Source organism: Microcebus murinus, chromosome 1, assembly GCF_040939455.1.
Source record: "Microcebus murinus isolate Inina chromosome 1, M.murinus_Inina_mat1.0, whole genome shotgun sequence".
Classification (NCBI taxonomy): domain Eukaryota; kingdom Metazoa; phylum Chordata; class Mammalia; order Primates; family Cheirogaleidae; genus Microcebus; species Microcebus murinus.
In genome coordinates this window covers 61,156,276-61,300,454 of record NC_134104.1, presented here as the reverse complement: position 1 = coordinate 61,300,454, position 144,179 = coordinate 61,156,276, and positions in this window count along the sequence as shown.

Here is a 144,179-nt window from a genome sequence, read left to right as displayed (position 1 = left end):
GTCCTGACCTGAGGTAATGCTGACTGCCAGTTAGCTTTTAGGAACCCGATGCTTTACTGCATGTGGGGGTTAGGCTATCAACATCCTTAGTCCTATTGTAGACAAGTGGGAAAAATGGAACTGATTTATGATGCAAAATTAACATATTTGGGGGTTTACTAAAAACAATGGTAATATCTTAGTAGCCATTTATTTCATTCATTTAGCACTTTGAATTTAATAAGTTACTTTTTCATATTTTGTTCAATTTTTATCTCAAGCAAGGCTATGATATGGAGAAGAGGTCAGAATTATTATCTATATTTTATATGTAGAAAAGTTGAGGCTCAAAAAAGATGCAGTAATTTGCCCCAAACTTATATAACTAGATCCATCCTGGAATAGTTTTATGGATCTTGTTTCATGACTCTTCACCTATTTAACATTCAGCACATTCTATCCTTTAATTCACTACTTTTTAAAGAGGCAGTCTTCAAAGCAAATGTTAGCATTATATCAGCATGGTTATTTTTTTAGCATCAAATAACATAAAACACAACTCAAACTGGTTTTAATAAAGTGGGAATTTTGTTGACATACATTCCTAGAGTAATCTGAGTTTCAGTTGTGACTTGATCCAGCAGGCCCAAAACATGTGGGGAGACTTGGTTTTTCCCAATCTCCAGGCTTTGATTTCTATTGTATTGACTTCATTCTCAAGTTTCCCATAGTAGCTGATTGCTGTCAGTAAATTCAGCCTGTATATCTTCCCACATTTGGGTCCAGTGGACATAAATGAACAAATCTTTCTGGTAGCTCTTAAATAAGCCCCAGGATTCATCCTGATTGAACCAGCCTGGGCCGTGTGCTCATCTCGGAGCCAGTCACTGTGGGCAGTCACTGTGGTGTGCCAGTGTATTAAGCTGAGTAACAAACCTCACCTTTGGAAATACAAATGGGACCACACAGGGTCTGAAAATGGGCACAGGATAGTTCTCCATAGAAAATGGGTGATGACAGTATCAGAAAAGGAGGGGAATGGGTGCTGGGTGGCCAAAGCAATAAGTGTCCTCCACAAAGAACCACTTAAATCCCTGGGCTTATTCTCTAGTAGATAGAAGAAATGGGACCTTTATTGAAAACTAAGCCCTTTGTCTACCAGGCAGTAGCCCTCTCCACACCGTCTCACTATAATGCAGAGAGATCACAGCTGAACAGTCAGGAAGGTAAAGTCTGTTGTATTGCACCATAGTTCCCTGTTCTGAACCCAAGTTCCCTCGACTAAGGCCACTGAGTGACTAGGACCTGAGTGCTAGTTTGCTATGCCAGTTCTGAATTAGCTTCTAGTTTAGTCCTAACTCCTTCTGACCTTTTTCTCTAATTCTAGCTTCATGCTTGCTACATTGCACCTGTATCCATAGTTTTCCTACCTGCCTGATGCTTCTGAAGTGTTATCTTATATTCCTGTACCTTGGCATGGGCTCCATCTTCTCCATGGTATGCTCTTGCTGTATTTTTATTCTCTGATGGAGTCCCTGATAATTATTCTTTATGACTCTGTTTAAAGGTCCCTTAGTCTATGAGCTTTCTGACCCTCCAGGCTGAAATAGTGTTCCCACAGGACCTTACATATTTTTAAAATAACATACTTATTATATTGCATTGTAATTATTTTTTAAATTTATTTTTAATTGACAAGTAATAATTGTGTACATTTATGAGGTACAATGTGATGCTTTGATCTATGTATACATTACAGAAAGATTCAATCAAACTAATGAACATCTTTATCATCTCACCAACTTATCATTGTAATTCTAACTTCCTTATCTGTCTTCCTCCAGCAGAGCTCCTTTATGGCTACAACTTGATCTATTTGCCTTGTCACTAGTAACCATCCCAAGATCTGCCCACAGTAGGTTCTCAGTGTATGTTTACTAAAGTGATGATAGACAAATGTATATGTGAATCATTTGAGTAGGAATGAAAGGGCATCGACCTCACTCAAGGGTCTGTATCATTTACTACTCTTTCTAATATCAAAATTCAAGCAGAAGAAATGCTCTGAGAACACTTACCCAAAGCCAGCATAGGAAAAGAGAGCAGGTATCAATACTAGGAGATTGACTTTCCAGGATCAGATTTGTAGGAGACAGAGGTAATACTTTACAGAAAGTTGCCATTTGCCATCTTTGCAATGTCAAAGGAACTGAAGAAGTAGGCTTGGAGGACTCAGAAATCTGCAGCCCAATTAATAATTGTGGCTGCTCATTATGGTGAGAAACCTGTGCCCACGCTGTGTCAGAAGCTGCCCAGAGTGTCTTCATTAACTACCTTCTTTTCTTTGAATAAGACTGCCAAGAGAGATGGTGTTGTCATCTAACAGGAGAACACCAGTGAAGGCAGCTGCTACCTTGAAAGCCATTATCAGAATATTTGTGACCAACTTGTAGTATCTCAGAATCAGGGGATGAGCAGAGAAGACTTCTAGATATAACTAGAAGTCAAGCACCAAAAATAATTGCACAGCATTGAGAAAATAGCCTATGAGAAAGTTACAGTAATTAGCTTATTTCACTTGGAGAAGAAAAATACAGGGAAAATTTACTGCATTAACAAGTATCAAGTCCACAAAGGGTAATTCTAGAGGATGCTGAATTTATAGTTGCACATGTTGAAGAATTTTTCCTATTGTCCTCTTCTCATTTCCTGCTTTATTTGTCCTCTGCAATATGTTGATGAAATATATTAATGTGATGACTTCAGAAAACGTATAGGAATTAATACATTGGAATTTTGCAGAACTATTGCATTGTCTTACAGCTACCTCCCTACCTTCCCCCTCCAAAAAGAAAAACACAGAAAGGAGTAAGTATACCATCTGCAAGAGCTCTTTCCTCTTTTACAGCCATCCTGTTGCCATCTGCTAAAATCCTCAGCCCACCTGCATAGTGAACGACATTAATTGTTTTCCAGAAATGCACAAGAACCACAATTTCCCCCAAGACTGAGGGTAGGAGGAAGGAGACATTTTACAGCACCTTCAAGTGAGCTTTGCAACCTACCTGGATCCCTTTTTTAATCTGCATGCTTAACCAAGCTTATTGTCTAAGCAGGGGATTGTTCTTGAATAAAACAGGGTCTTAGTGTTTGTTTCTTTTGAAATTTCTGAAGCCTGTGGAGACTCAGAGGTGCTGTTCCTAATGTTCAGAAGAGTTAAGAGGTTATTGTTGGAATAATGACAAAAGAATGTTTCTTTCTTTTCTTTGCCATAAAGAATTTTCTTTGCTTTAGATCAGCAAATTTTTTCTAGCCAAATCCTGACATATTCCCTATATGTAATTATGGCTGGAGTTTAGTTTTCCTTGCTGATATTGAGCAAGTGGTCTGTGATGTTCCAGAAGGGAATTGGCTAGTATTTCTCAGTGATGTTGTCATTTTGCATGGAAAATTCTTCCCTTTGGAAAGCTGCGATGTATATTGCAGAATGTTTTCCTTCCCTGGCTGCTATTCGTTAAATGCCATTGGTGTTCCCTGTCATTGTCACAACTCCAAGGTCCTCCGAATTTCCAAACACCCCCTAAGAGGGCTGTAACACCTCCTGTTAAGAACTATTGAGCCTGCCTTTCGTCTTCACCTATTTCTATTCAGGAAGAGAGGAGAGATTTAGTTGCTGCTTCCTCCTAGGATAAAAAGTGTTTAGTTTGTGTACCTCCAAACTGTGTGATCAAGGCTATAAGCTACCAGAAAGGGCACAGGGTTATGAAAAATTGATAGTGTATCTGTAGAAATACATCTTCAGGCTAGCATTTCTCTTTATTTCTCTCCCACTCTCTTTTTCTCTCGCACAAACACACACACAGATACATACCATGTTTCCCTGAAAATAAGACAGGGTCTTATATTTATTTTTCCTCAAGAAGACACCTTGGGGCTTATTTTCAGGGGATGTGTTATTTTCCCCTCAAAGCCTCAGCTTGCAGCACGCACAGGATGGCTAGGACCTGATGGGGGGAGCTGATCTTGTTGGTGGGGCTGCCTGCACCTTTCCGGTCACCTCTTGGATAATAGCTGTCACGATGGGGCAGATGAGAAGGGCTGCTCACCTTCTTTACCGCTCTGCAACGAAATGCATGAGTTGTGCAGACACACTGCATAGCCACACCCATCACTAAGTCTTATTTACAGGGTAGGGCTTATATTGCGCGAATGCTTAGAAATCCTGCTAGGGCTTATTTTATGGGTAGATCTTATTTTTGGGGAAACACGGTAGTAGGTTCTTAAGTTTGAATCTAAAGTTTATATCAATTCACATGAAGCAGGAAGCCATTGAGAGGAAAAAGAAGGCTTAATTTAAACAACCAGATATCATCAACCAATTTGAAATATTAATAGCCATTGTGTGCTATTGGCCTATGTGTACTTACTCCCCTGACAATTTCATTTCGCAGTTATATTATTGGATGTCAGTTGACAATGCCTATGACTGGTTTAGGCTACTATTTTTATTATTTGTTTATATATCATTTATTCATTCATTTATTTATTCATTCACCTTTTGTGGCCATCATCCTGTGTTAATAACAATCTACAATTCAAGTGGGATTATTTTTTAATCAGTCCTATACATCTGCATATTCTATGCATAGATTCATCAGATTCAGCCTGCCTCTCTCAACTAGTTTATCACTTTCCTTATGAGAAAGAGCTTATGCTGACTTCTATTTCCCCTTCCTGAAACAACATTGTCTTCATAAAAAGGAAAATAATGACTTGGTACAGCAGGCCCTTTTAAGGCTGCATCTACATAGGAGATGGGTTGTGCCATTCAGTGGCTGATTGCTAGGCAATCAGTCACACTACACAGTGTCAAGCCAATTCAGGGGGCTTAGCATCTAGAATGATCATTTATTTGGTAACTCATCTATTGTGTGGCAATCAACAAACATGGATTGACTGTCATAGTGATCAACCCAATAGACTATATTGTTTCCTTTTCATGCAGAGCTGTTAAATTTGTTATTCAAGGCTATTTTAATCAATAGCTACAAACTTGTTTAAATATCTATCTCTGTACTACATACTGTGTTGACTAGTGAGGACACAAAGATAAAGGGAGCAGGTCTGTTGTGGGAAGACTGAAGATGACAGGCTTAGGAGTCAGAGAGATAAGGCTTCAAATTGCACCAGTTCTCTGGGAAAGTCATTTAACCTCTTTGAACTGCAATTTCTGAACGGTTGTGAGGATTAACAGCACAGCATATACTGCCCCGGGCCCAAGAGTAAGCACTATATAAGTTGTCACTGCCATTATTACTAATGAGACATAGCTTCCATCCTTGAGGAGCTTGCATTACTCATTGTAATTATATAAAATAATAAATTCTAGGTAAATACATTATCATGTACTATCTTAATTTTAAATTCTTTAAAAATAACTAAATTTCAGAATTTAACATATATATTCTATTTGAGCCACTGCATATCCACATTTTGTATCTAGATTTTTTTCCCTTGGTATATTAAGATAAATTGTAAGTGCCATGCAGACCAAACACAACCCTGCCACAGCTCTATTCAGAACATTATCTCACAATTGTTCCAAATACTCTGGGACTGAGTCATCTAATGTAGCTTACAGGAAAACAATCTCTGTGTTACTGTAGGCGACTTTAATGATGTGGAGTTATTTAAGAATCCGGTGTTCACCACTTCCAGTTGAAAGTGCATCAGCAAATTAGGAAGACAATATAATTACATATACTGATATTAGGTTAACACAGACACTCTAATGGCTCAGTATGACCACAGACCAGGACTTCAATATGAATGCTATCCCTCTGTGTACACACATACAGTCTCTCTTACACACATACATTTATTTAAGGTGTGCCTCACAGGTGATATTTTATAGATTTTATAAGTGTCTGTTGTATAATGATGATTATTTGGTTATGTAGTTGCTATTCACCCTACAAGGGAAAAGCAGTCTCTTGAAGTCAGGGATTCATCTTATTATCTAATGTTTTGCAACAAACCATCTCAGTAACTTATAATATCAGCAATATCTATTCTGCTCAAAATTCTCCAGTTTGAGTAGGGCTCCATAGGGATAGCTTGCTTCTTCTCCATTTGAAATGAACTAGAGTGACCCAAAAGCTGGGTATTGGAATCATCTAAAGCAGTGTTCCTCCACTGGGGGTGATTTTGCCTACCCTTCAGGAGATATTTGGCAATGTCTGGAATCATTTTTGGTTGTCACAACTTGGGGGAGGGGTGCAATCGGCATCTAGCAAGTAGAGACCAGGGATGCTACTAAATGTCCTATAGTACACAGGACTCTTCCCCAACACCCTACAACTGCCACAATGAAGAATTACCCTTCCTAAACTGTCAACTGTGCCAACGATGAGAAATCCTTATGTAAAGGCTTGCTCACCTAAGCATGTGACCTATCCTTAGGAGTCACATAGCATGTTCTATTGGATAGAGTAGTCACAAACTCCTCCTCATATTCCCATGGGGGACTTATGGAACTTGCTGCCCCATGGGAAGTGTATCAGTAAACCATATTATAAAAAGAGCAAAAAATTAAATTTGCCAGAAGGATCCTGTCTCGTTCTCTTTGTATCTCTGCACCTTAGTAGTCAATGAAAGGTAATAGATGCCCAATCTGTGCATTTCTGAATTGTATTAAGTAAACTTAATATATATCAAATATATGATAAATAATGAGGGGATTTGGCATTATATATAACAATTTTCTACAGTGTACCTTTAAATAGTGACTTGCTCCACTTCATTATAAAGTATGATTTAATTATAAAACTTTCAATGACATATTTATTCATCTGGTTGCTCATTAATTTAGTATTCGCTGAGCATATACTGCAGGCAAAGGATTGTGCTAGGTGCTGAAATACAAAGATGGATCAGACATAGAATTGCCTTCAAGTTGCTCACAGTCTAGTGGGGAAAGTAAGCAACATATATAAATCATTCTAATATAGGCCAGAGCTTATTAGAGGTGCAAATAAAGTGCCTGGTGCTGTAAGCAAACATGCAACATTTTTTAAATAGAAAGACTTTATTAAGGATGCTCACTCTAATGAATACTAAATCTTTTTACTTCCTCACTCTGCACTTCTTCTATAATTGCAAGAGGAAATTGGCAGAATTTCATCTAATTTTATAATATTCGATCAAAGTAGTCACCTAAAACACAATCGAGGGCTGTCTACTTGGAGCTGTTAAATCTGTCTGTCTCAGTTCAGTCACTTATTGCTATGGGAAGGCACATTGCTTGACGAGAATAACATGGTGAATCTTCTTTCTGCAATCCTAGGGCATTCCAACCTGAGTGAGAGAGAAAAGTAGAAAAGTCACAGGCATTCATACACTGGTTCCAAAAAATAGACCGGTTTTATAACTCATTAGCAATATTGCACACCTGCCTAATGGAATTATGAGGATCCTCAAGGATGTTCCTGGAAGTCTGTGTGTATTGGCGCCTCTCTGACTTAAAATTCCAAAAAGCAGAATTAGGGGCTCGTGCCAAACATACTAGTTCTTGGCATTCAGACCATACAAATTTGTTAATCAGGATTATTCCATCTGAAACACTTATATACTTAAAATAACATTCTAAAATATATGTGGTATTTGGAAGAATAATTAATGGTATTTTAGAAAATGCTTATGACATTTTATTAGATTCTACATTATAATTCAGAGAGAGGAGGAAGTTGACTAGCAAGGAAACCAATTAGGAAGTTGTGTTATAAACATGGAAAGAGATAGTGATCTGGCTTAGAGTAATAGCAGCAGGAATCATAACAGATAACTTTTTTTAATATTTGCCAGATAGGTACTGTAATTTTCCCATTTATAGAGACTGAGGCTTAGTAAGCAATAATCAATAAAACTAGAATTTAAGTCTGCCTGATCCTTTCTTTTCAGTTCAGGTTTTTAACCATTATGCACATTGAACCTAATATAAGAAAAAAGGTGGAGAGACTCAAGCGGGAAGAATCTAGATGATTTAATAATGGGATTGAGTTTAGGGTAAAAAGAAGAGTGAGGCATCGAGTAGCTAATACCCAGGATATAGCTTGAGTTTAGCCAACTGGGTGGATGGAGATGCAATTCTCCTAGGTTGGAAACACAAGGACATTGTGATTGGCTGAATGACAAGTTTAGTTTTGGACATGTTGAATGAAGAAGGACAGTAGGCAATTGGATATATGGTTTGAAGTTCGGGAAAGGGAGCAGTATAGAAGATATACATTTGAATATCATCAGCCTAGATATGAAACATTGGCAGTGAAGGAGAAAGTTCAGGAAGAATAGGTATAAATCCTAGGAAGAGAAAGCTGCTCATTACAAAACACAGTGAATCGAATATGGACAAAAGTTGCCCATAATCTAGATGTGGAGACATAACAAGGTTATGTGAAACAGCCTGAGAACAATTACAAGACAGAATGCAAAGGAGGGCAACAAGCCTTTCAGAAATAGGAAAGAAAGAACAGAATTGAAATAGTATTAATCTGGAAGGCTTCCTGGAGCTTAGATTTGAGCTGAGTTTCCATGAGCATGCAATGGTGTGGAGGAGAAACTGGGGACTAAATGGGGCTGTGGCCTGTGGTGGGGGGCAGAGGAGCCACTCCCTATGCCTCTGCCCTCCACCTTTCAGGCACAGGAGGAGACATCTCCCTCACTCACAGCTCATGCTGTAAGGCTGTTGTCTTTGCATCTGGCATGGGGAGTCCAGAGGACACTGAGTGGAAAGGAGAAGATAGGTATAAAGTAGGAAGACCAAAGAGAACTTAACACCCACAAACTGAGCTTATGGTTCTTCCTGCCTCGACCCTGGGTGGCATGAGTGTCCATGGGAGAAGTTGGGGTGCTTTGTCATGGAGCTAAATGCCTATCTGGCCCAGGAGTCAGAGAAAGTGAAGGAGGATTAGGGGAGAGTAGAACAGTAGTAGATCCAGCTGTTGCTCCACACCCACAACGCGATCCACAGGTAATTGACAACATGTGCACGCTACAAAATGGCTGCTGCCTCACTTCCACCTTCCCAGTCTTGTGCTAGCATCTCTTGTGGCCCACCCTGACCAGAAAGCTACAGATAAGGACATTCTGGGAAGTGTAGTTCATCCTACCCAAGTGAACACATTGCAAGCCCCCATAAAGGTAACTGGCTGTGAATGAATAGGCAAAGTTTGAAGAGATGGTGCAGGTCAGTTTAGCTCAGTGCTTCTGAAACTTCGAAATGTATCAGAAACACCTAGGTGGCTTGTTAAAACAGAGTTCTGATTCAGTAGGTCTAGCAGGGAGCCCAAGAATGGACATGTCTAACAAGTTCCCAAGTGATGCTTACAATGCTGGTCTGGGGACTATGCTTTGAGAATCACTGGTTTAGCTGAACTACGGAGGCCTCCTTAAATTTTTCTGAGAAACAGGAGTGGGGAAGAAAATATAGCAAAGAAATAGTCAAGAAAAGCTCTTGAATAGTGGACAACTGTTGAGTGAAACCCGATGTGACAGGACGTCATTATAAATGACTAAAGAGGAAGTTGACAGGCAAAGACGGTGTTTGCAACAGGATGTGCTGTCACTGTGTGGGAGAGACTGTCTCAAGTAAAACTTGGAAGTGATAAAATAATTGCAAGATAGTTTTACAATAATCTAGTGATATATATCTGAAATAGGGAGTTAAGTGCCTATAGAAGCAGAAAGAAGTGATGCAAGAATGAAAAACTATTAATACTTGGGATACAGTTTCAAATTCCCTCCTGCTCCCTTCCCCAAACAATATGGTCTCATGTCTCTTCTCTTTATGTCATCAGAGTGGACTTAGAGGGACCTTAACCTTTAATTTTTGCCTTCTATGCCATTTATTTATTTATTTATTTATTTGGTGATTATTGTACCAATATCCATGCATTGAAGGATATTTGGAAACCAGAAATGTATAAAGAGCAATAGTTTTCTACAAGCCAGATACAATCATTACCAAATTGGAGGCATAATTCTCTTCACTATTTTCTGTGTGTGTGAGTTCATATATTTTATTTTACTTGAAATTGGCAGACTTGACCACACTGGATTTGATCTTAACTGGGCAGCTGGCAGGACATGTTACCGCTGTCCCATCAGAGGTAGCCCATGTTCCTGTCACTTTCATCTCCCTTGAATGAACGCTACCTTCTCTTTGCAGACAACTCACTGTGAGTGACATAAATGTTGGGCTGTCAGCAGCTTGTTATGTGGTTTCAGATTGATGTTTCCTCAGACATCAAGTAAGAGATGAGACTAATAGAATAGGTCAGGTGGCAAAGCTAAGTGTCCAGAAAGTCAAGACACCACCAGTGTAACCAGGGCCCTGCTTATACATATTATCTCATCTGACTGGGCTGCACAGAATTCCTGTGAGGTAGAAACAACAGTAGGAATGACAGCAGAAACAATATAGTTAACGTTCACGTTCACTGATTGCTTACTATGTGCTAGAGACTTTCTATGGGTTAGCTCATTTAATTATTAAAACATTCTAATGATAAAGGTTCTATTATTTTATCCATTTTACAGATGAAGAGATTCTGGGTTGGAGAAGGTAAGAACCTGATAAAAACATGAGGGAGGAGGGTGGGAGAGATAGAGATGCTTAAAAACTAGGTGACTTCTTCTGACTTGTCCAAGATCAAACATGTAGCTCACAATGCAATCTAGGTCAGAACCCAGGTCTTCAGATTCCTAGTTCATTGCTTTTTCTACTCTATTCCATTGCTCTCCTAAACAAATATCATGACACTTTCTGATGCTGACCACAGCTTAGATACTCTCTCTTCCCTGCCTGTGTTCCCGATTTTGGATTTGTAGTCTTTTCTGATCTCATTGTCTGCCTGCTGTGTCTACTTCAACTCAGATTTTGATGTTGGCACATCTGCCCTCCCTCCACTCCCCAGTCTGATAACCTGGCCCCTGAGTGTGTCTTAGCTCGGATTAAGTCCTCCTCTGAGCATCAGCAGGAAGGCCCCAACCTCTTCATTTGACATTATCCAGCTAATGAGAACTTTGAAGGGCGGTGATAACTTATTCTGAAGCTACTGCCTAAGTGCTCAGCAGGATGTGACAGGAGCAGTTTACCTCCAGTTCTTTCAGCTCAGAACATACCCAGCACCATCTGTCTCCTTCACACTCCACCTCCTTCTGGCACCTTCTTCCGCTTGCTCCTCCCATCCCAGACCTCCTTCTCCTCCCACGGAGCACAGAGCAGGGATCCATTTCCCCTCTGCTTCAAACACAGAGGACACAAAGGCCTCCATCCCCACGCAGTCCATGGCTTCTTCCCTGCAAGTGGCAATGAGCTATTTTTACCCCTGTTTCCCAGATAAAATACAATGTGGAGGTAGGAGGCAGGTTTTCAAAACAAATAACTTGAATTGTTTTTACATAAAAATAGCTTGAATTATTTTTACATAAAAATAAATTTAGGCCGGGCGCTGTGGCTCACGCCTGTAATCCTAGCTCTTGGGAGGCCGAGGCGGGCGGATTGCTCAAGGTCAGGAGTTCAAAACCAGCCTGAGCAAGAGCGAGACCCCGTCTCTACTATAAATAGAAAGAAATTAATTGGCCAACTGATATATATATATATAAAAAATTAGCCGGGCATGGTGGCGCATGCCTGTAGTCCCAGCTACCCGGGAGGCTGAGGCAGAAGGATCACTCGAGCCCAGGAGTTTGAGGTTGCTGTGAGCTAGGCTGACGCCACGGCACTCACTCTAGCCTGGGCAACAAAGCGAGACTCTGTCTCAAAAAAAAAAAATAAATAAATAAATAAATAAATTTAAAATATAATGGTGAAACATCTGACATTTCTGATTTGAACTCTATCAGAAACCTCTACTTTTTTAACTTCAACTTTTAAATCAAGTATCTATTTCATGCTCTTTCTTAAATCATGCATCTAAGGCAAATTTTATTTGTATTTTTGTTTTGCTTTCTTTGGTTTCAATTCACACTCTGTAATTATTACTCATTTGTAGAATTTTCTATCAGACCCCCTATCAAGGCTTGTACCATTTTTCTTATAGGCAGGCCAAGATCTCTGATCTCTGAATAAGTTCATTAAACTAGACAGGAAATATGTCCTGAGAATAGACAACAACTGCTTAGCAAGGCATTGTATTAAATTGAACAGAGGATTTTGTTTCTGATGGTTGGTCTTCATGTCAAGGCATTTCTTGTGCGCGCGTGTGTGTGTATATATAAAATGCCAAGAAGAAAAGCCATCAGCTTGGGCAGTGAGCATGTTCTTATAACTTCCCAGAGAGAGGTTTCAGAACAGGAAAGGGGTAAACACCTAAGGGTAGGCAATGAAAATGTGAGAGACTGGTGAGCAAATAGAGGTAGGGGGTATAGAAAATTCATTTGAGAAGCTGGGCAATGTGACAGAGGGGGAAGGCAGAGAGAGAGAGAGAATAGGAGAGGGAAGAGAGAGAGAGACAGACACAGAGACAGAGGAGAGAGAGAACGGGGAAAGCATTAGGCTGAAATATTTTCAAGACTGGAAAGGTCTGTGTGTGCTTAAAGGGCAAGACACAATAAGGAGCAAAATATGAAGAGTGGGTACTTTAGGGATCCAAGTCCTAGGGGAGAGGGTACCTTGAATGGAGGGCTCGGGTAGAAATATGAGGCATAGAAGGAAAACTCTTTGCTCTACACTTAGTAGAGGACAGAATGAAAGCAAACCAGAATTAATTGAATACCTACCACACGCCAGGCACTTTTATCTCTCTCTCATTTAAAATGCTCACTCCTTGGGTAAGCATTACTCTGATTTTGCAAGTGAGGAAATTGAGACTTTAAGAGATTAAGTCAGTTACCCATGGCTACTTGGATAATGGATGGCACAGCTGGTGTTAGGATTCAGCCTTGTTCAATTCAAACTGGAAGCTCTTTGCCCTACCACACTCTACCCTCTAAAACTATATCCAATGGAGGACAAGAGATGTGGGTATCTCTACTGAGAAAGAGAAAGAATTAGTCTGCAGTGGGACCACAGTTCAGGAGAAGTTGAGGCTGCAGCAGGTAAGCCACAGTGGGGAGCTGGCCTGCCCCCATAGTGGGTGAAGTTTATAAAACTGTAGCAGTGGTTCCCACACTACCCTTCAGCATTAGCAGGGGAACAATGTAGCAGGTAAGGACAGTGATCTAAGCAGAGGGACAAGCCAAATGTAGGTGCCCAGGGTGTTAAAGGAGGCAGAGCCTAAGGTTGGAGGTAGGCACTAGTTCAGGTGAGGGATAAAACATAATGGCCAAATGATTGGACTTTAAGATGAAGGGAGAGAGCAAGCTCAGGAGATGTGAGGATGGCTCACTAGGCCCTTCTTGATTAGCCACTTGTCTTCCATCTCACCTCCTACCACACACCTCCCAGGGTTGGGCACTCTGTCCAGAACAGAACAGACATCTTTCAGTAGTTCTTCAAATGAGCAACATTCTCGTATCTCTCATTCCTTACATGTTCTCTCTCCCTACCTGGAATGCTTTCCTCCACCTGATGTCTCTTTCTTTGGGTTTTTCTCCTGCTCTACCTTTAGGTTTCAGGTTAGACGAAAATTCATCCAGAGTCTTTTCTCACAGTAAATGCCTTCTGTTGCACCCTAGCTATCTGCATCATGTACTTATCATTGTACTGCAATGGCTTATTGAGTGTCTATCTCTGGATGGGAAGTTTCATGAAGACAAAGACCATGTTAATTGTTCTTTCCTTCAGCTCCAGATGCCTGGTGGAGTTCCTGGGACATGTTAGCATATTAGGGGCACCATAAATACTTGTTGAAATAATGAATGAGTAAATTGTATAATAAACTACTTTTAAAAATCTATTTTATTTGATCTCTTCTCTCTCACTGAAATTGTTCCTCTTGATATTGTTTAATCTCTAAATTTTTCCTTTGGAGAAAGTACTTAATTAGCATCTCTATGAAGAATACTCCTAGCATTACATCACCATTGGGCATCTTCTCAATCATTCTGTCCATTTTCACCTGGACAATGCAAACTCAAGTATTCAAAATAGAGCTCTCCTTATTCTAAACACATCTTCCTACTCTTTCTTATTTATGCTAATGGCTGTCACATTATTCAATTAGTTACCTAGATATACCCCTTTTCTGCCTCCTCATAATCTGACCACTAGCCCTTATTCTTTATTAAGCTTTTCCAATGGTTCCTATCACCCTTGTCCAAAATGTTGTTATAACATACTTAGATTATATGGAAAAATCTGCTATTTTAACAAATAGTGCTAGGATAACTGGATATCCACAAGCAAAATAATGTAGTGATCCCATATAACTTACCATACACGATTTGTGTAACAAAATTTTTAACTTAAAATAGATCATAGACCTAAATGTAAGAGAAAAAACTATAAAACTCTTAGTAGAAGAAAACAGATTGGCATAGATGCCTGGGATAAATACCAAAAGCAAAAGCAACAAAAGAAAAAATGGATAAATTGAACTTAACCAAAAATTTTGAAAGTATGCTTCAAAGAAAATCATTAATTAAAAAAAACAACAGCAACAATAACAAAAACAAAGGAGATCATCGAGAAAGTTAAAAGATAACTAACAGAATGAAAGTAAATATTTGCAAATCATATATCTGATAAGGGACTTGCATCCAGAATATATAAATAACCAAAAGTCACAATTTAGTAATAAAAAGACAAAACAATGACTTGAATAGACATTTCTTCAAATAAATATGTAGATGGCCAAGAACACATGAAAGGATGCTCAATGCTATTAGTCATTAGGGAAATATAATGAGATACCACTTTACACGAAGATAACTCTAAAAAAAACTATAAAAAAAAGGATGACTATAATCAGAAACACAGATTGAAGGGATGGAACTTGAAAGATGGGTAGGATGTAGATTACAAAAAGAAAACCAGAGCATTCTAGGTAAGGGTTCCAGTATGTACTAAGTAAGGGACAGGGACAGGGTCAGACAGTAAGCCAACCCAGCTGAAGCAGAGTTCATATGGAAAAGCAACAAGAGTGTCTAAACTGTCCACTGAGTTTAGTGTTGTCAAGGATGTGAAGAAAATGGAGCCCTCATACATTGCTGGTAAAAATATAATATAATGTAGCTGTTTTGGGAAACAGTTCAACATTTCCTCAAAATGTTAAACAGAATTATCCTATGACCCAGCAATATCCTGTGTATATGTCCAAGAAAACTGAAAACATATGTCCACACAAAAACCTGTGCAAACATGTCCATAGCAGTATTATTTATAATCACTCCAAAGTGGAATCAAGCCAACTGTCTATCAACTGATGAATGGATAAATAAAATGTAGCATATCCATATTACAGATTATTACTAAGAAATAGAAAGAAATTCATTGATATGTACTGCAACATGGAGGACTCTTGAAAATATTATGCTAAGTGAAAGTAGCCAGTCTTAAAAGACTATGTATCGTAGGATTCCATTTATATGAAATGTTCAGAATATGCAAATTTGTAGAGATATTAAGTAGATTAGTGGTTGCTAAGGGATGTTGAGGTAGGGAAAGAAATAGGATTGACTGCTGTTGGGTATAAGGTTTCTTTTAGTGGGTAACAAGAATGTTCTAAATTTGGATTGTCATGTTGGTTGTACAACGTGTGAATATAGTATAAAAATCATTGATTTCTACACTTTAATGGGTGAGTTTCATGGTATGTGAATTATATCCCAATAAAGCTACAATTTAAAAAAAAAAGTCTCCTAAATCATTCTCAACATCCGTTTCACTTCTAATCCATCTAGATCACTGACACAAGTTAAACCATCATTTTGCTCATTCACATTTCTACTCAACACCTATCAGTTGCTCTCTGCTGAAGCTAAAGCCCAAATTTCTTCATTTGGCATTTTAGGCCCCTTATGTTCAAATCTCAGCGGACAGTTTTGACACTCTTGTTGCTTTTCCTTATGAACTCTGCTTCAGCTGGGTTGGCTTACTGTCTGACCCTGTCCCTGTCCCTTACTTAGTACATACTGGAACCCTCACCTAGAATGCCCTGTTTTTCTTTTTGTAATCCAAATCCTACCCATCTTTCAAGTTCCATCCCTTCAATGACAATTTCCTTGGCCTGTATAATTCTTAGCAATTTCTCTTTCCCACAGTCTGGAACTGCTTATTTTGTACTTAACATTATACCTCTGTGGTAAGTAGAGAGAAAAGTTATCTTCTAAATTTTTTAGTAACAGAGGCTAGAGAATTAACACACACATATTCAGAACACTTCCCAGAAATCATCTATTTTATGTTATGACTTAAAGATAATTTACTGATGAGTTTAATGTGCCAGAAAGTGATCATCCTGAAGTATAATTTATTTAAATATAATTTTAAACAGACTGCATTCTTGAAAATGGAGCAATATCACACAGCAATATTCTAATTGACAAGAGCACTAAATGATAATAAATACAAGAAAAGATGAGTTGGAAAGAAATTACCTGGTAGTCTGTTTTCTGGGCAGTCTAGACCCTAATCCTTTATTCCTTATGCAAAATTATCTCTTAGTATGGAGAAAGAAATGGTCTTGGCTACGAGGTCCACAGTAATCCTTTAAGACCATTTATATCTTTTAAAATAATGTCTTAGAGGAAATGCCCCCACTATCATAACTTCTGGGCAAGGCCTGGCAAGAAAATTGTCTTCAATAGGCGAGAAATACAACAATAATATCAATAATAATGATTAATATTTAATTCGCAATATTCAGGCCTTCTATTTGCTTGCATTTTCTCATGTAATCCTCAAAATAAACCTCTGAGCTATATACATACTATTATTATTCTCATTTTATACAACTTGACTACATTAGTTCAGATAAGGTTTGAATGCAAATGTAAGAAAACATTAAAATAAAGTTAAGCTGTGAGCTTATTTCTCCATCGTGTAAATATGCGGAGATGTTAGTACAGGGGTCGATGGCAGAGTGTGGCTTTGTACCAAGTCCTCAGAGAACAAGACTCCTGCCGGTTTACCCTCCTGCCATCCAGTAAGAGTGACCTTTGGCCTTATTGTTTGAGGTAGGATTGAGGAGAGGATGAGTAACAGGATGCAAAGACTATACAAGACCTCTTTTAAGAAAAGTTCTCAGAAATTGCTCACAGGACATTTTTACTTAAACTGAACAAAACTAATCACACAGGACCCATAAGAAAAATAATTATAAGGACAGCTAGGGAATGTAGTTGGTATTCTGGGTGGCAATGTGGCCAGGTACTAACAAAAATTCCATTATTGCTGAAACAAGTGCAGATGGATACTGGGGAACGATTAAAAGTTCCTACTGTATCCTCTAATGTCACAAACAATTGGTAAGGGGTGGTGCTAGAATCGAATCTTATCTGTTTCTTTTCAAAGCCCATGTGCCTGAAGATACCTCCTAAGCACTTAGACTCTTCATGATGAGACATTTAATTTGGGAAGAGAGGCCAAGATGAAGAGTAAGGCACTTATGGTCTTAGCTAAATGTACTTAGTAACCGATGGGGCTGCTTTTATTGAGCAAAAGCTTTAGGCTACCCATGAACTCAAGACAAGGTATAGTGGGGCGTGGGACTGAAAGCCTCCGAGTTCTTATCAGGTCAGGGAATGACAGTCATAGAGAGTAATTACAGCTTGTATCTTTCTTTTGTTTTTTTAAAACATTTTTAATTTATTTATTATGGATACATAATAGCTGTACATATTTATGGGGTACATGTGATGTTTTGATTCAGGCATACAACTTGTAATGATCAAATCAGAGTAATGGAGAATCCATCACTTCAAGTGTTTATCATTTCTTCATGTTAGGAACATTCCAATTCTACTCTTTTACTTATTTTTAAATATACAATAAATTATTAATTATAGTCACCCTGTTGTGCTACCCAATATTAGATCTTATTCTCGATTTAGCTATATTTTTGTACCCATTAACCATCTCTTTTTTATCTCCCCCTTCCCACTACCCTTCCCAGCCTCTGTAAACATCATTCTACTCTCTACCTCCACAAGTTCAATTTTTTAAAAAAATATACAGCTCTCATGTTCTTACTTTATCTTGTTCTTAATCTGATTTGGGGCTGGAGACTGAATAACAGTCATACATTTTTCATGTTCCATTATCATTTATGGTGAATCACATAACAATTGGTTTTCTAATCATTAGTAGTAAACACAATAGCACTACTCAATTTCATGCTAGAAAAACTGTATTGCACAGAGACAAACAACATAATTTCTTATTTATATCTGGAGACTTATATATTAAGTCTCACAACAGGAAGAAAAATTCTAACTTTAGCTTTATAGAACTTAGAAGATATTTTAGAGATTATTGATCATGTAGAAGTCTTTAATAACAACTATTCCTTTTTAAGTAAAAGCTGCACATTTTAATGTGGGGTTCACTTTATCCTGTTGCATGTTCAGTTAGCTGGCCCTTTCTTTTGTTTCTCTGTTTCTTTCCATTTCTGGTAATTTTTAACCCCTAGATTAAGAAGGTGGATTCAGCAATAAGACTTTCACTATTTCCTAGCTGTGTGACTTTGAGTAAAGCACTTAAGTCTAAAAGCCTCCTATTCCTCGTATCCTAACTACAGTAAAAATGGTGCACACTTGTTAGTGTTGTTATAGGAATGAAATAAGAATATACTTATATATAAGAATTATAAGAATTATAATTCTTATAATATATAACATTTATTATTATATTATTATTTTTAATTATTTTTTCTTACTCTCATCTGCTTTTATATCCCTTCTCATTTACGAATGAATGATTTTCTAACTATTGATTTTTCTGGACACCCAGAGAGGATGCTCTTACTGTCCAGCAAATGAGAACACTTACTGACCAGTTTGGTGAAGGTATGTTCTGGATTAAGACACATTATTCTGCTCATTCCTTTCTGTACTGTATGGGAATAGCAAAGGCTTTGGCATCACCCACACCCACACCAAGTTTGATTTCTGGCTCTATATTTTATTTTTGGCTCAGATGCGTTCTTGTACATCCTGAGCTTCTGTTACTTCATCTATTAAACAAGAATGATAATCACACCTAATTTGCAAGGTTGTAGGGAAAATTAAAGATAATGAACATAGCACATATTACTGGTACCTACTTGTAAATATTAGGCAAAAATAAAGTCAAATAATATGGTAATAGGTTGCTGTTGAAAAATATTCCAAATTAGAATCAACCCAGGCTAAAGAAAATGTCTTAGGTTCTCTTGTAAATACTATGGAAATTTTGCTTTCATTCAAACTGTCAGGAGGGCTAACAAGAGGAAAACGTGTTTTCTGCTTGCTCTTGATGCTTCCCAGATCCCTGCTGATGTGTTCCTCTTTCCTCTCATAAACCTTTACCTTCCTTCTCTCTATAGACTGGAAAGACATTAATCCTGCCTGCAGAAATCCCTTTTTAGTCTACATGTCATAAAATGTGTGAGATTATCTATGATCGGATGTACACAGAGGCTAGTGTTGTAGAGGAGTGAGTATTGGACTGGGAATTAGTGTATTTGGATTTCTGTTAACAGCAAACTGTGTAATGTTAGCGTGGGCCATCTTGTCTCTGAGGCTCCATGTTTTTGTATTGAAACTGAAAGGCAAATCAAGCTTTCTTTAGCTTCCAAAATTCTAAAAGCATTCAAATAAAATGGTGATATTTGGTTAGGTAATTCAGGTTTTTGATTTGCAAAAACTATTTCCTAAATCATTGCATTTGCTTGTGCAGACGCTTATTCTTCGATACTTGTTGGGTGTTCATGACTGAGTTGCAGGACTTGCCAGACTGTGCTCCAACTGGTACTGACAGTTTTCATTTCTAAATGAAAAACTCCTTTGACTAATTTTGTCATAGTCCAGACTTTAACTTTTTGTGAGCTATTACAAAACATTACAAAAAGCCTTACAGAAAAATGCATCACCATTCACCAAACCCAAATCCTATATGCCTCAACTCAATTTAAACTCTTACTTTCCTTTTTCCTCATCCATTTTCATTCATTTGTGCATGTATTCATTCATACATTCACTCACTCTTTTTTTAAAAAAAATATTAGATGCCTACCATGTAATTATGTTCAAGATGCTGTGTGGGCACTGCTATTTCTGTCCTTGCGGGGTTTATAGACTGGTAAAGAGCAGATAAGACATGAATATAATTATCTAAATTAATTTCTTGTGCCCCAGGTCAGTGAAACTTAATGGTCAATGAATCAGATTTGGTGTCAAATCAAGGGTTCCTGATCTTGGGCAAATTAGCTCACCTTTCTGAGTTTAAAGGTCTTCATTTGTTAAAAAAAAAAAAAAAAAAAGAATCATATACTCTTTCTCACTGGTTGTTGTGAGGATTCAATGAAATAATGTAGATAAATGGTTAACATAGTCCCCAGAACACATTATTTGCTCAATAATTTATTATTTATTTATAATTATAATCTCTAGTACTTTGTAATTTGATGGAATACTCACTTGAACTTTGTGCAGCAAAAGACAGGTGTATGCAAGCCACAGAGTGAGTGAGCCTGGTGAGGTGCAATTGTACCTCTATGAGGTAATAGTGTTTTACCCGTTACATGTACAGTGACTTTCATTAAGCATCTGAAGTAGCCACTTAAATACTTACTTTACACTTGACTAGACTTTTCACAGAAATTGACAAACTAATTTTAAGTTTAATACAGAACACAAAAGACTTAGAATGGTCAAAACAACTTGGAACAAAAAGAACAAACTTGGAGGTATAACTTTAAGATTTATTATAAAGCTACAGTAATCAAAACAACATGGTGTTGTCATGAAGAGAGGCAAAAAGATCAATGGAATGTAACACTGAGTCCCAAAATAGACCCCCCCCCATATATATGATCAACTTATTTCTGATAAAGTTCTACTCAGCCATAAAAAAGCAATGATGACCTAGCACTTCTTGTATTATCCTAGATGGAGCTGGAGCCCATTTTACTAAGTGAAGTATCACAAGAATGGAAAAACAAGCACCACATGTACTCACCATCAAATTGGTATTAACTGATCAACACTTAAGTGCATATATAGTAGTAACATTTATGGGGTGTCCAATGTGTCATTCAGCTGTGAACAAACAAATGAATGTTGGTGTACCCATGCAGTAGAATACTACTCAGCAATAAAAAAGGGATGAATGTAAAACAACATGAATGACTAAATTATAATTAGGCTGAGTGAATGAAGAGAAACAAAAAATAGCACAGTCTGTATGACTCAATTTACATAAATTTCTAAAACATGCAAATGAAACTATAATAACCAAAAGCAGAACAGTGTTTCACTAGGGCTGGGGTTGATTGTGGGAAGAGGAAGAAAAGAGGAATTACAAAGGAGAACAAGGAACCTCTCGGTGGTCATGGATATGCTTATTATCTTAACCGTAGTGACAGTTTCACAAGAATGTATTAATATAAATGTCAAAGCTTATCAAAGCATATGATTTCAATATGTGCAGCTTATTGTATATCCATTGTACCTCAATAAAACCATTTTTAAAAGTTTCTTTCTATTCCCAGTTTGATTAGTTTTTGTCATAAATGGATACTAAAAGCTATCAAATACATTTTGCTACATCTTTTGAGATAATCATATGCTTTTTCTCCTTCATTTTGTTTACATGGTGAATGATGAAAAAATGTTCCTCTTTTGAATTGATTATTTTTATCTCATTTGTTGACTGGGTGATACATACTTTCTTGTTAAGTATTCATTTAGTGGTTATCTTATAGATTACATGTTTATCAATCTATTGACATCTAATACAAATTAAGACTTTCATCTCTCTGCAAAATGCAAGGACCTATAAACCTTATTTTACCTCTGCTTTCCTTTCTAACCTATGTGCCATAGTGTCATGTATTTTAAGTCTCTATAATTTTAAAAGCTCAGAGGTATCATTCATACATTTAGCCAATGAACAAATTTGTCCATATATTTAAAATTCCTTTCCTTTAAGTATTTCCTTTAGTTAAGGTGTAATGCTAAAAATCTCTTGGTTTTTACTTGTCTAAAAATGTTTTTATTTTATTTTCATTTTACTTGGTATATAATTCTTGTTTGGAAATTATTTTGTGAGAAATTTAAGGACAATTTTTTTTCTGTTGTCAGTATATTATTGTTACCTTTTGAAAGCAGTTTGTCATTTGTTTCTAGCTGCTTTTAAGAATTTATCTTTATCTTTGGTTTTTGGCAATTTTATTATGCTCTAGGTAGGTTTATCTTTTTTATTTATTCTACTTACTATTTATGTTGCTTCTTGCACCTGCAGATTAATATTTTTCATTTGGAAATTTCTCAGCCATTATTATTTCAAATATTGCTTTTGCCTCTTTCTCTCTCTCCTCTCCTCTCGGATTTTAATTATATATGCACTTAATAGTATTTCTGTGTATTTCCTTTCTTTTGCATAATTTCTTCTATATTTCCCATTTTATTTTCTCTCCTGCTTCATTCAGGATATTTTCTTCTGGATTAACTTCCAGTTAATTAATCTTCTAATCAATTGTATCAAATTTACTATGAAACTCATCTATTGATTTTTAAAATTTCAATTATTTTTTATTTGGTTCAGAGTTTACCTTTTATTCTTTTTACAATAATTTCTACCTATCTTCCAAAATTCTCAGTATTTTTTGTTCTTGACCACAGTAAGCATAGTTAAATTTTAAGTATAATACCTTCACTCTATGGAGCTCAGTGGGTTGGTGTTTATTGCCCGTTGTTCTTCTTGCTTTCCAATCACATTTTCTTATCTTTTCATGCATCTGGATGTTTTGATTATGTGCCAATAGGTAAAAACATATGAAAATGTATAAATTAAAAAAAATTAAATACAGAAGAAAATGTATTAGTAATTAGTAGTCAAAAGTTATGTTATCTTACTCCAAAAATATTAATGTTTGTTTCTGTCAGTAGGGATTCTAGCAATCCCAGATCTCCTTACTGAGGTTTCAGGGAATAAGGTGAGCTGAAGCTGAAGACCTTATGAAGCTAGGACTGTTTCTGACTCATCCCTTACTCCAGGGACCTTGCCCTCCATGTTACCAACCCCAAAGTGGTGGTTTTAGCAGACTCCTCATGGAGGTTCTAAACTTCAAGTGTTGTGCCAAGCTCAGCTTCTGGGTTTTTCATCTACTTTTTTTCGGAAATGGCACACAGAGAATGCTGGTCCTAGGTGCCAGCTATGTCCCTCTTAGTTTCCTTTTGCTAATTGTGATGGTTAATTTCATGTGTAAAGTTGACTGGCCCACAAAGTTCCCAGACATTTGGTCAAATACTATTGTGGATGTGTCTGTGAGGGTGTTTCTGGATGAGATTAACATTTTGAATTGGTGGGTGGGCCTCGTCCAATCCGTTGAAGGCCTGCATAGCACAAAAAGGCTGACCCTCCTGGCAGTAAGGGGAACTCCTCCTGCATGACCACCTTGAACTGAAACATTGATTTTTTTTCTCACCTGCCTTTGGATTTGAACTGAAACATCACCTCTTCCTGGATACCTTCCAGCTGACATTTGGGCTGGAAGTATACCATCAGCTTTTCTGGTTTTCAGGCATTTCTTCCTATTTATTTATTTAGACAGGGTCTCACTCTGTTGCCTCAGCTAGAGTGCAGTGGTGTCATCATAGCTCACTGCAACCTCAAAGCCTTGAGCTTAAGTGATTCTCTGTCTTCAGCCTTCTGAGTAGCTGGGACTACAGGCCTGTACCACCATGCCCAGATAATTTTTCTGTTTTTTATAGAGACTGGGTATTGCTCTGTTGCTCAGCCTGGTCTCTAACTCTTGGCCTCAAACTATCCTCCTGCTTCAGCCTTCCAAAGTGTTAAGATTACAGATGTGAGCAACCTCGCCCAGCCCACTTTCTTCTTTTTGAGATACTCTTTTGTGAGGATGGGGCACAAGAATTATCAAAGCTAGTTTATAATAATGAGAGAAATCACCAACACATGAATGTCTGAAAAAAAGAAAAAAAGCTTAAATCAGCGTTCTTGTTGACATTGTGACACTGTTGTACCAACTCTTAAATCTGCCTAACTTTGAATTTCTTGATTTTTAGAATAGTGCATATTTATTTTTGTCATTTTTAATCAGGGATACTGTTACTTGCAGCAATACATATTCCAACAGATACAGTAAAATTCAAATTTGAATCTTACCATTTCTAACGTACACATATTACCTGTCTGGGCCAATCCCCCACATTCTGTGCAGACATCCTATGGCAGAGCTCTGATGGCTTCTATTCTCAAAAAATAAGCCTACCTTTGTTCCTTCAGCACTTACTGAGCTTTCTTTTCTCTTCTGTCCATTCCATTTCTGTCTCCAATGCTAACACTGTCAACTTAGTTCTCTCCTGGGTTGAGTGCCATTACACTTCTGTCAAACTCTGGGCAAATGTCTTCTTTGTACATGAAGGAGGTTTTATTTTCCCCCCTCATGAATGCACTGTCCCTCTTTAAATATGTCAGAGGGAGGCATCCAATCTTTTACCAGAAACTGAGCCTCATTTTAGTGACTGGCTAGCTTGACCTTCTCTAACATTAAGGGTTGAGAGAGGAAAGGATTTGCATGCAGGAATACTTTCTCCTGTTATGCCTGCTGCTTTCTGTGAGAAATACTGAAGAGATGCGTGAAAATGTTTAAAACTCTATGACAAGGTAAAATTATGTGTGTGTTGATTCTTTTGTTAGACATACCAGGCAGGGCTTTGCTTTTCCTTAGAAAGAAACAGGCAGGGAATAATGTCTGAAATCAAGGATGAGCCAAGTAAAGCTGCCTCTTATTCTGCGTTTTGCACCTAGGGGGATATGGCCATGATAGGAGAGAAGAGGCTGGAGGGAGGGCAGCTGTGGTGTTGTGATTCTTTTACTTTCAGAGTGAGCAGCCCTCATTCTCGAGTGAGCTTTGTATACTGATTTTTAAACAGTGCCAGAGGACTCCTCAGTTGACCCTGTGAAGAAGATGGGGGGTGGGGGGAATTCAAGATATGGACAGTGACTGCTGGCGCTAGCCCAGATACAAGAGGGACAATTTAGTTCAATATGTTTAGGGAATGTTCCTCAAATTATCTTGTTAAAAATCTGTCATTCTCCCTCCTGGGCTGACAGCTGATAAAGAGTTTAATGAATATGCATTTTGATAGGCAGACAGCCTCCTCTTCATTTGCTGGATTTGTCCTTCATCAGATGAAGTCTGGACAAAGGACCCTTATCATCCTTCTGTGTCTATTTGGCCAGAGCAGCAATCTGAATTAATGTTCCAGCTGACCCATCTGCAGAGGCCATGGGCCAGCTCTGTAGATGGGAGGCCAGGATGCTGGCTATTAGCATTTGGAGCTTCCTGATGCATGCTGCTGGGCTGCAGGGCTGGCCTTAGGCGACACTGTTAAGGAGGTAGCTTGTTGTCATCAACACATTTATGGAGCACCTGCTTAACATTCTGAAGCAGAACTCCTGATCTGCCCCTAAGTCTGCTTAGTGTTCTGTCAGTGTTCTGATTTCAGTTAGTGGCAACTCCGTTCTTCCAGTAGCTCAGGCCAAACACTTTGCTATAGTCCTTGACTCTACTCTTTCTCTCCCACACCACATCCAACCTACCAGCAAATCCAATTGCTCTACTCTCAAAATTTGTTCAGAATGTAATTGCTATCACTCTCATCTGAGCAATCCTCTCTTCCTTGATTATTTTAAAGGTATCCTGAATCATCTTCCTGCTTCTACCCTTGCCCTGCTTCAAACTATTCACAGAGCAGCAGACTGAGCTTTAAAAATACAAGTCAGCGCAGGTTGCTCCTTTGTTCAGTCCTCCAATTCCGTCTCTGAGCTGGCCTCTTACCACCCTCCTTCTCACTCCCTCTGCCTCAGCACTGCTGCCTCCTCCAACAGGCCAACAGTGCTGTCTTCCCAGGATGTTTATATTTGTTCCCTTTACCTGAAGGCTCTTCTCCTAGCTATTGGTACCTCCCCTATTCTCTTATGTCACCTTTTGGGTGATGCCTTTCCTGACCCCTTATCTAAAACTTTACTTCCCTCAGTATCATCCTCCTTTCCTGAATGACTTTTCTCCATAGTGCTTATCATCCAGCAAACTATGTTTCACTTATTTATGGTTTGTTGCTGTGTTCTTCCAGTAGAATATATAGGTGATGAGGGTAATTCCATGTTTTATTCACTGAAATATTACTGGCATCTGCAATAGTATGTGGCACATAAATAAGATGTGTTCCAATGTTCTTGATCAGGGGGTCAGTACATCTTGACCCATGGGCCTAGCTCCTGTTTTTGTAAATAAAGTTTTATTGGAATATAGTCATACCTATTCTTTTACAGTTGCCTATGGTTGGTTTTGAGCTACAATGGCAGAGACTGCATGGTCTATAGCCATAAAGCATTTACTATTTGGCCTTTAATAAAATGTTTGCCAGACTCTGTTCTTAAGGATTTTTACAATGTAATTAGGGAAAGAGACTTGTAATTCTTAGAAAACAGTTCTCCATGGGTATCAAATTTCTGTACATCTTTTGAGCAGAGATGCTGATTACCTTTTTTCAGATATATGTTTTCAAGGAAGTTTATATAGCCAACTGCCTGGGAAGAGAAAGATAGTATCTTCCTCCAGAGAGAAGGGCATGAGTGCTTACTGACTATTATAAAATGTTCCAGTTCCCTAAGTGCAGGGTTCCTCTCCTGCAATGTAACCCACTGTGTGTGCAGGCATCACATGAGCCTCCGCATCATACGATAGGAATCAGGGCTCTGGGAACCAGCACAAGAAAGTGTGGATGTTCTGGCTGTTGCTTTTGCTGTGAGTCGTAAAACACTTTATCTCTGACCTGTGAGTCTTATGCCTTCAACCAATATCTGTGAAACTCGGGCACACTAGTTTGCTAGCTTACAAGTTGGGTAAACCCTTTGGCTCTTCACAAATCCAGACTGTACCTAAAAACATACTGAGAATGCAAAGTGGTAGACGCTCAACCCCCACGTTGACTGGTGGTGGTGGGGGTGGAGAGACTTGATAAAGGAGGTTTTATAGGAGACAAAGGAATGCAAAAGACATAGCGAGTTAAGCAAACATGGAAAAATTGATGGAACTTGTTCTCAGAGGATGTAGGAGAAAAGGAGCCAAGAGGAATATTTATAGAGGAATACTGCTGGGCAGGAAAGAGAGCCATCTATTTTATCCTTGAGGGAGGTTTGAAGGAAAAGAGATAAATGGAATAAGTAAACAGGCAGGAAAAAGGGGGGATATTTCAGGCAAAAAAACTAAGGAAAGGATGGTTCCAAGATCTTGGGAAATTTCAATGACAGGCTAAGGATTGTGGAGTCTGTATATCTCACAGGTGTTAGAGAATTGTTGGAGACTTGAACATAGAAGATAAAGCAAAATGGTATTGTAGAAAGATTAGTCTGGCCAATGTGCAGAGAACTCTTTGAGATGGGCAGAGTCTAGGATAGAGAGATTAGTTAGGAGATGTTTTAAAAATGTATAGTATATCATTAAGTATTTCTAACAGGTTAAAATCATAACGAGTAAAAAATAAACAAACAAAAAACTCTGTGTATCCACAACCCACCATAAGGAATAAAACATCATAGACACAGTTGAAATCCTCTGTGTACTCCTCTCTAGGCATATTTTCCTTGTAACCCCCGCCCCCCGCATTCCCCATCCCCTGCTGAATAACCATTATCATAATTTTAGTATTTATGAATTCCTTCCTTCCTATCCTCCTTCCTTCCTTTCTTCCATCCTTTCTTTCGTTAGTTTTAGAAACAGGATCTTGCTCTGTTGCCCAGGCTGGAGAGCAGTAGCATCATCATAACTTACTACAAACTTGAACTCCTGGGTTGAAGTGATTCTCCTGTCTCAGCCTCCTGATTAGCTAGGACTACAGGTGCACCACCATACCTGGCTAATTTTCAAAATTTTTTAGTACAGACCAGGGTCTTGCTATGTTGCCAAGGCTGGTATCCAACTCTTGCCTCAAGCTATTCTCCAACCTTGACCTCCCAAAGTGCTGGGATTACAGGCATGAGTCACCACACCCAGCCAAATTCCAGGCTTTTAAAAAATGCTTTTCCAGAATTGTTTTACTAAACAATGATATTATTGTGTGTATGTTTTAAAATATTTATCAAAAGAATATTGTATTGAATATGCTAAAGTGATGTTGCTATTTTGGCTCACATTTTGTTGAGTTTATTCATTTTCAATGCTATATATTGTCCCATTATGTGCCATACCAGAATTTATCAGTTCTCTTGTTGATGGACATTCACGTTTTTCAGTTTTTTGTTATTCCAATCAGTGCATAAGTGACGAGTCTTGTAATTTCTTTATGCATGTGTAAAGGAATTCTTAAGGGCATATACTTAGGAGTAGAATTTCTGGGTTATAAGTTATATCAATAGGAAAGGTACTGGAATAGTCTAGGTGAGAAGTAGGTACCTGATTCATAGAAGATCTATGGGAAGAAACAAAACATTTGTAAGGGAGAATGGATAGCATTTGAGAACTTGTATGATGTAAGGAGAGAAAAAGAAGTAAGATTTAATAAACAAAATTGAAAGGAGTTAAGAATTGAGTGTTTATAAAAAATTAACATTGATTATGAACTAATTTCTTGAGAATTCTAGTGGTAACCAAGGAGAGAGAGATATGGTAAAACATCTAATGCTCACTCATATCTAATATTCCTCTTTTTCACCAAACAGAATCCTTGAAGTTAGCCATTGCCATAGGAGTTGCTTTGGCTAATACAATATCTGCAAACATTGACATCTATCAGTGTTGGGAAGAAGCATTGAAGGAGCTGGTATGCAATTCTCTATCCTTCTCTTTCTCTCTTGGGTGAACCATTGAAGATGTATGCACTAGATATACAATCTGAGTATGGGGGAGTATTCTTTATTTGAGACATTGAGTTGGCACATGGAAAATACTCTGGAGAATATTCTACCCTATGCTATACCTAACATGAGAAATAAATAAGTCTTTATTGTTTCCTCTGACATGTTAGTGTTGTTATTACAGCATAGCCTAGTATATACTGATTAGATGACATGGTATGTTGAGGCATCAGCAGGATTATATGAAACTAAGATTGTGTGAGGATGGAGATGAAAAGAACAAAAGAAAAAGAAGAGATGGAAGAAGGGGTAAACCAATGAAGTAAAATATTAGAGGAAAAGAGAGGAGATGGAAGATTCGATTAGTAGAAAAAGATAAATGTCTCTTCCTCAGGGTTATAAGTAGATTCCCATGGTGTAGACCAGTCTATGTATTTTGGTGAGGGTCTTAGTCCTTCTTAAAGATCTGGGACAAGATGATGGAAATTTTATTAATAAGAACTCTTTTTCACTTGAAAATAAGATTCTCATTTAAGATGAAGGAGAATTTATTGCTCATGGAACACATCATAGAAAAGGTGACATTGGCCTCAAGGGCAACTGGATCCATGGCCTGTGATGCTGTCAGGATCTCTGTCTCTCTGCCTTTGTGTCACTTCTCAGTTTCTCTCATGTGTTGAGCTCATCTTTTCCTAATATAGATAAGTTTTATCCCTACACTAAGAAACATGGCCACTTGCATCCCTGAACTCACTTCCCAGAAGCTTTGCCATTATAAAGAAAAGATATAATATCTACTCCTTTAATCCAGAAATGGCTTGGATCAGAACTCCGTACGGGTTATGTCTGTCATGGGCTAATCTCAGTCACCAGAAAGTTTGACAATGTAGGAGAAAAAAGATTTCATACCATTTCAAGGTTCATAGCTGAAACACCTATAATAAAATATTAACAAGAGAAGAACATATAATTTTATTTAATATAAGTTTTACATGACATGAGAGCCTTTAGAAATGAAGACCCAGGAAAACTATCTTTTTATTAGAGGCAAAAAATATTAGATCTAGTGGTAATAAACTGGTGAGAACTTAGCAAGCCATGTTTGTTCAGATTCTTCTTGGCATCTCTGTGTCTTCAGATATAAGGAACTTCCTTTCCCTTGGGTATAGGGTGGGCATCTGTCACATGAGGGTCTTTAGTGGAGAAGAAAGGGAGAGATCAGAGAATGACCTTTCTAGGTTTGGGGCATGCTTCAGGAAAGAAGCAGGAGGGAAAGGTGAGAGTGGCTTTCCTGCTTCTGCTGTTTTCTCAATTTCAAAAGTGCCATATTTTGGGGTAGCATTTCCTACACTTCATCATTAATATTATTGGCTCAGTTGGCTTCACATACTCACTTCTCTTGTCAAGATTACAAAGCAGAGACGGAGTAGGTTCTGGGTAGAGAAATATAGTGACTGATATAGGAATATTAAAGTAATTAGTGTAATACATTCCTCTACCTTTGGCAATGCAGCTTGACTATTGAATGAGTTAATGTCATCAATTCCACAGAAAGCCCTGAATTTTAAATTTTAGAATATTTATTTCAGATATCATATAATCAGAAACATAGACTTCAGGAAAGGAAACTACAAAAACTTATTTGTCCAACAGTGACAGGAAATAATAGGGATAACAGGAAAGAATTGACAATCAGGTATTTAATAGCAGAGCTATCTTCACTTATTAGCTAGAAAGGTGTTATCTCTATGATATGATGTCAGGAACACTTGGCAAGGACCTTGTTGCAAACTCCACCCTCAAACTGCATCCTTTGAAGCCTGGTACAGTCAACCTTTTAAAGAAGACACTGTAGCCCCTTAAAATAACAGAAATATCTTGGAGAGGAGAGATAGGACATAACATTTGTTGAGTAACTACTGGATATATTATTGACATTATTGCTATTACTCCTGAGAGATAAAGAATAAGTCTGCTCATTTTATAGATGAACCTGAAGATGAGAGGTTTCCTAACTTCCTATAGTTTAAACCAAGTCTAAACCAAGTTAAGCTAAACCAAGATTGAAAGCCAGGTGTATCCGAATATAAAATTCTTTCCAGCCTTTTTCCAGTTATTAATATTTTATCATGAACTAGTTCATCAGATATTTAAAACAGATTATACAAACTTCCTTTGTAATGACTCTGTAAGGTAAACAAATATCAAATGACTTTCCCAAAGTCATTTTATTTACCCTGCCCTTTGGAGCAGCTGAGACAAATGTAAATGTGGAATTGTAAATGATAAAATGTCATCATGGAAAGGCAATACCAAGAAAAGAAGTGTAGACAGAATTGGCTTTACTGTGCTAATGCTCGTGGCAGCTCCAAGCTGAGTGGTACTCAGGTGGGCTCCTAATGTTTCTGGGTGATGGTGAAGGAGCAGAGAAGGTTTGGAAGCACCGGGGGCTACCTAAAGAAGAGTGAACCTCTGGGAGGTCAGCTAAGAGGGGAGGACCCATAGCCAGTCACATGAAGGGGACAGTCAGTGAAAGAACCAAGAGGAGAGAGAGAAAGCTCATCATAGCTTAGGGGAAACTCAGAGTGGAGGCTGAGCTTAGTAGTGCTGTGCCTCAGGGACAGAGAAAAAATCTGTTCGTATTTTCTCTTGGCATATTCTGAGAAATACCAGCTGAGTGAAGGAATTTAGGAACCTGGGAATAACTCTGATATGGAGCAGAAAAGACAGTTCTGGGGGTCATAGTGGAAAGATCTTTGCTTTCCTTGTTTCAAAAGGGAGCTAAAGGAAACAGCCTGATTTGAGCACAGATGCCTGAGAAAGTATAGTGTCCTTGAGTAGGAGCCAACTGCCTGGAAGAAAATGTTATGGAATAGGGAGCCTGGTTCCTGTTTAAATGAATTCCAAGAAAAATTAGAAACATGAGACTATCTACCTAAGACATATAATCTTTATATGATTAACACAGAGATTCTAACTCAATGCAGTAAACACAGTTTGTGCACCTGAGCCTATTATACTGTGAAACACTGCTGGAGAGAAAAGAAGCTGTGAATCTCGTGGTTGTTGTCTTCTGAGGTGTAATCTACACACCATGACTTCAATATTTCTGTGATCCAAAATGCCAATCGAGGTGTGTTGAGGGAGGCCTCTGTTGACTTGGTTATATAACAACAAAATTTTGTAGGGAGGAAAGCAGAGAGATTTGTCTAGATCCCAAGTATTTCCCTGGGAGGGAATGTAGGCTGCCCTGGCACCCTACAGAGAGGGACTCTGGTATATCCAGTGCAATAGGAAGACATTGTGCTTTATGGACAGAAGGGAGATGCAAAGAGAGAGAGAGAAACTTTAAAGGAAGGTCAAGGGACATAATTCTTTCTGGGGTTTGACTTGATAAGAAATTCCATAGGGTCAGCACAGGTCAGGGAGATATGAACACTTTCTTGGCCATGGCTATAAGGTAACTCTTCAAATACTGTAGTTCATGTAAGACCAATCAAAGTAAAGACATGATTATTAAAATACGAGGAGAGAGAGGCATAAGTGAGGAAGAATTTAAAAGCAAAGAACAGGTACAGCACTGCCCAGGGTCAGACTATTTCCTCAGAGAAGACAAAGAAACTTATGCAAAATTTATGATGGACTTAGATCTAGGACAGTGCATGCTTTGAAACTCCAATCTATTTAAATGATGATAAATGTCAGAGCTGTCCTTCTTTATAGAGTGATTTGCCCAGTAGAAGAGAAAGATTTCAAACTGTCTTTTCCAAAGAGGGGATAAAAATCACTTAAAAATGGTCATTCAGACTGTCTCATAAGTTTTTTGAGCTGCAGAAAGTTATATCCCTTTAGAAAGAATCTACAAATAAATGGCTATATGAGAATAAATTAATGACCCATTTAGCCCTGGGTTTTGTTATGACCAAGGTAGGATATTCTCCCATTACGTTAACCACAAGAGTTTAGTGGAAAATTCTCTAATTCTTTTTTCAATAAGCCATCAATGAACTCTTTGTTAATTTAGTAAAATGAATTAGAACCCAGCAGCCATAGCTTATTCTATTTGACATAGCAGTGAAATTCACAACTTACTTATATAAAAAATATGTTGCTTCAGTCGTCTTGACTCTCTTACAAGTCAAGGTTCACACCTAGGATCTGGTGAGCAGCTAGATATTTACCCCATCTCCAAAGTTTAATCATAGATTTTTGCCCACTTGAGCTTCCTCCTTTAGATGGATTGCTATTGGTGCTAAGGGAAACAAAGAGGCAAGTCTAATAGAGACCTCAGGAAGTATTTTTTCCTGTTCAGTTGTGACTACATATATATTGCTCCCGAGCAGAAGGGACCAAAAGATTCAGTTCTTCATATTACATATGTCTCATTCCAAGTAGTGAGAAGAGACATGCTGTTACATGAAAAAAGCAAACAGCAAAATATGAGCATGGGATGAAACTATATATGTGTGTGTGTGTGTATATATATATATATATATTTATAATGGTATGAAACTATATATGTATATATATATTTATAAATGCACAGAATATTTCTGGAAACATATATGTACATATATAATTATAAATGCATTGGTATGAAACTATATATTACGTATATATTTATAAATGCACAGAATATTTCTGGAAGCATTCGAGAAACTGATAAGAGCTGTTGCCACTGGGGAGAACAATTGATGGCTAAAGAACAAAGAAGGGATAAAGGGGGATTAAATTTCACCATAAACACTTTTATAATGTTTCAAGGTTGTGCCATGTGTATGTATTGCCTAGTAAAATGACAAGCAACCAACTGAACAATGAGAACAAAACAAAATTGTGGGATTGGCTTTTCTGAGACCTTGGGGTTTCTACAGCTGGTCGACATAGAATTCGATTATTGAAGACTTTGGAGTATTAATGCTTCTTCTCTGCCCTTTGGTGGGGTGGACCTGTTAGGTACTTAGTTGCTATTTTGTTGTCTTTCATATCTGAAGGTCATTAGGGGAAAGATGAAGACTAAATTCATAATACCATGAAGTCTGTACATCAAGAATTTTCTGTCAAACTACAAAAGTGCCTATACCACAGAAACCTTATTAGCATGTAGACATAAGCATGGGGTAGGATTGATATATACTACATAGTGGCAGAGAATCTAACATTTCCTCAATCAGCAGGATTTGGGATAATTCCAATGAAGGGAAGGAAAAAGAGGCTTAAATACATGAGACAAGAGTATGGATATGGGAAGAAAGGAAAAAAAAAAAAAAACCTTAGAGTTACAGGACTGTATTTTTCAGGTATATCGAAAACTGTTTGAATTAGCCAGGGTAAAAAGGGAACTTTATCAGAATGACACTGCAGAACAATCCCACACTTTGAGAGAGATAGGGGTGCAGCGGGACCTCAAGCACAGTATTGGTAAGATTGTCTCCCAACCTGTCTCTTCTCTCAGCTTCTCCCTACATGCTGGCGTCATTCTCTCAGACCTGCCTCATGTACATGGTAGGGAACATGGCTATACACAAAATAATCATTTTTGCAATTTTCTTGTCAGAGAGAGACCCTTACCTGAGTTCTAATTTAAAATATTCCAGGGGAGAACTATTGGCCTGATTTGAGTTACATGCTCATCCTTGAGGTGATCAACAATCATTAGAGTTATAGTTGTACTCTCATTAGTAACCTCCACTGGAACCTTAGATTTGATGTGATCATAAGACCTAAACAAAAAAAGATGCGGTTTCTGGAAGAAGGGATCTACACAACAGATAAACGATATAAACGGCCTGACTACTATTCTTTCATTACACTATTTGAAACAAGTAGCAAAGAGTTAGTGAGATATAATTTCAAGAGCACTCCCTTATCTCCTCATACTTCCTTGGACTACCTCTAAAAGTTAAGAGTATTTAATAAAAACACTTCTGAGAAAGGAAACCCATTACATTTAAATGACTGATATGCCCTCTTTTTCCTGAGATCACTTTATTTCATTTGGGACGTGGGTAAGAAATGGGTTGGAGAGGGCAGGCTTCAGGGTCCTGAAGGGAGTTGGAGATAGGAATTCTATTCCATTGCCGCTGCTTTGTCAAATTCCTCCTTCTTTTCTTGGTACCCATTTTCTCCCTTTGGGGCTGTTAATGTTAATGAAATATCAATACCACTGGAAGGACCATAGAGATTGTATATCTCTCCATTCACATTGTACCATACAGAGTGCTAGATTGTTTTATAAAGTCGAATAGTGACCGTTGGAGTTATATAATGAGGCAGTCTATATTGATTATCAAGCATGCATACTTGCTTTTTTTCAAAATGTTGTATTGCATTTATTTTTGTGTACAATACATGCACCTGTGGGGATTAATCTTAAAAAAACAAATAAAACCATAATATTAAACGACATAAAATCCATATCCCATACTCAAGTTGGCAAACTAAAGCCTATAGGCCAAATCTAGCTTGCTACTTGTTTTTGTAAATAAAGTTTTATTGGAATACAGTCACACCCATTTGATTACCTATTGTCTTTGGCTGCTTTCATGCTACAATGGCAGAGATGGATATTTATGACAGAGATAGTATGCCTCAAAAGACTAAAATATTTGCTATATGGATCTTTACAGAAAAAATTTGCTAACCCCTAGACCAGTACCTATGCTAAATAGAAATTTTACATTGATCTGGTAAACACTCCACATTATTAGTCATCTTATTTCAAATACAGTTCTCTGCAAGTAAACAAAAGATGGTAATCGTTCAGTTAGAATTAAAAATTTAAAGCTAGAAAATGTGCTTAGAGATCATGGAGCTTACTTCTTATGTTTACAAGTAGGGAAACTGAGGCCCAGAAAAGGTAAATAACTTGTTCAAAGTCACATACCCAGTTAGATTTAAGGCTTGAACAGTGTTCTTTCATTTCAACATTTGAAACAGCTCCACATTCCCTTCTGTCTGTACTTCATCATTTTTAAAAATACTTTCTCTTCATTTTCAAGTTTTTAACTTGTACAAGTCCTTTAGTCAGTAGTATTGGTGTGTTCACCTTGATTTTAAGCACTTCATTATTGTGACTGTACCACAGTATTCATAATACGCTCATATTAATTATTCTCTACTTACCCACTCTTTGTGTCCTTTTTCTTAATAACTCCATATGCCCTTTCCCTATGTGATGAGTTCTTTATGAATGGCAGTTTCAGATTGGCTGCTGAGTATTCCCTGTACTTTTTCATTATTGAGCCATCCCCTACCAGATGTTCTCACATTCCTCTTTTATTTCAGAAAGTCACCTTGGATGATGTTGATACCAGGAAGCCTGGGGTTTTGAGGTGTAGAGTTCAGAATGAGGTGATTAAGAAACCCCACCCCATGATTATTTCTCTTATGCACCAGCAGCCTTGATGAAGGCATTCAGTGTCTCCTCCTCCATCCTGCACTGCAAACACCCAGCCCAAATACACAGGCTGAGTTTGCCCCAAGGCATCCTGCCATCTAGGACATCAGGGATTCTATATAAATTGGAAATGGAAGGACTAGTGGTGGATTATTTCAGCAGGGCAGTATATCCTAGCTCAGGAAAGGATTCAACAGTATGAGCAAGGTATCTTTTCAATTGCAAACAAAACGCTTTCAGGGAGCTACATTAACTTACACCATAAAATAATGCAAAAATAACAATAGATTAGGCGTCGGGAAACCTAGGTTTTGATATTAACTTCCCGTGTGACCTTAGGTGAGCTGGTTGGTCTCTGTGAATCTCAGTTTCCTTATCTGTGAAATGAGAACTTTGAGTAAAAATAAATCCAATGAACCTTCTAGTTAGTGACTATATTTTTTGAGCCCCAAATTAGGACATATGCTCTGACAAGTGCAATTACACTTATGGGGACAATGAGACAGGAGATTTGAAATATGGATTATCCTAGAAAATGTGAAACATATGGCTGCTATATTTCCAGTTATAAAATTCTTTGAGATTTAAGGCCCTCTTATTGCTTTTGTGTATTTGAGAACTTTCTAAAATTTATGGGCCGTTAATGATCCTGGCCACAAATTCTATTAATTTTTATGCCTCACAGTTTCTCAGCCTTTACATTGTCACTATATCCCTTACATTCCAAAGAAAACTCTTTTATGTTTAATTCACTCATTCAAAAATATTTAGAGTTCCTCTTATGTGCTCCTCTGGGGTTGCTGGATACAGTTGTCCAAGTTATTCCCTTCATGAGATGTCCAGACAGTAGGAGGAAGGGAGCTAAAATATGGTCCACACTCTCCTCACCACCCACAAGCCAAGTACACCTTGAGGAAATAGCATGAAGTCACCATATGCACTAGTGGATTATGCTAGGCACTGGACATACAGGGCTACAAGATAAACACAATTGCTATCTCACAAAATGATAGCCAAGTGGAAAGATAGATATTAAACACACAAGTAGAGAAAACTAGTAAGTACTATCAGAGAGGGATGAACAAATTACTAAAAGGACACAGATAAAGGAGCAAGTAATTCTTGTGGGGTGGAGGGTAGAGGTGGGGAGTGGAGAGAATCAGGGAAGAAATCTCAGGGAGTTTTATTGGCACCTTCTTGGCATAGCACTTCATCCCAAGGAGAAGGGGGTTTGCTGCAGTTTATCAGGTTCAGGAGTATTTATCAGATCAGCTTTTCCAGATGATGGAATCTTAGTGTCAGGTATAAAATATAAACCTGTAGTAGAGTGAATAGCCTTGTTTCTCCCTATTTCTCTTCTTCCACAGGTTGTAGGGATAAGTCAGGGCCTGTGGCATTCCTGCTTAAGAAAAGAGATCTTTTATTCCAACTCTCACTCTTCCTTTCTTCTCAGACTTTTAGAGAAGCATCTGGAAACCAGAATGAAGTCCCACCAAGAAGTCCCATTATTCAAGGGAATATGGAGTTCAAGGCAGTCTTGCTCAGGTTAGCCAATCCAGGACTTTCACCTTGGGATTTGAGATCAAAGCCAAGTTATAAAATGTTATTTTGCTTGGCCTTAACTTATATGGTAATAGCTCCCTTAACCTCTCAAGGTAATAGATGGCTCATCAAGGGCAGAACTCTAGAATTCAAGAACCTATCTTCAATCTCTTCTAATTACTAATAGTTACTTTTAAGCTTGGTTTTAAAGAAGAGGTAGGAGTTTGCCTGGCAAAAAATTATAAAAGGAAATTATATGTGAAGGGAACAGTAAGTGCAATGAATTGAATTAGTGAACAATATTACATATTTGGGAAACTGGAACAAAGGATAGGCTGGATAGCTAGGTTAGGAATATAAAGAACCATGATGCTCAATTAAAAAGTTTAGATTTTATCCTGTGAGCAATAGACAAAGCTAATGGAATGTTAGCAAGTGACAGAATGCCATAATTAGATCTCTTTTATAGTGTGAAGGGCAGATTGCAATAGAGAACAGACGGGAAATCAGTTAGAGGTAGAGACTCTTGAATAGGGCAACAGAATGAGAGTGGAGAGAAAGAGGCTGATTCAAGAGACAGGAACCTATAGATGTGGCATGAGGAAGAGGAATATCACAGATGCTATGATGCTGCTTACTGATATCAAGAATATTTGGGTGGGGGGTAAATTTAGTTGTGGAGACGAGGGTTGGGATGATGGATAATGATTAAATAAAAGGATTGAGAAATATTTCTGTGGGAGGTTGATTTGATTATCCGATGAGGAGCAGGGTGAGATTTGATAGACAATTGCTATTTGATGTGAAAACAAAGAACCAGTCTGCTCCGCCATTCAGCCTGACTGTTCCCATCTACTCATCTAACGAAAACTGTGCAAGCGTGCATTTGCAGTGCAGAATTATTGCTAGGTGGACAGGGTCAGGGACAAGCAATGCAGAGAATGTATTATAATGAGACCAACAGAACTCTGTTACTAGATACAGTTTTTGCTAGATGTGTACATAGTTTACTCATTTAGATACTTAGTAACAGAACTTCACTCAAAGCAGAGAAAGAAGTGTTAGTCTAACTAATTTTTAAAAATGTGATAACATTTGTACTCCCGTAATATGCTGAAATAAAAAAATAAAAAAATTAAAATGTGATAATGACTGTATTGTTCCAGGTACTTTAATGCACATTAATTTTATTTAATCTCACAATAACACAGTGAAGTAAATATTATTTTCCATGTTTTATAGAGAAGGAAACTGGGACTCAGAGATACTAAGATACTTGCCCAAGGAATATTACTATTAAATGGCAGAGTAATTACTAAACTAAGTCCCCCTGGTTTCTTGCTTGCTGTAAGATGCCTCCTCTTAGCCTACTTAAGAGTGAAGACAATTAGCAGGATCATTTGCATTTAAATAATACATTTGCTAAGCACAACTGATTCTTATCTATTTGTTAATGACTTGCTGGATTCTACAAAACCTTTGTGGTTTTCAGGGTGTTTTTTTCTCCTTGCTGACTCCCCTGTTAGTTTTGCCTTTCACAGCTTCTGGGACACATTTAAGGTGGTTTCAATTCTGGTGAAACCAATTTATTCATGATAGGTATTTGTCAACTTTTCCTGCTGAATTCAAGATTACACTTTTTGCTTTTTTGGCCATTGAAATGTCATCCTTAATATCCTACTTTCTAGTGCCATGCTTCAACTCAGTGGCATAGAGGTAGTAGGAGCTCAATAAATATTTGCTGAATGGAATGGTAAGGAATACATTTTTAGCTCCTGGGAGTATACAATTTTCCTCTGAAAATGTGTCCAAGTGGTCTCTCATCTTCTGTGCTTTCTCTCCACTATTGCTTCTATTAATATATTCATCATATCACAAACTCAGTATAAATGAAATCAAATGCATTAGCTTCTCTCCTGAAAAGTCCTCCTCTGTCTTCCCTCTCTTGGTTATTGGAATCATCATTATACCAGCCCATCTGTTTTATTTTATTTTTTCCTTCCCTTCTTCCTCAAGAGATTCTACCATAGATATGTTGCTTGAATCAAATCCCTTCTTTCCACTGCCATCATATTTTAAAAAATAAATCCTTATGATCACTTGCTGAGTTATCATATCAGCCTCCTCCTCAGTCTCTCTTCTTCTATTTCTCTTCTTCAATAGACCTGGCACAATTTTGGTTCTATGCTCCCCTGCTCAGAAATCTTGAGTGTTTGACTCCTACATGTGGTGGTCAAAGCCTGCCCTCAACATGGCACTGGCTCACCTTTCCAGTCTCACCTTGACTGCCTCCCTTCACAACCTGCCCAACAACCACACTAGCCACTCCCTTACCCCCTGAATGTCCTCATCATTTGCCTGCCTCTGAACCTTTGCTAGTGCAGGGCTTTCTCCCTAGCATAGGAAGAATGCTAGGGAGAAAGTGTGGGGCATGCACAACTCTGCCGAGGCAGAGACTGCTAATCAATCACAGCAGGCCTGAATTCAGTCTCAGACTCTTCAACCAGGAGTTCCCAAAGTCTGCCATCATGAACTGAAATTGGCATTAACACAAGCCCTATCTCCATCTGACCCATGCAGGACTTTTATCCTTTTATCAACTTCCAAATCCAAGTTGTCTGCCAAGATCCACATCAAATGGCACCTCTACCGTGACACCCTGATCCCTGTCTTCCTGCTAATTAATTACTTTCCACTTAGAACTTTTCATTTACCTTTATTTACCATATGGGTTTTGTTTTGTTTGTTTGTTTGTTTGCTTGTTGGGTTCTTTTTGCTTTGCATGGTAATTATTTATGTGTAAGTTGATCCTCCTCTAGAGTCTAAGTGCCCTGAAGGTAAAGTCTATGTCAGATTTACTTTTGAGTTTTCAACAGCTCTAACTACAGTGTACAGGATTAACGTTTGTCAAATAAATCGGCTTCTCTCACACTCTGCCTCTATTAAGGTCATACCCAAGCATCCTCTATTCTCTGTACTATATTCTACTCTCCTTTAGGGCAGGGATCAAGCCTGTTCATCTCTGAATAACCCAGAGCCCTGAGAACTAAGTAAATTGTTACTGGTAGTTCTGTAAATAGCTTTCTTTATTCTCTGTCAATAGCCATATTGTGTCCACTTAATATCCTTCAACTAGGAGATTTTTGTAGAATATTCTGTTTCTCAGGCTTATTATTTCTGATTGACCTTCTTTCCAAATTAGGGCAAACTATCAAGGATTTACTGAATTTCCAAACCTCAAAAGTAGCAACTCAGCAGAAAGTCAGCAGAGAGGAAAACAGCAGCATGGTAGGGTTTGGAGAGAATGCAAAGGGCAGACGCTCTCAGAGGGAAGGGACATGAGAAGGAAAAAGAGAGATGGAGGAAAGGGAAGGGCAAAAGAGAAGGACAAATGCTGAAAGGAGGAGAACAGACAAGGAGACAGTGAGAAGAGATGCAGGAGATGTGGAAGGAGACAGGCACACAGGCAAGAAGAAAACAAAGCCGGAACTTTAGAACATATGCCACCATTAAAAACAAATTAGGCTGCTGAAAATCAGAACATCTACAAGGTTTAAACGAAATTTCCTGTATGATTGTTTTTTTTCAAGTATGAGGATGATGAAATGGGAGTAAAAGCAATTTCATTGTTTTAACCTGCCATAGAATATGAGCGAGAGAAGGGAGAGATTTTTAAGAGAAATGAAAATATAAAGGTCAGAACAAAAGAGGAGAAAGAAAGTGTAAATAGCAGGAGGAGGCATGGAGAATGATTGAATATATTGAGAAATGGTAGGAGAGAGAAAAGGAAGGGAACTGCAGGCAAGAAGACAATAAATTAACATGTTTGTTTGAATACTGGGGCTCCTTTGTGAAGATGAGAGCTCACATCTGCCTTTGATCAGCCACATGGCAGCCCAGGATCAGATCAGAAAGCAAATGAGATGATAAAGTGGATGAAACCACAGTAAGTTTAATATCCAGGAGGGAGAGAGGGAAGCAGAGAACAAGGAAGGAGAGAGGCTGCCACATCGGGCAAAAAGCCTGCTTGGATTTTGTGCCAAGGAAGGCAGGGCCTGGCAGTGGTCCCGATGCCCTCTGTGGCCTTCAGTACAGCAAGGCAGTGGCAGCAGTGGGGAGACAGCTTCAGGGAGACTCCTGGGCTCACGTTTCCTGAAAACAGACCTTGCTTTGCTGACACAGCCCAGAAGCTGATGGTAGAGAATTTGCTTAGCTCCAGGGACTTTCTGAATTGACATTTCTTTACCCTGAGACAGGCCAGAACAAAAGATGAAATCGTTATTTCAAAGGGACTTTTTTTTCTTTTCATATTGCCGTCCCCCTTTTTAGAGCACTTTTTTATTGCTGAATTGTCAAAAAAAAAAAGGCTACTTAATATGTAAACTTGACCATATTCTACTCATGGGTTTCTTTGCACATTTCTAGATTGTTTGGAACAAGAGCCCTATAATCATAAAGCAACTGTCTGGAAGATTTCTTAACTATATTTAGGGCATTGAAAAGTGGCAAAAAGACCCAAACTCTGGGATACATAAATTATAAAAATAGCTAACATATTTTCAGAGCCTAGCATGGGCCATGAACTAGCTTACGTTGTCATATTTAATTCATGAGGAAACCGAGTCAGAGATGTTGAATGATCTGCTCAAGGAAAGGGCTAGGATGTGGTACAAGTAGTATTGAAGTCTAGATTTCCCTACTGTTTGCATTTCTGAGTGTGATTTCATAGGTGGAATTTTTTTTAAGTACCAGGAGAGAGATGTTTCTAAGATAGGTCATAGTATAAAGTACTTGAGTCTGACAAAAGCCACTTGCTCAAATCATTCCTAGTTCCAAAGAGGATGTGAATTGTCTCATTCTCTTTAGTTGTATGCACAATCTGCATGTGAGGTTCATCATTTCATCTGATTTTAAAGTCAGGTGGGCAAAAAAAGTCAGGAAAGCTCAGTGTGCAGAGAACTATGTCTTGGGAAATAATAAGACAAAAGCCCTAACAGAAATCACAGACGCTGTTGCTATCCTCAATAATTATATAATTTAATGAGGTATTTAAAGTACACATGCATAAAAGATGTAAAATCATAGAGGATTCAAGATATAAGCATACCTAAGTGAATATCAAAGAAAACTTACCATTCCTGCACATTTCCAAAAGGTTAGGGTATGGCAAAGAAAAAGGCTGGGGAAGGGTGTCTTTCAACACTTTTGCCATATTGGGGTAGAAGGTGTGTGTGCACATGCACCTTGAGAGAGAAGAGGGATAAAGTAAAAAATAGAAAAGCAAATAGAAAGTCTAATTAAGAAAACAAAGATAAGGAAAGAAGGAGGGGAAGTGCTTAATGTCAATAGTGTCAGTATAATAACCATAGATTGTTCATCTGGAGGTTAAGTGCTGCACCCAACGTACTCACCATCAACTTGGTATTAACTGATCAACACTTAAGTACACATATAGTTATAACATTCATTGGGTGTTGGGTAGGTGGAGGGGAAGGAGGGGATGGGAACATATACACTTAATGGATGCGGTGCGCACCATCTGGGGAATGGACATGCTTGAAGCTCTGACTAGAGTGGGGCAAAGGCAATATATGCAACCTAAACATTTGAACACCTGTAATATGCTGAAATAAAAAAATTAAAAATAAAATAAAATCTGGAAGTCACAAATAGGAAAGAAGGTGGGAGCCAGTCACAGAAAATGAGGCAGATCTATAGCATTCCATGCTAAAATGCTCGAAGGACAACTCAGGATATCCTTCTGTGGGATGTTAGTGTGTCTAGCACACGATATGGGAGAGGCTGTGTTTAGAGGAGAAGCAGTGAACTGGTAGAATATGAGCCACCTATCACCATGGACATTTATGGTGGCAGAAAAGGACTCTGGCCAACCCCACTTGATATGACTATGCCTTTCGAGGACTAGAAATCAAAAAGTAACGAACTCAGTCAAAGCACTACAGCATCCTCTGCTCTATGTAATACATATGGTAAGAATTGTGAAAGGTAACAAAATGAAATGAACAACAGAAACTGGGAGAGAAGGTGATTGCAGAGGGTTCTCTGTAGATAAATTCTGAAAGGGATCTTCAAAGGGAATAGGAAAAAGACTCTTGGGAAAGGAAAATCCAGAGAAGAAATGATTACAGAAGAAGGAATGGCCAAGCTGCATATCAGGGACAGTATTGCTTCAAATAGAAAACCATGATAAATGAGATTATCAAGAAAACAGGCTTTAACCCACCATTCTTGGAAGCTGTACCTGGGCCAAACACTCAGCAGTGAAATTCCAAAGATAGTCATGGAACAGGAATTGAGTCCTGGGTCTTAGAAGAAAATCAGAAATACAGGATATGTGGAGTGGGAGGATGGGAGTGTTTGAAGGTCCAAATACAAATAAAGGCTCAATAAGTGACTGGGCTTGAAAATTCTTTTGTAAAATGAATATCTACTTTTTTCCATTTTTTTTTTGTAATAGAAGGGGAGATTTTGTGCTTAAAGGAAAAAAAAAAAAAACCCAGAGTATCAAGATATTATAAAACCAAACTTAATACATTAAGCCTTTAAAATTGCATACTAAGGAAAGGTTTTTTTTTTTATTTCAAAATATGCATTAAGGGGCTACAAGTGATTTTGTTGCATGAATACCTTGTATAATGCTTAAGTCAGGGCTGGTGGTGTTCCCGTCAGCAGAATAGTGTTCACTGTAGCCAATAGGTAAGTTTTTACCCCACACCACTCCTCCCAACCTCCCCCTTTCTTGGTTTCTCATGTCCTTTATATAGCTTTGAAAAATATTTTTTGAAATAAAAATGACAAACATTAGGCAAATAAGTTGTTCTGATGTCAGTGAAGATATTTCTCTCTAACTCCCAGGATGGAAGTGGTTAGGGGTATGATCTCTGAAATAGAAAGCCTGAGTCCAAATTCATGTTCTCTTTATAATTAGCTGATGATTAGAAAGTTATTTAACCACTTTAAATCTACATATCTAATCTGTAAAAATAGATAGAAACCACTTAATTCACTATATTATTGTGATGATTATCTAAAATAATTTATTTAGAAGAGTTTATTAGTTTCAATTGGCCCACATCATAAGGGCACTGAAAGTATTAACTATTATTTATCATTATTCTATCCTGATACTGCCTTAACATGCAGGTCTCTTTAATTATTTTCTTGTACTGCATATTTAGATGTATCAAGGAAATAGCTGAAGAAATGTTCTATAAACTTTGTCATATATATAATAATAAATATACATTTGTGTTTAGATTTACATTTTTCAAAAAGCACTTTATTTTGAAACAAGTTTTAAAATTAAATATGTATACTGGAACACATTTAAATTTGTAATTCAATGACCAACCATAGGGAATGTGTAATAGTCCCACATCTGAACCTACTAGAAATCATGTATTAATGAAAGCCAAACCCCATTACCCCATCTAGTTAGGCTGTTTCATATTTTTAAAACTGCATATCTGGAGTAACCTTAAATACTTTTCAGAATAACCTTGAAAGCATGGAACCTTGGACTCAGTAAGTTTTTAAAAATAAACTGGACTCAAATCTAGCTGTTGGCACCTATTTCACACTGCTTTACGGATCAACACACAAACTGGTCAATTGATCCTTTACCTTCTCTTATTTCTGATGTTTCTGTTATTATTTAAATCTGGCCATAGCTCCTCTCCAGTTTTAAACCTTTATTCCCAGTGGCAAATTGTCCTTTTGGTACTTGGTCCGTTATATTATTTGTGATTGCTTTGGGACTTTTAGGGATAAAGTTTTTAATCCTCATAGCATCACATGTTTGTTCTTTCAGAGAGATTTATTTTCTGCTAAAGTTTGTGGGTTTCTTGCTGATGTCAGGTTGAGCATTCATACATATTCAGCACTTTATCCCTATCCGAGTTGGTAGCAAGAGTCCTGGGTGTTTGCACTTTCCATTATGATGGCCATTGTGATCAAGATCACTGACATCAGCACATTGTCCACTGCTGTTTCATGGTCATTCATTCAGAATCGGGCACGTGCTAATGCTGAGGGAGAGACCCAGATGCATAGGCTATGGGCCCTGCCTTAAAATGCAGGATATCTCAATTGAGGAAATAAGACACATAAATATCAAAATTTAAGTAATATCCCAAGGCATTATAAGTATTCTGGGTTGGGCTTGCAAAGCGCAAGTAGGTGGACAAACTCCTCAGACTCTAGGCTTACCATTGTCAGGGCTGACTCAGAAGGGATAATAGTATCAGCTATATAAGCTGGATAACTGGGATAGGTCAAGTGATTGTGCTTTCTCTCCTTCTAAGAAACATAAAGCTAGTCCTTTAGTTTTGTGCATAGTGTATTTCTGAGACTATGTTTAGATAGCTTATGAGTAGAAGTGGAACAACAGACTTGCATGTTTTATGGTTGATTTTGGTTCTCAGAGAGTTGCCAAATCTTACAAAATTGGTAATTTTACCTCGTCTTCTAGGCATAATATTCATTGAAATGTTTTCAGTATTTTGTACATTAAAAAAAAACCACTACTTTTCATCTTGCACTGCCTTTACTCCCAACTGATGAAATTTAATCTAATGAGCCTTTCATTGAAACTAAAGATTCCCTGCTTTCAGCTTTTTCATGATTTCTATATTTGTCTCAATGTTATAATTAATTTTTTGAGGATAAGGTTCTTTGTTGCCAATATGTGTATCTTATATTTTCCACTCATTTTTGTAAGTTACACATCAAGTTTTTTTAATAACTTCTCTTTGGGTAACATGGTATCAAGACACGACGTTACATAAGACAGATACAGAGTAGAGTGGGTGGGTTGGTGCAGGGCAGCGTCTGGGACTCTGACACCAGGATGCCTTCTCTCTTCTTCACCTCACCATCCCCTGAGGTGGTTCTTCCCCAGGAGCCCCACGCCTGTGTGGAATGGAATGCGACTAGTGGAGTATGTCATTGTAGTTGTTCTCGAACTGTTTTGTAGACACAGATGCAACATGGGGCTGTCTGTGGACAAGAATCACTTCTATGTTGATAATTTAAAATTCTTATTCCTCAAGGAGTTTAAGAAAGTCCCAAATTAATATATGTAGCAAGGATAAAAGGTGTCAACATAAATTTTTAAAAACTACATCTGGCCAACATAATTTAATTTTTTTCTATTAAAAAGTGTCACTAAAATAGAAGTATACATTTCAGTAAACCCTGATTGGATCGTCTCCATTTGCATGTTACCTAAGAAAAGGTAAGATAGGATAGAAAGTAGGATGTGAGAGTAGCAGAAATGCTACACTTTGGCATTGCTCATTGTCTTTTCTCCAATTTTAATTGCTCTTTATTTCTGTTTTCACTCTATCCTGAAGTGTATGTTTTAGACTCACATTGGAACTTCCATGGTTCTCCTAATATTAGTTCTTCTTGGACTTTGCAAGTACTTAATCATGTCTATTTTTAGGAAGAAGGAGTATAAAACTTTGCTGCTTATATTTGTTGCAATAATATAGGCTTAAGTGCCTCCCAGAATTTCTATTTCTGTTCATCATGGAGAAGAAAGTGTTATGTGTTATGAAGCACTTAATTTAAGAGTACCCATTTTAAAGTAAACAATTCAATGACATTTAGTACAGTTACAATCACAATGTTTTACAACCACTAGTACAACAGCTCTATCTAGTTACAAAATATTTTCATCATGCCAAAAAGAGATCTTGTTAAGAAGTTGCTCTCCACACCCTCCTCCCTCCAGTTCTTGGCAACCACCAACCTTCTTTCTGTTTCTATATGTTTGCCTATTCTGGATATTTCATGTAAATGAAATTCTATAATATGTAGCCTGTTTTGACCATCTTCTTTAACTTAGAATGTTGTTAATCCCTGTTGTAGCATATATCCGTACTTCATTTTTTATGACTTAATAATATTTCATTGTATGTATATTCCACAATTTGTTTATCCATTTATCCACTGATGAACATTTGAGTTGTTTCTACCTTCTGGCCATTGTGAATATTGCTTCTATGAACAGGAGTATACGTGTACTTGTTGGAGTATCAGTTTTTAATTCTTTTGAGTATATACATTGAAGCAGAATTGCTAGGTCTATGATATTCTATGCTCAACTTTTTGAGGAATTGCCAAACTGTTTTCCACAGTGGCTGAACCATTTTACATTCCTATCAGCAATGCACAGTTTTTCAAATTTGCCACATCTTCACCAACACTTAAATTCCATCTTTTTAAAAATATTATAGTCACCATGGTGGATGTGAAGTGGTATTTACTTTTGTATATCAGTTCATCTTCTTTTGTCTTTCCCCAAAATGTTCTATACTGTTTTAAACACGATTTTATTGATGTGTCCTCAGAACATGTGTCAGGTAAATGTTACTGTCATACCTGTGAGTGGCCATCATACCGAACAGAGCTGGCTAGGAAGAGGTCAGGAGTGGGAGTACAACTAAACATGAGTGGTTTGGAAGATCCTCACCCAAGCTTAGTTAGCAAGGATTCAAAGCAAGCAATGTAGTAGAGTGTGCTAGACAGAACACCAAGATGCCTTCCAAGATTCCCTCTCACTGTGGTTGTATGTGACTTGTATAGTCACCTCTCCTTGAGTGTGGGTGGGACCTCTGAATGTGATAAGATAGTCACTCCTGTGATTATGCTACGTTCTATAAAACTACATCGAGACTCTCTATACAGTCTTCTTACTAGAGATAGAGAGAGAGAGAATCCTACTAGAGATTCTCTTGCTGGCTTTGAAGAGAGAAGTTAGCATGTTATGAGAGATCCACATGACTAGGACCTGAATGTGGCCTCCAGGAGCTGAGAGCCACCCCTGTCAGTCAGCAAAAAAAATGGGAACCATAATCCTCCACCGCAAAGAACCGAATTCTGCCAACAACCTGAGTGAGCTTGGCAGAGAACCTAGAGCTCCAAATGAGAGACAAACCTTGCTGATACTTTGATTTAAACCTTTTGAAATCCTGTGCAGAGAAACCATCTGAGCTCACCCAAACTTATTACCTATAGAACCACAGTTCATAAATGGGTATTCCTTTAATTGTTCAGTTTATGATAATTTGTTACACAGAAATATAAGATTAATACATGAGGCTATCTAAAATATTAATAATTACTTAGTAATTAGAATTGCATGGACACTGGCCTGTCATAACAGCTGGTGGCCATGAACAATAGTGTTCTGCCACTGTACTAGCTGGCTGTTTGTTATCCCTGGACTGCTAGCACGGCTTCGTGGGCAGACAGCCCACCAGAGTAGAGGACTTTTGCCAGGCTATAAATTCACATGTGTGTTCACTTTGCTTCTGAATACGTCTAGCCTGGTTGTGGCTCTCCTTGCATAGGAATGATTTGTCCCTTGTCTGGCACAGTAAGGGAGGCAAAGACTCTAGTTGCTTGTTTTTTATATATATGTTTTTCAGGGAATTGTGAAGTCCTTCGAGGCTGGCAACTGGAATATGGGCAGCTCTTATTTCTAGCAATAAGAAACCAGGAAGATGTGTTACAAAATGTCAACAGAGAGCCCCACACTAAACCTAGTCATTAACTTGAGTTTTACCTTTACTAAAACTCTCAACTTCTACAAACACAGTGACAAAATTATTAGACTTTTGTTTCTTAATCCATTTCCTGGCTTTAGAGTCATGTGATCAAAATGTACCAAAACTGTCAAAAATGACAGAACATGGGAAAGAACAAAAAAATATATTTGTAGAAGTGGCTAACTTCACCATTTACTTATTCAGTTATACTGTCTTCCAGATTATATTCTTTATCTATCCTTGTCATCTAATTTTTTACTTTCATCACTGTGATAAATTTGAATAGTTTCCATGCAAATTATTTTCATGGAATTATTGCTCATGCTTAACATGGGAAGCTGTGTCCATACTTTCCATTTGCTCTAAAATTATGTCCATCAATCCTCATAGATATTCTTTGATGATAAAGAAAAATTTCCTCAGGCATAAAGATTAAATAAAAGGAGAGTTATCTGTAAGCCTCAGACTTTTTCTAAAGCAAAATTAAATGCCAAGAAAGAAAGCAGGAAGGAAGGGAAGGAGGCAGGAAAGAATGAAAGAAAGAAAGAGAGAGAGAAAGAAAGAAAGAAAAGAAAAGAAGAAAAGAAAAGAGAGAAAAATATCTACAAGCTTCTGAAGGAGAAAAGAGATCTATAAATTTTATAACCATTCAAGTTTTCATTTAGGTACAAAAGGAATAGGCAGATATCCCTAAACATGCAAGAACTCAGGGACTATATGTCTTTTTTTTTTTAAAGTAGTTTGTCAAATACAGCCAACAGAAATATATATATACATATTTAAAAACTCAGAAATGAGAAGGTTGTTGTTCAGGCATTGATGTGAATATTAATACAAAACTAAGAGGAAACTGGTAATATATTACAAAACATAAAGTAAATGATATATAACTTGATGTTATTAAAGTAACATAATAAAATCTGGAGATGGGGCAGGAGAAGTGGGTGGGATGCTAATTTCCTTATTTTTCAGAAAAAGCAATCAATCAATATTGACTAAATTTGACACATTTAGTTAAAAAAAAAGTACCATAATGACTCCAACTTCTTAATATCTCTCCCATTATTTCTTTCTTAAATTTGGTTTTATCTTTTTGGGAAAATATCCCTTATCTTAAAAATTATATATTTACATAAAATCCAGCAATTTCTTCAGTTTTACTTATAATTTTTTGAAACTTACTTTTGGTACAAATTTAAAAATTTAATTTGGTACAAATTAAAAAGTAGCATGCTATGGTATGATATCATTTTTATTTATTTTTTTTTCTTATTTTTTTTTTTTTGAGACAGAGTCTCGCTTTGTTGTCCAGGCTAGAGTGAGTGCCGTGGCGTCAGCCTAGCTCACAGCAACCTCAAACTCCTGGGCTCGAGCGATCCTTCTGCCTCAGCCTCCCTAGTAGCTGGGACTACAGGCATGCGCCACCACGCCCAGCTAATTTTTTATATATATCAGTTGGCCAATTAATTTCTTTCTATTTATAGTAGAGACGGGGTCTTGCTCTTGCTCAGGCTGGTTTTGAACTCCTGACCTTGAGCAATCCGCCCGCCTCGGCCTCCCAAGAGCTAGGATTACAGGCGTGAGCCACCGCGCCCGGCCTTGATATCATTTTTATAAAATTATTTCTTCTTCCATTTTTCTATCTATCCTTCTCTTATCCATCTTTTCATCTACTCTTTTATCTATACCTGGAATGATGCTTACCTAATAATAAAAATGATTATTATTGGATGGCATGATATGAGTAATTCTCAAAATTTTTCTCAGAATTTTACTTAACCTATTTAAATGGTGCATATATATTTTATGAAAAAATATCATTAACCTAAAAAGGGAGGAAGAAGAAACTTTGAAATTAATATTTCAGTTGTGATACAGATATTTACTCAAAGTACACAGCTTTGCAGAACAGTCTACAGTAATCTTTAGTTTTTAATATTAACCATTATTTTCTAAGGGGTGGGAAAGTAAGTAGAAGTCCTTAAATTTGGCAAAAGAGACTCAATTTTGCTCTGAAAGGCAAATCTGTAATGGAAATGTTATCTCTGTCTTTAGAATTTACTATTTCCAGTCTCTAGAATAGACATTCATAGATACGTCAGTGCATGGGGATATAGAATGGGGCTTCTGCGAAAGACTTTATAATTCACCTGCATGACAGATTCAACAGTGCCTCAGATATTTTGGGCACTCCATATATATTCATTACTTGCCAATGAGATGAATTAACAACTAGGCTAAAGTCTCCCATATTTAAAAATGCAAACATATCAACTCTTCTACTCTCAAGTCAATGTTCTTTATGTTTTCTTTCACCTTCAATCTACTCGCCTTGTATTAGTCATCTACTGCTGAATAACAGATTACTCCAAGATTTAGCAGCCTAAAACAACAGCCTTCATCATCTCACACACCTTCTGAGGGTCAGGAATGAGGCAATGACTGAGCTGCATGGTTCTGGCTCAGCATCCCACCCAACACTGCAGGCAGGCTTGTCTCCCAGAGCTGCAGTTTCTGAAGGGGCCAAAGAGTCTGCTCTGAGCTCAATCCTGTGGCTACTGTCAGCAATCTTCAGTGCTGCCCCACACTGGTCACTCTGTGGGCAGGTTAAGAAGGCTTTCCTCAGAGTGAGTGATGAGAGGAAGGAGGAGGGAATGAGGGAGGGAGAAAAGAGAGGAAGAAAAGAAGGGAGGGAGAGAGAGAGTGAGCTGGCGAGCAAGCTCACCCAAGACAGAAGCCACAGTCTCTTTGTAACCTAATCTCAGATTTGACCTCCCATCACTTCACCTATATTATATTTGCTAGAAGTGAGTCCCTAAATCCAGTCCATATTCAAGGGGAGGGGGATTAAAACTCACCTTTTTAGTGGAGTAATATCAGAGAAATTATAGACATCTCTTTAAAGTGATCATATTTATCTAATCTGTTCCCACTCTCTGCTCACTTTTTCATTTCTTGAAATCCTGGTTTCTGTCCTTTCCTCTCTACTGAAACTGTTCTGGAAGATTCCTATTAGCCTTCTTCTGAACAATTCAAAGTGCTTTATTTAGGATTGTAATGTTTCATCGCTCTGTAGCACTGACTGCTTTTCAAATGTTTGGCCTGTCTCTTCCAGGAGATTGCCAACTCCTTGAAAAAGTGGAAACTTTCTTACACAATTTTGTCTCCCACACAGTATCTGGCACAAAAAAGGATTCTAAATACCCTTCAACATGAATAAATATGCTCATTTTACCTTGAAAATATTCTTAGTTTATATTGACTCTGTTCAAACATAATTCAAATTGTGTCACTTCTCTACTCAAAGCATACAATGGTTTCCATTTCACTCAGAGGAAAAGCTATAAAGGTCCTTACAGTGGCCCAAGAGACCCTGTTTGATCTGCGCACCTCTGCACCCTCGCTTCACACACCCCATATCCTACTGCTTCACTCATTTTGGATTCCATTCACATCGCAGCCCTAGTTACTCTTGAACATTTTGGGTGTTCTTTTGCCTCAGAACCTTTGCACAAGCTGTTCCCCCCGCCTAGGACACTCCTCCCCTACATGGCCACTGATTCATTCCCTCACCTGTTTGACATCTTTGTTCAAATGATATCTTCTCAATGAGATATCCCAGCCAGGGTATTTAAAATTGACCTTGCAATAGAATTGGGAGAACTTCAAATGTTATTTTTGTTCTGCAGCCTGTATCTGTGAGAGTGTCTTTCAGAATCAGATTTGCATTGTGACCATGTCTGATACCCATGGCATAGGAGACATCATGTTGCAAAAACTCTTAATAAAAAGTCTATTAAAAAAATCTTAACTTTCCATTCCATTATTCCCTTTCCCCTTTCCTGCTTTATTTTTCTATGTAGTACTTATTACCAAAGAACATAGTATATGTTTTACTTTTTTATTCTGCTTTTATTATTCCTTCATTGGGATATAATCTGTTTTATTGACTACCGTATCTTCAGTGTCTGGAAGAGTGCCTAGCATGTCATATGCATCCAATAAATATTTGCTGAATTAGTTAATTAATTAATGCTACAGACATAATTAGAGCTGCTTTTCAGTCAGGGAGAGCAATAGCACCATATCACCAAGCCCCTTTCCACCTATCTGATCTTGCTGGGGCGTTTGTGGGAGAGGATGGGGGAGCTTGGGATGGGAAAGGGGATGGCTCTCACTCTCTTCCAGGGAGGAGCTCATCCCTCCCCAGTATACATGTTTGATAAAGAACATGGGAGAGTCCCATAAAGAGTAAAAGGGAGACCAAGACGAACTGGAAATCAGTAAGAAATATCACATCTAGGAACTTCAGAGGAAAAGCATATAGAGCAAAAAGAGAGAGCACTGTGATTTCTATTTGTATTCATGCACCACCATCTCCTTGCTCATTGACAGAGGCTGAGCCTTCCAGATCACCCCAATTAAACTGGAGTTTCCATGATCTCCCTTGGAACTGGCTCCCCATAAATTACATTAAACACGGATTCTCTAGAGCACAACTGTGCTTGAGCTTTGATGAAAATGTGTTATTGCCTTGCTGTGTCCCACCTCAGACCAGGGAGGAGTGAACCAGTATAGGCAGGACCTGATTTCCTCATGAGAGAAGGGGGGAAATGGTGGGGAAAAGTCCCTAAACATCCCCCTATTTCCTTGGTAATTGTTGCAGCGATAAATATGCTGTTGGATGTTTCACATGGGAAGGACTCCTAGGAATACAAGGTTCTGGTTAAGACCACAGAAAGGAGAAAGGGACAGGAATATTCAGTGATGAAACAAATACATATATAGAGAGATGTAATTTTTAAGTGAAGCAGGCTTTGAAAAATACCTTCTAGAAGCATTAGAACGTGTTTTCATTTTATTTTTTTTTCCATATGACATGAAAGAATCATATTTTGACATAAAGATCCTTTCAGGTGAATATTTAGAAAAGGAATTAATCATTCAAAGCCTGAATTATGAAGTATATATTTAAAACTCTCTAAAACTTTCCAAAATTACTGTCAAAGTGGACCACAAATTAGCTTAAGAATAAAAAACAAACAAAAAAATGTTTTATCAAATAATAACTATTTATTTACTTACTTATTTTTGGGCTGTAATTTTTGGGCTGCTTCCCTGTGCCCAAATCTAACCCATTCCTGTCTCCTACATGACCATGTCATCCTACCGATTTCCTTCTCCTTGAAATCTCTCTTGCAGGTGAAGCCTGGACCAATCAATTTGCATTTAATTATATCCCGTTAATGTATGGCACATAATTGTTAAGACTAGGTTCTCTGGAGCCAGAAAAATCTTCACAGTCCACAAGCTGTGTGGCTTTGAGCAAATTATTTTGCTTCTCAGTTTTATTTCCTCATCTGTAAAATGGGAATAATATCGCTTACCTCACAGTGGTGGGTTTTCTTGGGGAAGGGGTGTGGGATAGTGAGTCTTAAGTGGTATACTGTGCCTAACATGAGAATGTATAAATTTATAGAATCAATATAGTTCTGTGCACCTGAGGTACAGGAAAAGTAAAAAAAAAAAAAAAAAAAAAAAAAGACAAAAATTAAAGACAAAACTTAAAACTTAGTAGGGTCTTTGGCTCATAGTAAGTATTCAATAAAGTATGCTTTGTCTTGATGACTGGTACATTAGCCATGCAATTTTACAAGCCATAAAACTAGTCTTCTTTGGCATTGCCTTTTCTTTTCACCCTACCCTTTTAGCTAAACTCTCAGCTGAATTTAAACTGCTGAATTTCTCTGAAATCTGTCCTTTCTTTCCCTCTTGGTCAGCACAGGCATCCTTGTCCTGGCTGCTGTCCCCTCTCACCTGCGCTCTGCGGTAGCCACTCTTGTGATGATTCCTGCACCCGCTCAGGCCCTCCTCCTGTCCTTTCTCCACATGAATGCAACACAGGTCTTTTTGATGCTCAAGTTTGAACACATTATTCTGATGAAAACTTTTCAATCACTTCTCATTGCTTTCTGAATAAAAAGCAAATTCCTTAGGATGGCCCACAAAGCCCTGTGTGACCTGCTGTCCTCCCCAGCCCAAGGCTGGCCCACATCCAGCGTGAGCTCCAGTCACATGGAGCTGCCTTCTTCCTCCAGCCTGCCCTTCTGCCCCTGACTCTCGGGGTTTCCACATGCTGGCCCACTGCTTGCTTTGGACAGAACTTCTACAAGTTCTGTTGGAGAAGTTGTTTGTAACTGGCTTTATATACCTCAGGGGCCCAAAGAGGAATATTTAATCCCAGATTTGGGAAACAGACATACCTTCAAATATTCTGTCCAGATATCCCCATAGATATTTGCATACTTGTCAAAATGAATGTCTTCTTTTTAGATAAGCAGTGTATTTTCCCCAGAACTCTGAAATCTTTAATCTGTTTATTCCTACTTATCCCTTTGACCAGGACTTTTAATAGCCTCCTAGAAAGTCTTCCTGCCTTAATCTCTCAGCCTTTTCATGAATCTCTCCTAAAATAACTTAAAAACTGCATAATTTTGATCCTTCTGCATCTTGCTCAAAATTTTAAAGTGGCACACCATTTATCATCATTACAAATGCCAGCTCCTGACCACATTTCATAACTGCATGCTTTGCTCCATCTACTGCCTCTGTTCTTCCAGAGAAACAAGCACACCAGCTTTCTCTCCTGACTCAGAATGCTGTCTTCATCCCCTTAAGTTTAGGTTGTGCTGTTCTTGCATTTTCATCTTCCCTTTAATTAAAGAATGTCCTCAAGCATCCTCAATATAATTCTTAAAACTTTTCTCCCTAAATAAATGTGGTCATTTTGAAAACAAACAAACAAATAAAAAAAAAATAGAACAGCTCCTGGAAAATCTAATTAATATGAATAACAAAAATAAAATAACAAAATTTGACATAACAAAAGATGTTTAAAAAGAGAAGATAATTTTTTAAATTATCAAAATAATAGTATCTCTAATAAATGTAGATAAAGTTGAAAATATAAATGCAATTAGCAGTATTCTGAAAATGTTAATTATCAAAATTGCCCAGGAGAAGGCTTGGACCCATTACAAAACTGGAAAAAATTAAAAACTTATTACAGAAATATATTTTTTAAATTCTGGGTTTCAATGTTTGTAAGCAGACCAATTTGTTTGAAAATTTAGGGAATAGAATTTAGAAAAAAAGTAAACTTACTGATTTCATGTAATAAAATTATTAGATTCAGATAGCAAAACTTGACAATAGCTGCAAAAATAAAATATATCTAAACCAAATAGCTATCTGTATATTTTTGTCTTTATCTAAATTAAATCTCATTTATATACAAAGACAAAACCTAAATAACCTATGAGTAAATTGAATCCAATATACTTTAAATATAATTGTAAGATATGATGTAGAACTTATTATTATAATATAATGACAAATTAATATTAAGAAATTCATTAATTAGATCAAGTCACTACAGGGAGAAAATGCTTATCTCATGAAATATTAAACAAGCTACTGATTATATTCAACACCCATTCTATCACAACTCTTACAGAACATTTCTAAACATGATAAACAGGATCCAACATCCTACAGGCATACTTTGTTTCTTTGTACTCTGCTGCATTAGGCTTCATAGATACTACATCTTTTACAAATGGAAAGTTTGTGGTAACCCTGCATTGAGAATGTCTATTGGAGCCATTTTTCCAGCAGCATGTGCTTACTTCATGTCTCAGTATCAGCATTTTTTAGCTATGAAGTATTTTTTAAATACAATATGTACATTTTTTATATATAATGCTATTGCACACTTAATAGGCTACTGCATAACTTTTATATGCACTGGGAAACCAAAAAATTTTTGTGATTCACATTACTGTGATATTTACTTTATTGTGATGGTCTTGAACCAAACCTGCAATATCTCCAAGGTGTGCCTGTACTTCATAGAAAAACAGTAGAAATAGTCCCACTTTAATAAAGAACACGATAAAGTTATTTGCTGTAAAAGTTATTTCTAATAAAATAAGACAAAAAACCAGAAACAAGAGGAAAAGCTATTTGCAAAGAAATTACAATTAGCATTTTTGGCATAATATTTGATTTTATTCTGAGGAAAAAGTATCAACTTAAAATCATGAAAATTTATGATTTTGCAATGCAACTGGATACAAAGTAATTTTATGAAAACCAATAGCTCTTCTGTAAACCAGCACTAGCTCAGTAGAAGATATAAGAGAAAAATAAATTTCATTCATAATAGCAAATAAGAACAATAAAATGCCTGGGAATGAGCATAATAAAATGAATAGGACATTATGGAAAAAGAACTATGAATTGTAACGTATTTCTGAACAAGAGAACTTTATTTTGAAGAAGTGACTCCTACTTAAGATAATACATTGATTTAAAGCAATATTTATGAAAAATACAGTTGAAATTCATTACTTTTGGTTGTTCTGTTCTATAAAGTTGTTGTAAACATTTAGTTAACCAATACTCAATCATTGCCCCTAGGGGATGTATAGGATTAGAATTCTGGGAGCCTCTAGTCACAATATTTTTTATCAACTTTTAGGGGCAAAGAGAATTTTCTTCCCTTCCTCTTCTGAAGGTTTTGAGTCTATAAAACAAACTAACAGTAGACCGATTAATAGGAAAAAAGACATACACATTTATTAACATACATAAACATAGTAGCCAGTCATAAAATATGAGACTCAAAGAAGGGCCAGATTGTTGAAGCCCCAAATACCCTCAACTTGGGGAGAGAGAAATAGGGGGAGGTGAAGACAATTTTAGAGGAGTAGTAAATAACTTTAGCACAGATGTATGGGCCAGGGAAGCAGAAATTAGTGTGTAAATGACGATTCTCTTTGTAATCTGATGGGTCTCGAGAACAAACAGTAGTTTGGGATGATGTTCATCTGGGCTCTAGCTGTGGTGTTTAATTTTCATCTCTTCCTCTGTGATATAAGTTTTAATTTTCTCTGGTTAAATAAATTTTAGAGAAGGGATTGAAGAAAACTGTGTTCTTGTTTGGTCTTGTTTCTAGGTAGATAAGGGAATTTCAGAGTCTGTGCTTTGGGAGAGCCAGAGGGTTGAGAGACAGAGGAAGGGGGAAGCTCATGCTTCTTCAGTTCAGCATATCAAAGATCCATATTTTGGGGTACCGTTTTCTGAGGCCCAACAGGATGATCAGTACATTATTTTGTGTTTCTCTTAAAAGATACCTAATTTAGTACATATTGTTCGTTCATTAACATTGAACTCAAAAGGAACAGTGCTATGACTCAGACCTGAAGGAGGCTTATGTAACACACATGTTTTCTCCAGAAGGCACATAATAGTTTTCATGCACTAAGCAACACTAGAGAGCACTTCAGCACTATACTTGGGGGCCATTTTAACAGTAATATCAGCAAAAAGCACAAAAAGGTGAAAAGCATAGCACTAAATAGCAAAAAGAACACTTGTTTATAGAATGAGAGTTGAAGCAAGAAAGCATTGTGTCACTTTGTTCAACATGTGTTTTGGGTGACTTAAATCTTTTGCTGCTATAGTCATGTCTGCAGATGGCCAAGAAAGCTTTGCAAGTATTGATTTTGGGATTACAAATAAATTTTAGAGAATAGATAAATTTATAAATATGGAAGTATGAATAACAAGGATCAACTATATCTATATCTATTAATTTTTCTTTTTGTAAAGAGACTTGACAAAATAATTCTAAAATTCATCTGGAAAAAAAGTCCTGGAAGTACAGCTAAGAAAAATTTGAACATTTGGAAATGAGATTTGTCCAATACCAGGCATTAAAATTGATTATAAAGCTAGAGCACTATTATATCTTTTGGCTGGATTTTAAAATTGATATATAATATTTTACATGTTTCTGGGATACATGTGATGTTTTGTTGCATGCATAAAATGTATAGTGGTCAAGTCAGGGTATTTGTGATATCCATCACCTTGACTTTTTATCATTTCTATATGATAGGAACATTTTCGAGTTCTCTCTTCTAGCGACTTTGAATATATAATACATTGCTACTAAGCATACTCACCTTACTCTGCTATGGAACATTAAAATTTATACCTTCTATCTAACTGTACATTTATACACATTGACCAAGCTCTTTTAATCCCTCCTCCCACCCACATCCCCTTCCCAGTGTCTGGTATCAGTCATTCTACTCTCTACCTCCATGAGGTCAACGTTTTTAGCGCTCACGTATGAGTGAGAACATGTGAGATTTGCCTTTCTGTCTATGGCTTATTTCAATGGCTTATTAATATAATGACTTTTAGTTCCATCCATGTTGCTGCAAATGACATGATTTTATTCTTTTTATGGCTGAATAGTATTGCATTACATACATATAACACATTTGCTTCATTTGTCCATTGATCGACACTTAGGTTGCTTCCCTATCTTGGCTATTGTGAATGAATAGTGCTGCAATAAACATGGGAGTGCAGATATCCTTTGGATATACTGATTTTTTTTCCTCTTTGGACAAATACCCAGTCGTGGGATTGCTGGATCATATGGTAGTTCTGATTCTAGTTTTTAAGAAATCTCTACTGTTTTCCATAGAGGTTTTACTCATTTACATTGTGTAAGAGTGCCCTTTTCTCTATATCTTTGCTAGCATCTGTTATTTTTGTGTGTTTTTAATAATAGCCATTCTAACTAGGGTAACATGATATCTCAGGGTAGTTTTGATTTGCATTGCCCTGATGATTAGTGATGTTGAGCATTTTTTTTCATAAACCTGTTAGCTATTTGTATGTCTTCTTTTGAGAAATTTCTATTCATATCCTTTGCCTACTTTTTAATGAAATTATTTGTTTTTGTACTCATGATTTGTTTGAGTTCTTTGTATATTCTGGGTATTTGTTCCATGTCAGAGGCATAGTCTGTCTCCCATTCTGCAGGTTGTCTCTTCACTCTGTTGATTGTTTCCTTTGCTGTGCTGAAGCTTTTTACTTTAATGTAGTCCCATTTGTCTATTTTTATTTTTATTTTCTATGTTTTTGAGGTCTTAGCCATAAAGTCTTTTCCTAGACCAAGGTCCTGAAGTGCTTTCCTTAAATTTTCTTCTAGTTAATTTTATAGTTTTCAATCTTATATTTAAGCCTTTAATACATCTGAAATTGATTTTTCTATATGGGAGAGATAGAGTCCAGTTTCATTTTTCTGCATATGTTATCCAATTTTCCTAGAATCATTTATTGAATTATTGATGAGGGTGTCCTTTCCCCAATGTATGTTGTTATTGCCTTTGCTGAAAACCAATTGATTGTAAATACGTGGATTTATTTCTGAGTTCTCTATTCTGTTCCACTGGTCAATGCAGTTTTTTTAAAAAATACAATACAATGCTGTTTGGGTTACTATAGCCTTGTAATATATTTTGAAGTCAGGTGGTGTGATGCCTACAGCTTTGATTTTTATAGTCAGGATTGCTTTGCCTATTTAGTGTCTTTTGTGGTTCCATAGAAAATTTAGGATTGCTTTCTCTATTTCTGTGAAAAATGATGATGGTATTTTGATTGTATTGAATCTGTAGATTGCTTTGAATAGTATAGTCATTTTAATGATATTAATTACTCTGGTCAATAAGCATTGGGCGTCTTTTTATTTGTTTGTGTCCTCTTCAATTTTTCATCAATGTTTTGTAGTTTTCCTTATAGAGATCTTTTACCTCCTTGGTTGAATTTCTTCCTAGATATAATATTCCTTTTGTAGCTATTGTAAATGAGATTGCCTTCTTTATTTCTTTCTCGGTTCATTATATAACTATATATAAACACTATATATAAAACACTACAGATTTTTGTATGTTGGTTTGTATCCTGAAGCTTTACTGAATTTAGTTAACAGATGAATTTTTTGGTAGTATCTTTAGGTTTAATAGATATAAGATCCTATTATCAGAAAACTGGGATAATTTGACTTCTTCTTTTCCAGTTTAAATGCTTTTATTTATTTCTCTTACTTAGCCAGATTTATCTGGCTAAGACTTTCAGTATTATGTTGAATAGGATTGGTGAAAGTGTGCATCCCTCTCTTGTTCCAGTTCTTAGGGCAAAGGTTTTCAGCTTTTCCCCATTCAGTATGATGTTAGCTGTTGGTTTGTCATATACGGACTTTATTTATTTATTTTTTTTATTTCGGCATATTATGGGGGTACAGATTTTAAGGTTTGAATAAATGCCCATTTCCCTCCTCCCCCCAAAAGTCTGAGTCTCCATCATGACCATCCCCCAGATGGTGCACTTCTCACTCATTATGTATGTATATACCCGCCCCCCTCCCCCCTCCCACCTGCCCAATACCCTATTACTGTAGTACCTATGTGTCCACTTAGGTGCTACTCAGTTAATACCAGTTTGCTGGTGAGTATATGTGGTGCTTGTTTTTCCATTCTTGGGATACTTCACTTAGTAGTATGGGTTCCAGCTCTAACCAGGAAAATATAAGATGTGCTATATCACTATTGTTTCTAGAGCTGAATAGTACTCCATGGTATACATATACCACATTTTATTAATCCATTCTTGGATGGATGGGCACTTGGGCTGTTTCCACAGCCTTGCAATTATGAATTGTGCTGCTATAAACATTCGAGTGCAGGTGTTTTTGTAGAGTGTCACTGGATCATTTGGGTAGATGCCCAGCAATGGGATTGCTGGATCAAATGGTAGATTCACTTGTATCGCTTTAAGGTATCTCCATATTGCTTTCCACAGAGGTTGAACTAGTTTGCAGTCCCACCAGCAGTGTAGGAGTGTTCCTCTCTCTCCGCAACCACGCCAGCATTTATTGTTTGGAGATTTTTTGATAAAGGCCATTCTCACTGGGGTTAAGTGATATCTCATTGTGGTTTTGATTTGCATTTCCCTGATGATTAGAGATGTTGAGCATTTCTTCATATGTTTGTTGGCCATTCTTCTGTCTTCTTTAGAAAAATTTCTGTTCAAGTCCTTTGCCCACTTTTTAATGGGGTTATTTGATTTTTTCTTCCTAATTTTCGTGAGTTCTAAGTATATTCTAGTTATCAGTCCCTTATCGGATGCATAGGATGCAAAAATTTTCTCCCATTCTGTAGGTTGTCTGTTTACTTTCATGACTATTTCTTTGGCTGTGCAGAAGCTTTGTAGTTTGATCATGTCCCATTTATTTATTTTTGTTGCTGCTGTGATTGCCTTTGGGGACTTCTTCATAAACTCTTTGCCCAGGCCGATGTCTAGGAGAGTGTTTCCAACTTTTTCCTCTAGAGTTCTAATAGTTTCATATCTTAGGTTTAAGTCTGTTATCCAGCGTGAGTTGGTTTTTGTGAGAGGTGAAAGGTGTGGGTCCTGTTTTAGCCTTCTACAGGTGGCTATCCAGTTTTCCCAGCACCATTTATTGAAGAGGGATTCTTTTCCCCAGCGTATGTTTTTGTCTGCTTTGTCAAAGATGAGATGGCTATATGAGGATGGTTTTATATCAGGATTCTCACATCTGTTCCACTGGTCAATATTCCTGTTTTTGTGCCAATACCATATTGTTTTAATTACTACACCTTTGTAGTATAGTTTGATATCTGGCATATTAATGCCTCCCATTTTGTTTTTGTTGTCTAGAATTGCTCTTGATATTCGGGGTCTTCTTTGGTTCCATACGAAGCGTAAAATTATTTTTTCTATATCTGTGAAGAATGCTGATGGGATTTTAATAGGTATTGCATTGAATCTGTAGATCAGTTTGGGTAGTATAGACATTTTGATGATATTGAGTCTGCCGATCCACGAGCATGGTATGGATTTCCATCTGTTTACATCCTTTGCTATTTCCTTCCTCAGTGTTTCATAGTTCTCCCTGTAGAGGTCTTTTACCTCTTTGGTTAAATATATTCCTAGGAACTTTAATTTCTTTGTTGCTATTGTGAAGGGAATTGAGTCTTTGATTTGGTTCTCAATTAGATTGTTGTTGGCGTATATGAATGCCTCTGATTTCTGTGTATTAATTTTGTATCCTGAGACTTTACTAAATTCATTGATCAGTTCCAGGAGTTTCTTGGTTGAATCCTTGGGGTTTTCTAGATACAATATCATATCATCAGCAAACAGTGAAAGTTTGATCTCTTCTACTCCTATTTGGATACCTTTGATTCCATTTTCCTGTCTGATTGCTGTAGCCAAGACTTCCAGCACTATGTTGAACAGAAGTGGAGATAGTGGGCAGCCTTGTCTGGTTCCAGTTCTAAGTGGGAATGCTTTCAGTTTTTCCCCATTCAGTATGATGTTGGCTATGGGTCTGTCATAAATGGCTTGTATCATTTTTAGGTATGTCCCTTCTATGCCTATTTTCTTCAGTGTTCGTATCATGAAAGGGTGTTGAATTTTGTCAAAAGCTTTTTCTGCATCTATTGAAAGAATCATGTGGTCTTTGTTTTTGCTTCTGTTTATGTGGTGAATTGCATTTATAGATTTACGTATGTTGAACCATCCCTGCATCCCTGGGATGAAGCCCACTTGGTCGTGGTGGATTATTTTTTTGATAAGTGTCTGGATTCGGTTAGCTAAGATTTTGTTGAAAATTTTTGCATCTATATTCATTAGGGATATTGGTCTGTAGTTTTCTTTTTTTGTTGCATCCTTTCCTGGTTTTGGTATCAGAGTAATATTCGCTTCATAAAAGGTGTCGGGGAGGTTTCCGTTCTTCTCGATGTTGTGGAATAGTTTCTGCAAGATAGGTACTAGTTCTTCTTTGTAAGTATGGTAAAATTCAGGTGTGAAGCCATCTGGACCGGGACTTTTCTTTTTAGGGAGATTTTTAATTGCTGTTTCTATTTTAGCTGTTGAGATTGGTCTGTTCAGGGAATCTATTTCTTCCTGGTTGAGCCTAGGGAGGCTGTGTGTTTCTAGAAATTTGTCCATTTCCTCCACATTTTCCAGTTTGTGTGCATAAAGATTTTTGTAGTATTCATAAATTGTATCTTGTATCTCTTTGGGATCAGTTGTGATATCTCCTTTTTTATTCCTGATGGAGCTTATTAGAGATTTCTCTTTTCTGCTTTTCGTTAGCTTAGCCAATGGCGTGTCAATCTTGTTTATTTTTTCAAAGAACCAACTTTTTGTTTTATTAATCTCCTGAATAGCTTTCCTGTTTTCAATTTCGTTTAGTTCTGATTTGATCTTGTTGATTTCACTTCTTCTGCTGGGTTTGGGGTTGGTCTGTTCTTCTTTTTCCAGCTCTTTGAGTCGTTTCATTAGATTATCTATTTGTGATCTTCTTGCCTTTTGGTTATAGGCATTTATGGAGATAAACTTTCCTCTCAGAACTGCTTTAGCTGTGTCCCATAGGAGTTGATAACTTGTCTCTCCATTGTCGTTTTCTTCATAGAAGTTTTTTATTTCCGTCTTGATTTCTTCATTTACGAAGTAATCATTTAGTAGGAGGTTGTTTAATTTCCACGTTTTTGTGTAGAAATGTGAGTTTCTGTTAGGGTTGATTTCTAGTTTTATTCCACTGTGATCTGAGAAGGTACATGGTATGATTTCTATTTTTTTAAATTTCTTGAGATTTTCTTTGTGTCCTAGGATATGGTCAATCTTAGAGAATGTCCCGTGAGCTGATGAGAAGAACGTATATTCAGTGGATTTTGGGTAGAATGTTCTGTAGATGTCTGTCAGACCCAATTGTTCTAGAGTTTTGTTTAAGTCCATTATTTCTTTATTAATTTTCTGTTTGGAGGATCTGTCTCGTGCCGTCAGTGGGGTGTTGAAATCCCCGGCGATTATGGAGTTGCTATTAATCCATTTGCTTAGCTCCAGTAAGGTTTGCTTTATGAATCTGGGTGCACCTAAGTTGGGTGCATATATATTTAAAATTGTTATCTCTTCTTGTTGGACTGTGCCCTTCACCATTATATAATGACCCTCTTTGTCTTTTACTACTTTTGTTGGTTTAAAAACTAAATCGTCTGAAATTAGAACTGCCACACCAGCCTTCTTTTGGCTTCTATTTGCTTGGAATATTGATCTCCACCCTTTTATTTTTAGTCTATGTGCATCCTTGCAGGTTAAATGTGTTTCCTGACGACAGCATATACTTGGCCTGTATTTTCTTATCCATTCAGCCAGCCTATGTCTCTTGAGTGGAGAGTTTAAGCCATTCACATTTATTGAGAGAACTGATAGGTAAGGTAGATTACTGATCATTCTGTTGGGTTGGATGTTGTTGCTATGATTTCTGTCTTTAGCCATTGTAATACCTGGCCTTTAATATCTTTGGGTTTTGGTTGTTTTTATATCCGTGGATTATTATTATGATGTTCCGTGCATAACGCTGTTTTAAGTACTTCTTGTAGGGCTGGTCTTGTCTTGGTGAATTCTCTGAGCCTTTGCTTGTCTGAGAATGTTTTTATTTCTCCTTCATATATGAAGCTTAGTTTTGCAGGGAATAATATTCTAGGCTGGGCATTGTTTTGTTTCAAAAGAGTGAGAATGGGGCCCCAGTCTCTCCTTGCTTGTAAAGTCTCATTAGAGAAGTCTGATGTTATTCGAATTGGCTTTCCCTTGTATGTCACTTGCTTCTTTTGTCTTACAGCTCTTAGAAGGGCCTCTTTAGTTGATACTTTGGTCATTCTGATGACTGCATGACGTGACGTCTTCCTGTTTGCATTGAATCTCCCAGGGGTCCTCTGAGCTTCTTGAACTTGTATATCGAGATTTTGAGCAAGGCCTGGGAAATTTTCCTCTATTATATCTTCAAAAAGCTTGTCCAGCCCTTGAGTGTTGTCTTCCTCCCCTTCGGCTAAACCTATGACCCTCACGTTAGGTTTTTTCACATAATCCCACAGCTCTTGTAGGCTTTGGTCTTTTCTCTTGTTTCTCTGCTGTATTTCTGTGACTGATTTATTTAATTGGAGGGTGTTATCTTCAAGCTCTGAGATTCTTTATTCTGCTTGATCTACCCTGTTCTTGAGACTTTCCACAGTATTTTGTAGTTCTCTGAGTTGATTCTTCATCTCCAGGACTTCAGTTAAAGTTTTCTTCACTGTGTCAATCTCTTTGTTGAACCTTTGTTCCATTTCTTGGAGGTTTTTTGTGTTTTCTTGGTGTTGGTTATTGAGTTGTTGTTGCAGCTGGGTGAGTGTTTTTATGATCCACATACGAAATTCCTTTTCTGTCAAATTGGTTGCCTGATTTTGGTCGGTGTCCGTTTCTAGGGGGCTGGTGCTCCTCCTTGGGGGTGTGTTTTCCGTTTGGTTCTTCATATTTCCTGAGTTCTTTCGCTGATTTCTTCCCATGTCGATCAGTTGTTGTTTCTTTCCTTAGGTTATTGTTTGGGTATTCACACACCTTGTTTAGTTTCTGAGGCGTTAGGTGGTGCCTGTGGGTGAAATTGGACCACTCCCTGTATATTGAGTCAGTGGATGCCGTGGCAAGGCTGTGCAAGATGCTGTCCCTGTCAGTAGGTGGCGTTTGCTTGGAGAAACAGGCTATGGTGTTGATTTTGAGTCCTGTTATCAGCTCTCGTTCTGGGCGGAGCTGGGTTGGATAAGCCTGCCCTCAGGCAGTTAGCAGGGGTCAAAGTTCTGTTCTCTGCTTCCAGGGAGAGCTGTCAGGGCTGGGCTGGAATAAAGTCTGGGTGTGGGGGTGGGGCTGTCTGAGACCCACAGTCTGCAACAGGCCTCGCTTCTTTCCAGCCTCCCCAACTCTGCAGCTACTCCTGGGCCTCTGCCAGCAGGCCAGACCACAAGCCACCAGGCCTCCCCGGACTGTGGTGCCGGCGGGGAGGTTCCCTGCACAGGAACGCCACCTGGGTTGGGCGCACGGCCTCCTCCTGGGAGGAGGGTTGTTCTCTAGGGCGCCGATCCGCCCCTGGAGGCACACAGCCCTCAGTAGGCTGTTCACGTATAACCCTTCTGTGCCCCGGGCAATGCTAGCCCTCGGTGCAGGGGATCTGGTCTGCAGGTCCTACCTCTGGGTCCCAGAGTTCAAACTGTATTCCCACCAGGGAGAGGATTTCCGGTCCTAATTCACCCACAGGGAGCCCAAGCTGGGTCTATGTCTCTCAGCCTCTGAGTCGGCACCGTTTTCCTGGGAACACGGTGCCAGCAGCACCTGGGAGGGCGGGCGGGGTCCCAAACGGGAAGGTCCCGTTCCCTGGAGGTGCCTCCGGCTGGTGGCTGTATTGTCTCTCTGGGCAGCCGCGGGTAGGGTCGGCGAAGGGGAGGAGGAGGCAATATGGCGCCTGCCGCGCGGCTCGGGTCCGTGCACACGGAGGTGCCTGGAGGAAGATGGGAACCTGGTGCCACCTCTGCTACAGGCTCACCGTTGGCAGGCGGCGGCAGTCTCTGGGCTGATGTCCGCAGGTCTCTCCACCCGCTGGGGAGCCCACCAGCAGTCCCGAATGCAGGGGAGGGGAAACAGCAGAGCCACCTACCCTTGCCGCTGGTCTCCGGGCTGCTCCTGTGTTCTCAGCCTCCAGTTCTCCTCCGCAGCCTCCTCCCGTGGAGTCTCCCGGGGTCTCAGGTACCCCTCCTTCCGGCCTTTGTCCGCTGTATGTTCGTCTTCTTGCTTCTTTGTTTGGAGATTTTTTGATAAAGGCCATTCTCACTGGGGTTAAGTGATATCTCATTGTGGTTTTGATTTGCATTTCCCTGATGATTAGAGATGTTGAGCATTTCTTCATATGTTTGTTGGCCATTCTTCTGTCTTCTTTAGAAAAATTTCTGTTCAAGTCCTTTGCCCACTTTTTAATGGGGTTATTTGATTTTTTCTTCCTAATTTTCGTGAGTTCTAAGTATATTCTAGTTATCAGTCCCTTATCGGATGCATAGGATGCAAAAATTTTCTCCCATTCTGTAGGTTGTCTGTTTACTTTCATGACTATTTCTTTGGCTGTGCAGAAGCTTTGTAGTTTGATCATGTCCCATTTATTTATTTTTGTTGCTGCTGTGATTGCCTTTGGGGACTTCTTCATAAACTCTTTGCCCAGGCCGATGTCTAGGAGAGTGTTTCCAACTTTTTCCTCTAGAGTTCTAATAGTTTCATACCTTAGGTTTAAGTCTGTTATCCAGCGTGAGTTGGTTTTTGTGAGAGGTGAAAGGTGTGGGTCCTGTTTTAGCCTTCTACAGGTGGCTATCCAGTTTTCCCAGCACCATTTATTGAAGAGGGATTCTTTTCCCCAGCGTATGTTTTTGTCTGCTTTGTCAAAGATTAGATAGCTATATGAGGATGGTTTTATATCAGGATTCTCACATCTGTTCCACTGGTCAATATTCCTATTTTTGTGCCAATACAGTATTGTTTTAATTACTACACCTTTGTAGTATAGTTTGATATCTGGCATATTAATGCCTCCCATTTTGTTTTTGTTGCCTAGAATTGCTCTTGATATTCGGGGTCTTCTTTGGTTCCATACGAAGCGTAAAATTATTTTTTCTATATCTGTGAAGAATGCTGATGGGATTTTAATAGGTATTGCATTGAATCTGTAGATCAGTTTGGGTAGTATAGACATTTTGATGATATTGAGTCTGCCGATCCATGAGCATGGTATGGATTTCCATCTGTTTACATCCTCTGCTATTTCCTTCCTCAGTGTTTCATAGTTCTCCCTGTAGAGGTCTTTTACGTCCTTGGTTAAGTATATTCCTAGGAACTTTAATTTCTTTGTTGCTATTGTGAAGGGAATTGAGTCTTTGATTTGGTTCTCAATGAGATTGTTGTTGGCATATATGAATGCCTCTGATTTCTGTGTATTGATTTTGTATCCTGAGACTTTACTAAATTCATTGATCAGTTCCAGGAGTTTCTTGGTTGAATCCTTGGGGTTTTGTAGATACAATATCATATCATCAGCAAACAGTGAAAGTTTGATCTCTTCTGCCCCTATTTGGATACCTTTGATTCCATTTTCCTGTCTGATTGCTGTAGCCAAGACTTCCAGCACTATGTTGAACAGAAGTGGAGATAGTGGGCAGCCTTGTCTGGTTCCAGTTCTAAGTGGGAATGCTTTCAATTTTTCCCCATTCAGTATGATGTTGGCTATGGGTCTGTCATATATGGCTTGTATCATTTTAGGTATGTCCCTTCTATGCCTATTTTCTTCAGTGTTCGTATCATGAAAGGGTGTTGAATTTTGTCAAAAGCTTTTTCTGCATCTATTGAAAGAATCATGTGGTCTTTGTTTTTGCTTCTGTTTATGTGGTGAATTGCATTTATAGATTTACGTATGTTGAACCATCCCTGCATCCCTGGGATGAAGCCCACTTGGTCGTGATGGATTATTTTTTTGATAAGCGTCTGGATTCGGTTAGCTAAGATTTTGTTGAAAATTTTTGCATCTATATTCATTAGGGATATTGGTCTGTAGTTTTCTTTTTTTGTTGCATCCTTTCCTGGTTTTGGTATCAGAGTAATATTCGCTTCATAAAAGGTGTCGGGGAGGTTTCCGTTCTTCTCCATGTTGTGGAATAGTTTCTGCAAGATAGGCAGTAGTTCTTTTTTGTAAGTGTGGTAAAATTCGGGTGTGAAACCATCTGGACCGGGACTTTTCTTTTTAGGGAGATTTTTAATTGCTGTTTCTATTTCAACTGTTGAGATTGGTCTGTTCAGGGAATCTATTTCTTCCTGGTTGAGCCTAGGGAGGCTGTGTGTTTCTAGAAATTTGTCCATTTCCTCCACATTTTCCAGTTTGTGTGCATAAAGATTTTTGTAGTATTCATAAATTGTATCTTGTATCTCTTTGGGATCAGTTGTGATATCTCCTTTTTTGTTCCTGATGGAGCTTATTAGAGATTTCTCTTTTCTGCTTTTCGTTAGCTTAGCCAATGGTGTGTCAATTTTGTTTATTTTTTCAAAGAACCAACTTTTTGTTTTATTAATCTCCTGAATAGCTTCCCTGTTTTCAATTTTGTTTAGTTCTGATTTGATCTTGTTCATTTCACTTCTTCTGCTGGGTTTGGGGTTGGTCTATTCTTCTTTTTCCAGCTCTTTGAGTCGTTTCATTAGATTGTCTATTTGTGATCTTCTTGTCTTTTGGTTATAGGCATTTATGGAGATAAACTTTCCTCTCAGAACTGCTTTAGCTGTGTCCCAGAGGAGTTGATAACTTGTCTGTCCATTGTCGTTTTCTTCATAGAATTTTTTTATTTTCGTCTTGATTTCTTCATTTATGAAGTAATCATTTAGTAGAAGGTTGTTTAATTTCCATGTTTTTGTGTAGAAATGTGAGTTTCTGTTAGGGTTGATTTCTACTTTTATTCCAGTGTGATCTGAGAAGGTACATGGTATGATTTCTATTTTTTTAAATTTCTTGAGATTTACTTTGTGTCCTAGGATATGGTCAATCTTAGAGAATGTCCCGTGAGCTGATGAGAAGAACTTATATTCTGTTGATTTTGGGTAGAATGTCCTATAGATGTCAGTCAGACCCAATTGTTCCAGGGTTTTGTTTAAGTCCATTATTTCTTTATTAATTTTCTATTTGGAGGATCTGTCTTGTTCCGTCAGTGGGGTGTTGAAATCTCAGGTGATTATGGAGTTGCTATTAATCCATTTGCTTAGATCCAGTAAGGTTGGCTTTATGAAACTGGGTGCACCTAAGTTGGGTGCATATATTTAAAATTGTTATCTCTTCTTGTTGGACTGTGCCCTTCACCATTATATAATGGCCCTCTTTGTCTTTCACTACTTTTGTTGGTTTAAAAACTAAATCGTCTGAAAGTAGAACTGCCATGCCAGCTTATTTTGGCTTCCACTAGCCTGGAATACTGATCTCCACCCTTTTACTTTTAGCCTATATGCATCCTTGCAGGTTAGATGTGTTTCCTGAAGACAGCATATACTTGGCCTGTATTTTCTTATCCAGTCAGCCAGCCTGTGTCTCTTGAGTGGAGAGTTTAAGCCATTCTCATTTATTGAGAGACCTGATAGGTACGGTAGATTACTGTTCATTCTGTTGGGTTGGATGGTATTGCTTTGATTTCTCTCTTGAGCCATTGTATTATCTGGCCTTTAATCTTTGGGTTTTGGTTGTTTTTATATTCAGGAGTTTTTATTATGGTGCTCCGTGCATAACACTGTTTTGAGTACTTCTTGTAGGGCTAGTCTTGTCTTGGTGAATTCTCTGAGACTTTGCTTGTCTGAGAATGTCTTTATTTCTCCTTCATATATGAAGCTTAGTTTTGCAGGGAATAAGATTCTAGGCTGGGCATTGTTTTGTTTCAGAAGAGTGAGAATGGGGCCCTAGTCTCTCCTTGCTTGTAAAGTCTCATTAGAGAAGTCTGGTGTTATTCGTATTGGCTTTCGCTTGTAGGTTACTTGCTTCTTTGTTCTTACAGCTCTTAGAAGGGCCTCTTTAGTTGATATTTTGGTCAGTCTGATGACTGCATGACGTGACGTCTTCCTGTTTGCATTGAATCTCCCAGGGGTTCTCTGGGCTTCTTGAACTTGTATATCGAGATTTTGAGGAAGGCCTGGGAAATTTTCCTCTATTATATCTTCAAAAAGCTTGTCTAGCCCTGGAGTGTTGTCTTCTTCCCCTTCTGCTAACCCTATGACACTCACGTTAGGTTTTTTCACATAATCCCACATCTCTTGTAGGCTTTGCTCTTTTCTCTTGTTTCTCTGCTCTATCTGTGTGATGGTTTTATTTAGTTGGAGGGTGTTATCTTCAATCTCTGAGATTCTTTCTTCTGTTTGATCTACCCTGTTCTTGAGACTTTCCACAGTATTTTGTAATTCCCTGAGTTGATTCTTCATCTCCAGGACTTCGGTTAAAGTTTCCTTCACTGTGTTGATCTCTTTAGTGAAACTTTGTTCCATATCGTGGAGGCTTTTTGTGGTTTCTTTGTGTTGGTTATTGAGTTGTTGTTGCAGGTCGGTGAGTATTCTTATGATCCACATATAAAATTCCTCTTCTGTCATATTGGTTGCCTGATTTTGGTTCGTATCCATTTCTTAGGGGCTGGTGCTCCTCTTTGGGGGTGTGTTTTCTGTTTGGTTCTTCATATTTCCTGAGTTCCTTCACTGATTTCTTCCCATGTCGATCAGTTGTTGTTTCTTTCCTTTAGGTTTTTGTTTGGGTATTCACACACCTTGTTTAGTTTCTGAGCCGTTAGGTGGTATCTGTGGGTGAGATTGGACCACTCCCTGTATATTGAGTCAGTGGGTGCTGTGAAAAGGCTGTTCAGGATGCCGTCCCTGTCAGTAGGTGGCACTTGCTTGGAGGAACAGGCTATGCTGTTGATTTTGTGTCCTGTTATCAGCTCTTGTTCTGGGCGGAGCTGGGTTGGGTAAGCCTGCCCTCAGGCACCACCAATGTCATTAGCAGGGGTCAAAGTTCTGTTCTCTGCTTCCAGGAAAAGCTGTCAGGGCGGGGCTGGAATGGCTCTGTTCAATCAAAAAATCTGTGTGTAGGGGTGGGGCTGTCTGAGACCCGCAGTCTGGAGCGGGCCTTATTTCTTTACACCTTCCCCAACTCCGCAGCTACTCCTGAGCCTCTGCCAGTAGGCCAGACCACACGCCACCATGTCCCCCTGGACTGTGATGCTGGCGGGGAGGTTCCCTGTGCAGGAACTCCACCTGGGCTGGGCGTATGGCCTCCTTTTGGGAGGAGGGTTGCCCTCTAGGATGCTGATTTGCCCCTGAAGTTTCACACACCTCAGTAGGCTGTTGTGTATACCCCTTCTGTGCCTTGGGCAATGCAAGACCTCAGTGCACGGGATCTGGTCTGCAGGTCTGTCTGACATCTGGGTCCCAGAGTTCAAACTATATCCCCACCAGGAAGAGGAGTGCCAGTCCCAATTCGCCCACAGGGAGCCCAATCTGGTTCTATGTCTCTCAGCTTCAGGGTCTGCACCGTTCTCCTGGGATCACTATGCCAGCAGCACCTGGGAGGGCTGGTGGGTAGGGAACTCACTGTCTGAGTTCCCCTTAGTCAGCTGTAGGGTCCCAAAAGGGAAGGTCCCATTCCCTGGAGGTGCCTCCGGCTGGTGGCTGTGTTGTCTCTCTGGGCAGCCGCGGGTAGGGTCAGCGGAGGGGAGAATGAAGCAATATGGTGCCTGCCGCGCGGCTCGAGTCTGTGCACATGGAGGTACCCTGAGGGATGTGGGGTCCTAGTGCCATGTCTGCTACAGGCTTACAGCTTGTTGGTGGCAGCCATCTCTGGGCTGGTGTCTGCAGGTCTCCCCACCCGCTGGGGAGTCCACCAGCAGTCCCAGATGCAGGGGAGGGGAAAGGTGACTGAGTCACCTACTATTTCCGCTGGTCTCAGGGCTGCTCCAGCAGTCTCAGCTTCCAGTTCTCCTCCGCAACCTCCTCCCATGGAGTCTCCTGTGGTCTCAGGTACCTCTCCTTCTGGCCCTCGTCCGTTGTATGCTCCTATTCTTGCTTCTTTTTTCTTATTTCTGCTAGAATCTGTCTTTTCTGCAGAGACACTCTGTCTGGCGGTGTTTCTTGTCCGCCATCTTGATCTTCCCCCCCTTTCTTTTTTTTTTTTTAAGTTTTTTTATTTTTATTTTTTATTTCAGCATATGATGGGGGTACAAATGTTTATGTTATGTGTGTTGCCTTTCCTCCCCTTCCCCCCTGCCAGAGTCAGGGCTTCAAGCATGTCCATCCCACAGTTGGTGCATATTGCACTCATTATGTGTGTATATACCTATCCCCTCCTGCCCCTTCCCATCTGCCCAATGCCTAATAAATGTTTATCCGTCTTCTTTCTTTTCTTAGTCTGGTAAGCAGATTATTGACTTTGTTTACCTTTTTAAAAAACAAATTTTCATTTCATTGATCCTTTGTATCATTATTTTAGTCTCTATTTCATTTAGTTCTTCTCTTATCGGTATTATTTTTTTCTTGTACTAATTTTGGATTTGATTTATTCTTGCTGTTCTATTTCCCTGAGGTGCCTTGTTAGATTGTTAGTTTATAATCTTTCTACTTTTTTGAAGTAGGCATTTATTGCTTTAAACATTCCTATTAACATTCCTGTTACTATATCCTATAGGTTTTGGTATGTTGTGTTTTCATTTATATTTGTTTCAAATACATTTTTATTTATTCCTTAATTTCTTATTTGACTGAATGGTCTTTCAAGAACATGTATTTGTAGAGTTTCCAGGGTTCTTCTTGTTATTGATTTTTAGTTGTATTCCATTGTGATCTGAGAAGATACTTGATATGATTTCTATTTCTTTTCAATTTTCTTTTTTGTCATGTAATATATGGTCCATCCTGGAGGATTTTCCATGGGTTGATGAGAGGAATATATATTCTGTACCTGTTGGGTGAAATGTTTTGTAAATGTCAGTTTAGTCCATTAGATCTATGTGAAGTTTAAATCCAGTGATTCTTTATTAATTTCCTGCCTAGATGATTTGTCTAATGCTGAGAGTGGGTGTTGAAGTCCCTGACTATTATTGTGTTGGAGTCTATGTCTCCCTTTAGATCTAATAATATTTTCTTTATATACCTGGGTGCTCTGATGTTGGGTGCCTATGTGTATAGAATGTTCTATCTTCTTGCTGAATTGATCCCTTTATCATAACATAATGACCTTCTTGATCTCTTTTTACTATTTATGACTTAAAATCTATTTTATCTGATGTAAGTATAGTTACTCCTGCTCATGTTTGGGTTCCATTTAAATGGAATGTCTTTTTTTCCATCCCTTTATTTTCAATCTATATGTGTCTTTACAGGTGAGATGAGTTTCTTGTAGGCAGCATATAGTTGGGGGTCATTTTTAAAAATCCATTCAACCATTCTATATCTTTTAAGTGGAAAGGTTATAAGGGCCTATTCCTATCATTCTATTATTTGTTTTCTAGTTGTTTTGGATATCATCTCTTTTTCTCTCTTATTATTTATCATTGTGATTGCTGATATTCTATAGTGGTAACATTTGATTTATATTTCTTCCTTGTTTGTGTGTTTGTGTGTGTGTTTGTGTGTTTGCTCTACCTGTGGTTTTTATATTTTTATGTATTTTCATGATGATTGTTAATTGTTCTTTCACTTTCAGGTGTAGGCCTCACTTAAGCATTTCTTGTAGGTCCAGTTTAGTGGTGGTGAATTTTCTCCACTTTTGCTTATCTGGAAAAGATTTTATTTCTCCTTCATTTAAGAATAATAATTTTGCTGGATATAGTATCCTTGACTCATTTTTTTTTTTTTTAATTTCTACACTTTGTGTATATCATCCATTCTCTACTGGCCTACGAGGTTTCTGCTGAGAACTCTCCTGCTATTCTGATGGATGCATCTTTAAAGGTGACAAGACATTCTTCTCTTATTGCTTTTAGAATTTTATCTTTACCTTTGACTTTTGACAGTTTGACAAAAAGTGCTGTGGAGAAGACTTTTTTGCGTTGTATCTATTTATGTATCTTTGAGCCTCCCATATCTGAATGTCTACATCTTGCTAGACTTGGGAAACATCTATTATTTCATTAAATATGGTTTCTAACCTTTTCCTTTACTCCTCACATTCTGGGACACTGAAAATTTCTATCTTTGGTCACTTTATGGTGTCCCATATGTCACAATTGCTTTGTTCTTTTTTTATTTTAATTTTGTCAGACTAGGTTATTTTAAAGGACCTGTCTTCAATTTCTAATAGTCTTCCTTCAGCTTGTCTAGTCTATTGTTGAAGCTTTCAGAAGTATTTTGTATTGCATTTAGTGAATTCCTCAGTTCCAGAATTTCTGTGTGGTTCTTTTTTTTATGTTATCTTTTTTTGGGGGTTTTTTGGATAAATTTCTCATTAGTATCCTGAATTGTTATTTTTTATTTCTTTGTATTGTTCTTTTTTTTTTTTCAGAATTCTCTTGTATCTTACTGAACTTATTTATAATTAATATTTTGAATTCTTTTTCTAAGATTTCATAAATTTTTTTTGATTGGGATCTGTTACTAGAGAATTATTGTGTTCCTCTGAAGGTGTCATGTTTCATTGCTTTTTCATGTTTTCTGTCTTTTTACATTGATATATGTACATCTGGTATAATAGTCACTTTTTCCAACTTTTTGAATTTCCTTTCATAAGAGAGCATTTTTTTCCTGAAAATGTATCTATGGTACTGGTTGAGTAGAGCAATTTGGTTTTGATTCTGGGTACATGCAGTATTTTAGCCTCTGTATGATTTGGCTGTAAATAGCACCAGTAGTTATCTGTGGTTTCATTGGTGGCTTAGATTGTATTTCTTAGTGGAGGCTGTGGTGAAATTTTCTTGGGTACTGGGATGGTAGGTGATCCAGTCTTCAAGCCCCAGCTGTGGCAGTGGTGGGCTGAGTATGCCTGTCCTTGTGCTACAGGGCACCACATGTTGACACCAATCTTAGCAGGTCCAGACAGACAAATTCTTGGGCCTCCAGGTGGCTTGCTTAGGTGTTGGGAATTGCAGCAGTGGGTTGGGCAGGTAGGTGTGTCCTTGAGCTTCTGGGCAGTAGGCATGGTGTGGGCAATGGCAGCAGCAGTGATAGGACAACCCTCTGGGACCCAGGCAGTTCCCACTGGTGTTGGTAGTGGCTACAATGGGTCAAGTGGGTCAGTTCTCAGACCACAGGTGGAGCATACAGGTGGGTGCCACTTATAGTAGTGTTGGAAGATTGAGTGAGTCTGACCTCAGACCCCAGGAGGAGTACTGAGGTGCCAGTAGTAGTGGCCTGGGTTGGGCTATTCCTAGACCCCTAGGTGGTTTGCTTGGGTTCTAGGCAGATAGAGGTGGGTCAGGTGGTGTATGTAGGTATAGGTTGTCTTAGGCAGGGGTGAAGGATCTCCAGGCAACCTGAAGAATGCTCTGATGGGGGCAGCAGTGGCTACACTGTGGCCCTGTTACTGGGAAGGGGGAGTTACTTTCCCTAGTAACAGCCATGGTCAGGCAGCTGGGCAGAGTGGGCTTTGCTCCTACCTTGGCCTTGCCTTAACCTACAGTGGCAGTATTGGTGTATGGTGGAATTTTTCCTTGGGGCATGTGAATATACACAGCAGCCCTTTGTTTGGGGGTGGGCAGGATCACTACCCATGCCTCTTGCCTTGGCCCAATGACAGGGTGCGGTACAGTCTTGTTGGATGGCGAGGTATGCTCTCAACTGGCACAGTGGTGCAGCTGCTGAGGACTTAAGAGTTTGTAGGACTCAGCGTGAACTCTCTCTCTGGACCAATGCCTTCATGCAGTCTCCAGGCAGCTCTCTATGTAAGTGCCAGGGCCTGAAAGGGTTGAGGGGTTCTCCCATGGCTAGGATTGTAGGAGTCTGTGGCAGGAATATGGATCACTGGGTGTCTCTCACTTACCCTTTCCCCACATTAGGGATCCTCTCCAGACTTCCAGCTGATCACGCCTGAGCAGGCTGCCTTGCTTCCGTCTCCTTCCCTCTCCTTCCCTCTCCTTCCTTGCTGTCAGCGCTTCCCATCACTTCTCTGTTGAATTCCAGTGTTTTCTCATAGATGAGCCATTCGACCCATCATTACCTGCTCATTACTTTGGCTCCTCTCAGTAGAGGCAAGCACCAGATGCATCCATTCAGCCATCTTGAAGCCCCTCCACTTTTACATCCTTTGATGTAAAATACCTACAGACAGAGCAATAGAACTCATAATTCTTGGAATAAATCCTAGATGATGGATCAGAAAATAATGAAGAAGCTATATGTGATTCAGGATGTGTTATTTTAACTTTGTTTAAAAAATTATGTTTTCTCTTCTTTACATCAAAACAAAGTTCAGATGAATTTAAAAAGTTAAATTTAAAAATGTAGCCACAACAACAAAAACAGAAGAACATATAGGTGAATATTTAACAGATATTCAGGCAAAAAACTATTTTCTCAGATAAAAGCTATGGAAGAGAAATGCAAAATAAAAAGTCAATAGAGTTTGGCAAACAGATCAAAAGATGAATAATGCTTCTGTTTATGGAAAAATGCCAGAAATGCAATTGAAAGACAAATATTAAGATAAGAAAACATTCTACAACTACTATAGCAGACAATGTTGTATCCTTAAGGTGCAAAGAGCTTTTAAAAATAAATAACAGCATTGTGTAATTTATGGAATAAATAGAAGTGGGGAAGTAACAAGTGTTTACTACTAAATATGCAAACAAATTTGAACCAAATGGTAATGCAATTTGCTTTCAAAATAAGAGGAAAACAGAGGATAGTATAGAATGTTGATGAGACTATCAGGAGCAGTAATGCTTAGTCAATTAGAGGTAGGGCTCTGCTGCTGGACCACCTGACTTCAAATCTTGGCACTGTTATTCACTACTGTGTGTTCTTGGGAAAACTACTTAACCCCTCTGTGCCTCAGAATCTTCACCAGTAAATGGGGTTAGTAATAGAGTATACATAACTCTTAGGGGCAAATTAAATGAGTTAATCCATGGAAAGCACTTAGAACAGGATCTAGTGCACACAGTGTGCTTAAAATATTAAATATTACCAGGAGAATAATTGGTGGAGGCATAGGTGAGTAAATATTTCTATAAATCAATTTATCACTTTGTATTAAGAGGCCTTAAAATGTTCCTACCTTTCAACCCAGTGATTCTACTTCTCAGAAGCTATTTTCTTAAACCAATCAGAAATGTCAGCAAACATTTATGTACTAGATTGTCCCTGTTATTATTTACAAATGTGAACAACTGGAAACCATTCAAATACTCTGAAATAAAGGGCAGTTAAACATATTATAGAAGCCATAAGTTGATAAATTAAGGTTCATTTAAAAGACAGACTAGCCATTCAAAATGTTTTCCAGGAATATTTAATGACATAAGATCATTCACACAAGTCATAAGTGAACAAAGAAAGATACAATATAATTCTGATTTCTCTGAAGACTTTGTAAAACTATTTTCTGTCACAACATTTTTATTCTTACCATGCATCAAAAACTGCACATATTTGATTATTTATTGTCTATTTCTCCCGATAGAGTACCCTGGGAGGGTACTCACCATGTCTATTTTGTTCACTAGCTGTCTTCATTTCATATTGAGCAGAGTAGTGCTCATTGCATAGTAGATATTCAATGAATAATTGTTCAATGAAAGAATGAATAAATACATGATTTTGTCAAAACATTAGATAGAATCATAAAAAAGATTGAAATAACTTAAATAATAACAGGTGCTTTTTACATTTAAGTGAAAATTTTGAGTTTTCTCCAGTGTGAGTCCAAATTACATCTACAAAAAGAAAAAAAAATCATGAAACACACATCAACAGTTATCTTTCTTTAGCATGTATCTTTCACATCCACAGTTGGTTTGAAACTGTATTTTCTAGTAATTTTCTGTGCATGTTGCTATGTTTCTTGTTGTCCTTTTTATTTTAGGCTTACGCTGTCATTTTGATTAGAGGAAAGTTAGACCAACCATGTATACCATTTATTTTAGTTACTGAACCCATTCCTCCTTGATTAAATAAGAGGCCCTTCTGACTGACTGTATTTGTTTTAACTAAACAAAGTTAAACACCTGCTGCATGCACCAGCTTACTGCATCCTCATCTTTCTTTCTTTTTTTTTGCTTTTTAAGACTCCATCATATCCTCATCTTCTTACTGTATCTTGTCGAGCTCAACACCTGCAAATCACTAATCCTCAAAGCATAGATCATCATCTGGTTGTGGCTGCTCATTTTTGCCACTCCCTCTTTTTAAAAAACCCAATCATGCCAAAGAAAAATATCTCTACATGCTTTTCCCACCATTTGAAAAAAATTGAAGAGTGGAAATTAGCATTAGCTAAATTTCATTGTAAGTGATAAATCCAGTAATGGTTTGGAGAGGTTTGGTGGAGGGAGCACCCTCCTATTCACAATTGGAAACATCTATAACAAGGCCATTTAGCCAATACATATTTTCCTCTTTAGTAAGTAAAGGGTAACCTAAATAAAAGGTTTGAATTACAAAGCCACCTAATCCCACACATTCTCTGAGCAATGACTGCTATTTGTGTCAAGAAAATAAAGAGGCAGAGAAAATGAGGAAGAGGGAATGGAAGGGAGAGTGAGAACATGTGTAATCGTTACCCTCTCAGGAAAGGGGAAAAACTCACTAGAAATTGGATATTTTTTAAATTAAAAAGTTAGTGTTTTATATCTTTGGTTAGATCATTATTCACAGAAAAAGACCAAACATTTCTATGGTTTTTATAGGAGTTTTGGCCTCTTTTCTAAATGCAGAGAGCAAACTCCAGTACCCACATACCTGTAACCCCTTTCTTCCTTCAATCTCCCTCCCCCACATTCAGCACGTGATATTGCTAATGTGCAGTAATGGTGCAGCTGGAAAGGCATTTATGGTCCATTTTCCCCCAATATTATTAAAACTGCTCCATCACGGCCTGTAATGGGGGCATCCCTATTTTCTCTCGCCTGTATGCCTGACATGACATAATGCCTGTCCTCACCAGTATGCTATAACACGGATGTAATTGAAACATAACTCACCCTAAATTACAGGCAATGTTCAGGCAGGGCCCCAGTGAGCTTCCTGAGGCTCATTACAAGTCTAAGCTAAATATTTCTTTAAGGAGGGTGGGAGGAAGAGAGAGAGGGAGAGAGGGAGGGAGGGAGGGAGGGAAGGATGGGTAGGGGAGAAAAAGAGATAGAGAATAACACTTAAGAGCAAATGAGGATGAGACAGGTTTTTCTTAAAAGGGAGATTTTTCTTTCCCCCCAGTTTCAGGTGACTCCCCTATTTGTCTGAGGTTAGTAGCAACCAGTTATCATTAGCTAAACGGCTATTTCCTGAACTACTTGAAATTGTGGGTCTCTATTCAATTCCTAGGGAACTTGGGTCCACACAAATATATTTCCTGGCCTGGTGACTCCTAGGTCAGCAGTATTTATTGTTGGAAAGGGCCATGAAAAATAAAGTAGTAGCTGACTTCCTAAGACTGACAGGCACAGTGGGAAAGAAAATGTGTTCTTTATAATTCTTTCAGTTATCACAAACTGAAACCTCAGCCATTGTCTTGAGATTGTCTATTTGAAGTCTGGAAGTGGAGGTTTGAACACCCCTAATTTTGAGTCATCTCCTTATTTGATACATGCTCTACTCTAGCCTCCTCAGGAAAACGGGAATGATTGTGTTAATTGAATGCAAAGTTCATCTGCTTCAGAGTTGAATGGCTTTTTTCATTTGAGTTCTATTTTCTCTTTCTCACATGGAAGAGCCCCTCTGAACTCCCACGCAGTTTTGCCCTTCCCCTCAAATTTTCTTCACCAGCACCGCTTCCAGGTGGCAGTTTGACTCCCCTCATTTGAGCTGCTGTCTCACCACTGGAGCCATAAGAAGCTTATATCCACTACCACCACCCTGCCCCAGGCCTTGACAAATGCCTGACTTCTTCCAGCCAGTCCCAGTCCAGGACTCCTCCTGGGGAAGATGAGCAAAGCTGGTGGTAGGGGAGAGAACAGGAGAGTATAGTCCATCCCGTGCTGGGGTTGGTCAGCAGATTCCGCCCTCTGTACCTTTATCGTGGTTCATAAAAACATCCTGCATGAATTGTCTAAGGAACAAAGCCAGCGTATTCCTCTCCCCTGCAAACACTTTGAGCTGCACATATGCGAAGGTAAGGTGATTGGTGATTGTCCCTGCCCTCACACAGAGCTCAAACTGGCCTTAAAGAAAAACAAACAGGATTCGGTGTTCTCTATCAACCTCCTGTCACTGTGCCTGGTTTCCGTGGCTCTCTTCCTCAAAATTATAGAAAACCAGTGCCTTCACCTCAGAATTCAAAATTACCTTTTTACCTTCCTGATATCAAGACCTAAGAAGATTCATAGAATTATATAGTTCTCATGACCCTTAAGAGATGATCTATTCCAATCCTCACATTTTATTGATGATTGATATGAGAGGGGGAAAGGACCTATTCAAAGACACATGGTTAATTAGTGGTGTAAGTGTGAGTAGAGTGCAAATTCCTTTTTCTCAGTTTTATGTTCTTTCTGCTATACACCAAACTACGTTTGATTCTACATCCTGTTCTTAAAGGGTAGAATTTCAGTAACTGTAATATTGAAAATGATGTATTGTCACATCCATAACGAAATGCTAATGACTGATAATAGCTTAATGTGTTACCATCTTTTAAGAATTTGCCATTCAACCAGCACCTAAGCATAATATGGAAGATTGAATTTCTTAAGATAGCATGTAAAGCACACTTAGTGTGAAAGAACTTTTTGGGTAGCCATAATTGCAATTTTATCACATTATTCAACCACCTACTTCTTTTAGGTTTTAACGCTGGATTTATGCTGTGTGTTGGCTGGTTGGTATGGATTTATGTCACAGAATTTATATCATTAGTGTTGGAAGAAACCTGAGAGCTCATCTTGTATATGAAACAATCCCATAAAACAACCTATGAGGATTGATTCTTTGCACAGTGCTTGAAATACCTGAGTATAGGGATAAAGTGATTTGAAAACAAGAATGTGTATCAGAATCACCTGAATCACCTGGGAAACTTTTTGAAAGTATATATACTTGTGTGTATATATCCCTTAGTCTCTGATTCTGTAGGCTTAAAAAAGATATCTAGCAACTGTACTCTTTTAAAAAGATTGCAGTATAATTTACATATATAAATCAAGTGTAAATGTGATTTTTCATGTGTACATATAAACATATATAAATATATACATGCACATACCTTTGTGATCACTTCCAAAATGAAGATAAATTAAGATTTCCAGGCTGAATATAGTGGTTTATGCCTGTAATCCCAGTGCTTTGGGAGGCTGAAGTGGGAGGGTCACTTGAGTCCAGGAGTTTGAGATCAGCCTGGGCAATGTAGCAAGAACCTTTCTCTACAAAAAATAAAATAAAATAAAAAATTAGTCTGGCATGGTGACATTGGCCTGTAGTCTTAGCTACTCAGGAAGCTACAGTGGAGGATTGCTTGAGTCCAGGAGTTGAAGGTTACAGTGAGCTATGATTATGCCACTTCATTGCAGTCTGGGTAACAGAGCCAGACCTTATCTCAAAAAAAGAAAAAAAAAATCCAGATTCTGAAAAACTCATTTTTGATCCTTCTCAATCAGTGAACTCCCCTTCTCTAAGCATAAAAATACTTACCTATTTCCCTATTATGTTGCCTATTTCTGAACTTTATACAAATGGATTTATATAATGAGTATTCTTTTGTCTGATTTCTTTCACTCAACATTATATCTGTGAGATTCATTCTGTTGTTTTATTTTTCAGTAGTTATTCTTTTACATTTCTATGTATTAATAGTATTTCATTGTGTAATGTATCATTACTTATCCACTTTGCTGTCGGTGAATACTTGGGTTATGTTACAGTTTTTAGTTATTATGAATAAAGCTGCTATGAGCATCTTTGTATTTTTTTATGGACATAGCACTTATATCTGTTGAGTGTATATCCAGGAGTAGAATTGCTGTTTCATTAGTATATATAGGTAGTTATCTTTCAGAGTTATTGAGATAAAAGTTTTTCAAAGTGACCTAGTATCTAACAATCTCACCAACAATTTAAGAGAGTCCCAGTTGTTCTACACTATTTCCAATCCTTGGTATTGTCAGACTTTTAAATTTTAGTCATTCTGGTAGGTGTGTAGTGGATTTAATTTGCTTTTCTCTCATGATTAAAGATGAATACTTTATAAAATGCTTATTGCCAGGATCCAACTTTTTAAAAAATACATGTATTGGAGATATTGTTTTTCAGTTTGTAGTTTTTCTTTTTACTTTCTTCATTGTGATTTTTGATGAAAAGAAGCTCTTAATTTTAGTAAAGTTCAATTTGTTATTCTTTTCTTTAATTATTTGAATCTTGCTTAAGAAATCTGCCTATCCAATGATCATAACGATAGTTTTCTATGTCTCAGTCTAGAACCTTGATTATTTTTACCCTTCATATTTAAGTCTATGATCCAGCTCAAAATATTTTTTGTGTCTAGCAGCACCTGTAACTTGGAAAACTCTTCAATTAATTTTAATGGCCATTCCTGGTTGAGCAACACTGGGAGTAAAAAAAAAAAAAAATTGGATAGGATTTCAAATTTCATTTGTCATTTATTAGCTAAATTATGTTTTTCAAATACCTTTTTTCATATTGAAAACATCAAGAAAAATCATACCTACATTCCTAGTTTTGGAGTATTAAATGTCATAATTAGTTAAAGAGACTGACATAGAGTTGAAGCTCATTAAATTGTAGTTATTTTTATTTATGTCCTTTTGTAAGCATAAGTTCATTGATCATGAAATGCAACTATTGGTGATTATTTAAGTGTTGGTTTGTTTGTTTCAGTCTTCACTGACTGAGATACACCCATAGGCCATTATAGTGATTAGTAGTTAAACTAAAAAGGTCAACAGAGGTAATAAGCCTTTGAGAGTTAAGATGGCCACTTTTAGGCTAACAGAATTCAAATAAAGAAGCTGGGAATTCACGGCAGGATGAAAAAAAAAAAGTCACTTGAGATCGTATCTGCCATTCCAAAATTCAAATGGGAAGAATTCAAAGGAAACAGAAAAATGTGTGGACCCAAGAGGTGATGAATCCTACTTTTCTCTTTCGGGAAAATGCACATAAGTGCCTGGATGACACAGTGCTCAGTATTTTGCAGGCACTTCGCTGTGCCTGACAGGGGAACCCCACGGCCACGCGCTGCTAGACATGCATACATTCTCTTTTGTTGAGAAGACATTTACATGTCTCTTTACATTCTGTGCCAAACGTAACTTTGCTGACAGCGTTGAGGCAGACAGGTGATTTATGTAGGTGCCTTTACCTTATGAGGTTCTCTCAGTTTCTCATCTCTAGGTCAAAGTGCCTAGAACATTGGATTTGAAGGAATAGGCTTCAGTGATGATATATTATTACCAAAGCTGTTTATATGAATCACAAGCATGACCTGTCGATGCCCAACACTTTTCTAACTCCCACATGAAACTGTTAATTTGGTTGGTCAGAGTTTCAGATTGTTGATTGGGTTTCTTTGAATACAGACCTTGAGACAAAAATAGATTTTGTCAGTTTATTTGGGAAGTGATGCACAGTAGCAGAAGTGTAGGAGGAGAAACCTTAGAGAAAAGTGAAATGCCAACAAGGCACACATTTAGTTACTAGGATGATATGGGCTAAATTATGTCCCAAATTCATATTTTGAAGTCCTAACCCCAGTACCTCAGAATGTGACTGTATTTGGAGATAGGGCCTTTAAAGGAGGTAATTAAGGCAAAATGAGGTAAAATAGGTAGGCCCTAATCTAATCTGAATGTTGTCCTTATAAGAAGTGGAGATTAGGACACGGGCATATGCACACACAAAAGAAAGACTATGTGAGAACATGGCAATAAGGTGGGCATCTGTAAACCGAGGAGAAGGGTCTCAGAAGAAATCAACCCTTCCAATACCTCAATCTTGGACTTCTAGCCTTCAGAATTGTGAAAAAATACATTTCTGTTATTTAAAGCATCTAGTCTGTCTATTTTGTTATGGTAGCCCTAGCAGACTAATATATGGTTGCAACAAGGGCTCAGTCCTGCTGAATTGCTGTTCTTCTACTGCTTAAAAATTATGGAGCTTGCCTCAGAATTATCCCATGAAAAGGCCAGACCAGGTGTCCTCAAACTACAGCCCACGGGCCACATGCAGCCTGTGCACCGGGTATTTTTGCTGCTGCTGCCTGTCTTGCTTAGCAGTCCTGGGCCCACAATGCACATGTGTGGAATGTGCGCTGCACTCTCCAAAGGCCCTCCAACGGTGTGAGGGACCAGGCCCCCTGTTGAAAAAGTTTGAGGACCCCGGGGCCAGACCATCTATCAACTAGCTCCCATTCTCTACTGAGGATGAAGCTCTCCTACACTTCTACATTGCAATTGCATGTGGTTGGGTGGTTTGTGCTTGATATGGGATACTGGCAATGAGCATGGCCTCACTAGGGCTGGCCTGAAATAAGGTGGACCCAGGGGATTTCACATCATGAGAAGATGGACACTCCTAGTTTGTGTACGTGGTGATGTAGTCCGCCAGTTAAAATGGAAAGGTTAGTTACTGGGCTTCAAGCTTGGCCTCTCAGGGAAGCTTGAGCAACTTTTCTTTTCTTTCATCTTGTCTTTTGCTTTTTCATCTATGTTGCCCTTGTTGCAAAGTGGTAAGGTAAATAAAATGATATTTAAAATGAGAAATCTAGATTAGGGTTGAGTAGGTCAGGTATGGTGTGGGACACTTAGGCCTAGAACCCCATGATCCAGCTCAGATTCGAACAATGCTCTGATTTGGATTAGACTTTTTGGACACTGGTGCAGCTAGCAAGAAAGTAGTGCTGTGATTTTCTCGTGGTTGTTCTCTGATGAAACTCATGGTGAGGGTAGTAGTGGGAATTCTGATTAACAGGTTAGAATTTGATTATCTCAGGGTCTTGGGAATAATAATAAAAATACCTCCAAAGCCCATTGAAGCATTGATTTTTCTTGATTCCATAGTTTCTAGCTTGTCCTATTCTTGTTTAAAGAAGAAGTTGTAGACAGACTCTTCCCTTCCAGGTCAAACCTCTTTTCTATGCTGTCTCCTTATTTTATCCAGAATTTTATACCTCCCATTTGCCACGCTGATGCACAGCCTCTTTCTGGAAGCAATTTCTTTGGGTGGCCTGATTTTGATGACTCACATCAGACATGTTTCTCTTGCTCAACTTCAGTAATCTGTATCAGCAACATAATCTTGTATTTACTTTATGGCCCTGTAAACAAAACCCTAAATAAATGAGCATCTAAATCTAGATCCTCCCCAGAGGATACTTATGAGCTAGCAGACTTCTTGTCTTCCTGAACTTCTGATTGAAACAAGAAGAGTATTCACTTCATCAAGCTATTGTGCCTCTGCTTTTGGTCCAGAAGACCTAATCTATATATTAATAGTGATATAGTCCTCACGCACAGATTCATGGAATTATTGATTTTTTTCAATTGATCAAGGTATTTACTTGGTATCGCTTGAGTGGAAATATGATAAAAAGTTTCCAGGTCCACATGCAGATAAAATGGTCTCAACGCCAAAAGCTGTTCCCTTTACAATGTTGGCATAGTTATTTTTTCCATAATACTCTACTTTCAGGATGCCACTCTTTCCCCTGAGTCCTCTGAGGCTGCCCCCAGCAGGTTCTCCTCTGTGGGGGTTGTAACCTAGCTCATCAGATCCTCTGCAAGAAATTGACTTTAAGGCAAAGCAGTTGACTGACTCATATAACAGCAAAGAGAAAGGGGTGCTATGGTTTGACTGTGTCCCCTCTAAAATGCAGGTGTTGTCAATGTGATAGTAAGGGGTGGGGAACCTGTGGCCTTCTGGGTCCATAAGTGTGGCCTTTTCACTGAATCCAAATTTTACAGAACAAATTATTTTATTAAAAGGGGTATGGCAGAGAAAGGTAAAGCTTTTCTTGCCTCCTTTGGTGCTTAAAAAAGAAGAATCTTGGAATCAGAAGGCCACAGGTTCCCCAGGGCTTCTCCCTCATGAATGAGCTCAACACCCTTTTTAAAGAGGCTTTGTGCAGTGTCTGGCTAGCTTACCCTCCTGCCTTCCACCATGTGAGAACGTGGCATTCCTACTTTTTGGAGGATGAAGTGCTCACCAAACAAGTGAATCTGCTGGCACCTTGATTTTAGACTTCTCAGCCTCCCAAAATGTGAAGAAATAAATTCCTATTCTTTATAAATGACCCAGTCTCAGTATTCTGTCACATTAATACAAAACAGGCTAAGAACAAAATTGATACCAGGAGTGGGGTGCTGCTATAACAAATACCTGAACAGGTAGAAATGGCTTTGGAACTGGGCAATGGGTAGAGAATGGAGCAGTGAATGCCAGAAAGAGCCTGGATTGCTGTGGTGGAACATTGAGGGTACCTCTGGTGATGACTCAGAAGAAGAGAAGGACTATAGAAAGAGCCTCAGTCATCTTAGTGATTGCCTAAGTGGTTTTAACAGGAATGTTGGTAGAAATATGGACAGAAAAAAACTATTCTGATGAGGTTTCAGATGTAAATGAGGATTGGAAACTGAAGGAAAGGTGATTGTTATAAACTGACAAACAACTTGGCTGAATTATATCTTTGCCTTAGGACTTTGTGGAAAAATGTGCTTGGATATTTGGGGGAAGAAATCTCTAAGCAGCAAAGTGTTCAGGATGCTGCATGGATTCCTTTAATAGCTTATAGTAAAATGCAAAAATAGAGAAAAAAACTTAAAGGTAGAATTTATAAATGAAAGGAAAACATAACATAAAGATTTCAAAAAATTCTCAGCCTGGTCATGCTGGAGCCCATTCTACTACGTGAAGTATCACAAGAATGGAAAAACAAGCACCACATGTACTCACCGTCAAATTGATATTAACTGATCAACACTTATGTGTACATATGGTAGTAACATTCATTGGGTGTTGGGCAGGTGGGAGGGGGAAGAAAGGGATGGGTATATACACATCTAATGGGCGTGGTGTGCACCGTCTGGGGATGGACATGCTTGAAGCTGTGACTTGGGTGTAGCAAAGGCAATACACGTAACATGAACATTTATACCCCTGTAATATGATGAAATAAAAAGAGAGAGAAAAAACAAAGACTAAACCAGTAATGTTTAGGAGAGAAAACCAAGGGTGTGGCTAAGCAACTGTTTGATAAGGAGCTTTAGTATATAGAAGGAAGCCAGGTACTATTCATCAAAACAATGGGAAAATGATCCCCAAGAGATATTTGGAGATATTATTTGAGGCTGTTATGCCCATCACAGACCCAGAGTACTAGGTCTTGGGGACAAAAAGTTTATGGAACAGTGCCCCCGGGTACCCATGGGACCTCTGGACTCACTGTCCAGGGCCACCTCAGTTTTCTGCTCCCCATATTCTGGTGCATATTCTGCCCAGACTGTGGCTAAGGCAGCCCCAGGTGTGGTTAAGGCCACAACTCCAGAGATTGCAGTTAGCCTTAGTGGCATCCACATGGTGCTAATTCTGCAGGTGTGCAGAGTACAAGAGTTCTGGAAGCATGACTTTCTCCACTTAGATTTCAAAGAATGCCACAGAGAGACTTGGGGCTCAGGCAGACCTTCCCCAGGGGCACAGCCACTGCACACAGTCCCCTTTAGGGCAAAGCCCAGGGAAATTGTGGGACTGGGGCCACTACAGAGAAGACAATGCTTAGTGGAGCCATGTTTGCCCCCAAGACCTCAGACATGTAGAACCAGCAGCATGCAATTCCAGCCTGGAACAGCCACAGGCATCCCAATCCAACCTGTGAGAGCTGTTGCCAGCAAAGCCATGGGGGTGGGGTCCCATGGGGCCTTGGGGGCTCTACCCCCCTACCCCAGTGTGTCTAGATGATGGGGCATGGAGCTAAATCTTAAGCCTCCCAAATAATTGTCTTTAGTGTTTGCCTTGTTGGATTTTAAAATTATTTAGGACCTATTACTCTTCATTTTTCTCTTTCTCCCATTGAACTGGCCTATGTGTCTTGTACCATTGTATTTTGGAAGCACTTAAGTTGTTTGATTTCACAGGCTCACAGCTGGAGGTAAATTTGTCTCAGGATGAATCATGCCTTGAATTTCACCCATATCTGATTTAGATGAGACTCCTGACTTTAAAGTTTGAGTTGATGTTGGAACAAGTTAAGACTTTTGGAGCTATTGGTATGGAATTAATGTGTTTTGTATGTGAGAAGAACATAAATTTTGAGAAATCAAAGGCAAAATGTTATAGTTTGAATGTGTTGCCTCTAAACTTCAGGTGTTGCCAATGTGATAGTATTAACAAGTGGGGCCTTTAGGCCGGGGGGTTCCTCCCTCATGATTGTGATTAAGACCCTTATAAAAGAGGCTTCATGCAGCATTTGGCTCACCTGCCCTTCCACCTTCTGCTGTCTGAGAACATAGCAGTCCTCCCTTCTGGGTGATGCAGCCCTTACGGACAACAGAAACGGCTGGCTCCTTGACTTCTCAGGCTTCAGAACTGTGAGAATATAAACTTTATTTTTAATAAATTACCCAGTCTCAGGTGTTCTGTTATAGCAGCACAAACAGATTAAGACAGGGCATTTAATAATGAGAAAGTAGAGAGTACATTTTGGTACAAGGACAAAGTTTAATTATGTGATAGTGAAACTATCCTAGGCAATAGAAAGAGAAGCTGCCACTTCAGTGGTCCCTGAATTATACTAAGTTTAGTAGACAAGTGTGAGAGAGAAGCAGATTGAAGGAAGTGATGATGAAGATACTCTAATGAGGAAATCATTAAACTCCACATTGTTGGTATCTGGAATGTATAGTGTGTTTTGTTTCAGCACTGGTGTGTGACTTGCTCAACAGAACCACAGGTTTCACTGGGTAAGGCCACACCATTTCAGTCATAGTAGTAGGCTAAGGACGTTGAGCTCTGGGGTCAATGTTAGCCAACCTTTCCTGGATATTTGCGAAGCAACAGGATTGTGGGATTGTGTGACTTAGAAATATAGAACATTCTTTGATAGCTTTATAATAAAACAGAAACCAGACTGTTTTCCTTGTAATAAAAATAAAATGTGTGACACCTAAAGCACACAACAAGGGACACAGAAGCACAAACAAGAGCTCCTAACATGCCTTTGTCATGACAAAGCGACTCTGAGTAAATTCTTCAAACTGAGAAACTTAATTGGTATTTCTGATGGGAACCTAAGGAACCTCAGTCCTGGTCCCCCAAGCACCCCAACTCTACAGACAAAGAAAACCAAGTAAATTATAAAGATTTATGATGGAAGAAATGTACAGATGAAATCCATTATAGACATTAATGTTTAGTCACAAGAATAAACTTTATGCTGGAAGGGAATTTTGGGATAATCCATTCTAACTCTCTCATTTTGCAGATGAGGGGAGAGGTAAATCATTCAAGGTCAAATAGTTACTCAGAAGATTAGAGTTGAAAGGTCTAACCCTAGCTCAATGTATTGTTACACCAGATTCAGTGGTCAATAAAGAATTTGGATGTGTGAATACAAGGCAAAAAACCCACAAAAAACAACAAAAAAAGCAATAATAAAAGAAATCATTAGACACCTCTCTTATCCCTCACGGAGAAACAGTTTAGCCAGAGGAGAAGAAAACTCACACTAAAAAAATCTGCTAATAAATGGAGTAGGACATAAAATTTAATGTAGATTAAAATACTTTGTTAGGCTGAACTCATTTTTAAATCTGTCCTCAAGAATAAAACTGTATCCTATAAATCTAAACATTGAAAAATAATAAAGCAACTATTGACCTAAAGAATGCAAAAGAGTATGCAGAACATTTGAACATATGCACATCTAGTCAAGGCATTATTTATCTGCAACTATGGTAATTAGTAAGTATGTATTAGCACAGCAGCTATTTTTGAAGAATGATTGAATAAATTGAACAAATACCTCAAGGTTAGAAAGGGTGATACTAAATTCTTCTTGGATACAAAATCTCTGAATCGAACATTATGCACCAAGCTCCATGTGTCTACTATGATAGAAACAAGGGGGAAAATTTAATTATGTAGAAAAATTAAAGAAAAAAATTTAATATTTCTTAGATAAAACCCAAACACTTAGTATGGCATATATGCCTCCAAAACCTGGTGTCTGCCTGTGACCACCCCATCTCCTTCCACATTGTTCCTCTGCCCTGCACTCTAGCCATGCCCAGTCACAGTTCCCGGAATCTGACTGGTACAGCATTTTTTTCCCCACTTCCTGCTTAGTCTCCTTAAATTCTTTCCCTTTTCATCTCCTTTCCTTTTATTCCTTATTTCTTTGCTGAGTTTTGACTTTTCCTGAAGTATTCAATTCCTACCATTTTTGAGTTGTCCTCCTGCCCAGCCTCACCCCTTGCATTAATTGACCTTTCTTTTTGCTCTGACATCCAGGACACACAAATTCATCTCATTACTGTTTTTTTTTTTTATTTTTAAAAATTTTATTTAAATATATTAAGGGGTACAAATGTTTTTGTTACATGGATACCTTTTAGAATGCTTAAGTCAGAGCTTTTAGTGTGTCCATCACCTGAATAGTGTTTTTTGTACCTGATTAGGTAAGTTTTTAATTTACCTCACCCCTTCTTGATTTTCTATGAACTTTATATCTCTCCATGCCCATGTGTGCCCATCCATGAGCTCCCAATTATTAGGGAATACATCTGGTATTTGTTTTTCCATTCCTGAGACACTTCACTTAGGATAATGGTCTCTGGTTCCATCCATTTTGCTGCAAAAGACATTACTTCATTCCTTTTAATTGAATAGTACTCCATGGTGTATAGTTATACATACACATGCCACATTTTCTTAATCCACTCATGAATTGATGGATACTTAGGTTGATTCCACATCTTTGCAATTGTGAATTGTGCTGTGATAAGCATTCTAGTGCAGGTACCTTTTGGCAAAATGACTTCTTTTTCTTTGGGTAGATACCCAATAGTAAGATTGCTGTGTTGAATAGTAAGTCTGTGTTTATTTATTTACTTATTTATTTGTTTTGAGGAATCTCCATAGTGTTTTCGATAGAGGTTGTACTAGTTTGCAGTCCTACTAGCAGTGTATAAGTGTTCCTTTCTCTCTGCATCCATGCCAGCACCTATTGTTTTTTGGTCTTTTTAATAAAAGCCTATTAATAAGATATTTCATGGTTTTAATTTGCATTTTCCTGATTAGTGATATTGAGCATTTCTTCATATTTTTGTTGTCCATATTTCTATCTTCTTTTGAAAAACTGTTCATCTATTTTGCCCACTTTTTAACGTGGTAGTTTTTTTCTTGCTGATTTTTGTATATTCTGGATATTAGCCATTTATTAGATGTATATTTGTGAATATTTTTCTCCCATTCTGTAGATTGCCTGTTTACTCTGTCGATAAAAGACTTCTGCAGAGCAAAAGAAATACATTTAATTAAGTCCCATTCCCTTTTTAATGCTGACCTATAAATTGCCTGGTAGTCACATGGTCTCATCTACTGGACTCTAAGACTAAAGGGAAGAGATTGCTGCTGCTGCTTGGTGTCACTAGGTTTGGGGCACTTAATTCCATTCAATAAAAGTTTGTTGAATAACAATCAGACGTTCTCCTCCCTGTGTCCAAAGAGGAGTTTGTGATTGATTTGGCCTTATGATGAGAGTTGATAGACATAGTCAACAGTCTAGATTACTTGACACCTGAGTAGAAAGGATAGATGTATGAGTTTATTTCTGAGGAACTAAGCAGATTGTGTTGTGATTGGACTTAAAAACAAAGTGGTCAGAATAGAAAAACTAGAAACATCAGCATTCTATAATCATAAGACTGAAGTGGAGTATATCCTTACATGCCCAAGGGCTCATTCTTTTTATCATCTGAAATGGAGAGGAGCAATCCTTTTCCTGTCATCAAGCTTATTTCTAAATCATGTGTCGAGTGATCTCTCAGGCACCTGCCTTGGGGCCTGTCATAAACTCTGGAGAGCTCACTGCAGTGCATGGGATTCAAGCAGCTTTTGATAACATTATGTTATATGGTCTTCATTATCCTTCCAGTGGTATTGACGGCACTTCAGAGATGAAAATGAACAAGATAAAATGAGAAAGCTAAGAGGAAAGTAGCACTGAGCTCACTTTTTCAGAGGCAGCATGTGGATGTTTGGTTACTAGAACGGGGACACAAATGACATTTAATGGTGGTCAGCAAAAATCTAGGGGAAAAGCTCTTTCCAGTCTGCCAAAGAAGGAGCTGGAACCCTTACCAAAAGGCACAAAACCTTAAAAGAACAATACAATAGCTGGCCAGCCAGAAACTTACACAAAAAAGTGTCATGGAGAAGGAGCAAGGTTCAGTATTCCTACTTAAAACCTAGATAATTTGTCAGAAACTCAAATTTATTATAGGCTTTAAAATATCTTTCATAAGGTTTTTTTTTTTTTTTTTTTTTTTGAGACAGAGTCTCGTTTTGTTGTCCAGGCTAGAGTGAGTGCCGTGGCGTCAGCCTAGCTCACAGCAACCTCAAACTCCTGGGCTCGAGCGATCCTTCTGCCTCAGCCTCCCGAGTAGCTGGGACTACAGGCATGCGCCACCATGCCCGGCTAATTTTTTATATATATATATCAGTTGGCCAATTAATTTCTTTCTATTTATAGTAGAGACGGGGTCTCGCTCTTGCTCAGGCTGGTTTTGAACTCCTGACCTTGAGCAATCCGCCCGCCTCGGCCTCCCAGAGAGCTAGGATTACAGGCGTGAGCCACAGCGCCCGGCCTTTTTTTTTTTTTTTTTTTTGAGACAGAGTCTCACTCTGTGGCCTGGGCTAGAGTGCCATGATGTCAGCCTAGCACACAGCAACCTCAAACTCCTGGGCTCAAGCAATCCTCCTGACTCAACCTCCGAGTAGCTGGGACTACAGGTATGTGCCACCATGCACAGCTAATTTTTTCTATATATTTTTAGTTGCCCAGAGTGCTAGGATTGCAGGTGTGAGCCACCACGCCCAGCCTTTCATAAGTTTTTTACTGTATATGGTTGTTAATAAGAAATAAAGGTGACTTACTGACATTTTGAGTCTAAATTATTGCCCAACTGTTTGTTAGTTAATTAGTTATAGATCTTTTATGAATTGTAAATTTGCCGTTTTCCTAGTCTGGACTTAGTGTTTTTCTTAGTGATTTGAATAAGTTCTTTATTTAATAAAAGTATTACTGTATTGCTTGAAATTCTTTTGAGAAAATTAAATGTATATCAAAAGAATTAACTTTTAAATTATTTATTTACCTAGTAAATGTTAACTGAGCACCTATTATTTGCTAGGCATTATTCTAGGCACTTGGGCTATATCAGTAAATGAAACATGCCAAATCCCTGTACTTGTGGAGTTTATACTGCTGTGGGGTGTGTGTGTTTGTGTGTGTGTGTTGTGCATGCGCATATGTGTGTATTGGTATGTGTGTGGGGGTGGGAATTTAAAAGCAAATAAACAACAAACAAGTAAATCATATAGTATGTTAGAAGGTGGTGTAGGTGTTCTAAGGTAGTGGCTTAAGATGTCGCTATTAAGTAGGGTGGCTAGGGTGGCTTTATTGATAGATGACAGTTAACAAAAGGCCTGAGGAAGATATGAAAGACAGTCGTGAGAGTGGGGATAAGGTGTTCTAGATAGCAGAAGGGTTCTGTGTGCAAGACTCCTATGGCAGGAATATCCCTGGTAATCTCGAGGAACACTAAGGAGGCCAGCATATCTGGAATGGACTGAGAACTTTAAGGGCTGGTGGCCAGAGAGAAAAGGAAATCAATAATGTAGGACCTCATAGGTAATGTAAGAACTTTGGTTTTCCTTCTGAGTGAAATGGAAAGAAGTGGAATAATGTGACTTAGTGTTTAGCAGGTTACTCTGGCTGTTAGACTCAAAACAGACCACAGAGAAGGATGGATAAGAGCAAGGAAACCTATCAGGAAGCTAATATTGCTTTTTTATTGCTGCTATAACAAATTATCAGAAACATGGTGGATTAAAACAACACAAATTATTATCTCACAGTTCTGGGGGTCAGCAGTCTGAAATGGTTCTCACTGGGCTGGAATCAAGGACTCCACAGGGCCGCATTTCTTCTAGAGGCTCTGGGAGAGAATTCATTCTTTTGTGTGCTATATCTCGTAGGGGCATCCTGCAGTTCTTTGCTTGTGGCTCCCTTCCAGAAATTTTGTCACTCCAACTTCTTCCTTCATTAATTTTGCTCTGACTCTGATTCTCCTGATTTGCCTTTATAAGTACCCTGTGATTGGGCACATCCAGATAAACCAGAATAGTCCCCCCAACCTTGAGATCCTTAATCACATCTGCAAAGTGCCTTTTGCTATATAAGGTCACATAGTCACAAGTTCAGAGGATTAAGACATGGACATATTTTCTTTGGGGGGTGGGGTGGGGAGGAGAATTATTCTACCACAAGACTGTTGTAGTTATTCAGGCAGGAGATGATTGTGACTCAGATGAGGATGTTATAATATAATGAGGCCAGTGGAGAACAATTGGATTTTAGATATTATTTTGAAAGGAAAGCAAACAGCATTTGCTAATGGATTAGATTTGGGTATGAAAGGGAGATGAGTCAAGAATGATTCCTGGTACCCAAATCCTGACTGTTTTGTGCTCTGTGGGGGCAGTGGCCACGCCCATCTTCCTTACTTCTGCATGTCCAAGGCATGTCCATAGTGCCCAATACATAGCGAATGCCAGTAAATGTTTGCCAACCTTAAAATTTCTTATTACAAGTAGGCATGAATAAGGAAAACTAGAAAGCAGAAGGCAAAAAAGCAAGAATGTATCATTCCTAAACCTGCAAAATTACTTTAACATTTTCTGTTCAAAATTTCACTTTATAAGCACATTTTTCTTTTTATATTTTTGTGGCAGCACTAAACCTGCCATATTGTGTCCTTAAAATATATGTAAATTAACATTTTCTCATGTTTACAGTCTACATTGACATCAATTTTGATAACTTTTATACTATTTCTTTCAGTGGATGTTTTATAGTTTATGTAATCATTCCTTTATTGTTGGATATTCAGGTAGCAATAGCATTTTCACTAATATAAAGTATATAATTCAAATATTCATTGAATATTTTCCCATCTTATATTCAGAGGATAGAATCCCAGAAATGGAATGAATTACTGACAAAAGTATGGCATTTTTCTTAAACTTTGATAAAGAGCACCAAGTTGTTTATAAAACAGTTGTTCTAATTTCTATTGTCCAAACCAATATCTGAGTATACCAGCATCTATGAATTTTTCTCAGTAATAAGTATTGTCACTTTATTATAATAGTCTCTTTATTAAGTGAAAAATAGCATATCATATTTTTAAACTGTAGATTCTTTTTCCTTTTTCAACCAGCTGTAATTCTTCTTTTGTGAATTACCTTTTAATATTCTTTTCATTTGTCTATTATATTATCTTATTGATATAACTAAACTCTTCAGTTAATATAATTATAAAGTCTCAATCTATAATATATATTTTTAATACAATTGATTATAAAAGTATGACAATATCTAAAGGGCAACAAATGTAAATACCATAAGAAGTATAGACACAGCCAAGCTGCATTTTTACAATTCAAGCAGGGCTGTGAGGCTCTGGTCAGCAAGCTAGGCTTCTTGTGGAGACATTCCCACTGCATGTCTGTTTGAAACGTCTACAGGAACCAGTAAAGAACATCCAAGAGAGGAAGAGATATTTTTTTTTGCTTTTGTAATAGAACTTTCAAACAAAAAATTAGAAACCTTATTTTTTAATGCATATGATCACATCTTTAAAAATTTCTCTTGAAAAGTAGTTCAAATGAGATTGGATAACAAAAAGTTATAAATAATAAGTTATCCACAAAATAGTAGACTAATCTACTTTATAAATTGCAAAGGGAGCAGAGCACATTACAGATGCCATGGGACAAGATACTGTTTCTACTTTTTTTCCAACTCAATTAATATCTGCAGGAATAAGCAGCATATTAATATATCTTGAAATGATGCTATATTAGGCAATGTTGTAAACATGGATAATGACTTAGAAACTACTTATCTGGAACTTGAAAAGGTTACAAATATGGACTCAAATCAAAATGAGATTAAACTGAGAGAATGTAAACTAGTACATCTGGGAAGAAATTGAATCAGATTCATAGTTCTCCTGAGAAATCTGGTAAGTGAGAGGATAGAGAGCAAGTGGGTAGCTAAATAAAAATAAATGTATAATACAATATTAGGACCAAAAAGGTCAATGTAATTTGAGCTGCCAAAATAAAATTCTTTTTAAAAAGCAAAGAAGAAAATGAAACAGGAAGCAGTAATCAAATATATTCTTAAAACTTTTGGGGTAGCCAGTCCATGAAAATATTTAGACAATCAAGTCAACTAGTCAGAAAATGAAAGAAAAATTATTAGGGAAGTAAAGCCTTTTAATAGACAAAATAGATTTATCTTAACAACCTGAAGCACTCACAGACATCACTGCCAAGTGTGTTGCTGTTTTCTGGTTTAAACTGTTTTCCCATCCCCTTTTCATTCTCATTTCTATTGCCATTGTCCTTGTCCACACTCTCATTACTTTCTTGCCTGTATCGTCAGCATTTAGGTGGTTTACCAGCTTGTGTTCATGCTATTGCTTTAGACTAAAAATCCCACATTGAGTCTGTTTCAACCTAAAAAACAATGCTTATCCTTGAACCTTAGTTCTCATGCCATCTCTTGCTAACTTTTGTGGACTGTCCCTTTCCTTTACTCCAATTTACATTTAATTGCTTCTTCCTTGTGGCTATACATATTTATTGTGTTAGTGAATTAATTACAGCCTTTTATCCCTCTAGTAAATTTGAAGCTTCTTCAGGGCCAAAAACAATGTTCATTTTTTTCCTTCCATTTTCTATAACTAGTCACAGTACCTTGAATACAGGAGCCACTTCCTACATGTTTGTTGAATTGAATTGAATGTCAAGACTGGATCATTACTTTTAGAAATGAGGTTCACCTTCACTAACAAATGACTTGAAAGTGAGCCAGTCTCTAGACTGGGTCATAAGACCAATAGTTCAGGCACACATTCATTTGGAGCAAGAAGAAATTCACTTTTACAGTAAACAATGTCTGTTTTCCAGGACCTACAGTAGCGCCTTTCCATTTATTAACCTATTGTATCCTCACAGCCACCCTGTGATGTTGACACTATTAGCCCTATTTTGCAGATGAGAAAGCTATAGATAATAAATGTTACTAGAAAGTGGTGGATAAGATTTGAACCTTGATCTGCCTGATTCCAACACTCATTGTTTAGTTTTTGCTTATCTATTGTCTATCTATTATACAATGTTGCCTTTCTGGTGACTACGTTTAAACACAGGTATCACACTACCAAGTATGAAAGTAGTTCATTTAATCTGGCATCACAATTTTATAAGTGCTATGAAACTTTCCTATGATCTCTTACATTTCTTTTAGGGAAGAATTTTCTGTTGTGTGCTTCATAGTGTGTGCATGGGGCAGAGAACTGGAAACAAACAGCAACAAAGTAAAAATTAATGTTTCTTTCTTTAGTTTTATCTAAGTTTGCTTGCTAGGTAGAGTTCCCAGGGAAACCAAAAGATTGAACTGAACTACATCAAACTGATTGGTAGAATTTAAAATATGCTAAAAATCTATAAGAATGGGAATTTTCATCATACTATTCATCTTCAGGGACATATCTAATTATAGATAACAAAAAAATGTTTACACTACCAAATATAATTTATGAAGAAAGAAAAAGTTGAATTAAGGTTAACAACAAAAATTATGACAAGAATTTCCTATCCCTCCAAGAAAATCACAAATTAGTGATCCAGGCAAGATTTTGTCTACCATGTTAACACTGGGGCCCAATTCTATTGGGATAAGCCTCTGAACAGCTTTATGTTCTAATGATTTTCTAGGGCTTTTCCTAAGAATCTCATCAAGAAATGAGTAGAAAAGATTCGTTCACAGCTTCAGACATCAACATCAGAGAAAGATGAATAGATTCATTTATATGTTAACTGCTAGCAACTCATTTATTCATCACATATAAATGAGCACTTATATATGCCATGGCCTGTTCTAGGAAATTATGGATACGATGTTGAATAAAACAGGTATGTGACTTCCTTCATGAAGTGTACAATCTTATATAGTGTTTTAAAATTTGTGTGTTAGGCACTATGACTTGGAAGAGCAAGTCTCCTTGAGCACTATGTTCTAAAGCGAGAGAAAGAAGAGGACCAGAGGGCTCCAGGACAATAACCCAGTTGTTGAAAAGGAGGAGGGAGAGTTCTGAATATAACAAATTTCTCACTCAGACTGTCTTTTAGCTGGCTCATGGTGGAGGGGACTGCCATAAGTAAAAGATTGAAAGTGAAGATTTTTTCCACTATTATCTCTGTAACTCATCGATGGCATAGTGTTTCAAAGCAGATACGCTAGGGCCGTCTGCAGTGACTGTTGGCAGCACTAGTGCCTATAGGAATGACACATGCCAGGGCCCCCTCATGCAGACTTTGATGCAGACTTCCATCACTTTGGCTGCCCGCAGACAGTAAGAATTGGGTGGCGGCAGACGGGGTAGCTTTAGCATATATCACCTTTTGCTGTGGCACTGCCGCCTTAAGCATTCCATCAGTAGGCCTTACACAAATGGAATCCAGTAACACATTCCATATTGTAGCTTAGAGACCTAGTCTATATAGAGCATGTGAGACACTTGCTGAGGATTTCACAACTTGAGTCCCTACAGAGTGAGTAGGGGTAAACCCAGAGATAAATGAGCTTTGTGATGTATGTTGTGATTACCTCTTTTTATGTTATACTCATTTGTAAATGTATAACATATTCAAATCATGCTTATTAAATATTATATAAAGAACTACTTTTGTGCTCTCTTCTTAATCACCAATTTATTTGCTTATTCTCATAGCTTTTACTACTTGTGAAATCATTTTTGCTTGAAAATATGAATTATCATCCTATAGGCTTAGTTTCTTATATTACTCCTTAAAATTACCTTTGACATTCTTACCTACATGTTCTTTCAGATGCTATAGATTTCTGTTCTTGTAAGCCTCAGATCCTTTGCAGAGATAAGACAGGGAATAAATGAAACATTAATGAATACATTCACATGCATACCTATGTGCATTCATGAGCAAACAACTGAGCAGGCATGCCCTTCCTTAAAGATTTAGTTGTTTTTCCACATCTGTCAGAATAAGGTCCAAATTCTTTAGATCGTTATCTAAAGGCTTCCAGAGTCTGAGGTGAATTTTCCTTCCCTTCATCACCTAGGGACTTTCCTCACACCAGGCTACTCTACTCTCTCCGAAAACCCAGCCTTAATTTTCTGTGTTTTTGCACATGCTGTGAGCCTTTTTCCAGTTGCTTGTCCTCCTCAACTCTATTAAACCATATCTATTTCCTCAGTACACTGCAAGGGCCTAACCGGTAGGTTCTTGATGAACTCTTTCTCCTTTGAACTCAAAACCTACTCACGTGTATTGTAATTCAACATGTACCCCTTGGTGTCTAGCCTTGTTTTGGTCCTTTAATGTTTATGGCTTGTGTCCTCAATAATGATGTAAGTTTTCTGATGTCAGAGAGAGCAACTTGTCTATCTTTGTGCCACCAGGCCTTGCCTGGTTCCTGCAGCACTGTGGGGCTTGAATATGCTCTTATTTCTTGCTTGATTGATTGAAGTGCAGAAACTAAGGGAAAGAAGCTAGTAAGGGTTGAGAAAAAGAGAAGTAGCGGGAGGGCCGGAATTCCTTTAGTTTTAACTTCAAGGTCTACTGCTAGCCATAGATAAGCTGCTATTACAGATAAGCCTGTTCAGTCCCAGAACTCTCCCTCTGTGCTGCTGCTTCACCGATGATAACACGGGGAGGGGAGGGGGGAGTGGGAGGAAGGAGGAATTGGGACTTCATATCTGCTTCCCTTTCTGAATCTTGGCAGGAGACTCCTGTAATTCAGTGCTCAGTCAGAACATAAGCACCTTTGAAATGCTTCCCTGACCTCCATCATCAGATACGCACAGCTATGGGGATTCACTCTAAGGACTACTTTTTTGGAGTCACTTCATTACTTCAATCACTCTCACACACATGCACTTCTTTGTTTCATTTTCTGTTTTGTTTTTCCAACTTCTGCTCTCCTTTTTATCCCCTTCTCTCCACTGGCTCTTCTTTAAATTTGCCAAGTTACAAGTAATGGAACTGCTTACTTCTGGAGGCACAAGCATTTAAAGGGCTGCTTTGCCTAGATTATCTGACGGGGCCTCAATGACTTATAAAATGCAGTTTTACAGTAGAGTATTTTGTTTGAAACTTGGCCTCATGTACTGTCTAGCAAAGTAAAGTAGAAATCTGGATATTGTAGAATTGGGCTGCAGAGAATGTTAAATCAGGTCATTCAGGCCACAAGTTATTTTTTTCTTATCAATTATGTAATGTAACTGTCTACACAGCCTGAATATTTCAGATATTAGCTGCTTCATGGGATTGAACTGATTTAATATTGTACCAACTCCAATTGAGTCCTTGGCCTTGAACAAGACTTCAGGGTACCCCGGAGTTAAGCCACCAAGGGCTTAATTGCTTCAGATATCTCTGCTTGTTTGTAATTTGAATTTTGTTTGCTCGTGGTCCCCTGGGAGTGCTTTATGCTGTTCAGTTAATTGAAAGTGGCTAAAGCTGAATGAGGCAGCAGCCTTGCAGGTGGCATCTTTGGGATCAATTTAAGAAGACTACTGAAATCCTCTTGCTTAGCTTAATAATTATCTCTGATTGAGATAGGATTTCAGTCTTGAGACTAGTAGGAGATTCCAAAAGTTTCCCATTGGCTTTAGGGAATAGAAATTCCCCAAGCAATTAGCTTTTCCTAGAGGGGGATTCTGTTGATGAGTGCAGCCGATGATGTTGGAAAGTGGAGTAGGAATGACATGGAGGGGGATTACATATAAGAGACGGAAAAGAATGAAAGGCAGCTATGAAAGAGTTGGAGTGAAAGATAGAAAAGACTACAAAAAGCATCCCAAATAGCTCAGTAAGCATAAGAAATAAGGAGATGTATGTGGGGGAAATTGAAGCATATTTCAGGATTTTTAAAGAAAAATATAACAATATAGAAACAAACTTCTGAGGTAAAACAATACTAGCATTTTAAGACTGTAAAAGGGAATATTAGAACTAGCAGGGATAGAGAAAATAAAGGGAAAAGCTATAAAAATAAAGAAAAGAAGATTTTGAGTAAATACTAAATAGGATATGAGTTGCATGTTGCACCTTTTACTATGTTTTTTTAATCACTCTCTTCAAGTGTGTATGTATGTTGTCCCCTCCAACTTCTTGTAAAGTTTTGGGGCTATATTTCCTCTTCTAGTATTCTGATATACAGAGTGACATTTGCCTCTTCCAGTCTACAAGTTCTGGACCACACTTACACTATTGAGGATCTTAAGAGTTGAAAAACATTAAACTATCACACAGTCCAGCCTCTTGGTTAAAGTCGGTTATTGCAATTCAGTGGAGCCACTAAGTTGCACAGCAGTCACGTGAGCTTTTTCAAGGTGGTGGGGAAAGAAGGAGATAGCCTTTAGAACGTATTGTGTGTTGGGCACTCTGCTGGTTACTTATACATAATGCTCAGAGCCGGGAGTTGAGAACTTGTGAGATAGGCATGCACTAGGGGCTATGCATGTACCTCTTCTCAACCTCGCAACGACCCTATGCTGTAGGTTTCAAGAAGAATACAAAATGATGAGTACACAATTATGTACGAAAGTAAATACATGTTTATAAAGAGGAAAAACTCTCATAAAATTTTGCAAGTTTTTAAAAAGCTGCCAAATATCACAAATATTACCAAATTTTAAAACATTGCCTTTGTTAATTAACTACATAATTGCCTCACACACTGCTGTAAGACTTTTGACTTTTGGTATGATCAATCAGTATAAAAATGCAAAATTAATCTGAAATCAAGGCATAGACAAAAACAAATGCATTAACAAATTGTGACTACATTGTATTGAGCCACATAATTGTGTAATCACATCACTCAAATTGCATACATTGACTTACTGATCAACATGTATGGGTGTTTTGTCACTGGAACACTTGTTTCTTCAGGCTGCTTTGTAGTGTTAGTAGCAATTTTGTTCACTGAGGTTTTTGGATGTGCCAGACAGTATGAGTACAAGATTTATCAGATATGCTAAGACAGTCTAACACCTTGGGACGAACATATCAGACAACTTCATATTCTGATGTCCTGGCTCTTTGTAGTACTATCTTATAAGCAAAAGAATTTGGAGAAGTTCAATTTTGTGTACAATTCTCATTTAAAAATATACTATATGATTATAATTGTATATGCTGCGTTACTGAGTATGTTCCTGACAGTAACTTTTGTTTTGACTAGGCTCCATGAGAACTGAATGTACTACTTATAATTTTATACCATTGATGACTAGAAGAAATTTCTACAGGCTGCTTTCTGGCTGTGCCCATTTCAAACATTATTTCTCCTCCATTATCCTGACTTCCAATACCAAGAGAGGTACGGCATGTTCATATAACAGAACCTGTGATACCATGTGTGCCAGGGCACAGGGTGAATCCATGCAGCAAAAAGTGAAAGTATTCTGGAGTCTATTCCTATTCCAGGATGACTAATGATAAACTCACTATATGCAAAACATTGTACACATAATACATACCCCTCATGAACCCAAATGAGATGCATCCTCCACTGAAATTCTGCTTTTCAGGATTCCCAAAATGCCCATAGTAATTTCAATGCCAGCTTCCACAAGAGAAGTGTGATGAAAGAAAAGGGAGAGTATAAAGAGACAGTGGTCTTTCCTGATTAGGTTTAAGCTATCTTCCTTTTCCAAATTCTACATAAACATGTGACTATATGAACACATTTTTGGAACCCTTTCTAGGGCCTTGTAAGAGCTCCATGCAAATAAAGGTCCCTGAATTCTAAAGTTGCATTCATTTCATGATAATCTCTCCCTGGCAATGAGTAATTTATTCAAATAACTCATGAAAAGTTTTAATAGAAATATTATGACTCAGTTTTCCAATTAGATTTCAATAATCCTATATTGCCTTTAACCATCTCTTCTATTTTTATCCATTAACTGCTCTTTAATCTTTTATGAATCATAGTTTTTCACCTGTTATCATTCCATATATGCTCCTAGAAGGCAGTCACTATTATAAATTTTTCAAACCTCCAGTATACCTAATTCACTATTTTACATATTCAATGAATACATAGTACATTGATTGGAAACAAATTGAATAAATAGAAAATTGACTACATATCATTTCCCCACTGCTGTTAAATGTATCCACCATTGATGTGAGAAAATTAGGCACCCAATTAAAAACAGATGAGTTGGCCTTCAGCATTTAAAACTTCACAGCACAAATGGCAGTAAACTGCATAATACCACCTAGAGTTCCTACTACAGGGCTGGTTGAAGACAGGCATAACTGCTGTTGTTCTTTGAGCTTTATGGTAATAGTAATGGTAATAGTAATTAAATAGTAATGGTAATAGTAATTAAAAACTAATATGTATTGAATGATTATTTTGTGACTGGCACTATATCAAGCATTTTTGCAGGTAGTAAGCTTAACCCTCAAAAAAATCTTAACAGGTAGATAGTAGTATTATATAAAAAATATATTATATATAAAATATATCCATTTTAATTCTGAGCCAATGTAGACATGGAGGGTTACACAGTTAGCAAGCTGGAGAGCCAGCTCTGAAACTCTAAGCTGTACGGCCTCCTCACAGGAGAACACTGCAGAACTCCAGTAACCGATGGAGGTCCTTAAGCTCAGAATCCTCTTCGTTGATCACCTGATGCTGTCAAAGAGAAACACAAAATTCAGGCTTATCTTCACTCCTGCCAAAGCTCCACTGAAGTCATGGTTCAGGAATAAGGAAAGCATAAACTCACATGAACAAAAAGTACAGAAGAGAAGACAAACTTTAGAAGCTAGAAAATAGATGGGCATAGCAAACAAAAGAAAATTTAAATGTAAGTTAACAGAGAACACAGAATCCAGATGATCTGTATCACAGAACCACAGAAAGCCTCAGGAACTGGGGGAACCAAATCCCTCTGAAGGTGGGGAGGAGTAGGTGAGGTGAAAACAAGAGACGTGCACGAAAATCTATATAAGGATCAGCTAGATAAACAGATCCTTTCTCTGTCCTGTTTGGGATATTAATAATAAGTAATAAAAGTCAATATTTCCAGTGATATAAACTATAAAATAATGAATAAAATGCAAAATTTATCTCTTTAGAAGCATTGAAGAGCTACAAATTAGTGATAAGGTAGTTGGGCTCGAATGTGACAATCTAGAAGGTATACTCACAGAAGTATCATTCCCCAGCCTAATCTCTGCTGCACCATTCCCATTCCCCTACTCTCCACCCTGTTTTTACCCACTCCCTATAGGTGACCTTTCTCAATAGATTCTAGTTTATCATTCCTGTGTTCAATTTTGCACAAATGAGCAGAAATCTATATACTTTGTTATATCCTCCTATTTATTTTATAAAAGGTAGCATATACTATAGGTACACTTTTGCACTTGGCTTTTTCATTTGGTTATATATCCTGAAGTTTACTCCATATCAGTTCACAGAGATTTGCCTTACCATTTTTATAGCTGTATAGTATTCCACTTTGTAGGTTTCATAGTTTATTCATCCACTCTTCTAAAATATGGGAATTTAGATTTTTTCCAACTGTAATTACAAACAATGCTGCAATGGATAACCTTGGATATATGCATTTTCATATTGTTGGAGTTATATATGCAGGATAATTTTATGAGTCAAGGGTAAGTACATACATAGTTTTATTAGATATTGCCAAATCTTCCACTTAAAAGTTATAACAGTTTTCATTCTTAATAGCAGTGTATGAGAGTACTTTTTTCTCTTTAACTTCACCAACAGCGTAAATTATCAAACTTGTAATTTTCAATAAACTTATAGATGAGAAATGTATTTAAGTGTTGCTTTAATTATTAATAACATTTCTTTAATTATAAATGAGTTTGAATATTTTTTCACATGTTTAAGGGGCTGCTTTATACTTTTTATTTGTGAATTGTTTGCCTATCTTTTCTCCATTTTTCCATCAGATATTTGGTTCTTTGCTGCCCAATTTTAAGAGTTCTTTCTATGTTAAGTGTATTATCCATTTGTGATATATGTTGCAAAGACTTTCTCCCAGGGTGTCACTGTTTTTTGACTGCCAATGGTATTTACTTTGTTATTCAAATACTTAAAATTATTTATGTAGTCAAAGTTATTAGTTTTTTTCCTTTGTTGCGTCTAGATTTTGAACACTAATTAAAATAATTTTCTCTATACCAAAGTTAAGAGGAATTCAACTGTGATTTATTTTAGTATATGTATGGTTTAATTTATTTCATTTAGGTCCTTGATTAAATTGGAGCTCCTTCTAGTTGTATGAAGTATAGATAAAATTGTCTTTTTTCCAAATAGCTAGCCAGTTTATCCAGAACAATTTATAGTCTATCTTTGTCCCAGTGGTTTGAAATGTGACCTTATGACATTCTGAATTTTCATATGTACTTGGGATTATTTCTGGGCTTTCTAAACTATTTCACTGGTCTGTTTACTCATATATTTGTAATATAACATTTTCATTGCATAGGTTTTATAGTATTTATAGTATCTGACAGGAAAAGTATACCCTTGTAGTTTTGTTTCTTTCCTTTCTATTCTTGCATATTGTTTTTCCATGTGAACTTTATTACCAATATGGATTTGATGCAGTATCTTGATCAGGTCGGCAAATGTAAGACAACGTTATAACAAATAGAATGTCTACTCAGTGCACTGGTATCATCTTCCCCATGGAGAAGAAAACATAAAATCCCCAAAGGCAAGTAATTAGGAACCAATCATTTATGAGAATGTGAAAAGTTTAGGAGATGGCCTGACATTTTCACCTAGTTTCTGTTTTGCCTGCTAAATAACACCTTCCCCCTGCCATTTAAAATGTATGTTACTATTGAGGAAAAACATCCTAAACTCTACAAAGTCAACAGAAACATTTTTGCCTAAGGGAATAGAGCAAAGTGTCATCTGATTTGATTGCTGTCACATGTCTGTTATTTTCTTCATCATCATTTTTGTCATGTCCTTCTCTCTCTTGGTGTCTCAGCAAGAACTTACTCCTATAAGCAAGATGGTAAACATTATGACCAACTAAGCTCAAAGTCAGACACTCAATTGTAATTATCACCATTTGTCTCCTTATTTCTTAGTAGTCAGGGTTTGGAGAACATTTAAACCAGTGATTTTGGGTAATTATGGCTTTATTTCTCCTGCTTCCTGACACTGCAACTTGTGTGGAGTACATTTCATTTGAGGAAAAAAAAAGTTTAATTTTGTGTTTTGTTTTACATGTATGAAACAACCTAGCATTGTACTAGTTTTCTTCTGGGTTACACCAAACCAGAGCTGAGACTTCTAAAGAAAGTCAATTTGACAATAATGAAGAATATGATTTGAAAAAGCAGCCAATATAATAATTATTTTTTTTTCCATTTTCATCTTTCTTCTTTTGATCTAACATTTTTAGGTGTTTCAAACTTATGGGCAGTGGATGGCCAGTATTAAAAAGGAAAATATCAGAGTTCTTTGAAACTAATTTATTAGACATGACTTTTTTTTTTTTTTTTAAATTACAAAACCACCACAAACATTTATTTCTTATATTATGGGAAAGGAAACTGATTGAGAGATTTTACTAAATTCTAACCCAAAGTATATATTTTGACCAGCCTTTCCATTGTGATTAATGTCAGAATCTAATTTTATATTTTTCAACATGATTTTAATTTCAGAGAGAAGAGGCTGTAAATAATAAACTTTCATGAAAAATTAAAGAGATGCAGTCTATGTAGTTGAAACAGATGGAAAATTTGAAAGAACACTTCAAAATTGCAGTCTCCTTTCATTTTTCTAAAAACTTATTTATCAAATATTCACACCAGTATTTTTTTCTTGTACATCTTAAATTATGAATGAAAAATGTGAACCAGTGTCAGTCAGTTGCAAATTTAGCCTTATTCCTTACCTTTAAAAAATATTCTTTTTCTACCTATGTGGTTCCTCTTCTAGTTTCTTTTCAACAATGCAGTTTTTACATAACAGATTTGAGATATTGTTTACATACTGTAAAATTTTCCCTTTTGAAATGTATAATTTAGTAGTTAAAGTATGTTTACAAAGTTATGGCAAATTTATCTTTTTAAAAAAAAACCATCTTTTTTTGTATTTTTGTTTCAATTTTATTTATTTCTGCTTTAATCTTTATTTTTTTCTTTTAATTTTGGGTTTGGTTCTTGCTTTTCTAGTTTTTTTTTTTTTTGAGATACATTATTAGGTTATTTGAAGTCTTTCTACTTTTTTGATGCAAGGTGTTTATTGCTGTAAACTCCCGTCTTAATACTGCTTTTGTTGTGTCCCATACATTTTGGTAGGTTGTGTTTCCATTTTCATTTGTTGCAGGACAGTTTGAAAGGTTCTTCTTATTAAATAATTTCATTGAGCTATTGATTGCTCGGGAACATGTTTAATTTCCTTGTGCAATCTGGGCTTATTTGTACCCATCCTTCTTGGAAAGGCTTCACATGTAGTTGCAGGAGATTGAGCATTGCAATCTGGGCCTGTGGTCATTGCAGCCTTAGCAGCAGCACGGGAGTAAACTATGCCCAGGAATGCTGAGACTCTTGTTGACTCTGAGATATATCACTGTGGTGGGCTTGGATGAGATAAGCAAGAATTTCCTGGGCTATTGGGCAATATCTCTCTCCTTCTCTTTCTTCTCTTTCCCACAATGAAGAAGAGTCTCTCTCTGCCTCTGTGTTGGGCTGCCTCAAGTTTGGGGAGAAATGACGCAAGCACATCTGAGCCTACCAACCGAAGCACATCTGAGGCTACCACAACTGAATTGTGCTGGATCACAACTAAAGCCGACATAGCATTGGGTCTTGCCCAAGGCCTGTGGACACTACTGCCTGGCTATCACTATTTATTCAATGCCCAGCAGCTCTTTGGTCAGTAGGTAGTGAAACTTGCTAGGACAAGGTCCTTCCCTTCTGGGAAGAGGATTCCCTTTTTGCCAAAGGACGGTCTAGAAATGCCATCCAGGAGCTAAGTTCTAGAATCAGGGCCTTCAGGAATCTGCTTTGTGCTTTGTTTTACTGTGGCTGAGCTGGTGCCCAAGTTGCAAGACAAAGTCCTCTGTACTCTTCCCCTTCCTTTTCCCAAGTTAAAGGAGTCTTTCCTGAGCTGCACTGCATTGAGGAAGGGGTAATATGGGTACTTACTTGGCCATCACAGCTGCTATCACACTGGGTCACATATGCTCCAACTTACTGCCTCTGAGACCAACAATGGTGCAACACCAATGTTTGCCCAAGGACTGCAGTCCTTGTGGCCTGACGGACACTCAAATTTATTCTGGGCCCAGGACATTTTAGTCAGCCAGTGATGGAACCAGCCAGGACTTGATTTTCTGCTGCTGGAGTTGAGAATTCCCTTCAGGCCCCAGGCTGGACTAAATGCTACCTCTGTGGGCACTGGCAAATTCTTTCCTGAGTGTGTTCTTCTGTGTCAGGGCAGCACTGAGTTCCACTGCAAAGTGCCACAATCACACAGATTCTCTGTCCTTGTAGCACTAGTGGGAGTTGGGGAAGTGGCATAGACAATGTAAGATTGTCCTTTCTATTCTTTTCAATGCCTCTTTCCTTGATATTACTTTAAAATCGGATACTGTAATCATCTGATTTTTTGCTGCTTATGAAGCTGCTTTCTTGTGTGGATAGTTGTTCAATTTGGTGTTTCTGTGGGTGGATGATTGCTGGAGAATTCTATTTGGCCTTCTTGTTCTTTCTTCTCCAGTTAGTAATCCACTGTATCTTTTTATTTTTTTAATTTCAGCATATTATGGGGGTACAAATGACAAATGTTTAGGTTACGTATGTTGCCTTTGCCCCTCCTGAGTCAGAGCTTCAAGCATGTCCATCTCCCAGATGGTGTGCATCGCACCCATTCTTTCAATTGGAAAATTTAGTCCATTTACATTCAATGTTATCATTGATAAGTAAGGACTTATTCCTGCCATTTTGTTACTTGTTTTCTTGTTTTGTGGCTCCTCTCTTCCTTTCTTCTTTTCTTACTGTCTTCCTGTGTAGTTAAGAGGAAACTCTATTACCATGCTTTAATTTGTTGCCCTTTATTTTTAGTGTATCTATGATAGGTTTTTGCCCTGTGGTTATCATGAGGCTTACAGAAAACGCCTTATAAATATAACACTTTATTTTAAACAGATGGCAAGTTAACTTTGATCACAAAAAATAAACAAAGAAAAACTAAAAATCACCACACTTTAATTTCATCCCCACCACATTTTTATTTTTTTGTTTTCTCAATTTACATTTTTTACATTGCCTATCTCTAACAAGATTTTTTTTTTTTTGTCATCATATTACGGATATAAGTGGATTACACACCACAATTATCTGTGTACTGTTTTCAGGGGGTTTCATACCTTCAAGTATTTTCTTTTTGAATAGTTGTCTTTTCCTTTCAGATGGAAAAACTCCCTTTAGCATTTCTTATAGGGTGGATTTGGTCCTGATGAATTCCCTCAGCTCTTGTTTCTCTGGGAAAGACTTTATCTCTCTGTCAGATTTGAAGATTAGTTGTGCTGAGCATAGTATTCTTGGTTAGCAGTGTTTTTTTTCTTCTAGCACTTTGAATATGTTATCCCACTCCCTCTTGGCCTGTATGATTTCCATTGAGAAGTCTGTTGCCAGATTAATCAGATCTCCTTTATATGTTATTTGCTTTTTTCCCTTGTTGATTTTAACATCCTCTCATTTTTCTTGACCTTTGAGAATTTGGTTATTCCTTGGAGTAGTCTTATTTGAGTTGGAGCTATTTGGTGATTGTTGACATTCCTGTACCTGAAGATTTATATATTTTTCTATATTTGGAAAGTTTCATGTTATTTTTTTCTTTGAATAAGCTTTTTACCCCTTGCTCTTTCTCGACTCTTTTGAGGTATCTTTTATAATTTTGGCCATTCTTTGCATTTTTTCTTTTCTCCTTTTCCTGTGTGTATATTTTCAAATAGCTTGTCTTTGAGCTCACTGATTCTTTTCTTTGATTCATTCTGTTTTAAAAAGCTTCTAATGCATGTTTTCAGTTCAGCTAATGTGTTTCGCAGCTCTGGGTTTTCTGTTTTTTTAAATTATTATTTAAAGCTGTCTTAAATTTCTCTGATAAATTTCTGAATGGCTATTTTGTGTTATCTTGGAATTCACAGAGTTTCCCTAAAACTGCTATTTTGAATTATTTATCTGAGAGCTCACACATTGCTCTCAGGTCACTAGCTCCTTGTCCATTTGGGGATGTCATGGTTGCCTGTTTGCTGTTTTCTTGTAGACATATGTCTATGTTTTCACATTGAAGGTTTAGTTATTTATTCTAATCTTCTCTATCTAGTTTGTTTTGTTTTTTCTTGGATATATTAATTTAGAAGTTCCTTGCAATTTGCCTGTTGAATTTCCTTTATGCTAGTCCAATGCCTCCTTTTTGGTATAAGATTGCCAAGTTTGGAGGTGATCAATTTGCTTTGGCTCTAGCAAACTTTCAGAATGCCTGTCCTGAATGGAGAAAGTTGCAAAGGGTGTATCCCAGCTGTGTGGGGGTGCTGGCTAGAGGTTCATGCCCAGAGGAACCATGAAGCATGTCTCCCACAGTGTGATGCTTGCTGAACAATCACTGTGATTTGGTGTCATCTTTGGGGATACATAGCAAAGATTTGTGGGCAGGGGATGCTAGTCCCACCTCTCCCCTTTGTCTTTGGCTGCCCTCACAGATTTTTTTGTCACTAAAGGAACTAATGAAGCTTTTCCTGGGTTAAGGCAGAAACAATTCTCCTGCAAGGAAACCCAAGATGATGGTGAAGCTGGTTGTCTATCTCACTTTCACTTTTTCCAGTGTTGAAACTGAGTTCAGGGGAAATTTTCCACATGTGTGGTGCCTGGAAGATTGAAGGAGGAGTGTTGTGAGTATAGAAGTCTGAACTTTTACTATCTTCTCAGAGTTTTTTCTCCTTTTCCATGGCCTCAGGGATTATCTCATCCTCAGACTCCAGTTCTGGGATATTGGTTGTGATAATCTTGGCACTGGATATTTATTTTTGTCTCTCTGTGCAGTGTTAAGCCAAATTACTTCTGCATTGCCATTTTGGTGACATCACTCTCCTAACTCTCCTAAATGCTTTTTTTGCATTTATTGATATGATTATATGTTTTTATCCTTTAATTTGCAAATATGTTCTATTACACTGACTAATTTAGGGACATTAAACCAACTTTGCATTCCTAGAATAAATCCCACTTGGTCATTGTATATAATTTCTTTTAATAATGTTGTTAGATTCTATTTGTTAGTATTTTGTTGATTTTTGCATGTATATTCATAAGGGATATTGTTTTGTGTTTTTTTTTTTTTTCTTGTAGTCTCTTTACCTGATTTTGTTGTGATGGCAATACTCACCACATAGATTAAGTTGGAAAATATCTCTTTCTTAATTCTTTTTTTTTTTTTTTGAAGGAATTTGTAAGGACTAGAATTATTTTTTAACGTTTGCTAGTTTTCAGCCATGAAGCTATTTTGCCTAGGCTTTTCTTGATGCTGATATTTTAACCTACTAAATCAATCTCTTTACTTGTTATATGTCCATTCAGATTTTTCATTTCTTCTTGAGTTTTTTTTTTTTTAGAAAATTTGCTATTTCATTTAAGTTATATAATTTGTTGGTATACAGTTGTTCATACTATGCCCTTATAATCTTTTGTATTCTATCAGGTCAGTATGATGTATGCTCTTTAATTCCAGATTTTATAATCTGAGTATTTATTTATTTATTTTTTTGTCTTGGTGAGTTCAGCTACAGCTTTGGCAATTTTGTTGCTCTTCTCAAATAATCAACTTTTGGTTTTGTTGATTTTCTCTATTATTTTTCTATTATCTATTAATTTCTGCTCTAATCATAATGATTTCATTATTTAAGCTTCCTTTGAGTTTAGTTTGTGCTTTTTTTTTCTAGTTTAAGGTGGGATTTAGAGTACTGCTTTGATACTTTTTTCTTTTTTAATACAGGCATTTGCAGCTATTTTTTTTCTCAAAGCATTGCTTTTGCACAATCCCATAAGTTTTACACCCAATATTTTTATTATTTCTTTTTTTCCTTTTTTTCTTTCTTTTCATCTTAATACTTATTTTAGCTATGTTCTAGGGCAGTATTCATTCATATTTTGGCTGATTTCTGACGAGCCTTGTTTGGAGAGATATATATGTATCTTTTAAAATTTCTGAATTATTTATGTGAAAAGTACTTTCGACCATAGTGGGTCTAGAACCCAGTGTCACACACAGACCTGTTTAAGAGGGGTCCTGTCTTGGGCTGTGCACTCTATAAGGATTCTCAAATCACAAACACATAAAAGATACATTTATTTGAAACAGTATGGGTGACAACTGGCAAACACATAGCTCTGTCAGAGCAGAAAATATTACTCTGAACATCTGCTCTTGTAACTAATAGTTTTTCAGCTCTAGGAAAACACTTCCATTTCTCTTGCTTTAAAACAAAAGACAACTACATTTGAGTGCTGTGAAGGTTTGTGGGTTGTGCTACTGCTTACTTTTGGAAGAGAAAAACAGACACTGCTTCTAAATGGGGAGAATATTTGAATGATGGAATAGCATAAGTAAAGGAAAAGACAACTTAATTAACTTGTCAAGTCCTTTCTCTCAGATAGCATGAGGACTACAGATTCTTGCTTATTAGTAGTGCTGAGAATCTATGTTCTTGCTTCTCTTCATAGAATTTGTGGTGCTAGAGTTACTCACAAATTAGCTCAATTTTCAACACTGTACAGAGAAACTGAGGGACTTTTTCCTATATTCAATATTAAACAAGTTACATCACTGTATGACTAATATATGTGATGACATCATCAAACAAACTTCAGACAAATTTTTCTTCACTCTATTTATTTCAGGGCATATAGCTAACTTATATAGTGGCCCCATTGCCTTTGGCACAGATTTTGTTGAAGGGACAGGATGATTGCATCATCAGAGACATCATCTTTTTGGCAAATAACTCTGGTGATAACTTTATGTATCTGAGGTAATCTTTAACAAATTTATAATTTGATAATTAAGTTTAATGTTTCTTTAACATGTACTGAGCACCTACAATGTAACCAGTTCTGTGCTAGTCATTGATGGAAGAAGTAAGAATAAGACAGTGCTGATGTTCTTAAAGAGGTTTTGGTCACAAACATGTAAAAACCTAATAATGACTATGGTGCTTAATAAAAATAATATTTTAAACCACTATTTGAACACTTACGGAGAAAAATAAATGGAAAACTGAAGCTTAAAGAGTAAATTACCTTCCCCAGATTAAATAAAATTTAAAATAGTAATAGGAATGAACAACCATGAGTCTTATAAGATGAATGATTCCAGAAAATTTCAAATTGATACATAAAAGAAAAAATGAAAAATTTAGATCAATTTTAAAAATGGTCGGCTGTTTTCTCTCTACCTTTTAAGTACTTCTCCATACACACTGAGCCTCTTTTCTTGAAAATCTAGCTCTAATACAGCATCATACATGGCAATAGCATCACCAGACTGTCTCCCACAGATGATATGAACAGAAATTGTGCTCAGTGCAGAGTCAAATAGACTTAGTCAAGAGCTTCCAGACACATGATCTAGATATTGTTCTAGTTTACACTAAAGCACCTAAAGCCATAATATTTATATCCTATCCTTGACTCTTCCTTAGTGTCTTAGTTTATTCAGGCTGCATTAACAAAATACTTTAGACTGATTAATTTATAAATTATAAAAATTGATTGCTCACGGTTCCAGAGGCTGGAAAGTCCAAGATTAAGGCACCATCAGATTCAGTCCCTGGTGAGGGCCTATCCTTCATAGTTGGTGTCTTGTATGTGTCCTCACATGGTGGAAGAAAAGGCAGCTCTCTGGGGCCTTTTCTATAAGAGTATTAATCCCATTCATGAGGACAGAGCCCTCATGACCTAATTATCTCTCAAAGGTCCCACCTTCTAATACCTTCACTTTGGTATTATTAATTTGGTATTATGAATTTTGAGGGGACACAAATATTCAGACCATAACACTTAGTAAATAACCTTTTGACAGTTACTGAATCTCTGTTCTTCAGGATTTTTTGTCTTTAAAATGGGAATAATAATCTTCATGGGGCAGTTGTGAAAATTAAATAATGTAAAGTGCTCAGAATCATTTCTTGCCCAGAGTAATCTTCTATAAATATTAGCTCTTAGTATTGCTACTTAGACTTTGATATATTTTCTTCTGAGAATATCATAAAGGTACAAATTTATATTATAGAGGATGATAAAGAGAATTATGCTCAATTAAAATGGTAAAACTTCACACAAAATACCCATTTGGAACTAATGAGCAGAGTCAGCAAAGTTTAAGATATAAAATCTACATGTAAAAAAATAATTTCTATTCACTGGACAATGAAAAATAAAAAATTAATTTGATTTGCAATAGTATTAAAAATAGACAAATGTTTAGGAATAAAGCTAACCAAAGGGGTGAAAGACTTGTACACTGAAGCCACAAAACACCGCTGCAATTAAAAAAAAAAAAAAGAATAAATGGAAATACATCCCACGTCTATGGATTAGAAGAAAATGGTGTTAAAAATGTTAATACTAGCCAAAGCAATCAACTGATTCAATATAATCCCTATAAAAATCCTATAATAAATACCATGTAAATAACCAATAGAAGCACTAATATCAGTCTTAATCCCAAACTATTACACTGGAAGAATCAGGTGAAACATGTCTTCTAGACAGAGACTTTTACTTTCAATTGTTTGACCTGCAGAAAGTGTTCAAAATGTATTTCTTTTGTGTGTCCTAATTTCACAATAATGAGAACAAAAATGAATGGTTTTGAAGAGATTTGTTTACATATCTTTTATTAATAAAATAATTTTTAAAAATCCTAATGGTATTATTTTTTGCAGAAATAGAAAAAAATTCTAAAATTCATATAGAATTTCAAGGGACCCTGAATAGTTAGAATAATTTTAAGAGAACAAAGTCAGAAAACTCATACCTCCTAAATTTAAAATGTATTATTACAAAGCTGTAGTAATCAAAACGCTGTTACTGGCATAAAGGCAGAAATATAGATCAATGGACTAAAATAGAGTTCAGAAATGAACCCTAGTATATATATGGTGCAATAATCTTCTACAAGTGTGTCAAGGCCATTCAATGGGGAAAAGACAATCTCTTCAACAAATGGTGTTGGGAAAACTGGATATCCAAATGCAAAAGAGTAAAGTTGGACACTTATCTTAAACCATACACAAAAATTCACTCAAAATGGATTAAGACTTAAATGTAAGACCCAAAACTATAATACTGCTAAAAGAAAATATAGGAGAAAAACTTCATGACAATGGATTTGGCAATGATTTCTTGGATATGACACATAATAAAAGCACAGGGAACAAAAGCAAAAATGGGCTACATCAGACTAAAAAAAATTATTCATCAAAGAATACAATCAACAGAGTGAAAAGGTAACCTATGAAAGAAATTTTTTTCAAGTTATATATCTGATATTGGGCTAATATCTAGAATATATAAAGAACTCATATAATTTAACAATAAAAATCAAATAATCCAATGTAAAAATGGATAAGAGAATTGCATATATATTTCTCCAAAGATGATATACAAATTGCCAACAAACATATGAAAAGATGCCCAATATTAATAGTCATCAGAGAAATACAAATCAAAAATACAACCTTATACCCATTAGGACAATTACTATTAAAAAAACCAAAATAAGTGTGATAGGAGCATAAGGAAATTGGGAACCTTGAGTACTGTTGATGGGAATGCAAAATGGTGCAACTGCTATGGAAACAGTATGGTAGTTCTTCAAAAAATGAAAATAGAACTCTTATGTGATCCAGCTAATTGCACTTCTAGGTATATATCCCAAAGAATTGAAAGCACAGTTTTGGCATACCCATGATCATAGGAGCACAATTCACAATAGTCTAGAGGTGAAGGCAACTCAAATGTCTATCAACAGATACATGGATAAACACAATGTGTCATATGCATATTAAGACAATGGAATACTATGCAATATTAAAAAGGAAGGAACTCCTCTCACATGCTACAACATGGATGAACCTTAAAGACATCATTCTAAGTGAAATAAGCCAGTCATAGAAGGACAAACACTGTATGATTCCACTTATATGAAATATCCAATGTAGTCAAACCCATATAAATAGAAAGTAGATTGGTAATTAGCGGGGACCAGGGAGAGGAGAAAAAAGGAAATTGTTTAATGGCTATAGAGTGTCTGTTCTACAAGATGAGAAAGTTCTAGAGATATATTTTATATCAACGTGACTATACATACTACTGAACTGTATACTTCAAAGTGATTAAGATGATAAATATTATGATACCTGTTTTTTTAATCACAACTTTTTTTTTTTTTTTTTTAAAGGGCATCACCTGCCTAGTATGAGGGATTCTGAGTTAGAGGTAAGGAAGTGAGGGAAGAGCAAAGTGCCATTGTGGTGGCTCTGTTGAAATAGAAATAGGCCTGGAGAGTTAGCAGATGTTTCAGCTTTTTTGATGTTCTGAGCATTTCCTCTTGTTAATGATTTTCACAGATATTTTACTGGGAAATGAGAGAGTCTCAGGAGTTATTATTAAGATCTTGAACCAGAAATCACAGAACAGTTTATTTTTCTTTTTAAACTAAAACCTAAGTGAAAACTATTGTGTAGCACATAAGAATTTCATAAGAATTTGTGCCTCTTCTCTACCTCCCATCCCCATTTACTCAGATTCATCAGATATTAAAGAAAATGAATATGACAAAGTAATCAACTTACAACATCAAATGACAAAGATAATTTTAAAATAATAAAACTATTTTATGATTTATAAGTCCCTCTATTAAAACTGTGTTTGCTTGGCCATGATTAAAAGCCCTGAAGACGTCTCAGCTTCCTAAGTGCTGGGATTATCTCTTTCTTGGTGACTGCCAGGTCTCCCTGAGCCTGGCATAGTGCCTGACACATAGTGACTGATCAATTAATCAGTATTGGATAAATGTGGGGCTTCCAGAATGAAGAAAATCCAGCAACAGTACAGGACAATTACTATGATAAAAGAAGGAAATTTACTGTGTAAGACTTGTTTGGCAAACAAAGTGACAAAAATGTAAAAGCAATACTCTACACAGCTGATATTTAAGTTAGAAACCAAAAAATGTTAACTAATATTTGGCAATCAAATTTAATGGAGTTAAGAATGTTGGAAGATTTCAAGTATCCACTCAATAGAAGCCAAGCAGGGATAACATACTGAAAGTTAAAATAAGGTCTATGTATGAGTTAGGTCTATTTCCTAGAATAGGCCATCTTAAAATTCACAAAGAAAATCTCTATATTGGTTTGATTATTAGTAGGTAACAAAACTTTGTGCCCTATTTATCTGTAAAAGCACCAAAATACAACAGAATAATCATAGGCAGCAGAAAATAAGCAAAGGGCATTCATCATGAAATTGAAATTTAGAGACTGAAAAATGACAAAATAAGATGTTAGGAACACCCTGAAAAACAATTGAAAGCCAATAATTCACAGTAAGCCTGAAAGTCAAGTTTGTAAAAGGGAGCCCTGCAAAGAGAAAAATTATCAGGTAAGACATGAGAGCAGGGTAGCTCAATTATAGCAGGTCAAGGGCAGAGTAAACATTAGGCAGACTGAATAAATAATTCGAGAAAAAACTTGAATTGATTCTAAAGCCAGTAATTGCTTTAAGCACACGAAGGGAAGAAAACCAGAGAGAAAAACACTTGGCAGTGGTGGTGTAAAGGGTATGCCTGGGAATGCAAGGGAGAGAGCAGGGAGAATAAATGAATTCTCTGCTTGGGTGTTTTCTGAGGAAGACCTTAATGGAATCTCCACTCCCAAATCATCTTTTAACAAAGACAGATCAGAGATACTAGATCAAATGTCAGTAACTGCAAGGTGTGTTCTATATGTAATTGAAAAACTAGATGAAGATAAATAACTTGGACTGCTATCATCTATCCCAGTGTTTTGTCAAGAAAACGCCTTTGCCCCACCTACTCTTATGCTCACCGCCAGCATGGCAGCTGTTTGCGTATCTTCCCCTGGCCACTGTAGGTTCACTACACATGGGCTCACACCTAGGTGAGAGGAGCATGAAGGCAGGTGATCAACCTTCCACATCCTAGCTAGGGCCCTACTTTCCCTCCTGCTGTGGCTCTGTTCATATTTCTTCCCTACCTTCTAAAATCCTAATTGCAGACTATCTTTCCACATGCATGGCCACTGGCCTTTTAGACTTCAGAATCTCTCTTATTCTGCTGTCTATAGGTCTGTGCACTCAAGATCTATTGCATATCTGACTTTGTTTGCCCAGATCCTGGTATCTGGTGAGGGTTCCTGCTTTCTTCTCCTCCTCCCCTGTTCTGTGGTCCAAGCATCCCACAGCTATTAGTGATATGTAGAGTGAGTTATAAAGGAACCTTGGGATGAAATTGTCAATCATTAGCAAAATATGCAAACTACCATAAACAAGCCACTCTCCTGTGTGATTGTCAAGGTGACCCCAAACCATGAGTGAAAAGAGTTCCCTGGGGACCAGTAAGTCTCATTCTTTATTGTACGCACTGGTGGGATTTAACAAAGGATCATTCCACTAATGACAGAAGCTAGAACTTCTGAGACTTTCCCAAAGAAGGCTTATAATGGCAGAGTAGATTGAGCAGGCGCATCCTCAGAGTTGAGGGGCATAATCTGAAAAAGACTGTTGCAAAAACAAAATGTATCTGAACTTTTGTATTTTATCTGATGTGTTCACGTGAACCTTGACTTCTACTCCATAATAATATTTGCTTAAGAGGTAAATTATGTTTTGAGTTCTGGTTCCTGAAAAAATGATGTAGCATGTGTTGTTAGCTCCTTCCCTAAAATCAACCATCTAAAGGTTGGAGGGAAGCTTAAATCCAGAAACCAATAGAAAAATAATCAGAAATTTTGAATTGAGATGTATGGAGAAGGGATGGGGATTTCAACAGCTTGGGGTAGAGGTCAGCCAGACACAGCAGTGGAAGATGGATGGAAAGACTTTTAAAATTCTGCTCTTGCTTTTCCTCTACACCAAGTTGAACAATAATTGTTTGCTCTATCATCCCAGCAACAGCTCAGCTTACCTGGTCTTCAAAGGCAATAAAAAAGCAATATAAAAACTCTGCTGGGGTAAGTAGTAGATGACAAATGGCATGACTGACTGGCTATTCTATGGCATTCACTCCTCCAGATCCCCAGGGCTGCTTGGTAATTACTAGAGAGGCTGCCTCATCCAATGCTACTTTTTTTCCAGTAGTTAAAAAATCAATCTCTAATTAGAAAAAAGTGTCAGCAAATGGAAGCAGTACATGCAGCCTATGATGGGATCTTACCCAAGGCTCATTCATTCACTTCTTTTGCAACTCACCAAGAACACAAACTTTGACCTAGGCTCCTACATATTGCCTGATATGATAGCTGATATACTCAGAGAAACACGAGCCCACTAACCAAAAATAACTATATATTAGAGAAGTTGAACTACAAAAAGAAAAGATAACAGATTATATAACATGGAACAGAATTATTAGAACTTATTAACTAATAATTTATAATCAAAATAATGTGCTCAATGAATTCTAGAGGGCTATGAAGCAGAAAAAGTCACACAAAGAATCAAGCAGAAATATTAAGTCTAAAAAAATAGCAGTGAAAATTAAGAACACAAGAGCTGAGATAAACAGCAGGGTGGGTATAGCTGAAGAATGAATCAGTGAACTAGAATTTTAGATTGAGGAAATTTCTTAGTGGTTGGCAGCACAGAATAAAAATACAGAAAAAATAAGTCAGATAGAGTAGAAGTAGAAAATAAGGATAATAAGAATCCCAAGAGGAAATAAAATTATGTTTTAAAATTCCTACCAGTTATTTGATAACATGTTTTCCTCCAAATCTTGCCATAAAGTCAATGCTCTAGAAAATGCACTACATTCATCTTACAAATTCATGTACTGCCTTTACTACAAAAATATCAGGAGAAAAATATATACTAACCTCACACTACATGTGTGTACGTTATATATTGACGGGAGAATAGAATTGGTGTGCTGTAGGCCATAATGTGTAAATATGCATTTGAACAAGGAGAAACAAGAAAATGTTCTGTTTTAATTTATGTTTTGATAAAGATTTACATCAAATGTCAGCTCATGCTGACACCCACACCCACACATGCAGAAGCTATCATTCTGATATTGATGGTGTTGCTAGCAAATTTATAGCGGGAAGTCAATAAGCTAAAAAATATAAGAAAAAAGTTATTTCTGTGGCTCTAGGATTCTTAAAGTGTGTTTCTCCAGGTATTAGGTATGATTAGTCTCATGGAAAACTATTTTATCAGGAGTTTTCAATAAAACCTCCACATTTGCTAATACATTGAGGACTTTCCAATACTAAAATTCGTAATAGATATGCTGAGAAGTTGGGCAGATTGGTGTTGTATAGCTCTGTGACTTGATCATGTCACACTAATCTCAGATCAAGACATAAATCACAGCTAACATAATACAGGTTTTCCTTCACCTCATTATCTGTGTTATTTTAGTAAATGCAAGAAGTATACAATTGTTTGAAGAAAAAGATCAAGTATAATAGAGGGCTTATGGCATGAGGAGAAATGAAAACTATATGTGTATTTTTAATCCTGAGAAACCCTAGAACTAAAATAAACTCATGTTTTAGTAAACTTAATTTATTAGTGCTAACAAATTCATGAAAAATTCATATGGATTTGTTCACTAGATCTCAAAATGACAAATGTAGAGGGATCCTCTGAGGTATCATGAGATAAACTTTATTTATTTATAGACAAGAGTCTCACTCTGTCACTCTGGCTAGAGTGCCCTGGTGTCATCATAGCTCACACAACCTGCAACTCTGGGGCTCAAGCGACCCTCCTGCCTCAGCCTCCCAAGTAGCTGGGACCACAGGCACGCACCACCATGCCTGAGTAATTTTTTCTGTTTTTAGTAGACACAGGGTTTCGTTCTTGCTCAGGCTTGTCTCTAACTCCAGACCTCTAGTGATCCTCCCTCCTTGACCTCCCAGAGTGCTAGCATTACAGATGTGAGCCACTGTGACCAGCCAAAAGAGATAAATTTATACGTGGCTCATGAGATGGTTAATTTTATGTGTCAGCTTGGGTAGGCTATGGAGCCCAGTTGTTTGGTGAAACACTAGTCTAGATGTTTCCTTTATGGTATGCTGTATATGTGATTAAGATCTATAATCAGTCGACTTTAAGTAAAGCAGATTACCCTTGATAATGAGGGTGGATCTTATCCAGTCAGGTGAAGGCTTTAGGAATAAAAACTAAAGTTTCTCTAAGAAGAAGGAATTCTGCCTCCAGACTAACATAAATCCTGCCTGAATTTTCAGCCTGCCGGCTTACCATCAGACTTTGGACCTTCTGTCCCCCTTGATTGCATGAGTCAATTGCTTAAAATAAATCTTTCTCTGTATGTATATCCTATTGGTTCTGCTTCTCTGGAGAACCCTGACTAACACAGCTCACAAACTCAGGGAATTCCCAGGATCAAAAGGCACTAGACAGCACAGGCAAAAGACGGATTTAGGTGTGTTCAACCTATCACTTTTGCCTTGTAAGAATCTCCTTAGTACAACCAATTTCATCACTTCCACGGTCAAACCAATGTAAGCTACCCTTTTTTCAAATGGACTAATAAAATAGCCTCACAACCAGTTTATTGGTTTCCCCTCTGCATCATTATACATCTCCCCTTTGGCCAAATGATCTATGACAATTTCAGACACAATCCTACCCGAATCATATTTACCACTCACCCCCAGGGGCATGTGTGCCTCTGGCCCTACTTATGTTTCTGGCTTATCTCTCCAGGCTTTCTTTTTTCTTTTCTTTTTTTTATTGTGCCTTTCTCAGTTCTAGCCACATAGACCCCCTTCTAGTCTTTTACACTTTGACAATTACAACCTTGTATACATACAGTGGTTTTTCCTGTGTCTTTTTTTTTTTTTTTTTTAATAATGCCTTTGGGATATTTACTCATCCTTTAGAGAGGCTCCAATGTCACTTCCCCAGGGGGGCAATCCCTGACCTTGACCGGGTCAAATCCCATTACTGATATACTCTCACAGCACCCTGTAGCTCTAATTTGAGGCACTTATAACAACTTAAATTTTGGGTTTGATTATGGTATAATATAGTTGATGTCTATCTACTCAACTAGATTGTAAGCTCCATGAGGACAGGAATCATTCCTGTTGTGTTCATCTCTTATTCCCAAGGCTTAGCATAGGGTGAGCATATAGCCACTCAATGAAGAGTTGATTAATAAATGCATGTATGGATTTATGAATCATTCCCTTAGAGCGATGGACATTAGGGATATTTGGGGTTAGATCTTTTTTTTTTAATTTTCTTAGTATAACAATTTATTAATGGATATGCAATAAAATATCTTTACAAAAATCTTTCCAGACATGGCAAAGCAGAAAGTAAATAATTCTTTTTTGCTTCTCTGGAAATGTTTTTAAATGTAAACACGAAATATTTGAAGAAATGATAAAAAAGTAACAATTGAATCTGTAAATATATTTTTAAAAATCTGATTTCAAATAGTAGGTACATGAGGCTTAGACATACAAATATGCCATTAGATAACTGACTTAAATAGCTAAATATAATCAAAGAACATTTCCATAACTTCAACTATAAAAACACAAATTCAGTAAGTACTTCAAATCTAGGAAGAACAATTTGAAAAGATACAACGAGAAGTATTTTGAGAGGCGAGGACTGAGAAGATGCAGCTTGAAGAGGGACATAAACACAGACAGGTTCCCAGGAACCCAGAGGCCCTGCACGTGGACATGATTACGCAAACAGGCATGTGGAGGTGGTATCCGTACAAGCATGATCTCTGGATACTGAGATACCCTTCAAGACAAGGTATGCCTTCAGCTTAACCACAAATCAGTGAGCACAGACTACTGGCAGGCTATTTAAAAACAAAAACAAACAAACAAAAAAATATATATACACACACAAACACACACACATATATGTATCTCCAGAATACTCCTATAGTGATTCTGAGCACACAGTGAGGAACGGCAAGTCATGAAATGCTACATACAGACTTGGGTCTAAGCGAAGCAGATGGATGGGTAAGTTATGAACGAGTGAAATTCACAATTGTATTAAATAAGGAACACAGTTTCTAAAGTGCCCAATATTACCCAGACTTATTGTTTGAATCAAGCATAGATACGTTGGTTTCAAGCCAAACAATGTTAAAATATAGTCACATGCTTATACAATCACATACGGGAGTGGCAAGAGGTAACTACATTGTGGGTATCCTTCACATGTTCATTTAGAATTCTGACCAGTGACTGTCTTAATAGATGTGCATTCTCTAGCTCACATGTACTATAAGCTAAAAATAAATCCTGTTATCCTAAAAACACTAATGAGCAATAAAAATGTTTATCATAGATCCCTATAAACTTTGGGAATTAACTTTTAAAGTTTGGCAAAATATTAGGTACTTAACACGAACATTTAAGTGATCTTCTTAAACACCTAAGTTTGGTAAAATATACTGTGTATAATTTATAAGTATTTAGATTGAATGGATCAAGGAGAAAATGTTAATTTCACTTTTTAAAATAAGTCTCATATATAAATTTCAAGCATATAAAATATCTTGAATCTAAGTAAGCTTAACTTGGTTTTTGCTGTGAAAGGTTATGTGGTTTTAGATTGTGCTCAGCAGAATATATTCAGATACCTGTTATGAAGTTTTGCTTGGCAATCGGTCAGGAAAGGAAAGCAACTTAAATCAATTAGGGAGCTGCTGATTCACAAAATGTAAGAAGTAATGGAAGCTTTGGCTGGCACATTAAGTGTTATTAAGTGCATGATAGTAGCATGCTTGGTGGATTAGCTGAGTTGGTTAGATTGAAGATAGAATGGGGAAAAGTACGAATAAAGCAGGAGCAAATACAAGAAGCTGAGAGTTTTTGTTCTTGCTCTTCAGTAGGTAAATAATTTTTCAGAAATAGATAATAACAAATATGTTATAGATAAGGTTTATAAAATGCCTAATAATAAATTTGATATATTTGACTATTAGTATAATGTATATCAAATTTTAAACAGCCTATAAAAGTAATTTAGCTCGACTCAAACTTATATCTCCATAATTTCCATCCTTGAGTCCCAATTCTGGATCATTATAGAATAGATTTAATTCCTCTTCTGCATGTCTTCACTTCTTCCAATAAATAAACTAATTGCCATGGACTCTGATTTTTCTCAGGCTAAACAGTCTCAGATCATTAACCATTGCATGTTTGCTTGATAATTGTCTTTTCTTTTCTTTTCTTTTTTTTTTTTTTTGAGACAGAGTCTCACTCTGTTGCCCAGGCCAGAGTGCCGCTGGCGTCAGCCTAACTCACAGCAACCTCAAACTCCTCGGCTCAAGCGATCCTTCTGCCTCAGCCTCCTGAGTAGCTGGGACTACAGGCATGCGCCACCAAGCCTGGCTAATTTTTTTTCTAGATATTTTTAGATTTCTTCTATTTTTAGTAGAGACATGCTCTCGCTCTTGCTCAGCCTGGTCTCGAACTCCTGATGTCTTTTCAATCTTATAGAATCCTCCACTCTTTAAAATTTCTTTCTTACCTACATTAATAAGAACTGAACACGAGACCTATATTTTTTCTGGCAAGGACAAAACACAATTGAATTATTACTTTAGCTGACCTGGAGATTGTGCTTCTGTTAAAATTGTTTATACTTTTTTTTTTTTTCCTTCCTCAATGACAGATAAATTGAGCTTCTGTACAATTGAAATCCCAGGCTTTTACCCATGATAAAGAGTTAAGACTCTCTTTGTGCTTATGCAATTGACTTTTTAAATTTTTGTGTAAAGCTCTTCATTTATACAAATAAAACAAAATCTCATCAATTGTAGCTCATTTTTTTTTAGATATTATGATATCTCTAAATCTTCATTTAAAGTTATCCAATTTTCAATAACTCCCAGATTTGTACATGTAAAAAATGATAAGTATACCATTTGTAACTTAGTCCACGTTGGTGATACAATGCTGACTAGGGCAGAATAAAAGAGTTAGATACCAAATCCTTCTCTCAGATCCATAATTATGATTTATCCACATTCTATGTGTAACTGTCCATGTAGTTGAGAATCCATGTAACTGCACCATCTTCCAGTTCACCTTTTTTTCCATGATTTCTCTAGCAATGCTAAAACAGACTTTACCAAACTCTTTTGGGATTTAATAACATTATTTTTAAAAATTATCTCAAATAATAAGATTATTTAAAAAAATTAGAGAGACCCTGTTTCAATTAGAGCTTGCTAATTCTGGAAGTGGAGTTACAAGTCATTATTAGGACCTGGTCTCTCTCTGTCATGGATCTGCTCTCTTCCTGGTTTCTCTAACTCTCACATAGGCTATCTACATGGTGGTCCTAGGCTATATGCACAAGCCTCCATGGATATCAGGGAAAGGAGGGTGCACCCTCTCACTTGCCAGAAATCTTTCTGATTGTTTCTCTGTTTGGGTTTTGGGCTCACTCCTGAGCCAATCACTGTGGACAGAGGGGTGTGATACTTTCCTGTGTGATAAAGCCTATACAAAATAATCCTGTCTCATATTGAAGGGCAGAGGATACAGTACTTTCTTTGGTAACTATATGCAGTCAAATTTATGTTTTTTGTGTAAAGGTAGTAGACGTAGGTCAAGGTTTATTTTGCTGCCTATGGATACCTAATTGCTTTCACACTATTAATTGAAAAGGTTATCTTTACCTCATTGACTCATTTTTGCATCTTTGTTAATTAATTGAGAATATTTGTGTGGATCTATTTTTTGGTTCTTCTGTCCCATTAATCTACGGATCTCTTATCCTCCAATTCCACACTGACTTGATGACTGTAGCTATAGAGTAAGTATTAACACCAGGTAGAGAGATTCCTACTCGTTTCTTCTTTATTGTAATTGTTTTAGCTATTCTAGGTCCTGTATCTTTTCATATAAATATTAATAAGCTTGTCTATTTTACAAAACACCTTGCCATGATTTTGATTGGAATTGCATTAAATCTATAGAAGAGTGAGTCTTCCAACTCACAAATGTGGCACTTCTATTTATTTAGATCTTTGATTTCTTGTAGTTGTAGTTTTTCCTGTAGTTTTTGAGCATAAAAGTCTTGTATATATTTGTTAGCTTTATCACTATTAATATTTAATTTTTGAGTTATTATAAATGGTACTACATTTTGAATTTCAATGCCCAGATGTTTATTGGTAGTATAAAGAGATAAAATAAATTTTTATATAATTATTTTGTATTCTGAGATCTTATTGAACTCATTTATTAGTTCTAGGACTTTTTTGTAGATCTCCTGGGTTTTTCTATGTATATAATTATGTCATCTTCAAATAGGGACAGTTTTCATGTTTCCTTTATGATCTGTATGCATTTTCTTTTTTTTTATTTTGCCTTATTAGATTAGCCAAAACCTCCATCACTTTGCTAAATAAGAATTATGAGTAGACATCCTTGCTTGTTCCCAGTCTTAGAGTAAAAGATTTCTGTCCCAATTTAAGTATAATTTTAGCTATTGATTTTTTTGTAGATGTTCTTTAGTAAATAGATGAAGCCCCCTTATATACCTATTTTTCTGAGAGTTTTTAATCTTGAATGAATGTTAAATTTTGTCAAATGCTTTTACTGTATCAATTATAATGATTACATGATTTTTAATTTTCAGTTAATATGGTAAATTACATTGATTGATTTTTTTAGGGTATCATACCAAGCTTACATCTTTGGAAATCTACCTACTTAGTCACGATGTAGAATTCTTTTTATATTTGTTTAGTGTTTCTTGCTAATATTTCATAAAGGCTTATATCTACATTCATCAAGGATATTGGTAGTTTTATTTTTCTACTGTCTTTATAAGGTTTTTGTGTCAAGGTAACACTAGATTAATAAAATCTAAGTGGGAAGTATTTCTTCCCATTTTTTTGTTATTTTCAAAACAGTGTATAGTAATTGCTGTTAATTCATTTCGGAATGTTTCCAGGTTCTATAGTGGCCTGGAGATTTCTTTTTGGAAGTTTTAAAGTTATGAATTCAATTTCCTTAATAGTTATAAGGCTATGTGAATTACCTATTTTATATTGGGTGACATGTAGCAGTTTGTGTTTTTGGAAGAATTGGTTCATTTTGCTTAAGTTGTCAAATTTCAGTGTGTAGTATTCACTTATCCTTTTGACAGGTACAATGTTTATAGTGATATCTCCTGTATTATTTTTAATATGGAAAATGTCTTTCATTTTTCCTTTGTCACTCTTCCTAAAAGTTTGCAAATTTTGCTGATCTATTCATTGAACTTGTTCTTTGTTTCATTGATTTATTTTTCTATTTTTCTATATTATTTCATTGATTTCTGCTCTTAGAAATATTTTCTTCTTTTAGTTTGGTTTGGGTTTATTTTCTTTTTCTAAATTCTCAAGGTAAGAGTTTGGATTATTGACTAGAGATTTTTTTCTTTTTCAGTATATGCATTTAGTATATAAATTTACTTTTTAGCACTGCTTTAGCTGTCCCCAAAACTTTGATATGTTGTTATATTAGTTTGTTAGGGCTGTCATAGCAAACTACTACAGACTGGATGGCTTCAACAATAGAAATTTATTTTCACACAATTCCAAATTCTAGAAGTCCAAGATCAAGGGGATCTTGGGGGTTTTTTTTGTTTTTATGAGTCCTCCCTCCTTGAAGATGGTTCTCTTTAGGCTTACATGACATTCTTCCTCTATGTGTATCTGTGTCCAAATTTTATCTTATAAGGACATGATTCATGTTTGGATTAGGATCTACCCTAATGAGTTCATTTTAACTTAATTACCTCTTTAAAGATGCTATCTCTAAATACAGTAACATTCTGAGGTCCTGGGGCATCAGGATTTCAACAAAGAAATTTTGGAGGGATATAAGCCTATAACAGTTGTATTTTAATTTTAATTCAGTTCAATGTATTTTTTATTTCCTCTGATTATTCTTCTTTGACCATGAATATTTTTAGACATGTGTTGTTCAGTTTGCAAGTGTTTGGGTATTTTGTTATTTTTCTATTATTAATTTCTAGTTTGATTTTATCTTAGCCAGAGAATACACTGGTATGGTTTTAATGCTTTTACATTTTGAGGCTTGTATTATGGCTTAGTAAATGGTCTGTTTTGGCATGTATTCTGTGAGTACTTGAATGTGTATTCTGTTGTTAGGTGGAATATTCTATAACTGTTGACTAAATCCTGTTTTTGATGGTATTGTTGAGTCCTTTTATATCCTTGCTGATCTTCTGTCTGGTTGTTCTATAAGTTGTTGTAAAAAGGTATTGAACTCTTCATATGTAACTGTGAACTTGTTGATTTATTTCTTTAGTTCTATCAGTTTTTGCCTAACAAATTTTGGAGCTCTGTAGTTTGGTGAACACACATTTAGGATTGATATGCTTTCTTGGTGGATTGACACTCTTATAATTATATAATTTGGTATTTTTTTGCTCTAAAGTCTATTAAAAAAACACTTCTGCTTTTCTTTGATTAATGTTTGCATATAATATATTTTCCCATTCTTTTCCTTTCAATCTGCCTATATCATTATATTTGATGTTTCTTATAGACAGTATAGAGTAAGATCATGTTTTTAAATTCATTTTGCCAATGAATTAAATCCATTCTTTTGAGCAGTTGAACCATTTAAATGTAATGTAATTATGGGTCCATTAAAGCTTAAATGTGCCATTTTATTTGTTTTTAATTTGTTCTTTCTATTTTTATTTCTTTTTCCCTGCTATATTTTGGCTTATCTGAATATTTTTTTAAAATTCTCATTTTTAGTTATCTATAGGATTTTTATATGTTGTCTTAATGGCTTTCTGCTGCCATAATAGAATGTCACTGACTGAGTAATCTATAAAGAAAATAAATACATTTGGCTCATGGTTCTGGAGACTGAGAAGTCCAAGACCAAGAAGTGACATTGAGTAGAGGGCCTTCTTACAGCATCATAACAGGGTAGAAGGCATCACATGTCAAGAGAGGGTAATAGTGCAAAGACAGACAGATGATGGAGGGATGTACCTTATCCTCTTATTAGGAGCCCACTCCCATGATAGCCAATCCACTCCTGCAATAACTAAGCCACTCCTTTGGTAATGGCATTAATCCATTCCCGAGGCAGAACTCACATGACTTAACCACTTTAGAAAGGTCCTGTCTCTCAACACTATAATATGGCAATTAAATTTCAACAGGAGTTTGGGAGGGGATAGTCAAACTATAGCCAATATATATATTTGTTTAGCTCAGTTAGTGGTTGCTTTAGGTATTATATTATACATACATAACTTAACACAATCTGCTTGTGTCATCATTTAACAGTTCAAGTGAAGTATAGGATCCTAAAATTCCTTTATGTCCATTTACCCTCCCCCATTCATAATACACATATCTTAAATATTTCTTCTGTGTACACTTATAACCACATTAAACAGTGTATAATTGTTGCTTTAGCAAACATAAGTTAGAAAATTTAAGAGGAGAAGAAAAGCCTATTGCAGTTATCCATATTTTTTCTTACCATGTTTTTTCTTCCTTGATGAAATTATAAGTTTCTTTTTATTGTATCATTTCCTTCCTGGTTAGAGAAATTTCTTTAGCCACTTTTTTAGGTAAGTATGTTGGTAACAAATTTTCTTAGTTTTCTTTCATATGAGAATGCCTTTGCTCCTCCTTTATTTCTGAAATATATTTTTGCCAGAATGCGATTTTGAATTGATATTTCTTTCCTTTCAGCACTTGAAAAATATTCTGCCATTTTATTTGGGTCTCCATGGTTTCTCATGAGAAATGCACTGTCATTCTAACTGGTTTTGTCCTATAGATAAGGCATCATTTTCTCTGGCTGTTTGCAAGACTTTTTCTCTTTTTTTAGTTCTCAAAAGTTTAACTATAATTTATCCTGGCATGGATTTCTTTGAGTTTATACCATTTGCGATTTGTTCAGTATCTTGAATCTGTAGGTTTATTTCTCTTCCCAAATTTGGGCTATTTTTAGTCATCATTTCTTTAAATACTTTCAACTCCGCTGTTTTTCTCTTCTCCTATTAGGACTCCAATGATATTATGCTAGCTCTTTTGTTACAGTGCCACAGGTCCTTGACATTGACATTCTATTCATTTTTTTTAATTCTAGTCTATTTTTTTTCTGTTGTTCATATTTGGTAATTTATATTTCTGTCTTCCAGCTCACTGATTCTTTTCTATACCTGCAACCCTCCAACCCGCATCCTATCCACTGAGCTTTTAGTTTGATTATCGTACTTTTCAGATCTGAAATTTCTATTTGGTTCTTCTTTATAACTTCTATTTATTTATTGAGACTGTATTTCTTTGCTTGGCCTGTATATTTTTTCTTTTGTGTCATGCATGTTCACAATAGTTTATTGAAGTACTTTTATCATTGTGGCTTTGAAATCTTTGTCAGATAATTCTAACATTTCTGTCATCTTGGTTTTGGCGTCTATTGATTATCTTTGTTAACTCAGTTTGAGACTCTCTGGTGCTTGGTAGGATGAATGAGTTTTTATTGAAACCTGGAAGTTTTTATATTATGTTATGAGACTCTGGATCTTACTTCAACTTTCTGTTTTAGCTGTTTTTTTCTAACACCGCTTGGCTTGGCAAGTGGTAAGACCACCTTGTTTTTGCCAAGTGATGGTAGAGGTCCACATTTTCCAATCAGTCTGCACTGACTCTCTAGGAGAAGTGGGCTCTTAGTTATTGGTGAGTTCAGTGGGTGTTCGGGCATTTCACATAGTCTCCATTGACACTCTGGGGGGGACTGCTTTATTACTACTGGTTGATGATGAACGTACTGACTCCCCTCTTCTTATATAACCCAGGCAGGGAGGAAAACAGATTCTTCATTACTTTCAGGTTGGGGTGAATGGGAAAGTTCAAGTTTCCTACGTGATTTCCACTGAAAACATGGGTCAGCAGAGAGTCATTAGTGGCTAGCAAGAATGAAAGTCTAGGCTTCCCACTGTGCCTTTGCTGGTGTAAGTGGGGTCAGAGATTCTTCTATTGTGTTTGGCTGAACTGGAGACATTATTGATTAATAATTATGTTTTGCCAGGCTGCTCCTTTCTTGTTCATTTGATTAGAGGAGGCTTTTGTTGGCTTTTTTATTTTTTTGTCTGCTTTTGCTGGTGTTTCTATGTTATCAGCTTCTTCAACCTCTATTCTGGGATATATATAGCCAAAAAATAGCCCAGGTAAGTCCCTATTTTGTACTTCCTCAGGTCCTGAGTTCCACAGCCAGTTTGTCATTTTTCTCCATCTTTCAGAATCGTATTTGTTTTGTATAATGGCCAGCATTTATAATTGTATTTGGCATGAAGAAAAGAGAAAAGTATGTCTACTCCATTTCCACAAAAGTCAGATGTTTAGGCCTTTAAAAATAATTTAATGTTATTTATCATTTTGAAAAATCCTCGATGTTACAGAGAGTTTTAAGTATAGTAAAAAAAAATTGCCTTTTTATGTGAACTACATGCTGATATGATGCCCTGTTATCCTCAAATATGTTAGTGTTTATTTCTTTTAAGCAAATGCATTGACATATTAATCCTAAGACCCAACTTAGCTTTTACCAATCATTGCAATTAATGTCCTTTATAATAAAGTCTCTGGGTAAAAAAAAACACGTTTTATTTAGTTATTATTTTTCTTTAGTATACTTCAATCGTAAATGGTTTCTGTCTTAAGTTTTGTAACATTGACAATTTTAAAGATTACAGACAATTCATTTTGTAGAATGACTCTTAATTTGGGTTCATCTAAAGCTAACTCAAAATTAGAATCTGCTGTATATTGTGGGCAAGGACATTAAAAAGCAACATTGTTTTCTTCTTTTTACATCTTACCAGGTAACCCATGGTTTCAATTTGTCCTATAACTGATCATTTTATCTTTGATTACTTTATAAAGTTGATATATGCAAGACTTTTCCAATGTAAATTACTCTTTTCCCTAGTAAATATTTTTAGGTGGGTTGTACTTTGAAACTATTTAAATGTCCCGATCTTCATCAAGCTTTCAACATATTCAGTATTAATGTCAGTATGGATTCATGGATTCCCATTTTGTGTAATGGGTTATAATTTGTTAAGATCATTATTATTTGGTGCTCTAATGATCTCAGTTTTGACCAGAAATGTTCTTCAAGGTGGATTTGACAAGTCCATGTCATAAATTAAGCACTTTATTACTTACTGGCGCAAGATATTCATGGTTTATTTTGTACTATCCCTGCTGCAACCCTGGAAGCCATTTCTGCAAAGATCCTGTGCTCACTGCTTTTGGGGGTGTCACTGATTCCTGGTTGTTTCCATGAACAGAAATAGGTAGTTTAGGTATACACATATGCATATTTCATCAATATTTATTGCTCTAGGTATCTATCTTTCTATACTGAAAACCACGTTTGTGCCTGTACCTCCAATTCTAACCCAAATACCACAGGATTTATTTTTAGGTTTTCTTCCTTTCAATATTTGTAACTCTCTTTTCCAACAGTGGGAAACTAGATTCTCTTTACGTTTAATATATCTACTTATATTTTTATCATTTTCTTACACATATAACCAATGTCCCATTGCTTCTGCTACTTCCCCTAAAATGTGACTGTCTTCTTTATCCCTCCCTACGTGGAATTGCCTTGCTTGGGGAATCCCTTCTTACCCTGCATAGGCTCCATCTCTCTACACTGAGCTACCTATTAACCCCGTCATGTGCACCCTGCTCAGCACTATCAGGCTCTGAAGCCCTATGCTGGTCTCCCCTTGGTCCTCCTCCCACGTAGATGTCCTCTTCACTCTTCTCAGGTTATGATGTACCACCCTGGGCCACACATTTCCCCCTTCCTACCACTGTGCAGATGATTTCCAAGCCTGTTTCCACCTAATGCCTTTTGAAGTAAATTGTTCAGGCGAGGAATAGAAGTGAAAGAAAGCAAAGGAGAGAGAAGAAAGGGGAAAATTGGAAAACTGACATTAGGATATTTTTAAAAGACATGTTTCTTATCATATTGCTGTCATGCATATCGTCCTTGTGGACATTTGGCATTTTGTGTGGAATAAAACTTGAGGATTTTCTGCACACTGTTTTGGTAGAAATAATGCATTGAATCTTAGAGCTGTAAATATAATTTTTCTATAAAAATATCAGCTGAAAAATATTATACTGCTATATAGTCATGTGGCACATAATGATGTTTCAGCAAATGATGGACTGCAGGTAGAGTGGACCCATAAGATTATAATGGAGCTGAAAAATTCTTATCGCCTAGTGACATTATAGCCTTTGTAATGTCATAGTGCAATGCATTTGGTGTTTGTCGTAATGCTGGTATAAACAAACCGTCTGAGCTGCTAGTCCTATAAAAGTATAGCTCATATAATTATGTATAGTATATAATACTTGATGATAATAAACAACTATGTTACTGGTTTATGTATTTACTATACTATACTTTTACTATAAAAAAATGACATTAACTGTAAAACAGCCTCAGGCAGGTCTTTCAGAAAATATTCCAGAAGAAAGCATTGTTGTTGTAAGAGATGACAGCTTCATGCATGTTATTGTCCCTGAATATCTTCCATGGGACAATATATGAAGGTGGAAGACAGTGATATTGATGATCCTGCCCCTGGGTAGAACTAGACTAATGTGGGTGTTTGTGTTTTTAACAAAAAAAGTTTAAAAAGTAAAAGAAAAAATTAAAATAAACAAAAGCTTATAGGATAAGGACATAAAGAAAAAAACGATTTTGTACAGCTGTATGATGTGTTTTAAGCTAAGTATTATTACAAAGGAATAAAAAAGTTTTGAAAATGTTAGTTTAAAAAGTTATAGTTTTGAAAATGTTAGTTTAAAAAGTTATAGTAAGCTAAGGTTAATTTATTAAAAAATGAAATTTTAAAAATAAATTTAGTGTAGCTTAAATGTACATTGTTTATATAGTGTACAGTAATATCCTAGGCCTTCACATTTAACTATACTCACTCACTGATACACCCTAAGAAAATTCCAGTCCTGTAAGCTTTATTCATGGAAAGTGCCTTATATAAGTCTATCATTTTTTTATCTTTTATATTGCACTTTTACTGTACCTTTTCTATGTTTGAATATATTTAGATATACAAATACTACTTCCATTGTGTTACAATTACCTATAGTATTCAGTACTGTCACATACTGTTCAGGTGTGTGGCCTAGGAGCAATAGGCTATACCATACAGTCTAGGTGTGCTGTAGGCTATACCACCTAGATCTGTGCAAGTGCACTCTATGATGTTCACACAACAACAATATTGCCTAACAACACATTTTAAAGACCATATCTCTGTCATTAACCAATTCATGACTCTGTGTATGTGTGAGTGCATGTGTATAACATATATATATATATATATACACACACACACATAAGTATATTTTTAATTTTGAGTCTTAAAAACCAAGTGAAATTCTAGGAAAATGATAACTAGGGAGATAGTCTACAGTTGCCATATTAGTGAGAAGAGTTAAATAGTATATTAAAATATTAATGACAATACTCTTTGACCAATGAAACTTATTTTAGATATATTATGATGGGTGAATATTAGGAAATCTATTTAGTATTCATCATGTAATAAATTTTAAGAGAAAACTCATGTCTTCTTAGAAAAACATTTGATAAAATCCATTTTATACAAAACCAGATTTTAAAATAGAAATATATTTATCAGAAATCAAAAGATAGCATTATAATTATTAGAGAAGCACTAAAAATCTTTTTACTACCATCAAGAATATGTCAAGGATGGCCCATTAACTCCTGTATTGTTAAAGTTTTCTCTTAAGTACTAGACATGCAAATACACAAGAAAAAGAAGTAGAATCCATACAAATAAAATGCACAAAAATATAACTATTTGTAGCTGTTATAATTGTCTACTTAAAATATGTAATAATTAAAAAAAGACTATAAATAAAAATAATTCAATAAGGTATCAGAATATAAAATCACTATACCAAAATCTGCTGTCTTCCTATAGATAAATAAGACCAGTAGGAAACAAAATGATGGTTAAAAAAGATCTCATTTATAATAGCAACAAAAAAAAAATCCTAGGAATAAATTTTAATAAGAAATGTTCAATAAGAAAAAATATAAACATTATTCACAGTTGTAAATAATAATTCAAATATATGGAAGCCTTACCCCCCTTTTAACATAGGAACACTTAGTTTCATAAAGATGTCATTTTTCTGATAAATTAATATATAGCTAAAATGTTATCTTCTCAAAATATCAATGTCTTATTTTAAGACCTCTTCCTTTTCTATGAAAGTCATAGAAAAATAAATAAGGTGATATATCCAAGAAAAACCTGAAAAGGAAGAGTCACAGAGGAACAATTTTGAAACTATTATAATTAGGAAAGAATGTTACTAATGTATGAAGAGAAAGATCAATGGAACAGAAAAGCGACCTCAGAAATGGATCCAAATACTATGGAAATTTCATGTGTGTTAGAGATGAATTGCATCTAACCTAAAGAAAGGTGATTTAATAAATGGTACTAGGTCAACTGAGTAAACTTGCAAAAAAGAAAAAAAAAACCCAAAACATGTTTTCCTTAACTTAAATATAAAGAAATTCCAGCTAGATCAAATGCTAAAATATGAAAAATTAAATCATGAAAGTTACAGAAAACGACATAAAAATTAAATTTGTACTATTGGAGTAAAGAAGACTTTCCTAACTGACAAAACCATGGAGCCACTCACTAAAATCCAAGAGTGATAAACTGGATTTCATAGAAATTTAAGAAGGAAACTCAACAACAATAAAAAACATAAAAGAAGTTGAACAACTGATCACTTGAGATATTCCCATACATATATGTAAAATGCTAATTTTGTAATATATAAAGAGTATCTTCAAATAAATAAGAATGACTAACAACAAGGCTGGATACTGGCTACAAAGTTTATGTGCTATGCAATTCCAGTGTAAGATTCACTATTCACAAAATAGTGAATCTTACACAACCACTCATGACATCCCCAGTCAGCAGCCCAAATGAAATATGATTAAAAGGCATAAAACAATGATACACAGGAAATAACTGTCTTGGCTCTTAGACATATGAAAATATTTTTAAGGTTATTCATAAAAAAAATTAACATTGAATCTATAGTTACCTTTTCTTTTGACTTATTCTTAGCAAAATCAAACGTTATGAAAGAAATTGGTATGGTGAAAATAGTTACTCTTCTATATTGTTGAAGGAATGTAAATTTGTTCAGTCTCTATTAGAGTAATTTGATAAATATTTATCAAAAATTAAAAGGTAAATATCCTTTGATTTAGCAATTTTATTTCTAGAAATTTATTCCACAAATGTTCTCACATATATCCCATATGACACCTATACAGAGATATGCATTACAACATGGTGTGTAATATCACAGGATGGGAACAATTTAAACATGTATAATCAGGAAAGTGATCAATAAATTAATGGTAATCCATTAAGTGGAATGCTACATGGGCTCTAAAAAGAACCAGGCAACTCTGTATGTACTAAAATGCAATAATTTTCTAGATCTGTAGTCAGGAGAAAAAAGTTTTAGAATAGCTAAGTCACCATTTTGTGTGTGTTTCTACATATCTCCCTATGCTTGCATATGCATTGATATCATCAGTAATGTATACTAAAAATTGGAAATATCATTTACCACTAGGAAAGCTAACTGACTGGCTGAGACAGTGATAAGACAGGGATATATATATATATATACACACACACACATATATATGTATGTATATATATATGTATATATGTCATGGGACACGTTTTTTTAAACCCTTTTGCATTTTTTCCCTTTACATATAATATCTAAGTTGGTTAAATTAAAACATAAACAACAAAGATCTACTTATGATGTCATCAATTTCAATTGCATAGTTTTGATATAATGATATACAGGAATAATGGCTGCTGAATGTCAAAAGTATGAATCAGAAGGTGTTATCAAGAACTATCAAATAAGTGCAGAAAATTATAAAATGTATCTAAACCCAAATATAACAGCCTTATTCACAATAAAGGATATCTTGTTAAATATTTTCAGTTCCTATCAAAAATTAGCATGTAGTGATAGCTCTATTTTCATAAAAGGAGAGTAAAGTAACAAAATTAATTAGGAAATAAATTTAAACAAAGATAAAAAAATGTGCCCAAAACCATAACTGTGAGAGTCCTAGGAAATAGATTGCTTGCTCCTCTATACTTTCAGAACATCTAATACAGTACACATTTTTCATTTGATTATATTACAGTTTGTTTATACTGGAATTGATTTTTATGGATTTGAACCTCTGCTTCACTACTTACTAGGGGCCTGGACTTAAAAAGTTCTCAGCCACCTTAAGTCTCAGTATTTTTTACATATAAAATGGAGATAATAATAGTACCTACCTCTAGGGTAGATATATGTAAATGTAGTAGTTATATGTAAAGTATAATTAATACAATAATAAGTCCTTAATATGTCCCCTCCCTCTGGTCTTCCTTCCTTTCTTCTTTCCTTTGTCCTCATGTTTTTCTTTCAACCAGTATATTGTTCTGTTACATTCGTTTCTTTCTCCTCCTCCTCCTCCCTCCTTTCCTTCCTGTCTCCCTTCCTCCTTCTTTTTCTTTTTTCTTTCCCCTTTTCTTCAAATATTTATTTCTCTCTCCCTAGTATTATCAAAAACTATTTCAAGATGGCTCACAATTCAAATGGCATAGCCATCATAGGCTAATTCATTGCCATCTCCCATAGTAGGATTAGTGTGGATAGGATCAAGTGCAAAGCTATTCTGACTATTGTCCTGGGTTTCAGAACCCTATGGTTTTGCTGCTTCCTCTGGACACACCATGGGCATCTGGCCACTCTCTGACTTGCCTTCTCACTTTAGCAACAGGTAATCTCTTACCATTTTGTTCAGCAGTGGACATCAGTATGACTAATGGGCTGCTGTCCCAGTTCCCACTTATATATTTTATGGCTGGAACTTTCTGCATCTTACTAGGATACCTTCACATAAAAGAAATCATTAGAAGTTGAGGAGGAATAAGTACTACAGAAGATTAATACTTTTTAAAAAATTTCCAGCATATTATGGGGGTATAAATGTTTAGGTTACGTGTGTTGCCTTCCCCTCCCCTTACCCCATCCCCCGGAGTCAAAGCTTCAAGGGTGTTCATCCCCAGACTGTGTGCATCACACTCATTATGTATGTATATATTCATCCCCTCCTCCCCTCTCCCATGTTCCCAATGTTTGATAAATGTTATTCCTGTATGTCCACTTAGGTGTTGATCAGTGAAACCAATTTGCTGGCGAGTACATGTGGTGCTATTTTTCCATTCTTGGGATACTTCACTTAGTAGAATAGGTTCCAGCTCTATCTAGGAAAATACAAGAGGTGCTATATCACCATTGTTTCTATAAAAAAAAGTAAGACATCTTTTTTGTAGAGTGTCACTGGATCATTTGGGTAGATGCCCAGCAATGGGATTGCTGGATCAAATGGTAGATTCACTTGTATCGCTTTAAGGTATCTCCATATTGCTTTCCACAGAGGTTGAACTAGTTTGCAGTCCCACCAGCAGTGTAGGAGTGTTCCTCTCTCTCCGCAACCACGCCAGCATTTATTGTTTGGAGATTTTTTGATAAAGGCCATTCTCACTGGGGGTAGGTGGTATCTCATTGTGGTTTTGATTTGCATTTCCCTGATGATTAGAGATGTTGAGCATTTCTTCATATGTTTGTTGGCCATTCTTCTGTCTTCTTTAGAAAAATTTCTGTTCAAGTCCTTTGCCCACTTTTTAATGGGGTTATTTGATTTTTTCTTCCTAATTTTCGTGAGTTCTAAGTATATTCTAGTTATCAGTCCCTTATCGGATGCATAGGATGCAAAAATTTTCTCCCATTCTGTAGGTTGTCTGTTTACTTTCATGACTATTTCTTTGGCTGTGCAGAAGCTTTGTAGTTTGATCATGTCCCATTTATTTATTTTTGTTGCTGCTGTAATTGCCTTTGGGGTCTTCTTCATAAACTCTTTGCCCAGGCCGATGTCTAGGAGAGTGTTTCCAACTTTTTCCTCTAGGGTTCTAATAGTTTCATATCTTAGGTTTAAGTCTGTTATCCAGCGTGAGTTGGTTTTTGTGAGAGGTGAAAGGTGTGGGTCCTGTTTTAGCCTTCTACAGGTGGCTATCCAGTTTTCCCAGCACCATTTATTGAAGAGAGATTCTTTTCCCCAGCGTATGTTTTTGTCTGCTTTGACACCTGCACTCGAATGTTTATAGCAGCACAATTCATAATTGCAAGGCTGTGGAAACAGCCCAAGTGCCCATCAATCCAAGAATGGATTAATAAAATGTGGTATATGTATACCATGGAGTACTATTCAGCTCTAAGAAACAATGGTGATATAGCACATCTTATATTTTCCTGGTTAGAGCTGGAACCCATACTACTAAGTGAAGTATCCCAAGAATGGAAAAACAAGCACCAGATATATTCTCCAGCAAACTGGTATTAACTGAGTAGCACCTAAGTGGACACATAGGTACTACAGTAATAGGGTATTGGGCAGGTGGGAGGGGGGAGAGGGGTGGGCATATACATACATAATGAGTGAGATGTGCACCATCTGGGGGATGGTCATGATGGAGACTCAGACTTTTGGGGGGAGGGGGGGAAATGGGCATTTATTGAAACCTTAAAATCTGTACCCCCATAATATGCCAAAAAAAAAAAAAGTAAGACAGTCTAATTTTTCCCTTTATACTCCAGAAAGTAATTGCTTATAGAATAATCAGTTGTACCCATCAACACTTTACCTTCCTATCCTTGGACACAGAACACCAGTAACTTCTAAGACTTTTTGTTATGCAGAAATAAGTCCAAAATGGCATACCTTCCTCTCTTGCTACTAAAAAGTGGGGTTTGTCTATCTCTCCCAGGGGCAGCTAGATAATTTGCATTCACTCATGTCTCAGCATTGACTTACACAGTGCCTAAAACACTCAGTTCTGAAGTTAGGTTTCTCCAGAAAACTGGTATCTCTATTCATCTATGGAAATACCCAGTCTGTTTTATTTCTGCAAAAGGACTGAGAAGATACAAAAATGGGGAGAGCACAGCAAGTGAAGAAATACTTAGGAACCAAGGGAAGCTGTCCATCAGACCTGCAGGGGGAGGGCTGCATGCAGGCTTGTGCCTTCTGGGACCAGGTGGACATGAGGGCCCTTTGACTTAGAGAGTGAACATAGTCATGGGTAATCAGGAAATTACAGTTTCCCAGCTCCGGTGATGAGATTGGTAGAATATTAAAACATAAAAACAACTGTATTTTCAGGGAGAATGCATTCATCTGTGCTTTTCTAAGAGATATTAAAAAAAATAACATTTTGTGAGTTTCTTAAATATTTATTTAAAACTAAGTAATATGGGACTAAAATTAATTAGAAGTATAAACTTAATATGATGAAAATCATATAATGGGTATTTGGACCAAATATTAAAAATAAATGGAATTATTTCCACTTTTAGTTTTTTTCCCCATTCTCTTATTACAGAAAATAATGAGTTATAAAGAAATGATTCCTTTAAGAGTGGCAAAAATTCAAGGGTATTGGAAGCAACACCTGATGATACTTTTAATGTCCTTCCTAAGAGCTATTCACCATGCCTCACTTCCACCACATGAGAGGCTGTTTAACTATCCTGGCTTCTTCAAATCTCTTTTTCTTTTCTGTCTTTATTTATTTATTTATTTTTTTGCATAAATTTCTTAGCTGGCTGCAGTCTTATCCTTGTCAGGATTCTGACTAGTAATTATTTCTAAATAATTTTATTGATATTTACATCATGATTAATAACACTAGTAAATAATGTAGTAATATATCCTCAAACACATGAAATCATAAGCAGCCTTCTTATAATTAAATCATATATTTATCTATGTTTTCTTATTTGCTAGGTTTAATTCTTTGACATGTCTGTCAGAAATATGTCAAATCTTTTATGCTCTTCAAACTCTCTATCTGTATAGAGAGTTTTACTTGTCTTTAATACTATACATTTTTTAGTCTCTGAAAAGGCCACTCTTCATCTGAAAGCTATATTCTCCCAGACCACTCTTGTCCCTGCCAGCTTCTTGCCTGACTCAACAGCCATCACAGTCTTGAAGTGCTCTGACAGGCTACCTGCTGGCTCTCTCAGAAGTAGAGAAATAGTCTATCACATTTACCATTTAAACAATCCATGAGCATATTTTTTTTCCTTTATATATTAAAGCATGTCCAGCTATACCAGCACCTGACTTAAAGAGCATTCTATTAATATAGTTAGCAATGCCCACTGCCATTCCCACCTCCCATCAATCATAACACTAGGCACTTTCATATAATGGGGCTGGTGCAATGCAATGTGTCACCGGTGTATCTTTCCTGACACCTATTCCTTGTAACTCCCTAAATTACACTCCTAAGTAATTTTGTTAAGTGTTCATGTACCATTTCTCAAACTGCCCTTTTTAAAATCCTTGCCCTGTTACTGCAGAAAGTGTCT